This window comes from Pseudorasbora parva, chromosome 4 (assembly GCF_024679245.1).
Source record: "Pseudorasbora parva isolate DD20220531a chromosome 4, ASM2467924v1, whole genome shotgun sequence".
NCBI classification, from domain to species: domain Eukaryota; kingdom Metazoa; phylum Chordata; class Actinopteri; order Cypriniformes; family Gobionidae; genus Pseudorasbora; species Pseudorasbora parva.
The window spans coordinates 2,818,472-2,962,650 of record NC_090175.1 but is presented as its reverse complement, the minus strand read 5'-3'; the positions used below and the strand labels follow the sequence as shown (position 1 = coordinate 2,962,650).

General features: G+C 42.4%; 7 protein-coding genes across 10 annotated transcripts; 5 read left to right on the top strand and 2 right to left on the bottom strand.

Annotated features, from left to right (window-relative positions):
- Positions 1-19,503: 19,503 nt before the first annotated feature.
- Positions 19,504-24,170, bottom strand: LOC137072696 (uncharacterized). The gene is made up of 2 exons (XM_067440620.1): positions 22,955-24,170; positions 19,504-19,643 (listed from the first exon to the last, which is right to left on the bottom strand). Exons 1-2 carry the CDS (start codon positions 24,074-24,076, stop codon positions 19,641-19,643), a joined length of 1,125 nt encoding a protein of 374 aa, XP_067296721.1. The 5' UTR covers positions 24,077-24,170; the 3' UTR covers positions 19,504-19,640.
- Positions 24,171-26,845: 2,675 nt separating this feature from the next.
- On the top strand, positions 26,846-90,062 carry LOC137072667 (polymeric immunoglobulin receptor-like). Of its 2 annotated transcripts, XM_067440572.1 has the most exons (16): positions 26,846-27,174; positions 30,799-31,155; positions 31,243-31,548; positions 31,788-32,111; positions 32,191-32,493; positions 62,474-62,779; positions 69,781-69,834; positions 70,982-71,035; positions 71,154-71,207; positions 71,386-71,439; positions 72,082-72,135; positions 78,820-78,873; positions 87,954-88,007; positions 88,148-88,243; positions 88,402-88,448; positions 88,554-90,062. In XM_067440572.1, the coding sequence occupies exons 1-16, from the start codon at positions 26,850-26,852 to the stop codon at positions 88,839-88,841; spliced, it is 2,730 nt and encodes a 909-aa protein (XP_067296673.1). In that variant the 5' UTR covers positions 26,846-26,849; the 3' UTR covers positions 88,842-90,062. The 2 variants fall into 2 exon arrangements, with proteins under 2 accessions (XP_067296673.1, XP_067296674.1); XM_067440573.1 differs by lacking the exons at positions 69,781-69,834; positions 70,982-71,035; positions 71,154-71,207; ... (1 more) ...; positions 72,082-72,135; positions 78,820-78,873.
- On the top strand, positions 82,099-87,155 carry LOC137072702 (uncharacterized). 2 transcript variants are annotated; one of them, XM_067440629.1, is made up of 2 exons: positions 82,099-83,411; positions 86,941-87,155. In XM_067440629.1, exons 1-2 carry the CDS (start codon positions 82,514-82,516, stop codon positions 86,961-86,963), a joined length of 921 nt encoding a protein of 306 aa, XP_067296730.1. In that variant the 5' UTR covers positions 82,099-82,513; the 3' UTR covers positions 86,964-87,155. The 2 variants fall into 2 exon arrangements, 1 of the variants encoding a protein (XP_067296730.1); XR_010904657.1 differs by lacking the exon at positions 82,099-83,411 and adding an exon at positions 83,431-83,629.
- A 6,728-nt stretch (positions 90,063-96,790) lies between the features above and the next one.
- On the bottom strand, positions 96,791-104,834 carry LOC137072680 (polymeric immunoglobulin receptor-like). The gene is made up of 8 exons (XM_067440594.1): positions 104,483-104,834; positions 104,090-104,395; positions 103,608-103,931; positions 103,226-103,519; positions 102,847-103,152; positions 99,049-99,096; positions 98,841-98,936; positions 96,791-98,731 (listed from the first exon to the last, which is right to left on the bottom strand). The coding sequence occupies exons 1-8, from the start codon at positions 104,703-104,705 to the stop codon at positions 98,631-98,633; spliced, it is 1,698 nt and encodes a 565-aa protein (XP_067296695.1). The 5' UTR covers positions 104,706-104,834; the 3' UTR covers positions 96,791-98,630.
- Positions 104,835-119,816: 14,982 nt separating this feature from the next.
- LOC137072687 (zinc finger protein 25-like) lies at positions 119,817-133,806 on the top strand. The gene is made up of 6 exons (XM_067440607.1): positions 119,817-119,890; positions 120,387-120,554; positions 121,189-121,510; positions 127,091-129,917; positions 130,115-130,462; positions 133,760-133,806. Exons 2-4 carry the CDS (start codon positions 120,387-120,389, stop codon positions 128,092-128,094), a joined length of 1,494 nt encoding a protein of 497 aa, XP_067296708.1. The 5' UTR covers positions 119,817-119,890; the 3' UTR covers positions 128,095-129,917; positions 130,115-130,462; positions 133,760-133,806.
- LOC137073706 (zinc finger protein 724-like) lies at positions 129,813-135,888 on the top strand. The gene is made up of 3 exons (XM_067442408.1): positions 129,813-129,917; positions 130,115-130,361; positions 134,347-135,888. The coding sequence occupies exons 1-3, from the start codon at positions 129,813-129,815 to the stop codon at positions 135,315-135,317; spliced, it is 1,323 nt and encodes a 440-aa protein (XP_067298509.1). The 3' UTR covers positions 135,318-135,888.
- A 2,559-nt stretch (positions 135,889-138,447) lies between these two features.
- Positions 138,448-144,142, top strand: LOC137072686 (zinc finger protein 25-like). 2 transcript variants are annotated; one of them, XM_067440605.1, is made up of 4 exons: positions 138,448-138,520; positions 138,960-139,127; positions 139,325-139,670; positions 141,696-144,142. In XM_067440605.1, exons 2-4 carry the CDS (start codon positions 138,960-138,962, stop codon positions 142,679-142,681), a joined length of 1,500 nt encoding a protein of 499 aa, XP_067296706.1. In that variant the 5' UTR covers positions 138,448-138,520; the 3' UTR covers positions 142,682-144,142. The 2 variants fall into 2 exon arrangements, with proteins under 2 accessions (XP_067296706.1, XP_067296705.1); XM_067440604.1 differs by having other exon boundaries at positions 138,501-138,525.
- The last annotated feature ends 37 nt before the right edge of the window (positions 144,143-144,179 follow it).

Here is a 144,179-nt window from a genome sequence, read left to right as displayed (position 1 = left end):
CATCAACTTACAAATCTGATAAAATGGAACCAAAAGCTTGAAATGAACGAGGAACAAGATGTCAAAAGATATTAAAGATGAAAATACTAACTATGGTTAGTAACTGTTATATCACTGCTGTCATGTCTTTTCTTTTGCCCCAGAAGAAGATATGTTGAGGAAGGCTGGTGTTGAAACAGCACAACTATCACACACAAATGGACAGAGAAACAGACCAAAAAAAAAAAAAACTAAACGTATTACATTCATCTATTATACATACTTGTGCATTTGACCCTCAGGTTTTAAGTCACTTTTTCAGTGCACAAATCATGTAAAAAAATTAAAAAATAAACAAACACAACACCATAAAACTGCCATAAAGCCCATATGACCGATCACGTGTTTTGAAGCTGTACGGTTGCTCTCATTATTCGCCAAACACACAGTACAGTCTGAATTAAAATATTGTTTGCTGTTGCTGGTTTGAGTTACACACACACACACATTCATTCGTTTTTAGAGGCGAACAGCCCTATACGCTCACTACACAAGCTGCGTAGGGCCCCGCAATTTACTCAAGGCCCCGCCTCCCCCTCATGTCAAAGCGCTTCAATCAATGTTAAACACTGATGATAAAATTAAGCGGAATTATCCTTCTGGCCATTAAAAGAGGGAAAAACACCACGAGAGTGAATTGCAGGAACAGCAATCAGGTAAACTTGTGTTCTCTCTTCTCCAAGTTTGATGTCAGCAAATAACAGTAAAGTAATGTTGATGTGCATCTATTCTGTTATCTTGCTAAGCTGGACAGGCAAGCTGCATCTCTTGGTCTGTCTAGCTAGCTAATGCCAGCCGCTTTCAGGGCTGTGTTCTGTATCTTTGAGCCTGAAAATTTTAATTATTTAAGTTTATTTATTTATTTATTTATTTATTTTTGATAAACCGTGTTTGTTTACTGCAGCTCGGAAAAGATCAGCGCCGCGCATGAACATGCGTTCAAATGCGCGTGCACGAAATGAAATGTGTATTTTCCAGCAGAAATATCAGTGTGGATACCAGACCGACGGAACAATATATGGGCATGATGGTCCACCTCCTCATCATAAGTGCACATAGGCTACATAACAAGACAATGATTATCTAGTCTTAGTCAATGTTTAGTTACAACTCTAAACTACTGCACAAATTATGCAAGATGGAAAGCAATGTATTGACAATTTGACATTTATTGACTATTGATTTATAGGCTATATTGAATGTAAAATGTTGATATTAATTAGCTGGACATACTGGTCAATATGGATGCACATCCAGTAAATAATAACCATAAATCAAATATTGCTTTAACATGCATAATATACAACACAGTTGCATCCTATGGCAAGCCATTTAGCTTTTATTTATTCACAATTTATGCATTTTTAATGTCAATAAATGTTCACTGTTTACATTGTGAATTCTTGATAATAGGTATGGCATTTTTACTAGTAACAATGTCTTTTTGATATCAGGGGTTACGTGTTCACTTGTACAAAAGTGAATTCTTGATATCAACCATGATGTCATCACTCACAGAGATTCTTGATATCTGAATCACTAGTTTGTTAAACATTACAAGAGCCAAGCCATAGTATAAATAGCATTTTATATATGAATATGCATAAAAGGAAATCTGGGGGAGCCAGTTTTTAATGGGTCTGATGCTGCTTATAAATTGTTTTATCTATAATTTGCAGGCGCTATGCTTAAGTTTGTAGGAGATGCTGGATCATCTGCCAGTACTAGCACAGACCCAGATGATCCACATCCCGCCTCAGCCAGTACTAGCACAGACCCAGATGATCAACATCCAGCCTCAGCCAGTACTAGCACAGACCCAGATGGTCCACATCCAGCCTCAGCCAGTACAAGCACAGACCCAGATGATCAACATCCAGCCTCAGCCAGTACTAGCACAGACCCAGATGATCCACATCCAGCCTCAGCCAGTACTAGCACAGACCCAGATGATCCACATCCAGCCTCAGCCAGTACAAGCACAGACCCAGATGATCCACATCCAGCCTCAGCCAGTACTAGCACAGACCCAGATGATCCACATCCAGCCTCAGCCAGTACTAGCACAGACCCAGATGATCCACATCCAGTACTAGCACAGACCCAGATGATCCACATCAGGCCTCAGCCAGTACAAGCACAGACCCAGATGATCAACATCCAGCCTCAGCCAGTTCTAGCACAGACCCAGATGATCCACATCCAGCCTCAGCCAGTACTAGCACAGACCCAGAGGATCCACATCCAGCCTCAGCCAGTACTAGCACAGACCCAGATGATCCACATCCAGCCTCAGCCAGTACAAGCACAGACCCAGATGATCCACATCCAGCCTCAGCCAGTACTAGCACAGACCCAGATGATCCACATCCAGCCTCAACCAGAACTAGCACAGACCCAGATGATCCACATCCAGCCTCAGCCAGTACTAGCACAGACCCAGATGATCCACATCAGGCCTCAGCCAGTACTAGCACAGACCCAGATGATCCACATCCAGCCTCAGCCAGTACAAGCACAGACCCAGATGATCAACATCCAGCCTCAGCCAGTACTAGCACAGACCCAGATGATCCACATCCAGCCTCAGCCAGTACTAGCACAGACCCAGATGATCCACATCCAGCCTCAGCCAGTACAAGCACAGACCCAGATGATCCACATCCAGCCTCAGCCAGATCCACATCCAGCCGCAGCCAGTACTAGCACAGACCCAGATGATCCACATCCAGCCTCAGAAAGTACTAGCACAGATCCAGATGATCCACATCCAGCCTCAGCCAGTACTAGCACAGACCCAGATGATCCACATCCAGCCTCAGCCAGTACTAGCACAGACCCAGATGATCCACATCCACCCTCAGGCAGTACTAGCACAGACCCAGATGATCCACATCCAGCCTCAGCCAGTACAAGCACAGACCCAGATGATCCACATCCACCCTCAGCCAGTACTAGCACAGACCCAGATGATCCACATCCAGCCTCAGCCAGTACAAGCACAGACCCAGATGATCCACATCCAGCCTCAGCCAGATCCACATCCAGCCTCAGCCAGTACTAGCACCGACCCAGATGATCCACATCCCGCCTCAGCCAGTACTAGCACAGACCCAGATGATCCACATCCAGCCTCAGCCAGTACTAGCACAGACCCAGATGATCCACATCCAGCCTCAGCCAGTACTAGCACAGACCCAGATGATCCACATCAGGCCTCAGCCAGTACTAGCACAGACCCAGTTGATCCACATCCAGCCTCAGCCAGTACTAGCACAGACCCAGATGATCCACATCCAACCTCAGCCAGTACTAGCACAGACCCAGATGATCCACATCCAGCCTCAGCCAGTACAAGCACAGACCCAGATGATCAACATCCAGCCTCAGCCAGTACTAGCACAGACCCAGATGATCCACATCCAGCCTCAGCCAGTACTAGCACAGACCCAGATGATCCACATCCAGCCTCAGCCAGTACAAGCACAGACCCAGATGATCCACATCCAGCCTCAGCCAGTACTAGCACAGACCCAAATGATCCACATCCAGCCTCAGCCAGTACTAGCACAGACCCAGATGATCCACATCCAGTACTAGCACAGACCCAGATGATCCACATCAGGCCTCAGCCAGTACTAGCACAGACCCAGATGATCCACATCCAGCCTCAGCCAGTACAAGCACAGACCCAGATGATCCACATCCAGCCTCAGCCAGTTCTAGCACAGACCCAGATGATCCACATCCAGCCTCAGCCAGTACTAGCACAGACCCAGAGGATCCACATCCAGCCTCAGCCAGTACTAGCACAGACCCAGATGATCCACATCCAGCCTCAGCCAGTACTAGCACAGACCCAGATGATCCACATCCAGCCTCAGCCAGTACTAGCACAGACCCAGATGATCCACATCCAGCCTCAGCCAGTACTAGCACAGACCCAGATGATCCACATCCAGCCTCAACCAGAACTAGCACAGACCCAGATGATCCACATCCAGCCTCAGCCAGTACTAGCACAGACCCAGATGATCCACATCAGGCCTCAGCCAGTACTAGCACAGACCCAGATGATCCACATCCAGCCTCAGCCAGTACAAGCACAGACCCAGATGATCAACATCCAGCCTCAGCCAGTACTAGCACAGACCCAGATGATCCACATCCAGCCTCAGCCAGTACTAGCACAGACCCAGATGATCCACATCCAGCCTCAGACAGTACAAGCACAGACCCAGATGATCCACATCCAGCCTCAGCCAGTACTAGCACAGACCCAGATGATCCACATCCAGCCTCAGAAAGTACTAGCACAGACCCAGATGATCCACATCCAGCCTCAGCCATTAGTAGCACAGACCCAGATGATCCACATCCAGCCTCAGCCAGTACTAGCACAGACCCAGATGATCCACATCCACCCTCAGCCAGTACTAGCACAGACCCAGATGATCCACATCCAGCCTCAGCCAGTACAAGCACAGACCCAGATGATCCACATCCAGCCTCAGCCAGATCCACATCCAGCCTCAGCCAGTACTAGCACAGACCCAGATGATCCACATCCAGCCTCAGCCAGTACTAGCACAGACCCAGATGATCCACATCCAGCCTCAGCCAGTACTAGCACAGACCCAGATGATCCACATCCAGCCTCAGCCAGTACTAGCACAGACCCAGATGATCCACATCCAGTCCCAGGCAGTACTAGCACAGACCCAGATGATCCACATCCAGCCTCAGCCAGTACAAGCACAGGCCCAGATGATCCACATCCAGCTTCAGCCAGATCCACATCCAGCTTCAGCCAGTACTAGCAGAGACCCAGATGATCCACATCCAGCCTCAGCCAGTACTAGCACAGACCCAGATGATCCACATCCAGCCTCAGCCAGTACTAGCACAGACCCAGATGATCCACATCCAGCCTCAGCCAGTACTAGCACAGACCCAGATGATCCACATCCAGCCTCAGCCAGTACTAGCACAGACCCAGATGATCCACATCCAGCCTCAGCCAGTACAAGCACAGACCCAGATGATCCACATCCAGCCTCAGCCAGTACTAGCACAGACCCAGATGATCCACATCCAGCCTCAGCCAGTACAAGCACAGACCCAGATGATCCACATCCAGCCTCAGCCAGTACTAGGACAGACCCAGATGATCCACATCCAGCCTCAGCCAGTACTAGCACGGACCCAGATGATCCACATCCACCCTCAGCCAGTAAAGCACAGACCCAGATGATCCACATCCAGCCTCAGCCAGTACTAGCACAGACCCAGATGATCCACATCCAGCCTCAGCCAGTACTAGCACAGACACAGATGATCCACATCCAGCGTCAGCCAGTACTGGCACAGACCCAGATGATCCACATCCACCCTCAGCCAGTAGAAGCACAGACCCAGATGATCCACATCCAGCCTCAGCCAGTACTAGCACAGACCCAGATTATCCACATCCAGCCTCAGCCAGTAAAAGCACAGACCCAGATGATCCACATCCAGCCTCAGCCAGTACTAGCACAGACCCAGATGATCCACATCCAGCCTCAGCCAGTACTAGCACAGACCCAGATTATCCACATCCACCCTCAGCCAGTAAAGCACAGACCCAGATGATAAACATCCAGCCTCAGCCAGTACAAGCACAGACCCAGATGATCCACATCCAGCCTCAGCCAGAACTAGCACAGACCCAGAGGATCCACATCCAGCCTCAGCCAGTACAAGCACAGACCCAGATGATCCACATCCAGCCTCAGACAGTACTAGCACAGACCCAGATGATCCACATCCAGCCTCAGCCAGTTCTAGCACAGACCCAGATGATCCACATCCAGCCTCAGCCAGTTCTAGCACAGACCCAGATGATCCACATCCAGCCTCAGCCAGTTCTAGCACAGACCCAGATGATCCACATCCAGCCTCAGCCAGTACTAGCACAGACCCAGATGATCCACATCCAGCCTCAGCCAGTACTAGCACAGACCCAGATGATCCACATCCAGCCTCAGCCAGTACAAGCACAGACCCTGATGATCCACATCCAGCCTCAGCCAGTACTAGCACAGACCCAGATGATCCACATCCAGCCTCAGCCAGATCCACATCCAGCCTCAGCCAGTACTAGCACAGACTCAGTACAGCCAGATTCACCAAAAGCCGTCTTTTTCAGCAAGTACTTTCTTCAGATTGTATAGAAAATACTCTTTAATAAATATTGTTTGTTTGAACCTCATTCTTTGACTGTTTTATTCAAAGTAGGGAGGATTGTATTGGGAGCACTAGTGTCAGGTGTAACTGCATGGCAATGGCAAATGGTTTAAATAGCTCACGGGTCAGGTAAGAGGGCCCCTTAGCAGAATTTTGCTTAGGGCCCCAGGGAGTTCAGGATCGGCTCTGGATGTTTTAAAAACACTCTTGATAAACTGATTGGTTGGAAAGTCATGAAGGAGAGATGGAAATCAGCAGGATTTATCTCGTCACTGATCTGGTTTCCTCACAGCTTCACCTCTGTACCTGATCTGACCTAAAAGATGCACATTAGTGCCCTGATGGACCGTCAGTGTTTGCATTTCCACATCTATTTCCATTCAGTGGCCAGCTGAGCAGATAAACCTTTATTAGGTTTATCTTTATATACCTATATCGCTTATATATTTATGTATCGTCTTATATATATGCTTCGTTGGTAAAGCTGCTTTCCCATTATTTAATATCATGGAAAAAGATGTGAGCTGACTACTTGAGTCAAAAATAGTAACAACAGCTTGCTTGTTTAACTCTATATTTATTTAAAGACACAAAAGCTTTAATTTAATTATTTCTTTTGCTAAGTCCATTGCATCAGTGACAAGTAAAACAGTGAAAGTTCAAACAAAGATCATCTGTTCATCATCTGAAGCTGCTCCACCTGTTCTTCACACAGATCCTGTTCCACTAAAAACACTTCATTAAAGTCAACCACAGAACATTGAAATCAAATCAAAAGTCAAATGTGATCATTGAAAGGAAACACTCCACACCTTACAGTTTGAACCTGTTCAGGTGCGTATTTCAGATGGGTGTTTGTGTGTCTTTTGTTTTTCAGGACATTACCTGTCACATCAACCTGATTGTTTGGTCAGAGACATTCACACCAGTGGCCTGCTGGAGGTCATTTTGTAGGGCTCTGGCAGTGCTCATCCTGTTCCTCCTTGGACAAAGGAGCAGATACCATTCCTGCTGATGGGCTAAGGACCTTCTGCGGCCCTGTCCAGCTCTCCTAGAGTAACTGTCTGTCTCCTGGAATCTCCTCCATGCTCTTGAGACTGTGCTTGCAGACACAGCAAACCTTCTGGAAATGGCACGTATTGATGTGCCATCCTTGAGGAGTTGGACTGCGTGTGCAACCTCTGTAGGGTCCAGGTATCGCTTCATGCTACCAGTAGTGACACTGACCCCAAATGCAAAACTAGTGAAAAACAGTCAGAAAAGATGAGTAGGGAAAGAACATGTCAGTGGCCTCCACCTGTAAAACCATTTTTGTTTTGGGGGTCGTCTCAATGGGTGCGTTTACATGCACGTTCTTAAGCCGATTATGCCTAATAAACCGGAAATGAACATGGTCATGTAAACGCAGTAACCCGTTTTCTTTTATCGGAGTAAGGTCCTAAACGGCGTAAGCATAAACCGGTCGGGACAGGTCGTTTTTTTGCGTCTTACCCTGATTTTGTGCGGCATGTAAACGCATTAACCTGCTTTCTGTCAGCTTATTGAAGTGCGCATGTGTGATAGCTGACAAAAACGCAAACACAGAGCAGATTTAAACGCATCCAGACAGAGCGAGCGAGCGTTTTGCATGAAATAAGGACATATATCACAAACGCAGACCCAGAAAATTGTAAAAATGTGTTCTCTTCTCATGCTTCAGAAGTAGAAGAGGTTCAGTCTAAACGCTGAATCTGAAACTGATGAGGGATAATATGAGCCGTAAATCTCCCGCTGACACAGTGCTGACACAGTATTTAACATCACAACTGATGTAACATTTGGAAAACTCAGAGTCAGTTCCGGACGTTATAATGTTTGACGTCAATAACCTGAGTTACTAATAAAGTCATGTAAACGCGGTTTACTTGCATTGTCAGTTTACTGGTTTGCATGTAAACGGGTTATTTCAATAAACTGATATTTGTGAGTTATGAGCTTGCTGATGTGCATGTAACCCCTTCTGTTTGGACTGGGACTCGAACCCGGGTCTGCCGGCATGAGCGTCAGACGCTCTAACAAGGAGACTAAAGGCTGCAACCTCTAGCGTCAGTCGCTAGAGCGTCTCTTGAGGTCAGAGGAGTGAGGTTTACTCGCACAGCATCTACTACTAGCTGGCCTCTGTTACATGCATGTAAACGCACCCATTGCTGCCCATCTAGTGAACCTGCTGTTAGTTTCATTAACACCAAAGCAGCTGAAACTGATGAACAACGCCCTCTGCTACTTATCTGACCAGATCAATATCCCGGGAGTTTAACTGACTTGATGCTATTATCTGATTAAAAAGTGTTCCTTTAATTTTTTTGAGCAGTGTATTAACAACAAATAAATGGATTTATTCAGTGATGAAATAAGCAAAGATCAGCTGTTTATCATCTGAAGCTGCTCCACCTGTTCTTCACACAGATCCTGTTCCACTAAAAACACTTTATTAAAGTCAACCACAGAAATATTTAATGTATGTGATCATTGAAAGGAAACACTCCACACCTTACAGTTTGAACCTGTTCAGGTGCGTATTTCAGATGGGTGTTTGTGTGTCTTTTGTTTTTCAGGACATTACCTGTCACATCAACTTACAAATCTGATAAAATGGAACCAAAAGCTTGAAATGAACGAGGAACAAGATGTCAAAAGATATTAAAGATGAAAATACTAACTATGGTTAGTAACTGTTATATCACTGCTGTCATGTCTTTTCTTTTGCCCCAGAAGAAGATATGTTGAGGAAGGCTGGTGTTGAAACAGCACAACTATCACACACCAATGGACAGAGAAACAGACAAAAAATACAAACAAAACGTATTACATTCATCTATTATGCATACTCGTGCATTTGACCCTCAGGTTTTAAGTCACTTTTTCAGTGCACAAATCATGTAAAAAAATAAAACAAATAAACAAACACAACACCATAAAACTGCCATAAAGCCCATATGAGCGATCACGTGTTTTGAAGCTGTATGGTTGCTCTCATTATTCACCAAACACACAGTACAGTCTGATTTAAAATATTGTTTGCTGTTGCTGGTTTGAGTTGCACACATACATTCATTTAGTGATGTTTTACAAACACTCTTGATAAACTGATTGGTTGGAAAGTCACGAAGGAGAGATGGAAATCAGCAGGATTTATCTCGTCACTGATCTGGTTTCCTCACAGCTTCACCTCTGTACCTGATCTGACCTAAAAGATGCACATTAGTGCCCTGATGGACCGTCAGTGTTTGCATTTCCACATCTATTTCCATTCAGTGGCCAGCTGAGCAGATAAACCTTTATTAGGTTTATCTTTATATACCTATATTGCTTATCTATTTATATATCGTTATATACCTCATTTATTAATCAAATGTGGATGTTGTCAAAAGGCCTCAGTGTTAAATGAACACACCTCAGTGTACACGTGTCCACACTACAGGTTTTAAAGTAACAGTGAATCAGTGTTAAAGTTAATTAAGTGATGATTGAGTTTTAGTGATGAACGCCTGACGATAATAAGCACAATCACTGAAAGACAGTACAATACAAAAGGCCTTGCAATACAAAAAACACATTACTGGTGTGCATCTTGAGACAAAGCAATGACACTGACATGTTTTAAGATATATCAATCAACTTTATTTATATAGCGCTTTTACAATCACGATTGTGTCAAAGCAGCTTCACAGTGTCAAACAGGATAATATTGCGACAAAATTAGATTTGGCTGTACAGTCGTACTGGAGAAAACAGTGATGTTATCAGCTTATTTTAATTTATCATATAGCGACAATGTTGGCAGATCAGTATTATAGTTTATAGAATTAAATAAGACCTAATTCATATATTTTATTTGTATAATAAGTTGAATAACTTTAATCATATTTTTAGTGTCCCCAACTGAGCAAGCCAAGCCAAAGGCGACAGTGGCAAGGAACCAAAACTCCATCGGGGCGTGACGGAGAAAAATAAACCTTGGGAGAAACCAGACTCAGTCGGGGTGCCAGTTCTCCTCTGGCCCATGAACACACCGTGTAAGATTATTATTCTGGCAACCTTACAGGTCGGAAATCATATTAGATCGGATTATTCAAAATTTTCAGGGTATCACGGAAGAGACAGATTTATTTAGGATGGGGCGTCAATTACACAAGAGTATGAATACATGAAAGATCGGAATTATTGCGCCGAAGACGGGTTTTGAGCATGTCGTGCCAGTGAGGCAAATTCGGAGGAGACACCATTTGACACGGCTCAGCAGACACTCCAGGATGCGTTGGTCATGTCCAGGCAGGTCCACCATCCGATCCGGACAGGGCCCAGATCCGGGATAAACCTCGGGATAAACAGAGAGACTAACATTAGCGTAGATGCCACTCTTTTTATGATGTAACGAGTACATCAGGTGTTATGGGAAGTGTTCCCGGTTCCGGCTGACCTAGTTAATGCAGCCTAACAATCAGTCAATTGAATTGAATAATGAAAGTTAAAAATGTTCTATGTGTATGCCATAGTAAAGAGATGTGTTTTTAGTCTAGATTTAAACTGACAGAGTGTGTCTGCTTCCCGAACAATGCTAGGAAGACTATTCCACAATTTAGGAGCTAAAGAGGAAAAGGATCGACCGCCTGCAGTTGATTTAGATATTCTAGGTATTATCAACTGGCCAGAGTTTTGAGACCGCAATCGACGTGATGGGGTATAATGCGTTAAGAGCTCGCTTAAGTACCGGGGAGCTAAACTATTTAGTGCTTTGTAAGTAATAAGCAAGATTTTAAAATGTATGCAATGTTTAATAGGGAGCCAGTGCAGTGTTGACAGAACTGGACTAATATGATCATACTTCCTGGTTCTAGTAAGAACTCTAGCTGCTGCATTTTGGACTAGCTGGAGTTTGTTTATTAAGCGAGCAGGGCAACCACCCAGTAGAGCATTACAATAATCTAACCTTGAGCTCATGAACAATATTCTAGCCTTGAGCTCTATATCAGAGCACGCTGCTTTCAGTTAAAACAACTCAAACATTCATTTTAGTCTGAGACTAGGAGTAAATCTTGTCTGTGAAACTGGGGATTGAGGTTTAGTTGGACTCTTGACTTTTTTATTTTCTGGCTGCTGCAACTTTGTGTTTATAAAGTTCTTTTGTTCTGGTCAAGGGCTCAAATATGATGGTAGTTCATCAAAGTTATGTTTACAGGATTATTTTCAAATTAGCTTTAATCCTAAACTCATGGAGCATGTGCAAATGAAAATGTGACATCAGTAGAAAACAGCCAATCACATGCCTTGAAACATAGAGAAACTGATTAGGCTTGTTCGAGATCCATTGACGCTGCACAGACTGATCAGCATATGACATCAAAGTACCGCGAGAACGATTGTAGAGCAAACTACTCCTTATACTTTTGAATCTCTCTCGTGGTACTTTGATGTCATACACCGATTGGTCTGCGCAGCGCCGAGGGATCTTGTTTATAATTTTTTTGTTATAACTTCAGTCAGTTTGAAATTAAAATTTTAACGTAAATGCTTGAAACTTTAAAAGAACCACCCAAAGAACTGTGAATATTATGTAATTTTTAGTGCAGTGACTAATCAATGAAATATTATGAATAAATGTGTATAATTTTGTGTAGAAACAACCATTAAAAATAAATATAAGTAATGAATGAATGGTTAATTTGTCTTTGCCATTATCTTTGTTATTTATAATGGATAAGCAAAACAATGATGAAATGTTGTTTCTGCGCTCAAAAGTGTTAAACACGGAGGAATATAAATCTTACTTTTGCTTTTATTCACCAGGCAAGAAAAATAGAATATTTCTTCAACAAAAAAATTACCAAGATAAAAACCAATGTATTAAATAATAGAGAGTGAATCACAGTTCATCTATAGATGGATTTTTGATGTGTGGTGAAACACTGAAACCGTACCTTAAAAGGTACATTTCGTACTTTTTGGTTTTGTTTTTGAGAGTGAAGGACACACGCAAGTCGGCCATTTATTATTTTATTGAAAATATATTCCTCATATAGAATATTACAAAGCTGCAAATCACTTTAAATACAGAATACAATTCATACAACCAAAAATATAGATAGCCACATAGACACACAAAATCATTAAAAAATATAGAAAAAACCTCTTTGAACTGTCACCTTATCGTGGTGGAAGGGTTTGAGTACCTGAATGATCCTAGGAGCTATGTTGTCCGGGGCTTTATGCCCCTGGTAGGACCTCCCAAGGCAAACAGGTCCTTGGTGACGGGTCAGACTAAGAGCAGTTCACAAGCCCATTATGATTAGATTAAAAACAAGGGCCGAGACGTCGCCCGGCATGGCGCAGCCGGGGCCCCACCCTGGAGCCAGGCCTGGGGTTGGGGCTCGTATGCGAGCGCTTGGTGGCCGGGCCTTCCCCCATGGGGCCCGGCCGGGCTCAGCCCGAAAGAGCGACGTGGGGGCCGCCCTCCTGTGGGCTCACCACCAGCAGGAGGGATCATAAGGGGCCGGTGCATAGTGGATCGGGCGACAGTCGAAGGCGAGGCCCCCGACGACCCGATCTCTGGACACGTAAACTGGCTCTAGGGACGTGGAATGTCACCTCGTTGGCGGGGAAGGAGCCTGAGCTTGTGCGGGAGGTCGAGAGATACCGACTAGAAATACCGACTAGAATAGGCTCACCTCCACGCACAGCTTGGGCTCTGGAACCACACATCTCGAGAGAGGCTGGACTCTACCACTCTGGAGTTGCCCATGGTGAGAGGCGGCGGGCTGGAGTGGGTTTGCTTATAGCCCCCCAGCTCAGTTGCCATGTGTTGGAGTTCACCCCGGTGAGCGAGAGGGTCGCTTCCCTGCGCCTTCGAGTCGGGGATAGGTCTCTCACTGTCATTTGTGCCTACGGGCCGAATGGCAGTGCAGAGTACCCGGCCCTCTTGGGGTCTCTGGCAGGGGTGCTAGAAAGTGCTCCGACTGGAGACTCCATCGTTCTACTGGGGGACTTCAACGCCCATGTGGGCAGTGACAGAGACACCTGGAGGGGCGTGATTGGGAGGAACAGCCCCCCTGATCTGAACCCCAGCGGTGTTCTGTTATTGGACTTCTGTGCTAACCATGGCTTGTCCATAACGAACACCATGTTCAAGCATAAGGGTGTCCATCAGTGCACATGGCACCAGGACACCCTAGGCCGAAGGTCGATGATCGACTTCGTGGTCGTTTCATCTGACCTCCGGCCGTATGTCTTGGACACTCGGGTGAAGAGAGGGGCGGAGCTGTCAACCGATCACTACCTGGTGGTGAGTTGGATCCGATGGCGGGGGAAGAAGCTGGACAGACTCGGCAGACCCAAACGTACTGTGAGGGTCTGTTGGGAACGTTTGGCTGAACCCCCTGTCAGAGAGATCTTCAACTCTCACCTCCGGCAGAGCTTCGACCAGATCCCGAGGAAGTCTGGAGATATTGAGTCCGAATGGACCATGTTCTCCACCTCCATTGTCGACACAGCAACTCGGAGCTGTGGCCGTACGGTCTCCGGTGCCTGTCGAGGCGGTAATCCCCGAACCCGGTGGTGGACACCGGAAGTAAGGAATGCCGTCAAGCTGAAGAAGGAGTCCTATCAGGCCTGGCTGGCTTGTGGGGCTCCTGAGGCAGCGGACAGGTAACGGCAGACCAAGCGGACAGCAGCCCGGGTTGTGGTGGAGGCAAAAACTCGGGCCTGTGTGGAGTTCGATGAGGCCATGGAGAAAGACTATCGGTTGGCCTCGAAGAGATTCTGGCAAACCGTTCGACGCCTCAGGAGGGGGAAGCGGTGCCCTACCAACACTGTCTAAAGTGGAGATGGGCAGCTGCTGACCTCAACTGGGGATATTGTTGGACGGTGGAAGGAATACTTCGAGGATCTCCTCAATCCCACCGACATGTCTTCCTTTGAGGAAGCAGAGGCTGAGGGCTCGGAGGGGGACTCGTCCATCACCCGGGCTGAAGTCATTGAGGTAGTTAATAAGCTCCTCGGTGGCAAGGCGCCGGGGGTGGATGAGATTCGCCCTGAGTACCTTAAGTCTCTGGACGTTGTGGGGCTGTCTTGGCTGACGTGCCTCTGCAGCATCGCGTGGCAGTTGGGGACAGTGCTCTGGGAGTATGGGGTCTGGGGCCCCTTGTTTAGGGCAGTACGGTCCCTTTACGACCAAAGCAGGAGCTTGGTTCGCATTGCCGGCAGTAGGTCAAATTTGTTCCCGGTGCATGTTGGTCTCCGGCAGGGCTGCCCTTTGTCACCGGTTCTGTTCATAATTTTTATGGACAGAATTTCTAGACGCAGCCAAGGGCCGGAGAGTGTCCGGTTTGGGGACCACACGATTTCATCACTGCTCTTTGCAGATGATGTTGTCGTGTTGGCAACCTCAGACCGGGACCTTCAACATGCACTGGGATGGTTTGCAGCCGAGTGTGAAGCGGCTGGGATGACAATCAGCACCTCCAAGTCCGAGGCCATGGTTCTCAGTCGGAAAAGGGTAGCTTGCTCACTTCAGGTTGGTGGAGAGTTCTTGCTTCAAGTGGAGGAGTTTAAGTATCTTGGGGTCTTGTTCACGAGTGAGGGAAGGATGGAACGGGAGATTGACAGACGGATCGGTGCAGCATCTGCAGTAATGCGGGCTTTGAACCGGTCTGTCGTGGTGAAGAAGGAGCTGAGCCGTAAGGCGAAGCTCTCGATTTACCGGTCAATCTACGTTCCTACTCTCACCTATGGTCATGAGCTGTGGGTCATGACCGAAAGGACAAGATCCCGGATACAGGCGGCTGAAATGAGCTTTCTCCGCAGGGTTGCTGGGCGCTCCCTTAGAGATAGGGTGAGAAGCTCGGTCACTCGGGAGGAGCTCAGAGTAGAGCCGTTGCTCCTTCACATTGAGAGGAGCCAGCTGAGGTGGCTCGGGCATCTATTTCGGATGCCTCCTGGACGCCTTCCCAGGGAGGTGTTCTGGGCACGTCCCACCGGGAGGAGGCCCCGGGGAAGACCCAGGACACGCTGGAGGGATTATGTCTCCAGGCTGGCCTGGGAACGCCTCGGGGTACCCCCGGAGGAGCTGGAGGAAGTGGCCAGAGAGAAGGAAGTCTGGGCGTCTCTGCTTAGACTGTTGCCCCCGCGACCCAGCCCCGGATAAGCGGAAGATGATGGATGGATGGATGGATGGATGGATGGATGGATGGATGGATGGATGGATGGATGGATGGATGGATGGATGGATGGAAATATAAAAACCATCAGCAACAAGAAGTGGAGCAATAATGTTGTGAATCTTCTGTGTTCAAAAATGGACTAAGACTCCAACAAGAGACATTAAACAAGTCATTGTTTATCTGGATTATTGATTCAGCACTTAAATAATATGAATTAAAACGAGACAATAAAGACTTTGGACATATAAAAATCTCAGGCCAATCAAATAAGTTTTTTTTATGAGTCAACTGGACAATAAGTTGATCATTTAAGCTATTCCTCCTCGATTAGTTTGTCATTATCAGATCATTTACTGATACTACATTTACATTTACATTTCGATTTATGCATTTAGCAGACGCTTTTATTCAAAGCGACTTACAACTCAGGAGAACAGGAAGTGATCTGTCAAGAAGAGGCAAAGAAACACAAAAAGTGCCCTAAATACCAAGATTTGTATACTGCTCAGAGTAGCAAAAACCAGAAAAGGGAAGAAGAAAGGAGAAATAGCGGAGGAAAGAGGTGTTTTTTTGTGCGTTTTTTTTATGTAAGATTAAGTGCTCATGGAAGAGATGAGTTTTACCTGTCTTTTGAATGAAGCGAGTGATTCTGTCATGCGTATGGAGGACGGAAGATCGTTCCACCAACCAGGAACAATGAAAGAAAAAGTTCTGGAGAGGGATTTCATGCCTCTCTGTGATGGTACCACAAGCAGGGGTGTAGACTCGTTAGCTGAGCGAAGGTTTCTGGTGGGGGTGTAGACTCGTAGGAGTGAGTCGAAGTATGCGAGTGCTGAGCTTGTGGAAGTTCCATAAGCAAGAGTCAGAGCTTTGAATTTGATCCGGGCAGTGAGTGGTAGCCAATGCAGAGAGATGAATAGAGGTGTGATATGAGCCATTTTGGGCTCATTGAAGACAAGACGTGCCGCAGTGTTCTGAATCATTTGCAGCGGTTTGATTGCACAAGATGGAAGTCCAGCCAGAAGCGCATTGCAGTAGTCAAGTCTAGAAATGACCAGGGCTTGGACAAGAAGCTGTGTTGCATGCTCCGTAAGGAACGGTTTGATTTTCCTGATGTTGTGCAATGCAAACCTGCATGACCGAGCTGTCTTTGAGATGTGGTCTTTGAAGGACAGCTGGTCATCAAAGATTTCTCCAAGATTTCTGACCAACCCTGAAGGAGTAATCAAAGATGAACCTAGCTGGATGGTAAAATCGTGTTGTATGGTGGGGTTAGCAGGGAAAACAAGCAGCTCAGTCTTTGCTAGATTGAGCTGCAGGTGATGTTTTTTCATCCATGCCGAGATGTCCGCCAGACAGCTTGAGATTCGTGCAGCTACTGTGGGATCATCTGGTTGAAAGGAGAGGTAGAGCTGTGTGTCATCAGCATAGCAATGATATGAGATACTGCGACACTAACAGTCCTGTTTGAGGAATTCTTGATTTAAAAGAATTTCCTAACTTAAATGCATTTCAAATGAATGCAATTCAGTTAAACTTAAAAATCAAGGGCACAGTTTTTGTCAACATTAGTGTGTTTAGTGTAGTTCTTTGTATTTTCTGTATACCTGTTGTCTGTTATTAATGCGTTCTCTCCTGTTCATTGTTCAGTCTGTGTATCTATAGCCCTCAGTTTGAGCCATAAATCTGTTCTTAATTTTGCTATATGTTATTGTTGCTGTTTCTCATCACACTCCTTCCCGAAGTTTCAAAACCTTTTCACAATTATTGTTCTTGGCAGTCGACAGGTCACAGTTACAGAAAATACTGCTTAAAATCATGCTAAGGACAGAACGTACGACAGACACAATGACTCAAACAATAAAGCAATAATTCAGTAAGCTGCAGTTGGAGCACAGACTCTCTGTATTAATATGTTTAGTTAAGCATATTTAAGAAATATAAGAGAGTCAGGGTTTCCCCCTCTTCTTTTGTAGCTATGTGCTGTTGATTTATAACTTCAATCATTGAGTGCCAACATAAAGGAGAAAACTATAGGCCTACTCAAGTTCTTTAAACATAAATGAATGTAGAAGTTACCTTATACAATGTTGCACTTGCTTTAAGGTTTATAAGTAAACTTCTTAGTATAGTCAGGACATCGTTTCTTTTGGCCATCAATAAAAGAAAAACATAGTTTTTTTAATGTGGTAATATAAGTGAAACCAGTGAAGCAGGACAAATAAGTATTGCTTGTACAGACAGTTGAATGGATTATTAATGGCTTATAAAATAAAGTGAAATGACCTGTTGTAATGAGCGCTGAATTACAGCAGAGGGCAGCACAGCTTTATTATACTGTTCCTGTTACATGTCTGGTCTGTTTCTGTTGTGATTTTGCCCCTGCACTTCCTGGTTTGAGTTATCCATAATAAAGGCTAGATGTCTCGTGCGCGCTGTTGGCCAATGGAGGTCGCCGTCTGCAACTGGCGGCCATCTTGTCACAGGCAGCTCGCTCACTCGTAACAGTGTGTTTTAATGGTGCATGTACTTTTAAATAACCATAACTTGCTCAATTTTCAACTGATTTTCAAACTGTTTAATTTGTTATAAACGTCAGAGATGTAGTTATGACACTACATATTTATGAATAATTATAACCATAGAATTCAATATAAAAGTAACATTGAATAGAACAGACAGGTGCAACAAAAAAGGTATTTATGTTAAATCAATATATATGCTACTAAAACTGTGTACCGAATGGCAACATGAGAAATTATATATATTTATACACATATACAGCTCTGAAATTTTTTCCAGAGCTAGGTATAGCTAATATATATATATATATATATATATATATATATATATATATATATATATATATATATATATATATATATATATATAATTTTATAATAAGAATATCACTATTATAATATATATATATATATATAATATATATATATATCGTTTGTCACTGTTCATACAAATAAATCCACCCTCTGGGGGCTTTGCACCCATTTCATTGTTGCGTGATCCTTCACCCTGCCACAATATATATATATATATACCGTATGTCCTCAAATAAAAGCCTCTAGTCAATTAAACGCCGGGTCTCTGATAGTGGTCAGCACGAACAAATAAAGGCCGGGGGAAAATGAGTGGATAATCTCCTAAATGTCGTTAATTTAATGCGAAACCATCCTGATGCCATCAGGGATCAGCCCATTGACTTACCGGCATGTCCTGATCAGTGCCCTGACTACTGAACTAGGGAGTTGATTAAGACGCACCTAATATTAGACTCTCGTCTCTTCTATGTCTTCTTAAGGGGGTCGCACCCAAGTCTCAAAGCTCAGCTCCGCGCAGCGCCACGTCTCAAGCCTTGTTTATGCTTTAGCCTGTCTCCGCTGACTGCGCGCTCCTCCCCAAACGGACGAGGCGTTTATACTTGACGCGCTCGCCGCTGTGCTATTCTTTGAAACGACGGAGGGCGACTCGGAGTATTTGTTCTATAAACCATCAGGAAAAAGCGTTGAGAAGAAGTGGGCTAACGTGCACAGGTGATGATATTTATTTTAGTACATTTCACCAAAAAACACACTACAAAAGAATCGTGTAAAACTCAGTAAACCTTGGCTTGATATTATTACGTGTGACATGAGAACAAAATACAAAATATGAACTAAATTAAGGATCTCATAAATATTTCCTAATTTCACTAAACTTTAATGTCGTGATTTATTTATTTATTTGCTTAAACCTGGATCTTTATTTAAAGGTCCCGTTCTTCGTGTGTTTTCGAAGCTTTGATTATGTTTACAGTGTGCAATATAACATGAGTTCATGTTTCTGTACAGCGCTGTTTCCTCTGTCCTAAAAACGGCCTGATGATTTCCTTGTTCTATGAAGTCCCTCCTTCAGAAACACTGTAGCAAAGTTCGATATAATAAGGAAGGAAGAGGACAAGGGGTCGGCTGGACGGTTGATGCTTTTCTCTTTATTATAACTTAAAACGTTAGCAACACACACTGCGGTGTGGAATCTCATAAACAACGATCTCTCGATCACTTCCGGGTCGGCACTTCCGGCTTCCGGTTACTCAGTCTCTGTGAGGGGGGTTTGGCATCAACCGTCCGGGCTCTCTCTCTCCTCGATCTCCGGTTCCACTGATGTTTTATCCCCTCTCCGCGCTCATTACTAGAACAAGAGACAGGTGTTATTAATCTGCTTCCAACCCACTCACGTACCGCTTGTCCCGCGGCTCTCTCTCCCGCTGCAGACCTCGCTGAACCACGCCCCCCTTGCCACATACCCCCACCGCCCGACTCAGGCCGGGGAGCCGTCCGGCCTGCAGCCCCCCCCCCCCCATTTCTGGAGAGGAAGTCGGCCACAGCCATCTGAGCACCCGGCCTGTGGACCACCTGGAACTTAAAAGGCTGAAGAGCTAGATACCAACGAGTGATCCGCGCGTTGGTATCCTTCATGCGGTGGAGCCATTGGAGAGGAGCGTGGTCCGAACAGAGGGTGAACTCCCGCCCCAGAAGGTAATAGCGGAGGGTGAGAACGGCCCACCTGATGGCAAGGCACTCTTTTTCGATGGTGCTGTACTTAGCCTCTCTCTTCGAGAGCTTACGGCTAATGTACAGCACCGGCCGCTCTCCCCCCTCCACCTCCTGGGCCAGGACTGCGCCCAGCCCCCTGTCCGACGCGTCAGTCTGCAACAGAAAAGGGAGAGAAAAGTCAGGGGAGTGTAAAAGCGGCCCGCCACATAGAGCAGCCTTAACTCGGGTGAAGGCCTGCTGGCACGGCTCCGTCCATTGGACCGTATCTGGTAGCCCCTTTTTAGTAAGGTCAGTCAGAGGGCTGGTGAGGTCCGAATAATTTGGTATAAACCGTCTATAATATCCCGCCAGCCCCAAGAACTGTCTTACCTCCTTTTTGGTCTTGGGCCTCGGACAGGTTGCAATTGCGGCGGTCTTATCAATTTGGGGACGCACCTGCCCATGACCCAAGTGGAAGCCCAGATACCTTACCTCCACCCGCCCAATTGCACACTTCTTCGGGTTGGCCGTGAGCCCCGCTCCCCTCAACGACCTCAAGACCGCCCGGACATGCCGCATATGCCGCTGCCAATCGTGACTGTAAATCACGATATCGTCCAGGTAGGCAGCAGCATATGCGGCATGGGGACGCAAAATCCTGTCCATGAGTCGCTGAAAGGTAGCGGGTGCCCCGAACAAGCCGAAGGGAAGCGTGACGAATTGGTGCAATCCGAACGGCGTGGTGAAGGCCGTCTTTTCTTTGGACAATGGAGACAAGGGGATCTGCCAATAGCCCTTCGTTAAGTCCAATGTCGAATAAAATCGAGCCGTGCCCAGCCGATCAAGCAACTCGTCAACCCGCGGCATTGGATACGCGTCGAATTTCGACACTGCGTTCACCTTGCGGTAGTCCACACAGAACCTGACCGAGCCGTCGGTTTTAGGAACCAAAACGATCGGGCTCGCCCAGTCACTGTTGGACTCCTCTATTACTCCCATATCGAGCATTGCCCCTAATTCTTCCTGAACTACTTTTTTTTTGTGTTCAGGTAAGCGATACGGCCGGCTGCGAACTACCACGCCCGGCTCGGTCTCGATATGGTGCTGAATTAAGTCGGTACGTCCCGGTAGGGGCGAGAACACGTCGGCGAATTCCGCCTGTAGCTTTGAGAGATCAGTGAGTTGGGACGGTGAGAGGTGATCTCCCCCAGGGGCCAATGCGACCGATTGTGCTTTGATGCTCGCCTCTGGCCCGAGATCATCCTCTCCCCCGATCACCGTCGCCAACAACACTGATTCCACCTCATTCCATTTCTTCAGGAGATTGAGGTGATATATTTGCCGTGCCCCGTTCCTATCGGACCGTATCACTTCATAATCGAGGTCTCCAACCTGTCGTGCGACCTCAAACGGCCCCTGCCACTTCGACATTAATTTAGAGCTCGATGTAGGGAGTAATACGAGCACTTTCTCTCCCGGTGTAAATTTGCGTAGTCTCGTACCCCTGTTATACGACCGGCTTTGGCGGTCCTGGGCTTGCAACAAATTCTCCCTAGATAGCCGCCCCAAGGTGTGGAGTTTTGTTCGCAAGTCCAGCACATATTGAATTTCGTTTTTGGCCAAAGAAGGTCCCTCCTCCCAAGTTTCTCGTAGGACGTCCAGCACCCCCCGGGGCTGCCGTCCGTAGAGAAGCTCGAAGGGGGAAAACCCCGTGGAGGCTTGCGGGACCTCCCGCACAGCGAATAAGAGGGGTTCTAACCACCGATCCCAATTTATGGCGTCTTCCTGTACGAATTTACGGATCATGGATTTAAGAGTGCGATTAAATCGTTCGACCAAGCCGTCTGTTTGTGGGTGATAGACGCTTGTCCGAATCGATTTGATGCCCAATAACCCGTATAATTCGCTTAGCGTGCGTGACATAAACGCCGTGCCTTGATCAGTGAGGATTTCCTTCGGAATCCCCACTCGGGAGATTAAACGAAACAGTGCGTCCGCAACACTCTTCGCCGAGATGTTGCGGAGAGCCACTGCTTCCGGATATCGTGTTGCGTAGTCCACGATAACTAGCGCAAAACGATGTCCGCGTGCGGATCGCTCTAATGGCCCGATGAGGTCCATCGCAATTCTCTCGAAGGGGACCTGCATTAATGGAAGGGGGCGCAATGGCGCTTTTGGGGAGGCCAGTGGATTCACCAACTGACATTCAGGACAAGACGCGCACCACCTGCGCACATTGTCGTGAATGCCTGGCCAAAAAAATCGGGTCATTAAACGATTCAGCGTGGCTGCCTGTCCCAGGTGGCCCGCCATTGGGTTAGAGTGAGCCGCCTGGAAAAGCATTTCCCGGCGGCTCTTTGGTACTAACAACTGGGTTGTATCCACTTTTGTCTGAGCGTCTTGGGTCACTCGATACAACCTATCCTTAATTATGGCAAAATAAGGATACGTGACGGGCAAGGCGGGTTGAAGGGACTGACCGTCGATAGTGCGGACCTGTTGGAAAGCATGTTTTAGGGTATCGTCCTGAGACTGCTCCAGAGGAAAGTCATCGCGGTCCGAGAGAATCAGTCTCTCGACCCCGCTCGGTTCCTCTGAAGCCGTCTCCGAGGGCCCCGTATCAGTCTCGCCAACCTGCACCCGCACCGCCCCGTTCCTAGCCTGGTTCCCCCAAGCGGCATCCGCGCATATCGACCCCAATAACGCCGGAAAGGCGGGCCAATTCGTCCCCAGAATTAGCGGATGCCGGAGGTGGGGACTAACCGCCACCTCAACACTATGATTTTCTCCCCTAAACTGTATCGTGACTGGGACCAGCGGATATTCCACCACATCCCCGTGCACACACCGCACCTTAACCATGCGGCTTGTATCCAATGCCCCAGGCTGCATCAGGCTTTGATGGATCGAGGTTTGGTTACATCCTGAATCCACCAAGGCCTGATATGTACCCCCCTTGATACTCACAGGAACTTGGTACTCTCCTGCTTGATCAGGGGTGGTCCGCTGGACGTCCGGGACCCGGATCATTGTCCCGATGTCCATCATTGGACATCGGTCCACAAAATGGTCCGGGTCACCGCACCGCCAGCAGGCCAGCCCAGGCCTGCCCGCCGCCCCTGCGGCGGGGAGTGGGTTGGAATATGAGCGCGGAGGGGGGGTGGAACCGGAACCGTTATCCCCGCCCGACCCCAGCAGCCCCGCCCCCCTGGGCGGGGCCCTCGAACTCCCGTATTGCCCTGGGCCCATTCCACCCCGACCTCTGGGGGGAATACGAGGGGGCCCTGGAGGGCGGGACCTAGGGAGAGGGACAGGAGGAGAAGGAGAGACAGAGGGGGGAGAGAGAGAGGGAGAGGTTAGTCGGGGTTCGCCGACCCCTGGGCACGCCACCAGATGGTCCTCCGCCAGGTTGATGGCCGTCGTCAGCGACGTGGGCCGGTGGCACTGGACCCACTCGGCGGTCTTCTTGGGTAGCCGAGCGATGAACTGCTCCAGTACCACCAGATCGACGATGTGGTCCACGTCGCTTCCACCGGCCAATAGCCATTTGCGGCAGGCGTCCCGGAGCTGGTGGGCCATCGCGAAGGGCCGGCCGGTCTCCCCCCACTCGAGCGAGCGGAAACGCTGACGGTGCTGTTCGGGGGTCCGACCGACCCGCTGGATGATGGCCCTCTTCAGATCGTCGTAATCCAGGAGGTTCGCCACCGGCAGTTGTTGGGCGGCCGCCTGGGCTTCTCCGCTGAGCAATGGAATAAGGCGCACCGGCCACTGTGCCCGGGGCCACCCGCAGGCCTCCGCCGCTTTTTGAAAAAGGTCTATGAAGGCCTCGGGATCGTCCTGTGGCCCCATTTTGTGGAGGGGCACGTGGACCGGTGCGCTGGCGAGCCCGGCGGCTTCGGTGCGAACCTCCCGGTCTATCCAGCTCCGGAACCTCTCGCGGTCCTCTTGCTGGCCGCGGACGATGGCCTCGAATCGACGCTCCTGGTCCGCCCGCAGCTCCAGCATGGACTGATGTTGTTCCTGGTGGAGGGCCGCGAGAGAGGTGATAATGTCCGCAAACGGCGTGGCGGAGGGCGTTGGAGTAGTCATGGCGGCGGCGCGGTCCTACTTCCTTCCCGGGTTTCGGCACCACTGTAGCAAAGTTCGATATAATAAGGAAGGAAGAGGACAAGGGGTCGGCTGGACAGTTGATGCTTTTCTCTTTATTATAACTTAAAACGTTAGCAACACACACTGCGGTGTGGAATCTCATAAACAACGATCTCTCGATCACTTCCGGGTCGGCACTTCCGGCTTCCGGTTACTCAGTCTCTGTGAGGGGGGTTTGGCATCAACCGTCCGGGCTCTCTCTCTCCTCGATCTCCGGTTCCACTGATGTTTTATCCCCTCTCCGCGCTCATTACTAGAACAAGAGACAGGTGTTATTAATCTGCTTCCAACCCACTCACGTACCGCTTGTCCCGCGGCTCTCTCTCCCGCTGCAGACCTCGCTGAACCACGCCCCCCTTGCCACAAACACGTAACGAGTTCTGATTGGGCCAGCGCTTCCCGTGTTGTGATTGGACAGCAGCTTAGCACACTTTGTCCGGAAAGGTCCCGCCTCTCACCATAACGGGGCGATGCAAGCGCTGAATGCGCGCTCTTCTCCACGTGGGAGAGCAACGAGACCACGCCCCCTATTTTGCGTGTTCTTGTGGGCGGAGCTTTAGTCAACAAACGGTTCTAGTGACGTCATCACAGCAGGAAGTGCAGCGGTGTAGTCCAAACCGGCCGCTCGCTGTAGGCTTTGAAAGGGAACTTCTGTTAAATAAAATATCTCGCTTGGCATTGAACTTTGAGCTTTATAATTTTACAGGTATTATTTATGCTCTAACAGCAACATTAAACACTAACTAAAGTTTGAAAGATGGAATCGCGAAGAACGGGACCTTTAAAATGGCTTATTTATTCGTTCTTTGTTCTTTTCTCAGAGAAAAGCTTAACGCCAAGTCTTCCAGAGTCGCAGTCAAAGCTGATTCGAAAGACCGCCGTTTGCCAGTTTCTGTGTTTACTAGAAGCACGCAAACGCAACTCGGCCGTCGTCATTATGGCCCCGCCCACCGACTCTATACACGATGTGATTGGCCCATCCAGATTGTGAGGAATACAGCTCAGAAGGGTATTGAGAGTTCCTAGACGACACTTGCGGGCAGATTAAATTTGCTGCCGCTAGGGTGCGTCTAGATTTCTAGGCTAACATTACACACTAACTAAAGTTTGAAAGATGGAATCGCGAAGAACTGGACCTTTAAAATGGCTTCTTTCTGCTTTTGTAGGCTCATTCAGTTAATATAAGCACCTCATTCGTATGTGCAAACTGGTGCCGGTGTGATGAGACGTCATGCTCGGCTAGATTCGCTGAGAACTCGTTCATCTTCAGATGCGGAGCTGCGCGCGGAATTACAAAAAATGTGTATTATGTTGTTGTATGGTGATATTTTTGCAAATGTTTCTTATGTTTTGCAAATGTTTCTTATATTAAAAATCTATGATATTTGTCCACTGGAACGATCACTTTAAATTGAAAACGGTTTACATAAAGCAATTATATTTCAAACAGATGGAATTAGAAATACAGGCCAGCCCCGAATAAAAGCCTGCTTCAAATAAAAGCCGGTTCCCATCGGCAGTTCAGGTAAATAAAGGCCCCGGTCTTTATTTGATGAATTACGTTATATATATATATATATATATATATATATATATATATATATATATATATATATATATATATATATATATATATATATATGTATATATATATATATATATATATATATATATATATATATATATATATATATATATATATATATATATATATATCGCATTGGAAATCGCATCGCATCGGAAAATAACTCATTGTTTTATGGTGACCATACAACTCAGATTATCATAAAGAAACAGGGGAGATCAGTTTATCTATCTTTTTTTTATATATATGAATACATGAGAAAACAAAATGAGAAATCCTTCTTAAACCCTCAGTGTGTGTCAAGAGAAAATGGTTGTGAAAATGTGGATGATTTTGTTTTCCTCTGTAAGCAGAAGTGAAAGGATGTGGGATCCTCAATGAGGTCTTAAATTAGATGTAAATGACAAACACTGAGAGCTTTATTCTCTTAAATCACAACCTGAATCCATACAGTCTCGATCCATTTCTAGGTCTTTTTAGGTAATTAATCCTCCAGTGTTGAGATCTTCAGAGATTGAATGTCTTCTTTTATCTTCAGTTGATGTCATCTAAGGCTGTGTCCGAAGTCTTTCTTCTGTCTTTTGGTGATGAAGAACAATGTCATGTCCCTTAGAATATTTTACCCAAAAGGTGAGCCAGTGGATATGTAATTTGCAAACTGTGCACATGAGAAATGCCAGAGAAGGAGTCTCAAATTATAATCAAAGTGAAATCAAAAGCTGACCGAGCATTTGTCACCACACGCAGCATTAATCATTGCATATGGTGATGTTGTTATGAAATTTCTGACTCTCAACACTTGCTGCCCTGTCAGCGGTGCAGATAGAGGAACTCTTATAGAGAATGAGGAAGAGAAACGTGAGAAAGACTGACGGAGGCTGTGAGCACTTATGATGATAGTAACTTACATCGCATTCAACGAACACATCTGATCAGTTCTAGCTTTCACTGGATTGTGATCGGATCTGGTTTTTCTCTGGATATCTGTGAGACTGAAGTCCATCTGGAATGAGGACTGCCATCATCATCTTCATCTTTCTCTGCCTGATCTCAGGTCAGTTCTGAGCTGCTCAGTCTGGGTCAAATAATATATGATCTAGACTGATAATATATAATAACCCAGAGCAAATGAACTTGTGTTTGGCAGGTCAGGTACTTTGTTTCCCTGTGTTTGGATGCTCTGGGGGGAGTTTAATGTTCAAGTGCAAATACAAGAAACAGAATGATCAGTCTAAAGGGAAGTATTTCTGCAGAGACAAGAGCTGTACGACGGGCATCAGTACTGAGACTCAGAACCGCTGGGTTTATAATGGGAGATTGGCTCTGTATGATGATGAAAACAGCAGATCCTTCACAGTGTTTATCAGGAACCTCAGCAGAGAGGATGATGGGGAATATACATGTGGAAACCATCAGATATGGAGTCATGATGTTGAGTTAACGGTGGACAACGGTACGTGTGATACTTTATAACTCACTGCAGTAATTATTATAGTGATTATATATTAAAGCTGTACTATGGAAGATTTTGGTTTAAAAAATCACGAAAATTAATGACTGCACATAATTCAACGTTTCCATGCCTCACAATGATTCTCAACGGTCAGCATTTTCAGGAGATATTTCTTGTACAGTGTATGTTTTTCTGTCAGTTTGTCTTGATGTAGGATTCCACATCTGCTCTGATCACAGGCAACTATAAATATACCTAAAAACAACCAGAACACAAGTTAAAAAAAAACTGCAAGGAACATGAAAGTAGCAAGCGACAGCGAGACAAAAGTTCATTACTTTAATAATAGTGATATTTATTTTAAGTTGCATTCCATAAGTTTTGCTTCTTTGTCGCCATCTCTGTTTGAAACATGCTATTGCAGTTATTTGTGGAAGTATCATCTTTACGTGGGTTGTGCATTGGCAGCTCCTCAGTGCGGATAAATCTAACATTTTGAGGAGTGTGTGCGGATTTCATTTGTGGATCCTGTTCTTCAGAATTACAGATCCTACATCTTGGAAGTACAACTAAAATAATCAGCAGAAAAAGTTTCACCAGAAAATGTCATCTGAACAAGTAATGTCTGCTGCTTTTGTTCTAATCGACTTAAAAATCGACTACAATATGTGATTAAATCTAACGATCCCTAAGTTAGCTTATTAACGTCGAACCGTGCAATTTATTATTATTGTTATTCTTTGTTCTCACACCGTTAATGTTAACGACACCAATATTGCATGACTATGTGTATTCAGTGTGTATTAGCCCTGCCAATATTTGTATTCTTGTTTGCACACGGGCCTGGTAGCATAGTCCCTTTTTTGCTGTTAGCCACGAGAGTAATTGTACTCTCAAAAAAAAAAAAAAGTGGCCATCACTACACTCTCAGAGAAAAGGGTACAGTGGGGGTGCAATTTTGTTCATTTGGGAACAAAACATAACTGTACTTTTAAAGGTGCCCTAGAATGAAAAATTGAATTAACCTTGTCATAGTGAAATAATAAGAGTTCAGTACAGGACATCACATTCTGTGAGTCTCAAACACCATTGCCTCCTCCTTCATATGTTAATCTCGTGCATGAAAAACACCACAGAAAAATAAGTGATTCTCAACATGACGCCAACCGTGACGCAATCGCTGGGGATCATTTATATCGCACGACCCCAACATTTGCATCTGTCCAAACATGTCCATTGTCAGGCGGAACTGACGGAGCCGAATCATCGGGACTGCAGCTAAACAAGACACTCGAAGATAGCAAAAACGGCAGAGTGGACACAAATGTCATGTTCAGGCTGTGCAGGGGACGTGAGGACTTTTCATATGTCAACAGTCATGGTTGATGTTTATTATAATCAGATACCAAAACAATTTAAATCAAAATTGTTCGTTTGTTTGCCCCATTTCAAGCAAGCTTCGCTCAGCGTCTTAAACTGAAGAAAGGGGCAACTATATTCCCAGCCGGATCTCACGAAAATGCGTAAAAAATAGTACGAGTGTGCAATGTTGTGGAATGTATACGCGAAAACTCATATTGGCGTGTCTATGCCACGCGGTGTTTCGCGTGCATATGATACACACTTTATGGCGTATATATGACATGCCAAAATGAGTTTTGGCGTATACATTCCATGACATTGCACACTCGTACTATTACGCATTTACATGTGATCGGGTTGATATTCCTGCAAGCAGTGAGTAGCGATTTTATCCACTTATTGACTGTTTAAACAATTTGATTAAGTTGAAAGTTTCTTAGAGAGACCGCATTGTCTAGATAACAGAAGATGCTAGTACAGTAACAATAGGAAACACCAAGTACCATACCAAAATAAATAGTGTGTCTAATGACAAAGGGTAATATTATTTTGTATTACAAAATACAACCGTAGATACTTTGCTTACAGATCGTTCACTCGATCCTTCTAGCAAATGTCACCTTTTCCACCATATAAGTTGAAACGACAGTCATTTGACAAGGCTATTTATTTTGTAAAAATATAAGTTATATATTTATATTTTTGAGAACTGAAGTAGGCCTATGATGTTTTTGCATGCTTGTATTTCAGAGTACATCACAGTCACTGCGTAACCTTAGCCTACATTGTGACTAACTTTATATAAACATGCAATATCGGTGACGAAAAAAAGACAAGTATAAAATGGAGATTGAATGACATTTTATGCAGAACTTCTCAAATGGAGATTGCTGAAATTCAGCTTACTTGTTTATTGGTGTTTTCAGGACGGTCAGGACTCTCGAGCCGCTTCACTGAACTGCTGAACTGCTGTGCTGCTGAAATAAGCCAATCAGAGCAGAGCTCAACATTAATATTCATGACTCTTCCAAATAAGGCAAAAACAGAGCATTACATCCTAGGGACAATTTATAGGGTTATAAATGGACCTGTAAAACTGTATCTGGACATTTTTTTCCCTTAAATAAGCCACTTACCCTCTATGTAGATATCAGAGAACAATTTAACATATTGTTTCAAATCATAGGGCACCTTTAAAGGTACACAATAGGTCCTTAGGGTACAATTTTCCTCTACTTACAGCAGGGGTAGGAAGTTCAGTCCTAGAAAGCCGCTGTCCTGCAGAGTTTGGCTTAACCCTGAAAGATATCTGTAGAAGCTGTTATTGAGAATTAACACGTTTAGATGTTAATGTTTTATTTAAAATGTTTGGTCACCATTATGGTGATCAGCGTTTCCTTTAGTTGGGCAGTTTGACTTGGATTTTTAAGTGAGTTTGTTACAGTGTTCACAAAACACATAATCTGTTCAAATCAAAAGAAGCCATGGACAAAAAAATGTTATGAAGAAAAAAATTTGACCAAACTTATCACTAACAAAAAAATATTTCTAAAGAATATTCACCAACAATATTTTCTTGCCACAGATCAGACATTCTAAATTTCAATTATTAAATACTTTCTAGGAGGGAAAGTTTTATACTAGGGTGGCTTAGAAGGGTTGGATATAAACTCTGGAGGACATCAGCGCTCTTAGGACTGGACTTCTCCTACTCCTGAATTAGAGGAACAAAAAAATTACCCTTAAGGGTACCACCCCAGTGATGGCCACTCGTACCTTTAAAGGTACAATTTTCTACTCTTTTTTGATAGTGTGGGGTAGGACCATTAAGGGTATATTTTTGTTCCTCTAATTCAGGGGTAGGCAAGTTTGGTTCTAAATAAATGCTTTCCTGCAGAGTTAAGTTCCAACTCTACTCAAACACACCAGAACAAGCTCATCAAGGTCTTCAGGGTTACGGATATAGACAGGTGAGGGTCTCTTTCAGTATTGGAGGACAGCGGCTCTCTAGGACAGAACTTGCCTACCCCTGCTCTAAGTAAAGGAAAGCAATAGAATATAATTGAACCCTAAGGACCAAGTATGTACCTTTAAAGGAAAAGTTATGTTTTGTTCCCCAAGGAAGAAAATTTTACCTCTACTGTACCTTTTCTTCTGAGAGTGTGATTTGGAGCTTCTTTTTTTTTTTTTTTTTTTTTTAAGTTTTTACGGACTACAGCTTTAAGCTTCCATGTCACAAGGTTTTGTTGAAATCATTTTCAGAGCCTCATTGTGGGACGTCTGTTATCCGGGATGAGTCTATTGGACAAACGATCACTGTCCGCTGTGAATATGATCATAAGTTTAAAACACACACTAAAGTCTTCTACAGACTGAACGGAGATCCTGTCCATGTGATGAACAGCTCAAGATCATCAGGATCATCACAATCATCTGAGGAGAAGTTCATTCTGTCTGACAGTCCTGAAGATCATTTTACTGTGACCATTAGAGACATTTCTGCAGAGGACGGTGGAGTTTATTTATGTGGAGTGGAGAGAGACGAATCAGATGATCGACCTTCAGGAAGATCAATGACTCACATGACCTTCATTAAAGAGATTCATCTGAATGTTTATAGTGAGTTTAGTTTCTTTTTAATTAAAGGATTCTTACAGATCTAAATAAGAAATGACTTTTATTAATGAAATAAATCTCGTTTTGCAGATCAGATGACTTCTGTCCATGTTCAGGCCTACTCCAGTAAATCAGTCTTCATCACCTGTACATTTCCACAAGAATTCAAAGGAAACGAGAAATTCATCCAGAAAGATTCAGGACAGAAGATCCTGGTTAATGGACAGAATCAATGGAAGGATCATAATAATGTGCACATGTTTGATGATTCCAGTGAAGGACTTTTGAAGGTTTTTATCAGTGATTTAACCACGGCTGATGAAGGAACGTACAGGTGTGGAGTGAATATCAATGACAAAGATCTGTTCACCGAGGTCAAACTGACAGTAAATCCAGGTAAAGTGAGACACTGGACACTTTTTCTATGTACACAAAAAGCCTATTTCTCTCAAATATTGTTCACAAATCTGTCTAAATGAGCACATCTCCTTTGGTGAGATAATCCATCCACCTCACAGGATATATATATATATATATATATATATATATATATATATATATATATATATATATATATATATATATATATATATATATATATAATATTACATGTTTTTTATTGTTTTTGTGAATAGGTGATCATTTTCATGCATTAAGCAGCACATCTGCTATTATTGGTGAAAGTGTGAATCTCGCTTGCAATTTCCCAGAGAAACACACTGAGACCTCCAGACACTTCTGCAAAGAGAACGAGAAGGAGAAGAAGATGATGTGTGAAAGCATCAGTTCATCAGAGAAGAGCCGCTTTGAGTTTTCTGTCAGTTCAGCAGGAGTTTTTACAGTGAGCATCAGTGACGTGAGCCTGAGAGATGCTGGAGTTTACTGGTGTGGAGCAGAAACCAGACACACACATCTGACGTCTGTCTCTCTCACCAATCCACACAAACTCACTCCAACTAGTACGTACAGCGACCAAACATCAAATAACAGACACATGTATTACAGCAAATAAACACTTTCCCTTTCTTTGACTCTTAGTTCCTCCAGTGGTGGGACGTGAAGGAGGTTCATCCGAGATCAGATGCCCTTATGATAAGAAACATTCAACACAAGTAAAGCATCTTTGCAAAGGAAAGTGTTTCAATCCAGATGCCAAAAAGATCATTCAATCAGATGAAGCCCATGTTAAAAAAACTAGGATTTCAGTAAAGGATGAGACTGAACTCAATCTCTTCACTGTGACCTTGAGTGACCTGAGAGCAGAGGATGCTGGGATATACTGGTGTGCAGTGAGAGATGAGTTTAACCTTCCCATTGAGCTCATGATCGTCAGGAAAGATGGTGAGGGAGTTTTCTGGGAACATCTCAGTGTTTCTGATCCTTCTGTTCTCATATTTAATGTTCTTCTCTCCAGCGATCAGTCATGAAGCGGCTGTCGGAGGATCGGCGTCCATCAGCTGTAAGTCCGTCAGGAATCTCTCGAGTCTCCAGAGGTCGTTCTGCAGAGGAGATCAGCCGAATATCTGCGTCCGAGACGGAGTTCGTGTTTCATCGAGTAGCAGAACAAATGGCCGATTCTCTCTGACTGACGAAGCCTCAGCTGGAGTTTTCACTGTGAACATCAACAGTCTGACAGAAGAGGATTCTGGGAAATACTGGTGCGCTGAGGAGACTTCTGGGTCGTTCGTCTTCACTGAAGTTCATCTAAAAGTGATCAGAGGTAAAAGACTTCAGATTAACACAAATGTTTAATTCATGCAATGAAAGTCATTGGGGTCCAATGCTGTTCAGTGACCAATGTTAAAAAATATAAAAAATATAGTCATACATGTTTGAACAACATGAGAGCGAGAGAAAATGCACTTTAACCCTCTGAGCCCTGAGCTGTTTTTAGGCCCTGAAGCACTTTAAGAAACATCTGTAAAAATACTGTAGGAATTGTAGGTTATTGTCTGTAAACTTAACAATTCTGGTATAAAATTACAGCACCTGTTTCAGTGTTCTTCAGCTTTTTTTCCTACAGTGTGATCATTTTTGGGTGTACGGTCTCTTTAAAGCTACATATTATGGTAAAGTCATTTTCACACCAGCTGAAAACCACAGACAACAGGAAGCAACAGAAACCTCTGTGTTTAACTATAACTTTCGGCTGCTTTTGTTTTTAGTTTTTAGTTTAGTAAGGTGCAGAAAAGGTTTCTATTTTCACGAGGACCTGCTTTTGAACATTCATCACACATCCCACCCTAGAACAACTCATTTCCAGGACAGTGATTGGCTCTAAGAAGAAGGCTGGCCTTATTCTGCCATATTGCGCATTGCACTTTCTCCCATTCATAGTCATATGAGTGCACTGTCTTGGCATATCTAAAGTCTTTGGCTTTTTTCCATACAATGGAAATACATTTAATCTAATCTCAAATCGTTATGCATGGAAAAGCTCTTCAGTTCACTGTGAAATAATTGATTGGTTTAAATGCCAGTAGTTTGTGGTGAGGCAATTCTCAATAGACCTTTCACTCCCCAGTCAATGTGAGCTCATGAATTGATCACAGTAACATCACACCATCCTCACAGTGAGTGATATGAGGCGGCTCAAATATCAGCCATCGGGGGACTTTCTACTTCCTTTCTCAACACTATCACAGTGTTCACATGGTGAGCTCAGGCTGACTCTATTTCTGTCAGTCGTCTAAAGAAGCTCTTATTGAGAATTAACAGATGGTGAGGTTACACTTTTAGCTCTCTGTGATCTCACATTGTGACCAAGCGACAACCTCCCGCGATCTCTCTTGAAGCCAATACAGAAGTAATGTAAACTGCAGTTCCTCGTCTGGCCACTAGAGCGGCTCCAGAAGGAGCAGAACCTCATTGAGCCTCATGTTAAAATTCTTAACTTTACAGCAGAAAAAAACATGTTTACAGTCTGGTACAAATTGTGATTTTGGCCTATACGGCTCATTTTGACATTCATGAGAACTGTGAGGGGGGTGAATTTTTTTATAACTCATTCATTTACGTTATATAAACCCTTAAAGATCTGCATAATTAAGGGCGTCGTTACTTTGAGTGACAGGTGGATAGCCATTTATCCGCCATCTATAGTCATAGCGTCACCTAAGCTCCGCCCACATCCCGCCTTTTTGCCCATTTTCTGTTATCCGGGAGGGACTCGCGATGACTCGCTCGCAAGATGGCAACGCCCAGCTCGTCCCTACTTTACTACGTCCATATTTTTTTACAGTCTATGATTGTGACCACATCACAAGTTTCCTGTGAGCTCATGCTAATATCACTGAGAGATCAAATTGTTGACTGGGTCATGTCCTCCACTTCCCAAGTTATCTTTCTCTAGTTGAATTCACTCATTTGCCATCTTGAATGTTGAATTGTCAATACAACTGAACATTTTAAGAGAACATCACATAAGCTGATGTTAATGTTCCTCAGATGCTTTGTTTGAAGTCACCATTATGGAGATCAGTGTTCCCTTTGGTTGGGCTCTTGATCTTCTTTTATATTATTGTGATTTTTTCTCTTGATGCAGCGTTGCAACAATAAATCACAGTAATTTGGTTTCAAAGGAAGGGAATTGATTAATAGGTTGCTTTTAAAAGGTTACCTAACTTTTAACTAAACCATAACTAGTCTCAGGTTCAATAATGTTGTTTTAGAATGTTATTGTTAAAACGTATGTCATATACACCTTGTGCAACCTGTATTTGTGCTAAAATAATCCCTCTATATTTGTGACAGTATCTTAAAGTTGATCACACTTGAGTCTCACACACACACACACACACACACACACACACACACACACACACACACACACACACACACACACACACACACACACGTTGGTCTATGTGGTTTACAGGGACTCTCCATAGGCGTAATGGTTTTTATACTGTACAAACTGTATTTTCTGTCCCCTTACACTGCCCCTACCCCTAAACCTACCCATCACACACACACACACACACACACACACACACACACACACACACACACACACACACACACACACACACACACACACACTTCAACACAACAATTGTAGCTATAGTAAGTCACGAGTCATTTTTACTCTTTCCCTCCCTGCTCAAGCTTATGCTACTCTAATTAATGTCCAAAACATAGTAATTTGGGCACCTGTGATTATTCGCCTCTTCATGACGGATCGCTTGCTGTATTCCTCAGTTGTAAGTCACTTTGGATAAAAGAGTCTGCTAAATGCACAAATATAAATGTAACTAATTTGATTTTAAAGTGTTTCTCAGAGATAATCCCTTTGAATGACTTCTTGACAGAATTTGTTTCTCTTTTTGATTTTACCAATACACTCTATGATTGTGTATATTCACAAACAGCATCACCTGACACTGAAAGAGAAACATCCCAGGATGAAGAAAACTATGGTAAGATTTGTTCCTCATTTTGATAACTTATGAGTTAGGGTTAGGGTGAATAAAGCGGTTGATGTCGTGCTCACCTTGACAATCCCTTTTTGGTTTCAGGCGCTGTTGTGATAGTTGCGGTTTCTGTGGGTTTGATTCTGCTGGCTGTGTGTTTAGTGCTCATGTTGCTCAAAATAAAATACAACTGTAAACATGGTGAGACACACACACACACACACACACACACACACACACACACACACACACCACTGAATGTTTAGTAAATCTGAGTTGATCAGCCTCTGCTGTCAGAAATACACGTACAGATAAAATAATCTCTCATCTTCTCAGTCAGATGTTGCTCTTGTTCCCACAGGCATCAGTTCATCATCAGAGAGAAGAGAGACAGGAGATTATGAAGTGGTGAGATTCAGAGCTGGTCTGTTCTTCAATATGGTTTAGTATGATCTACGTTCGAACCGTTGCAATTCAGAGCCCCTCCTCCGTAAAAAAGACAAGGCAATTATTAAAATACATTTGGATATGAACGTTTGGTCTTTACTAAAGACTTAAGATTCCAGCATCAATATCTGACAAATGTTTTACAATAAAAGAAGTTGCAGTGACAGTAATGTATTAATATGTGCCAGGATTGCACATCAGATCACACACCTGTCCGGCTGGACCTGATTCCATTTATTTGAGATCACAGGAATGCTAAAAACAACTCCAGTACGGATGTTAAGTCCAAAGGCTCACACATTTAGAAAAATATTGATAAAATATCATATGTCAGAATCCCCATCGGATTGCAGGGAAGTCATTTCAAACAGTCGCTGGTGTCTGAAAGTGAGTTTGAGCTGATAATTGTTTAAAATGTCTTAAATATTGAGCGGGTAGCCTGATATAATATGATGGGAAAAGAGCAGCGGTGTTAACCATCTCTTGACTCTGTTCATGAACACTTCTCAAGCCCCGTTGGCCCGCTTTAGCACTTCATTGGTGCTTTTGCCGCTCTATTAAAGTGTTAACGAATGTCAAGCTGTCGCTTTATCCATTTGAATTTGATGCGAGCGCAACTTCATGAGTACCGTAAAGGCTCTGTGGCCTTGACCATGTGTTGAGGTGAACTAAAGGCTTCCTACACCACTAATCATGGCTATAGTCAGAAATGAGGTCCGTGGTCCAGACCTCGGTATTTCTCAGAGGAGTATATAATACGTGTTGTCAAATAATTTCATTAGATTAGGCATAAAATAATGAATGTGTGTAGATATTGTGAATTTATTTATTAAACCTATTTACTTAACGCCCGTAGCCTTCAGTGAATTAACTTTAGTCAGAGCTCAACTTTAGGAGGGCAAGAGAAGGAGACTGAGAGAAAAAGATAGTGATGAAATGAGGATAGAGCAGGTGACAAATGATCTACTGCCCACTATACACTGATTTTAGCCTTCAACCATCTTAAAATGCACATATGTAGATCAGAGAAATCTACATTTTCTTCAGGGATCATGCCCGCCGAACCCCTCTAAATAGCTCAAATTTGGGTCCTCACGGGTTTGAAAACTCCTTTAGGCAGTTGTGTGACAAAACTTGTTTCTGTTTCTGGAAACCTGTTTGCTTTGACCTCATATCTGGAATTAATGTAGCCTGGATGCCAGCCGAACTTAGCCGCGCACACAACATTTTTTGGGTCGGGCGGTTCGGTCTGGCCTCGCTCCATAGAGGAGTGATTATCCCCAAACAGAAACTGACCAATGAGATCATCAGGGCGGGCTTTAGACGATGACGGACAGATGATCAACAGTAACGTAATCATCACGTCATCAAAGGGGCTTGGGTTATATTTGTTCAAATCCTAACCGGAGAGCTTGTTTGTATCTGCATCACCTTCACTATTTCTCTCAGAAATGATGATCATGTTGGGTAAGTACTCTGTGTATCAATAAATTCCGTATTTTTTTACAACACCAGCTAAGATCGTTTATTCCAGTGCATGTGCAGACAGGGTTGCCAAGTTTTTACAACAAAACCCACCAACTACTAGCCCTAAACAATAGCTTCCCGGGGGGTTCTCCGGGGAAAAAATGGTGTTTGGGGGGTAAAATGTGTGTTATTTTGGAAAGGTTGCCTGCTAAAATTCACACTCATGGGTCTATATATCACATAATAGTCGCTTCAACCCCTGGAAAAAAAACGCAGACTTGGCAACACAGTGCAGTTGAGCTCTGTTGACATTTGACAATGCGTCGCTTCGTTGCTCTCATTGGCTGTAGGTCTGTCCAATCGAGGTCTTTCCTGGTTGGGTTCGAATTAATGTGTTGCAGCCTGGAATATTTCTGCAGAGGCATTCTTAATATTAAAATTGAATATTCAGACAGTATATACTCATTGTATCACTGTGCTTTGACGATTTTGTTTTTTAAAAATACATTAGAAAACATTGTGGCACCAAGTTCAGCTCCTGTGGCCCTTGGGTTGGTTATAGTGTTCCTAATCGAGGCCTGGATGCAGTGGAGTTAAAAGGACAAATCAAGTCACAGAATGTGGGAGCTAAATGTGAGAATAGCCACACTATTTAGACCATCATTGTTGTTTTGTTGTTGTTGTTTTGGGTTTATTTGATTATGTATTTCGACTTTGCCTCTGCAATAGGTCTATCTAGGTTGTGATTTACTTCTGTTGTAGTGTCTTCAGTCATTTTGTTGTTACATTTTGTTCAGTTTTGTACTTCCCATTTTTACATTTGAATTGACACTGTGAAGAAGAAGGTTGTGTTCCATATTGAGTTCAGCGTTAACACTTTATAATAATGGTCCAGATCACTAGTAGCTCCTGCATAATGACTAGGTAACACTAAAGTAATTCGTGATGCATGATTGATTAATTACATCTCAGACACAGTAATGTTGTGATAATTGGTCAGTTAGTTAATAGTTATTAATGAGACTAATCTCAGTCAGTAATTATTGTTAACTATTTCCTAAATTCGATGTTACTTACTGATTAGTTGAGCTTGTTTCTGTATTAGTTAACAGTAGTAGCTGAAGTATTAATGTAGTGCTTCTCATTAGTCCTGCATTACTTCCTGCAGAGTTATCTATTAATAACGGGCCATTATTATAAAGAGCTACCAGTTCAGCTATTTTAAGAGAGTGTTGTCATCATATCAGTAGCTATGATTCCATCCAAAGTTGCAAATGTAACTTATGCACAAAATTGCAATACCGCATAAAACATTTGTGAATAAAGCACCGTTTCCATCCAGTGAGTCGAAGAGAACATAATCGTCACTTCCTGATAAACTACCATTAAAAAAATCACTAAGAAACATAGAAGAAGCCACCATATATTATCATTTACGGTAAATGCATTTTCATCATAGTTTATGCACATGTTTTCATATCGGATAGATAATGTATCCTACTCAAACGAGTGTATACGTATTTGATGCACATTTTCAGAATGTATGCGCATCTCGGCATTTCCATTCAGCGTTTTTTAATGCAATATCCTAGCCTGGGAAAATCCAGACAACTTTCGGCAAATTTAGATTTGCTCTGCAAGTATTCTGGCAAAGAGCTCATTCAGCCCATTTCTAATCCGTCAAAATCGCGGCACCAATCAGAAACGTCGGGGTGGGCTTTACACGATGACGACAGCGCAGCGACGGTGAAGCAGATTTTGTACATTACAAAGATGGATGCCGCTGTGGAATATCACTCAATCGATTTAGCTATCGCGTCTGTTTTAAGTGATTTAAACTTTTCCTTTTCATTAAAATCCAAGCAAAGAACAACACTCGAAGCCTTCATATCTATAAAAGACGTAATCGCTGTCTTACAGACTGGATTCAGCAAAAGTCTGATTGCCCCTTTGGTGGCTAAACGAATGGATATCTCGATATCTCACACTGGATGCGCACATTGTATTCGTGCAAGCAAAATTTTGAATCAATGATTTGAGGGAAATATGATATAAATTTAATATAAAACCTTGAAATTGTGCTCTGTGGCGCGGCAGGATTTTGAGTCGCTGCTGACAGGCACCGCGTGCTCCCGCCGGTGTGCTTTCTGTCATCGAAAACAATGTGTTCGCATTTTATAAGACATGCCGCGGCGCTGAGCTTTGCATCCAGTGTGCGACCCACTTTAGCGAAAGCCCTCTGCATACGTCTCCTTCATCGCTCTGATTGGTTTTAGGTCTATTCAATTGCGCCCGGATGTATTTAAGCGACGTCCGTTGGTGACGCCCCTTTGGAAATGATTTGTCTATGAAGCTTTGCCAGACCGTAGCTCAGTTACTACTGAGAATTTAACCAGGCTAACAATATCCCAAAATATGCATAAAATAGATGGATGGGAACATAGCTACTGTAAATGTAGGTGGACCAAAATAAAACCATTTAAATATTAAGGAAATAAGTGATACTTGGTGCCACAATGACGGTCTTGTCCCAAACAGTGTTGCTATACCACGATATGTTGCTCAATATGAATCTTTTTTCTCTGTTGCGCCTACACACAATTTGAAGGTTCCCCCGCCTGCCAAATCCCACTTTAACCACTGCATGTATATTCATTTTCTTCTTACAGGCTCAAAAAGAGATTGAAGACTCAGATCCTGCATCAACTCCTCTCCATTCGATAGTCCAGGTTCCCCCAAACCCCTCTGACGGGCTCCTGTACTCGTCTGTCAGTTTCCAGAAGCATGAAGAGTCTCTCAGTGACGCTACAGCCGTCTTCAGTAAAGACGAGATTCACTCTGATTACGCCTCTGTCAAACACAGCAGCACGCCAAACTAATATTACCATTGGAGTTGTTTATTCACAACTAGAATCATATGTCACTGAATAATGACTGAGCCAGTTTTACTGAAGAGGTTAATGAGCAGTTGGCGACACCTACAGGTCACTGTTGGGAAAGAAGCTTTCTATCTTTAATCTTTGTAAGCATCAGTTCACAGTGTAGTGAAGTGCAGCATTATATTGAGAGCAATAAGCCAATCTGTGATGAGCGACGCACCTCAGAGGAAGAGCAATACAATATTCATAATGACAGGAAGTTTATCATTATTACTGTACTTGTTATACATGTCAGTGTGTTTTATTGGGATGTGATATGTATCATGCAAAGCAAAATAAACCTCATTTACAAGATTCATTCTCCAATAGGATTCAGGACTTAAAAGGAAAATTGAGTTGCTGTTGCTCACTTCAAATGTTTTACTGAACAGTCTGCATTTAGCTAATATAGGCAAACAAAAAAGTCTTCCTGTGCCATAAAAGCTAAATGCAGACTGTTCAGTAAAACATTTGAAGTGAGTTAAACAAAACTTTTTTCTTGTTTTGTTTAATCTGATCAAATATTTTGAATTAACCCTCATGTGGTGTTCAAAACACTTGTGGTGTTCCCGGTCAAAAATGACCGGCCCATGAAAAAATAGCTTATAAATCACTCATTATACCATATTTTCACCCAATCTTGGATTCAATCTTTTTGTCAACATGTTCTCTTTCAATTAGGACTGGTTTTATATTTTGATTTGCATCTGAATTATCATAGGCCTTATTTATTTGAGAGTAGGCATTTCATTTTTTGAGTAATAAAAAAAAATAATAATAATAATTTTGGAAATGTACTGTTGATCACACTAGTCAACTTAAAATTTTCACCAGGAATTTTGTTTTTAAAAACTTTTATTTTGTATAAAAAGGTACATTGTCACACTTGTGGTGTTCACGGTCAAAAATGACCGGCCTATAAAAAACAGCTTATAAATCACTTGGTAACGCTTTAGATTACGGCCCGGATAGTACTGCATAATTAAAGTGAATTTACAGCATAACTTTCTGTAATTATAGTGTAACTATAAAGTAAGTATATGGGAACAATATGTAATATTGGGGGAATAAAGGGGTAACTATCAGGAAAATTTACAAATTATTTATACTGTAAGTATTTTTAATTAAGGGGTAATTATACTGTAAGTATTCTTTAATTAAGGGGTAATTATACTGTAAGTATTTTTAATTAAGGGGTAATAATACTGTAAGTATTCTTTAATTAAGGGGTAATTATACTGTAAGTATTCTTTAATTAAGGGGTAATTATACTGTTAGTATTCTTTAATTAAGGGGTTATTATACTGTAAGTATTTTTTAATTAAGGGGTAATTATACTGTAAGTATTCTTTAATTAAGGGGTAATTATACTGTAAGTATTCTTTAATTAAGGGGTAATTATACTGTAAGTATTCTTTAATTAAGGGGTAATTATACTGTAAGTATTCTTTAATTAAGGGGTAATTATACTGTTAGTATTCTTTAATTAAGGGGTAATTATACTGTAAGTATTTTTTAATTAAGGGGTAATTATACTGTAAGTATTCTTTAATTAAGGGGTAATAATACTGTAAGTATTCTTTAATTAAGGGGTAATTATACTGTAAGTATTTTTTAATTAAGGGGTAATTATACTGTAAGTATTCTTTAATTAAGGGGTAATTATACTGTAAGTATTCTTTAATTAAGGGGTAATTATACTGTAAGTATTTTTTAATTAAGGGGTAATTATACTGTAAGTATTTTTTAATTAAGGGGTAATTATACTGTAAGTATTTTTTAATTAAGGGGTAATTATACTGTAAGTATTTTTTAATTAAGGGGTAATTATACTGTTAGTATTCTTTAATTAAGGGGTAATTATACTGTAAGTATTTTTTAATTAAGGGGTAATTATACTGTTAGTATTCTTTAATTAAGGGGTTATTATACTGTAAGTATTTTTTAATTAAGGGGTAATTATACTGTAAGTATTCTTTAATTAAGGGGGAATTATACTGTAAGTATTCTTTAATTAAGGGGTAATAATACTGTAAGTATTCTTTAATTAAGGGGTAATTATACTGTAAGTATTCTTTAATTAAGGGGTAATTATACTGTTAGTATTCTTTAATTAAGGGGTAATTATACTGTAAGTATTTTTTAATTAAGGGGCAATTATACTGTAAGTATTCTTTAATTAAGGGGTAATTATACTGTAAGGATTCTTTAATTAAGGGGTAATTATACTGTTAGTATTTTTTAATTAAGGGGTAATTATACTGTAAGTATTTTTTAATTAAGGGGTAATTATACTGTATGTATTCTTTAATTAAGGGGTAATTATACTGTAAGTATTCTTTAATTAAGGGGTAATTATACTGTAAGTATTTTTTAATTAAGGGGTAATTATACTGTAAGGATTCTTTAATTAAGGGGTAATTATACTGTAAGTATTCTTTAATTAAGGGGTAATTATACTGTTAGTATTTTTTAATTAAGGGGTAATTATACTGTAAGTATTTTTTAATTAAGGGGTAATTATACTGTAAGGATTCTTTAATTAAGGGGTAATTATACTGTAAGGATTCTTTAATTAAGGGGTAATTATACTGTTAGTATTCTTTAATTAAGGGGTAATTATACTGTTAGTATTCTTTAATTAAGGGGTAATTATACTGTAAGTATTCTTTAATTAAGGGGTAATTATACTGTAAGTATTTTTTAATTAAGGGGTAATTATACTGTTAGTATTTTTTAATTAAGGGGTAATTATACTGTTAGTATTTTTTAATTAAGGGGTAATTATACTGTAATTATAAAAACTTTTTTATAAAAACTAAATAAAATAAAACTAAATAAATAAAAACTTTTTTTAAACAGATTTAGAGCACATTCATTTCTCTTGCTTGGCTTCATCCTCCTCTTGTTCCTCTTCTTTTTCTTCCTTGCCACAGATGAATCTTAAGAAGGATCCCACATGTCTAGCTAGTATTCTGTAACTGTTACACTGAAAATACAGTGCGTGCAGAAATATCCTCACCGTTTACTCGTCTTTTACCCTCATGCAAGCGTGAAATCAAAGGAAATCAACCCTCGAGTGCACACACAGATAACTGCTGGTCGGATGCGATATATTGTTATTTTTCTTACAAACACTTATCGTTTAACTTCAGAAGACATTGATTCATCCATTGGGATCACATGGGTTACTGTAGTTATTGCTGTATGTGCTGTTTGATGCCTTAACTCTCCCTAACTCAACTTGTTGTGTTTGGAGGAGAAAGAATGCGGAGTTGCACCATATCTACTGTGAAGCATGGGGCTGGAAACATCATGTTTGGGGCTGTTTTTCGGCAAAGGGACCAGGACGACTGATCTGTGTAAAGGAAATAATGAATGGGGCCATGTATTGTGAGATTTTGAGTAAAAACCTCCTTCCATCTGCAAGGGCATTGAAGATGAAAAGTGGCTAGGTCTTTCAGTAGGACAATCAACCCAAACACACCGCCCGGGCAATGAAGGAGTGGCTTCGTAAGAAGCATTTACAGGTCCTGGAGTCTCCTGACCTCAACCCCATAGAAAATCTTTGGAGGGAGTTGAAAATCCGTGTTGCCCAGCGACAGCCCCAAACATCACTGCTCTAGAGGAGATCTGAATGGAGGAATGGGCCTGTGGCAAGCAACAGGGCGAGGGACCGCGAGAACGGGCCGGTGACGAGTGCTAATGAGTGCCAGCTGCGCGACACAGCGGTCTCGTCTCGCGGCCGGGTGACGGGAGCATAAAAGGAGGAGCGAAGGCAGTGAAAGACGAGAGAGGACCAGGCCTGGAATTTATGTTATGTTTTGTTTACGTTTTGTTGTGTGTGTGTGCTAGGGCAGTCGTCCGTGAGGGGCTGTCCGCGGGTTACTTTCGTTTTGTTTATTTATTTTGAAATTATAAGTTTGTTAAATGTTCACCGGTTCCCGCCTCCTTCCTTCCCATCTACGAACTGTATTACAATTATATTAAAAGCTGAGCTGTTATCCACACAGAGCATCCAGACGTCGTTCTGCTGTATCTCTCTGAGCTACGGCAATGGCATCCTCTGTGGATCTCTTCAACGGTATGCGAACTGACAGGGGTCGAAATCCGTGGGGAGTTAGTCTGATAAAGTGCCACTACTCACCAAAGGGGACGGGGCTTTGTCGGGCGGTGGAGATATATGGGGGATTGTTAGGTCAATAATTTAAGAAGGTCCATATTTTAAATCTGTTTCTAACTCGTACTGAACCTTAAGACTAACATATAGTTCTTGTAATTGTTTAACTATAGCATTTGTTAGAATAAGGGTTTATTTAAAAAAGCAAGAACATCGACGGCTCCTCATTACCACGCAGGCCAATGTTAACCTATTTCTTTCTCTTTTTTAATCTATAGCATTTGTTATGAAAAATAACAACACAGTTAGAAACTATAGCTACAACATGCCACAGGTGTAATATACATCTTTAATGGAAAAAAATCTATTCCCTTAACTGATTATCTTTTATAAATTCTACAACTAGTCAAAATCTACCACAATAAATCCAATAGAGCTTGCAGGATGATGTTTTCCCCTCTTTCATCAGTCATTTTAGTGGCTGTTTTAGATCATGTTTGACTTTCTCCATCGTGTTTTACTACATTCTCAGTATAATTCTAATTCAAATGAGTTGCACATTTCATCATGAGCGTCGCAGGAATGCCACTTGTGGCCTTAAACAACTGGGCTTCAGTCACAGTCATATTACACAGACAATTGATCCATTATAAAAGAGAGAGGTAGCGGTCCACAAGAAAAGTGCAGGTAAAATGTAGGAGTGCCGATACAGTGCACCGGTGAGTACCGCCCCACCTCCAGCACTGATGATATTTAAGATGGTGTGTGTGTGTTCTGCTTTGAATTCATTATATATTTTTGCATGTAAGGGAGAGTCAGTGTTGCCAGTTATCATTTTATCATTTAGGGAAGTTGCTGAATAGAGTCAAGAGTGGGTTTTACAGAAAATGGTGTAATTAACCAGAGGCATGTAAATGTTGTATTTAGGGTGTTTGGAAGTGAGGCAGGGAACAGAGATTAATGCAAATGTTTTTAATGCTGTTGAACATGAGAAACTTCAAAACCAGGACACTTGGCCCAGCAATGAGATACTCAAATGATACTCTAGGTTAACTTATAGATGCCTTATATCAATATGTAATGGGGTAGTTGTAGGACTACAAATTAGATGGACTACGAACCCCATGAGGCAACATACTATAAAAGGAAATCAGACATGTTGGTGCTTCCTCTTTGTGGTACCATGTGCTACGTTTGAAAAAAACATCACCGCTTCTCAGGCTTGTGTCATGGCAGATAAAAAGACCAGTGATTGAGCAGCATAGAACTGAAATGTGACGGTAAGGGTTGTGATTTATGATGAATAGAGAGAGTATCTAGTTTTAACATTTGTATTTGCTTTGTTTTAGTGTCCTCGAGGGAATGGTGTTGACTGGTGCCTCAAACAGTTCAAAAATCAAACAGTTAACTGGAGCCATTGATTTCCATAGTAGGAAAAAACATACTATGGAAGTCAATGGCTCCAGTTAACTGTTTGATTGCTGACATTCTTCAAAATATCTTCCCTTGTGTTCAGCTGAAGAAAGAAATTCATACAGATTTGAAACAACTTGAGGGTGAGTAAAGGACGACAGCAATTTCATTTTAAAGTGAACTATCCCTTTAAGTACTATGTACTTACTGTGTTCAAATTGTATTGCAAAACACCTTTGCTGATATTGAGGTGGGATACAGGTAGAATTAGGGGCAGGTGTGGTGGTGTGGGTCAGTTTAAGGGTAAAGTTAGGGACAGGTGGGGTGGTGTGAGTCAGTTTAAGGGTAGAGTTAGGGTCAGGTGTGGTGGTGTGGGTCAGTTTAAGGGTAAAGTTAGGGACAGGTGGGGTGGTGTGGGTCAGTTTAAGGGTAGAGTTAGGGACAGGTGTGGTGATGTGGGTCAGTTTAAGGGTAGGGTTAGGGACAGGTGTGGTGGTGTGGGTCAGTTTAAGGGTAGAGTTAGGGACAGGTGTGGTGATGTGGGTCAGTTTAAGGGTAGGGTTAGGGACAGGTGTGGTGATGTGGGTCAGTTTAAGGGTAGAGTTAGGGTCAGGTGTGGTGGTGTGGGTCAGTTTAAGGGTAGAGTTAGGGACAGGTGTGGTGATGTGGGTCAGTTTAAGGGTAGGGTTAGGGACAGGTGTGGTGGTGTGGGTCAGTTTAAGGGTAGAGTTCGGGTCAGGTGTGGTGGTGTGGTGTGGGTCAGTTTAAGGGTAGAGTTAGGGACAGGTGTGGTGGTGTGGGTCAGTTTAAGAGTAGAGTTAGGGTCAGGTGTGGTGGTGTGGGTCAGTTTAAGGGTAAAGTTAGGGACAGGTGGGGTGGTGTGGGTCAGTTTAAGGGTAGAGTTAGGGTCAGGTGTGGTGGTGTGGGTCAGGTTAAGGGTAAAGTTAGGGACAGGTGGGGTGGTGTGGGTCAGTTTAAGGGTAGAGTTAGGGACAGGTGTGGTGGTGTGTGTCAGTTTAAGGGTAGAGTTAGGGACAGGTGTGGTGATGTGGGTCAGTTTAAGGGTAGGGTTAGGGACAGGTGTGGTGGTGTGGGTCAGTTTAAGGGTAGAGTTAGGGACAGGTGTGGTGATGTGGGTCAGTTTAAGGGTAGGGTTAGGGACAGGTGTGGTGATGTGGGTCAGTTTAAGGGTAGAGTTAGGGTCAGGTGTGGTGGTGTGGGTCAGTTTAAGGGTAGAGTTAGGGACAGGTGTGGTGATGTGGGTCAGTTTAAGGGTAGGGTTAGGGACAGGTGTGGTGGTGTGGGTCAGTTTAAGGGTAGAGTTCGGGTCAGGTGTGGTGGTGTGGTGTGGGTCAGTTTAAGGGTAGAGTTAGGGACAGGTGTGGTGGTGTGGGTCAGTTTAAGAGTAGAGTTAGGGTCAGGTGTGGTGGTGTGGGTCAGTTTAAGGGTAGAGTTAGGGTCAGGTGTGGTGGTGTGGGTCAGTTTAAGGGTAGAGTTAGGGACAGGTGTGGTGGTGTGGGTCAGTTTAAGGGTAGAGTTAGGGACAGGTGTGGTGGTTTGGGTCAGTTTAAGGGTAGAGTTAGGGTCAGGTGTGGTGGTGTGGGTCAGTTTAAGGGTAGAGTTAGAGACAGGTGTGGTGGTGTGGGTCAGTTTAAGCGTAGAGTTAGGGACAGGTGTGGTGGTGTGGGTCAGTTTTAGGGTAGAGTTAGGGTCAGGTGTGGTGGTGTGGGTCAGTTTGAGGGTAGAGTTAGGGACAGGTGTGGTGGTGTGGGTCAGTTTAAGGGTAGAGTTAGGGACAGGTGTGGTGGTGTGGGTCAGTTTAAGGGTAGAGTTAGGGTCAGGTGTGGTGGTCTGGGTCAATTTAAGGGTAGAGTTAAGGACAGGTGTGGTGGTGTGGGTCAGTTTAAGGGTAGAGTTAGGGTCAGTTTAAGGGTAGAGTTAGGGTCAGGTGTGGTGGTGTGGGTCAGTTTAAGGGTAGAGTTAGGGTCAGGTGTGGTGGTGTGGGTCAGTTTAAGGGTAGAGTTAGGGTCAGGTGTGGTGGTGTGGGTCAGTTTAAGGGTAGAGTTAGGGTCAGGTGTGGTGGTGTGGGTCAGTTTAAGGGTAGAGTTAGGGTCAGGTGTGGTGGTGTGGGTCAGTTTAAGGGTAGAGTTAGGGTCAGGTGTGGTGGTGTGGGTCAGTTTAAGGGTAGAGTTAGGGTCAGGTGTGGTGGTGTGGGTCAGTTTAAGGGTAAAGTTAGGGACAGGTGGGTGGTGTGGGTCAGTTTAAGGGTAGAGTTAGGGTCAGGTGTGGTGGTGTGGGTCAGTTTAAGGGTAGGGTTAGGGTCAGGTGTGGTGGTGAGGGTCAGTTTAAGGGTACAGTTAGGGTCAGGTGTGGTGGTGAGGGTCAGTTTAAGGGTAGAGTTAGGGTCAGGTGTGGTGGTGTGGGTCAGTTTAAGGGTAGAGTTAGGGTCAGGTGTGGTGGTGTGGGTCAGTTTAAGGGTAGAGTTAGGGTCAGGTGTGGTGGTGTGGGTCAGTTTAAGGGTAAAGTTAGGGACAGGTGGGGTGGTGTGGGTCAGTTTAAGGGTAGAGTTAGGGTCAGGTGTGGTGGTGTGGGTCAGTTTAAGGGTAGAGTTAGGGTCAGGTGTGGTGGTGTGGGTTACTTTAAGGGTAGAGTTAGGGTCAGGTGTGGTGGTGTGGGTCAGTTTAAGGGTAAAGTTAGGGACAGGTGGGGTGGTGTGGGTCAGTTTAAGGGTAGAGTTAGGGTCAGGTGTGGTGGTGTGGGTCAGTTTAAGGGTAGAGTTAGGGTCAGGTGTGGGTCAGTTTAAGGGTAGAGTTAGGGACAGGTGTGGTGGTGTGGGTCAGTTTTAGGGTAGGGTTAGGGTCAGGTGTGGGTCAGTTTAAGGGTAGAGTTAGGGTCAGGTGTGGTGGTGTGGGTCAGTTTAAGGGTAGAGTTAGGGTCAGGTGTGGTGGTGTGGGTCAGTTTAAGGGTAGAGTTAGGGTCAGGTGTGGGTCAGTTTAAGGGTAGAGTTAGGGATAGGTGTGGTGGTGTGGGTCAGTTTAAGGGTAGAGTTAGGGTCAGGTGTGGTGGTGTGGGTCAGTTTAAGGGTAGAGTTAGGGTCAGGTGTGGGTCAGTTTAAGGGTAGAGTTAGGGACAGGTGTGGTGGTTTGGGTCAGTTTAAGGGTAGAGTTAAGGTCAGGTGTGGTGGTGTGGGTCAGTTTAAGGGTAGAGTTAGAGACAGGTGTGGTGGTGTGGGTCAGTTTAAGGGTAGAGTTAGGGACAGGTGTGGTGGTGTGGGTCAGTTTTAGGGTAGAGTTAGGGTCAGGTGTGGTGGTGTGGGTCAGTTTAAGGGTAGAGTTAGGGACAGGTGTGGTGGTGTGGGTCAGTTTAAGGGTAGAGTTAGGGACAGGTGTGGTGGTGTGGGTCAGTTTAAGGGTAGAGTTAGGGTCAGGTGTGGTGGTCTGGGTCAGTTTAAGGGTAGAGTTAGGGACAGGTGTGGTGGTGTGGGTCAGTTTAAGGGTAGAGTTAGGGTCAGTTTAAGGGTAGAGTTAGGGTCAGGTGTGGTGGTGTGGGTCAGTTTAAGGGTAGAGTTAGGGTCAGGTGTGGTGGTGTGGGTCAGTTTAAGGGTAGAGTTAGGGTCAGGTGTGGTGTGTGGGTCAGTTTAAGGGTAGAGTTAGGGTCAGGTGTGGTGGTGAGGGTCAGTTTAAGGGTACAGTTAGGGTCAGGTGTGGTGGTGAGGGTCAGTTTAAGGGTAGAGTTAGGGTCTGTGCCCGGTTGCATAAAACACCTTAAGTGAAAATTTCCCTTAAGATCGCACTTAGGTTTCCCTTAAACTTAAGGGTGTTGCAAAAAATAACCCTTAAGTATCACTTAAGGGTTTATTAAACTGAAATGTCATAAACCCTTAGAATTATCCTCAAATGTCTATTTTTCACTTAAGTAATCCCTTAAAAACCGTTAAGTGTTGCATAAAGCCCCTTAACTGTCATTTTCCTAAGTATAGTTTAAGGTTAGGAAAAGTTTACCTTAAGAGTTGACGAACATTAATGAGAAAAAAATAGCTGAGTTTATTGATCCTGTTGAAGATGTAAATGTGCCAAAGCGAATTTTTCGCGATAGAGAGAATCCTCTGGACCATCTTAGCGATGAAAAACTGCTTCGCGAATATAGATTTGATCGCCGCGGGATATATGAGATCGCTAACAAACTGGAAGGCGATCTTGATCATGTTACCCAGCGCAACCACTCACTACCCTCTGTGTTACAGTTGCTTATAGCACTTCGGTTCTTTGCAACTGGGAGTTTCCAGTCTGTGGGAGATGTTTTCCATGTTCATAAATCGTCAGTTAGTAGTTATTCACCGGGTTGCAGGGGTTCTCTGCCATCATTTAAGCCAAACTGTGACATTTCCGCGTGTTGAACTGGATGCCATTCAAACCTCTTTTTTTCGGAAAGCGGGGTTTCCTCGAATAAGTGTAATAGATGGCACACATGTCAGAATTCAGGCTCCCCGCACGCATGAAGATCAGCAGTATGTTAACAGAAAAAATTACCATTCTGTTAATGTGCAGCTAGTGTGACCATCTGTGCAGAATTAGAAATGTTGTTGCATCATGGCCAGGGAGTAGCATGACTCTAGGATTTAGACAGAGCTATAGCCTATTAACAAAAGTTGAAAATTAAGTAAAAACATATAGGCTATTGTCAACTTATTGATCATATTTTTTCAATGTATTAAAATGTATTTTGACTTGTAGATAATTATGGTCATCGTTTGATCCTAGGAAAGATCAAACTGATCAGATCAACGATCGGACAGCTCAAACGCAGATTTCACTGTCTCCACAGCGAGCTGCGCGTCTGCAGAATTATTGTCGCCAGCGTTGTTCTTTTTAACATGTCAAAGATGTATTGTGAAGAGGGAGATGATGTCGAAGAAGAGGCTCAAGAAGCAGAAGCAGAAGAGGCTCATGAAGATAATCAACAAGATTTTCAACGGGCTGGATTTGTTGTCAGAGATGCCATCGTAAATGCATTCTTTAATTAGTTTAGCTAGTAGCCTATGGACAATAGTCATAAATATAAATAAATAAAATATAAATAAATAAATCATAAATAAATACAAAACCTGTCAGATCTGTCATAAAAAAAAAATATTCGTCAATTGATGTGCATTTTATTTTTCCTTCACTTAAGCTGCATTAGTTTGTTATTAAGAATGAAGTTGTAAAGGTCTTGATTTTCCTTCTCCTTTTTAAGTTTTTCGATCTCTAATTGCAGTTTTGTCTTTTGTAGGATGTCTCTGCAGTTTTTCTCTTGTCGCGGCTGGAGAGGATATTTGCGTCTTTCTGCAATTCACAAGTGTTTTGAAGGAATAATGAAAAAAATCTAAAAATTGCATCGAGGCTGTTCTAAGTAAAATTAACAATAGACTAAAATAATTGTTTACAAAGAAGCAATAAAACCTCACTTTGCTGCATGGTTTGGCGTGCTGCTGGCGCTCTGCCGGTGTTGAAGCTGATTTTTGCTGAGAAGGTCTAACGTGTGAAACAAATAACGTTACCAAGCATATTATTTTATTTTGTCGTGATCTTCAAATCGTTTATCCTCAGCAGTGATCATTTTTATTTGATTTAAGACAATAATGTTCTCTCACTCCGTGTAATATTCCTCTTGTTGAATCTCAGCTTCACTCTCTAACCCGCCAGCGTGTCTATGGCAACAATAGAATTTTATAACGGTAAAACCTGGGTCGCAGTCGTGAAACACTTAGCGGCGTCCCTTACCTAAGAGAACCGTTTAAGGGATTATATGCAACACCCTTAAATCATTCCCTTAGATAAGGGGAAATCACGCCTTAAGTATCATACTTAAGGGAAAAACTTAAGGTGTTTTATGCAACCGGGCACAGGTGTGGTGGTGTGGGTCAGTTATAGGGTAGAGTTAGGGTCAGGTGTGGTGGTGTGGGTCAGTTTAAGGGTAGAGTTAGGGTCAGGTGTGGTGGTGTGGGTCAGTTTAAGGGTAAAGTTAGGGACAGGTGGGGTGGTGTGGGTCAGTTTAAGGGTAGAGTTAGGGTCAGGTGTGGGTCAGTTTAAGGGTAGAGTTAGGGACAGGTGTGGTGGTGTTGGTCAGTTTAAGGGTAGGGTTAGGGTCAGGTGTGAGTCAGTTTAAGGGTAGAGTTAGGGACAGGTGTGGTGGTGTGGGTCAGTTTAAGGGTAGAGTTAGGGTCAGGTGTGGTGGTGTGGGTCAGTTTAAGGGTAGAGTTAGGGTCAGGTGTGGTGGTGTGGGTCAGTTTAAGGGTAGAGTTAGGGTCAGGTGTGGTGGTGTGGGTCAGTTTAAGGGTAGAGTTAGGGTCAGGTGTGGTGGTGTGGGTCAGTTTAAGGGAAGAGTTAGGGTCAGGTGTGGGTCAGTTTAAGGGTAGAGTTAGGGACAGGTATGGTGGTGTGGGTCAGTTTAAGGGTAGAGTTAGGGTCAGGTGTGGTGGTGTGGGTCAGTTTAAGGGAAGAGTTAGGGTCAGGTGTGGGTCAGTTTAAGGGTAGAGTTAGGGACAGGTGTGGTGGTGTGGGTCAGTTTAAGGGTAGAGTTAGGGACAGGTGTGGTGGTGTGGGTCAGTTTAAGGGTAGAGTTAGGGTCAGGTGTGGGTCAGTTTAAGGGTAGAGTTAGGGTCAGGTGTGGTGGTGTGGGTCAGTTTAAGGGTAGAGTTAGGGACAGATGTGGTGGTGTGGGTCAGTTTAAGGGTAGAGTTAGGGACAGATGTGGTGGTGTGGGTCAGTTTAAGGGTAGAGTTAGGGACAGGTGTGGTGGTTTGGGTCAGTTTAAGGGTAGAGTTAGGGACAGATGTGGTGGTGTGGGTCAGTTTAAGGGTAGAGTTAGGGTCAGGTGTGGTGGTGTGGGTCAGTTTAAGGGTAGAGTTAGGGACAGGTGTGGTGGTGTGGGTCAGTTTAAGGGTAGAGTTAGGGTCAGGTGTGGTGGTGTGGGTCAGTTTAAGGGTAGAGTTAGGGACAGATGTGGTGGTGTGGGTCAGTTTAAGGGTAGAGTTAGGGACAGATGTGGTGGTGTGGGTCAGTTTAAGGGTAGAGTTAGGGTCAGGTGTGGTGGTTTGGGTCAGTTTAAGGGTAGAGTTAGGGACAGATGTGGTGGTGTGGGTCAGTTTAAGGGTAGAGTTAGGGACAGGTGTGGTGGTGTGGGTCAGTTTAAGGGTAAAGTTAGGGACAGGTGTGGTGGTGTGGGTCAGTTTAAGGGTAGAGTTAGGGACAGGTGTGGGTCAGTTTAAGGGTAGAGTTAGGGTCAGGTGTGGTGGAGTGGGTCAGTTTAAGGGTAGAGTTAGGGACAGGTGTGGTGGTGTGGGTCAGTTTAAGGGTAGAGTTAGGGACAGGTGTGGTGGTGTGGGTCAGTTTAAGGGTAGAGTTAGGGACAGGTGTGGTGGTGTGGGTCAGTTTAAGGGTAGAGTTAGGGTCAGGTGGGGTGGTGTGGGTTAGTTTAAGGGTAGAGTTAGGGACAGGTGTGGTGGTGTGGGTCAGTTTAAGGGTAGAGTTAGGGTCAGGTGTGGTGGTGTGGGTCAGTTTAAGGGTAGAGTTAGGGTCAGGTGTGGTGGTGTGGGTCAGTTTAAGGGTAGAGTTAGGGACAGGTGTGGTGGTGTGGGTCAGTTTAAGGGTAGAGTTAGGGACAGGTGTGGTGGTGTGGGTCAGTTTAAGGGTAGAGTTAGGGTCAGGTGGGGTGGTGTGGGTTAGTTTAAGGGTAGAGTTAGGGACAGGTGTGGTGGTGTGGTTCAGTTTAAGGGTAGAGTTAGGGTCAGGTGTGGTGGTGTGGGTCAGTTTAAGGGTAGAGTTAGGGACAGGTGTGGTGATATGGGTCAGTTTAAGGGTAGAGTTAGGGTCAGGTGTGGTGGTGTGGGTCAGTTTAAGGGTAGGGTTAGGTGTAAGGGAAGTGCCAACTGTGTAATTACAAATGTAACTACAGAAATTAATTAGAGACGTAATTACATGCAGGTGAATTTAAGTACAATGTAAAAACATGTATGTACACAATAAGTGCATTGTATCAAATTATTAATTAAAATGTTAGTACATAGTAGTTAAGGCCACCTAATATAAAGTGGGTCCTAAAATTGTTATATTAAAAAATACTATCTATAACCAAAATGTCTATGTCCTGAGAACACAGGACGTTTGGTCACCCTATCTAAATGATGTTGGGTGTGGTTGGGTACTCTTGGTTAACACCAAATACGCATTTAAATTGACCCTCCATAAATGATATGTAAGTGCGCACTCGTGAAGCCCTGTCTGTGAAGCCAGGCCTAAAACTATCCTGATAATCTCTTAGATCAGAGTGTCAATCCATTTCTAGTGCTTTCACAACACCCACTGGACAGAAAATTCTCACAGTGTGTTCATACGCTCTCTTACTGGAAATGATGGCATGTTTTAAGATGATTGATGTCTAATAAAACAGTAAGTTTTTCTGTGATTTTCATGACTATGATTCAGTCACCCTTTATGTATATGCTTATATTTATATACCTATGTGCCGCCTGCATTGTGTGTGTTTGAATGCTTGTGTTTCTCTGCATGTCTTTCACACATTCTGCTTGTCAACACTTACCGCCCTGTCAGTGTTGCAGATGGGAGGAACCGTTATAGAGAATAAGGAAGAGAAGTGTGAGAGAGACTGACGGAGGCTGTGAGCACTTCTAATGATAGAAACTTACATCGCATTCAACGAACACATCTGATCAGTTCTAGCTTTCACTGGATTGAGATCGGATCTGGTTTTTCTCTGGATATCTGTGAGACTGAAGTCCATCTGGAATGAGGAGTGCCATCATCATCTTCATCTTCATCACTATCTGCCTGATCTCAGGTCAGTTCTGAGCTGCTCAGTCTGGGTCAAATAATATATGATCTAGACTGATAATATATAATAACCCAGAGCAAATGAACTTGTGTTTGGCAGGTCAGGTACTTTGTTTCCCTGTGTTTGGATGCTCTGGAGGGAGTTTAATGTTCAAGTGCCCATACAAGAACCAGAATGATCAGTCTAAAGGGAAGTATTTCTGCAGAGACGAGAGCTGTAAGACGGGCATCAGTACTGAGACTCAGAACCGCTGGGTTTATAACGGGAGATTGGCTCTGTATGATGATGAAAACAGCAGATCCTTCACAGTGTTTATCAGGATACTCAGCAGAGAGGATGATGGGGAATATACATGTGGAAACAGACAGACATGGAGTCGACATGCTGTTGAGTTAAAGGTGAACAACGGTACGTGTGATACTTTATAACTCACTGCAGTAATTATTATAGTACTATTAAAGAGGCACTACAGAAGATTTTAAGTACAAATTTACACACATTAATTACTGAACAAGTACATAAAGCAATTTTTTAAACAGATCCCATGCCTCGCAAAAATTCCTAACAGTCATCTTATAATACTAATAATTAATCATTTGAGCTGTCAGGTCAGATGCAGGGGAAATGTCTGTTATGTTTTCATGTCATTCATCTTTGCATGCACATGTCAGATCTGTAAAAAGAACAAAACCAATTTAAATGACCTGTTCAGCTGACCCTTTCAGGTGTATGTTTTAACATCAGTGTGTCTTGATGTATGATGACTGATCTGCTATGATCACAGGCAACTAGGGGTGGCTCGATACCACAATTTTGGCTTCGATACGGTACCACAATCTAATACAGAAGTACCGCACGGTCTGATATTGGTGTGGGTATTGCACAAGAATGAGTAAAATTATGCGATGTGGGAAATTACCACAAATGTTTATTAGTAAAAGATTATCACATCAAATCAGTCACTTGAAAACTTTCTTGTGAGGAATAATTTCAGCAAAAATATCTCAAAATGGCTAAATATAGAGTAGTATTGCATCCTTCATATCTCCGAAAAGTCTTTAGTTTTATTATATTTATAAAAGAAATATAGGCTGTACAGAGTCTTTCCAGAAAAAAACGAGCGCCTGGAGGCGTATCGTGTGGGCGGAGCTAAAGAATGGCGAGCGCCCAGCTACTGCACGAGAGCGTCTGAAAGCTGACATCCTCAAGCGTGGAAAAGAAAACGTTACCCTAATAAACCATGGCTATCAATCAGATTCAACTAATACAGATATGATCCAGAATCAGATCCGGAGGCTGAAATAACTTCAACAGGAGAAACAGCAGCAGCAGGACGTCCGTCTCTGTGGTATGGACTGTATTTAGTGGCCTGTCAACATTTGTGTGTGTTTACTCACAGTTTATGAGGACATGATTCGGTTTATGGACTATTGTATGCGACTAAACCTTAGCAGTAGCAAGCAAAACGGTTTTGCACGTCAGCCTAGTGTAACATCAAGCCGACCCATACTCGAAAAAAACTCGCCGAAACTTGTGAGAAACCGGAAGGAGTATTTTTAACACAGAAATACTCCATCAAACGTCCAACATTAGTTTTTGAAACTTTGTCTATGTTTAGGATGGGAATCCAAGTCTTTAACAGTGTAAAAATCTCAGTATGCATAAAACAGCATTTCACCCCCCCCCCCCCCCCCTTAAACAGTCAAATACACAAAATTATGTAAAAATGTCCATCTTTAGTGAGTATTCACATAAACACTGTCAGTTGTGTCTTACCCGAATGTAAATAGTGCAATAGTACGTGTGCAAATATTATGAGAGCTAAATGTCATTGGTTGAAATAAACGCTGGAGATTCTGTGATATTCGATCTTATGTTATGTGCGTTGGTCGGTGTTAAAGGAAAATAAAAGTCTAAATTAGATGGTTTGAATGATGCACTCACGTGTCAATCTCTTAAAGGGATATTCCACCACTTTTTGTTATTCCCTTAACTAAGACGAGTTGATACACCTCTTTCGTCTCAGTGTGTGCTCTTAGGCCCCGTCCACACGAAGCCAGCGCTTTCCTAATTCGATCATTTTTTTTCCTCGTTTCAAGAAATATCTGCGTCCACACGGGATTAAGAAAACGGACTAAAAACTATGTAGTTTGCATGCCAGTGAGTGGCGCTGTAATTCTGCCACAGAAATACACTAAAAACGGAGAAGAAGAGTTGTGGCTAGAAGGGGTATACACTCTAAAAACTAATACTATGATTTACTCAATTTTTTTGGTGAAACATTTTTACACTAAAAAAAATGAGTAAATTTTAAAGCAGTGGAATCAATTATAGACACCATAAGAACTGAGTAAATGTAAGTAAAAAAATTAAGTAGATCTGAGTAACTGCATTTGTTACATTAACAAATTCAATTGAGTAGAAAAAATTGGGTAAAAAGCATTTTAAAAACCAATATTTATGACTAATATGAACTGTTTTTATTTATGAGTATTACTAACTTGTATAGTATAACTTTAATTTCCTCTAAACCTTTGTAAAATACTCCACAGTCCACACAAACACACTTATACATGACATGGCCTTTATTGTCGACGAGTACAGCAATAACGTTACAGCATATAACAGTTATTAGGCTACTGTTTTGACATGTAAAGAATAACAGTTATTTTACAACATTTAAACTCATGTAACAAACATTTTAGAAGTAAAAAATAAACATTTAAAAGTAATACAAGTGTAATCAACCGGTCTGTTATCCCATTTCCACCGTATCAGCGCTGTTTCTCGAGCCTGAGATGGACTAACGTTAGCGGTCTGCGGGTGGACTTTGAACTTGAGGCCGCTGTCCTGCGTTTCATTCGTAGCTGAAAGATGCTGCGAGGCGCCAGACTCCATAACCTGACAATAAACAAAAAGTGCCCAGTTTTAATAAGATTTTATCGTCCAAATTCATTATATTCATTATCTTTACGAATAAAGTTGTGTGTTTTGAGCCACACAGCAGGCGTTTCAAAGACCAACGCCACACGTTAACTTAAGGTGACTCACACTGTCCCTGTATGTTGTTTTGAATTAAATAAAATGCCTTTTAGCACAGTAATGATTATGTAGATTTAAAAAAAAAAACATACAAACCTGAATTTCAGTGGAAATGCCCCAATTCTGCAACGCTGAGAAGAAGAAGAAACTGCTCTGGTGACTGAGGAGAATTCAAATATCCGCACGCACTCAACCGTCGAGCTGTCGTCAGAGGGTGGGGGAGGGGCGCATTGTTTTAATCGAGTAAATTTACTCAATTTCTTCAGTGTGTGTTAAATATTAATAATCTTGATTTTAATTAAGTAATATTTGTGGTTCTTGAAACAGATCGGTTTAATTCTCCATTCTCAAATATTTTGAAATAAATTTCACAAATGTATTAAGTATATTTAAAATAAAGAATTGGTTGTTTGAATACTAAATTATTTTAGTGAAAAAAACTTAAAAATAACTATACATTTTAGACAAAATTAACTGTTGGATTTTTAGTCAATTATTTTGGTATGTTTAACTAAAACCATCAAGTAAATGATATTGAGAGATTTTATTAAGTTAATAAAGTTAATTATTACTGTGATATTTACTAAGCCACTGAATTATTTTTTAGAGTGTAGTAGTGGTCGGAGGTGAGCCAAAATCTCACAATTAAATAACAACAAATACATTTGCTACTTAACAGATGTGTTTTATTAATGCCTACACCTACCCCAACCCAAAACATACCCTTACAGTAATGCAGATACGGTCATTGAATGATGCAATATTGATGTGCGCATGCCCAGTGGCCGTAGTTGTATTCTTTACCTCTTTCACCGTGCTGGACGTAGTGTGATGACATCACCGTTTCAGAAAATATACGGATTCGCTGTACACACGAAGAAGGAAGATGATCGTTTTCAGATTTACCCACTTTGGGACCCGGTTTTGAAAAATATCGGATTCATGCTTCTAAAACGCCGGATCCGTGTGGACGAAACGCTGATACGGTACAAAATGTATACGTTCACAGCGAAACGCGTCTCCGTGTGGACGGGGCCTTAATCTCTCTGACGCGCGGTGATGATCTGATAGCATTTAGCTTAGCCCACTTAGCCCAGTTCATTCACTATGGTACCAAACAGAGATCAAGTTAGAAGCGACCAAACACCTCCACGGTTTCCCTATTTAAATACAGTTACACCAATAGCTAATAGCAATAGCAATAGCAAAACGTGGCGCTTTTCTAAGTGGATTAAAAAGGGGAACTATAATGTGTGGCGGAATAGCACTTCTGAGAGTACCCTACCCCTATTGACAGAAATAAGAGAGTGAGGGGGAAATGTGAGGAAGGATTTTATGTCATCATACTTGGTCGTTCAGCTATTGGTGTAACTGTATTTAAATAGGGGAAATGTGGAGGTGTTTGGTCGCTTTTAACTTGATCTCTGTTTGGTACCATAGTGAATAAACTGGGCTTAGTGGGCTAAGCTAAATGCTATCAGATCGTCACCGCGCGTCAGAGAGATTACGAGCGAGAGACGAAAGAGGTGTGTATCAACTCGTTTTAGTTAAGGGAATAACAGTTTAATATGAAAGTGGTGGAGTATCCCTTTACAAAGTCTTAAAGTCAGGATAGTGACAGATGCTTGGCTAGGTTTGATGGTTCTTCATCAGTTTTATAAGCAAAGTAATTACAAATTTCACTTGTCTCTAAATTCGTTTTGGGCATATTGAGTAAGATTCAACAGCTTTATCCATTTTGTTCGTCTATGTTGTCGGCACATTTGCCGGGTTCATGTCAGTTTGTGTAGCGCGCACTGCCATCTAGCAGTGAACTTCTGAACAGCAGCATATACCGAAATGTGCAAAATCATGATATCGTACCATTTGAAATAAAATATATACTGGTATTTTCCCAGTACCGGTATACCACACATCTAACCCATGTCAAAACACTGAAAGAAGCATGACATTATATGTTTCAAACAGAGATGGCGACAGAGAGGCTAAAGTTCCTCGCTTTAATAATAGTAATATTATTTTAAGCCTCCATGTCACAAGGTTTTGTTGAAATCATTTTCAGAGCCTCATTGTTGGACGTCTGTTATCCGGAACGAGTCTATTGGACAAACGATCACTGTCCGCTGTGAATATGATCATAAGTTTAAAACACACACTAAAGTCTTCTACAGACTGAACGGAGATCCTGTCCATGTGACGAACAGCTCAGGATCATCAGGATCATCACAATCATCTGAGGAGAAGTTCATTCTGTCTGACAGTCCTGAAGATCATTTTACTGTGACCATTAGAGACATTTCTGCAGAGGACGGTGGAGTTTATTTATGTGGAGTGGAGAGAGACAAATCAGATGATCGACCTTCAGGAAGATCAATTACTCACATTACCTTCATTAAAGAGATTCATCTGAATGTTTATAGTGAGTTTAGTTTCTTTTTTTAATTAAAGGATTCTTACAGATCTAAATAAGAAATGACTTTTAATAATGAAATAAATCTCGTTTTGCAGGTCAGATGACTTCTGTTCAGGCCTACTCCAGTAAATCAGTCTTCATCACCTGTACATTTCCACAAGAATTCAAAGGAAATGAGAAATTCATCCAGAAAGATTCAGGACAGAAGATCCTGGCTAATGGACAGAATCAATGGAAGGATCATAATAATGTGCAGATGTTTGATGATTCCAGTGAAGGACTTTTGAAGGTTTTTATCAGGGATTTAACCGCGGCTGATGAAGGAACGTACAGGTGTGGAGTGAATATCAATGACAAAGATCTGTTCACCGAGGTCAAACTGACAGTAAATCCAGGTAAAGTGAGGACGGAGGAGACTCCTGGACACCTAAAGGTGTGCGTGTGTGTGTATATAAATATATATTTGATATAACATGTTTTTTATTGTTTTTGTGAATAGGTGATCCTTTTCATCCATTAAGCAGCACATCTGCTATTATTGGTGAAAGTGTGAAACTCACCTGCAATTTCCAGGAGAAACACACTGAGACCTCCAGACACTTCTGCAAAGAGAACAAGAAGGAGAAGAAGATATGTGAAAGCATCAGTTCATCAGAGAAGAGCCGCTTTGAGTTTTCTGTCGGTTCAGCAGGAGTTTTTACAGTGAGCATCAGTGACGTGAGGCTGAGAGATGCTGGAGTTTACTGGTGTGGAGAAGAAACCAGACACACACATCTGACGTCTGTCTCTCTCACCAATCGACACAAACTCACTCCAACTAGTACGTACAGCGACCAAACATCAAATAACAGACACATGTATTACAGCTAGGGTGCTCAACCAGTTGATCGCGAGAGTAAATTGCACTCTGGTTGCCCTATCTTTCTAGCGTTCCCACGTCTCAGACATCAAATATATCAAATATAACCTTTATATACATAGTATTTCTTCAGTAAAGAAAACAGTCGTTATTTAAAAAAAAAAAAAAAAAAAAAAAACACCTAGGTAATTTACCCTTACAAGATCACTGATTACATTCAGCTCTGTGCTGCGTGTGTGCCGCCTGCCAGAGGAGGAGGCGGAGGTATGAGCTGTGAGGATTTGCTTGACAGTCCAATCGAGTAACACGATTTGAAGGGTTAGTTCACCCAAAAATGTAAATTGTGTAATTAATTCCTTCTGTGGTTGGACAGCCGTCAGACCTCCAGTTTCTCAGCATCCCACCACCACCCCTTCTCCTCACTTACTTAAATCAACTCCTATAAACATCAAAACAATTATAAAACTTGCAGTCTAGTTCTAGACTATCTCCATCCGGGGGGATACTCTGGGTTCGGGCAAAATTTCCAAGCCCGGAGTCCTCCCCAGACAGCACGCCAAATACGCATATTGTTTACTCTATTTAATTGATGTAAGTGTGAACTCGTGAAATAACGACTTATATAGTGATGGGCCGATTTCAAAATAAAGCTTTGAACAGTTATGAATCAGTGAATCATTTAAAAAATGTTACCACTTATTAATCATTTTTGAATGTATAGTCATGATTTGTAAATGATTAGTTATGATTTGTAACTAATTACTTATAAGTGACTTATAGCCTTACTGAATGTTATCGACAGCGACGAAATTAGGTGCTGAATTTGAAATTGCATATTAACACACTACTTACACTCTTTAATGGCAGGAAGAGCACGAGTAGTATGATAATAGGCTAATCTGAAATCAGCAGGGTAGATCTCAGCACAGTGACCTATTTAAAAGTAGATTTTTTTTTTTTATTACAGCTTTTATTACCCTGTATTACAGCATATAAACACTTTCCCTTTCTTTGACTCTTATTTCCTCCAGTGGTGGGACGTGAAGGAGGTTCATCCGAGATCAGATGCCCTTATGATGAGAAACATTCAACACAAGTAAAGCATCTTTGCAAAGGAAAGTGTTTCACTCCAGATGCCAAAAAGATCATTCAATCAGATGAAGCCCACCTTAATAAACCAAATATTTCAGTAAAGGATGAGCCTGAACTCAATCTCTTCACTGTGACCTTGAGTAACCTCAGAGCAGAGGATGCTGGGATATACTGGTGTGCAGTGACAGATGAGTTTAACCTTCCCATTGAGCTCATGATCATCAGGGAAGATGGTGAGGGAGTTTTCTGGGAACATCTCAGTGTTTCTGATCATTCTGTTCTCATATTTAATGTTCTTCTCTCCAGCGATCAGTCATGAAGCGTCTGTCGGAGGATCGGCGTCCATCAGCTGTAAGTCCGTCAGGAATCTCTCGAGTCTCCAGAGGTCGTTCTGCAGAGGAGATCAGCCGAATATCTGTGTCCGAGACGGAGTTTGTGTTTCATCGAGTAACAGAACAAATGGCCGATTCTCTCTGACTGACGAAACCTCAGCTGGAGTTTTCACTGTGAACATCAACAGTCTGACAGAAGAGGATTCTGGGAAATACTGGTGCGCTGAGGAGACTTCTGGGTCGTTCGTCTTCACTGAAGTTCATCTAAAAGTGATCAGAGGTAAAAGACTTCAGATTAACACAAATGTTTAATTCATGCAATGAAAGTCATTGGGGTCCAATGCTGTTCAGTGACCAATGTTAATAAAAAATATAGTCATACATGTTTGAACAACATGAGAGTGAAAGAAAATGCCCTTTAACCCTCTGAGCCCTGAGCTGTTTTTAGGCCCTGAAGCACTTTAAGAAACATCTGTAAAAATACTGCAGGAATTTTAGGTTTATGTCTGTAAACTTAACAGTTCTGGTATAAAATTACAGCACCTGTTTCAGTGTTCTTCAGCTTTTTTTCCTACAATGTGATCATTTTTGGGTGTCCTGTCTCTTTAAAGCTACACTGAAAAAGAAAAAAAACCTTGGATCAACTTAAAACAAATTGGAGTAATCAATCACACAAAATATTTGAAAATACAAAATTAACCTAAACTTACCTTTGTGCTGGCACATATTCAAACATGGCACACTTGAATATCATAGTTTACAAATATGCACAAGTGATTTTCTTTAATGATAAATTTGTCTGTATGTTTATCACAGAGTATCATAAAGCTTAAACTCTTTTAGAAATGACATCATAACTACTGAACTTTGCAACATTGAAAATGTTATTCAATGAATGGATTTAATTAATGGATATCCACGAAATGTTTCTTCAGTAGAAGAGTAAAGAGTAAGGGTGGAACGCCTACTGTGGGTCTGACTGGTTATGGAGAGAGAGAGAGCAAAGAGCCAAAAAGACAGTCCCTGAAAGAGAAAGCCAGAGAATAAGAGCCAGAGCAACAGTTGCATTCTTCTTTTATCTATCCCTTGACCACGTGGCTGAAACCCTGAGACATTCAAACTGCACTGTTAAACCTTACCAGGATTTTTATGAGTAAAATACTGCCAACACTGTTGCCAGCTAGTTACTGTAAAGAATCCGGTACAGTGATTAACCGGCAACAGTGCTGCCAGTATAGTACTGTGTCTATACCAATACAGTCACTAACTGGCAACAGTGTTGCCAGTTTTATACACTAAAACCACCATTACAGTTGATTACTGGCGGCAGTGGTTTCTGTTGATTACTGTACAGTAATAGCATACTGCATATACATTTAAATAATTTATAATGCAGTACTCATTGTGGTACTCTTAAACTTATGAAGCATTCTTTCATTACTTTCATTACTTTATTTTATTTTTTTAAATAGAAAGAACTTTTGAATCTTTACACAAATTGACTTTATTACCATGGCAGAATTACATATTAACACACTAAATATTAATAATTTGCTCCTTCATAACAATAATATCAACAAAACATGTAAACTTGGATACAACACCCAAATCTACATCTCAGCCACTAATGACCCTTTAGGTTATTTATGTTAACATGAATTAAATGATCTTCTTATATCCGTACAAGTAAAACATTAACAAAAATACTTTCAGTTAGTTGCATGTTTTTCACTCAAATTCAGTGAGCCACTACAAAAATGTATGTACATGTGGATTTATGTTTTGAATCTTTCTTCACAGATGACAGTTTTACGCCTCTTCCAGCTTTGGAAGCACACTTTGTCCACTCAGGATTAATCCTCACTAAAAACCTGTTGAGTGAATCAGACAACAACTATTTTAGAAATGGAGTAATTCAGAAATTAAACAACATACAAAATAATATATAAATTAAAATCAAATGCACAACTGTGGCAAACTCGTTATATTATTGCACATGCACCTTTCAATGAATTCTAATGTGGCACTGGCTGACTCTTGGTATTCAATGTTAAAAACATAGAAGACGCTGAAAAACACAGAGTGCCACAGAGAAATCTAACTGCTCATCAATGCAATGTGTGTCACTTTCCAATCAATGCTGATCATCCACTTAGATGAATTTAGAAGGCTCCTGAAATATGAAATCACCATAAAATTGCCAAAACACATTCATTATTTACCATATATTTCATACTTACCATGCATGATGAGCCTTGGTGTGACTAGTAGTGTCGTGTGCGCTAGGAGAAAGAACAGAGGATCCAATTGCGAATAAGATAAAATTTTATTCTCTCAAGACATCAGGAAATATATCAGGAAGTCACAAAGGCTGATAACAGCACAGTCCAAGGGAGGTTCGCTGGGCACTGAGATGTCCATGAAGCAGGGAGGCAATCGGGCAGGCACGGTCGGCTGGAACCGGAACCAGAGCAAAGCAATCCCAAACGAAGAACACGACACACAGGAACACCAGGACACACTGTAACGATCTGACACAAGACTAAGTGAGACACAGGAATATATGGACCCGGTAATGAGGTGCAGCAGATGAGTGATCGGTGATGAGTAATCAGTGACCACGCCTCCAACAACACCACACAACACAGACATAATGAGACGATGAATTCATGAACCGTGACAGTACCCCTCCCCCTAAGAGCGCCACCTTGTGCCCCCAGGAGGACTTACCTGATTGAAATCATCGATAAGGGAATGATCCAATATGTCCCTGGCAGGAACTCAACTTCTCTCCTCCGGACCGTAACCTTCCCAGTCCACAAAGTACTGAAATCCACATCCCCTCCAATCTAGAGTCTAGAATGCAGTTAACCGAATACGTAGGTTCCCCATCTACAAAGTGTGGTGGGGGGAACCGGGACCGGCGGATTTATGCGGGACTGAAAAACAGGTTTAGTTTTGGAGACATGAAAGGCGGGATGAATCCTCCTGTACGCTGGAGGTAGTTTCACCGGGACTGTCACCGGGCTAATGATTTTAGTGACAGGAAACGGGCCAATGAATTTCGGAGCGAGCTTGTTACTTACGGAACGCAAAGGAATGTTCTTAGTAGAAAGCCACACTTTTTGACCCACGACGTAAACGGGAGGCTTAGACCGGTGTCGATCGGCTTGGGCCTTGGTGCAACTACCTACATGGAGCAGAGTCTCACGGGCTCTATTCAATGTGTAACGACACGTCTGGACGAAGGCGTGGGCAGACAGGACCGCGACTTCAGATTCCTGACTGGGAAAGATAGGTGGCTGGTACCCTAAACTACAATTGAATGGAGAGAGGCCCGTGGCCGACACTGGTAACGAGTTGAGCACACTCAACCCAAGAAATCAGTTGGCTCCAAGAGGAAGGGTTCTTGGCAGCAATACATCATAACACTCTCTCAAGATCCTGATTGACTCGTTCAGTTTGACCATTGCTCTGTGGATGGAAACCCGAAGACAGACTAACTGTCGCCCCCAGTAATTTACAAAATTCACGCCAAAATTTGGATACAAATTGGGGCCCCCTGTCGGAAACCACATCACGGAAGGCCATGTAAGCAAAAGACGTGGTCTATGACAGCCACCGCTGTCTCCTTGGTGGAGGGTAATTTAGGCAAGGGAATAAAGTGAACCATTTTCGAGAACCAGTCCACAATGGTCAAAACGACCGTCTTGCCCAGGGAGGGTGGGAGGGCGATCACGAAATCTAGTGTGAAATGGGACGAGGGTCTCGAAGGAACAGACAGCGGTTGGAGTAACCCATCTGGGGAACGATTGGAAGTCTTACCCATGGTGCAAACTGAACAAACCAATACAAATTCCCGGATGTCACGAGCCATACTAGGCCACCCGAACCATTGCTCTACCAGAAATGTTGTTCTATTTACTCCTGGATGGCAAGCTACATTGGAGCTATGATCCTATCGAATTACGGCGTACAGAACTCCCTCAGGCACAAATAAACGATTCGGTGGGCCACCGGGTGGAGGCGTTACCCCTTCTAAGGCCAATTTGACCTTCGTTTCGACCTCCCATGTGAGTGCCGAGACGATGAGTCTCTCCGGAAAAATGCACTCGGGAGTAGACGGGCGTTCGGAGCTGTCAAAAACGCGAGATAACGCATCGAGTTTGATGTTTTTAGAACCCGGCTGGTACGATAGAGTAAATTCAAAACGTCCTAAAAAAAAGAGCCCACCGAGCCTGCCTAGAGGTGTGTCATTTGGCAGATCTGATGTTGATCATTCTTATGGTCAGTCCAAATGATAAAAGGAACCCCCGCTCCCTCTAATCAATGATGCCATTCCTCCAATGCAAGCGTAACTGCCAACAGTTCCCTGTTACCAATGCTGGCGATAAACGGTGAGACAAAAATGCGCAAGGTGAGACAAAAATGCGCATCTTGTCATCCGAGGGAGAGCGCTGGGAAAAAACCGCTCCTACACCCACCTCTGAAGTGTCCACCTCCACCACAAACTGACGTGATGGATTAGGGGCGATGAGAATGGGAGCCGAAACAAAGCGGTTCTTGAGGTTGGAAAATGCAGTTTCGAGTGCACCAGACCACCTGAACGTCACTTTGGGGGAGGTCAACGCTGTCAGAGGCATGGCTAGTTGGTTGAAGTTACGAATAAAACATCAATAAAAATTGGCGAACCCCAGAAACCTCTGCAGGGCCTTGTGGGAATCTGGGGTTGGCCAATCTATCACAGCCTTAACCTTGTCGGGATCCATGCGCATCCCTCGGACGAGACGATGTGTCCTAGGAACGGAACAGACTGTGCATGGAAAGCGCATTTCTCCGCCTTGACAAAAAGCCCATTCACTACCAACCCCTGGAGCACTAGTTGAACGTGCTGGACATGTTCCTGGAGAGACAACGAAAATATCAAAATGTCATCCAGGTAGACATAAATGAACTGATCTACCATGTCTCCCACCACGTCATTGACTAGTGCTTGGAAAACTGCTGGGGAGTTGGACAGCCCGAAAGGCATGACCAAGTATTCAAAGTGCCCCCAGTGAACGGTCCATAAAATTACCCTCCGCTTCTGAGTCAATGAAGACTTGGCACTTATGTGACCGGTCTGCCCATTGCACTCCTCCCGGCAAGAGAGTTGCGGACGAGGATCTCCTCAATGATGCTCCGCCCAACAGTAGCCTCCTCCATACTACCGGGTTAGATCTCTTTAACTGGCAGTCACTGAGGAAATGCCCCGCCGCACCACAGTACATACACCGTTCTTTGGCTCTACAGCGTTCTCTCTCCTGCCGGGAAAGCCGAGCTCGACTCACCTGCTTGGGCTCGGGATCGCTGGATGGACTGTCCTTCTCCAGGTACTCGAAGGGCTCGAGAGATTCTCTGACAAGGGTACGCCGGTCAAAACAGAGCCTGCGTGTCAGGAAATTGCTTATCCTGTTGCGCCCTCTATAGGCCAGCGACTAGTCGACGTCAAGCTTAAAGCGTCATGGCAGAGCATTAAGGTCGACTAGTTGATGCAACCCCTAGTAAGCAACGCATCTACGGTTGTATTTTGTAATACAAAATAATATTACCCTTTGTCACTATTTCGGTTTTTATGGTACTTGGAGTTTCCTATTGTTACTGTACTAGCATCTTGCGTTATCTAGACAATACGGTCTCTCTAAGAAACTTTAAGTTTAATCAGAAATTGATTAACAGTCAATAAGTGGATAAATTACTTACTGCTTGCAGGAATATAGTTGTCACTTTCTTCATTTTAAGACGCTGAGCGAAGCTTGCTTGAAATGGACCGAACAAATGAATGATCTTGAATTAAAATGTTGTGGTAAGCTATCCGATTATAAACATCAACCATGACTGTTGACATTGTTTATCTGTGGGAAGGGTAATAAAGTCCTCACGTCTCCTGCACAGCCTGGAATATGACGTGTGTCCATGAGAGCAGCCGTTTTTGCTATCCTCACGTGAAGCTTGTTTAGCTGCAGTCCCGATGATTCGGCTCCGTCAGTTCCGCCTGACAATGAACATGTTTGGACAGATGCAAATGTTGGGGGATGTACATATAAGTGATCCCCAGAGATTGTGTCACGGTTGGGTTTATGTTGAAAATCAATTATTTTCTGTGGTGTTTTTCATCCACACGATTTACATAAGAAATCGGAGGAAATGGTGTTTGAGACTTGCTGTATGTGATGACCTGTACTGAACTCTTGTTATTTCACTATGGCAAGGTTAATTCCATTTTTCATTCTAGGGCACCTTTAAGTACCACCTCAAGATGCAATCTAATCCTGTTTACATTAAATAAGCCTGCTCCCGAGCAGGTTTAAGATAATGGACCTGTTGCTATGAAGGCAAGTCCAGAATGAGTTTCGAAGAAACAAACAATCCGAGATCATGCAAAATCGTCAAAAATCAAAAGCAGCTAACTGAGTTGGCGACATACGAAGAACAGGCCCCAGTAAATTACCAGTTAATATTACAGTTATTTCCCTACATGGGCGCTGAAAGTAATGTACTGTAGTTTATTATTAGTGCAGCATAACCTCACCTCATATTACAGTAAAATGCCTTTCAATGATGTTAAAGCTAAATACTTGCGATTTTACAGTTATTTACCCAGAAATCTACAGCAAGGTTTAACAGTGTGACCAATCAGACCGAACTTCCGCCACTGTACTACAGGTTCGGCACACAATTGGCCCACAGGCCTTCAACATCTCATTGTCTTTAGGAATCCCGAATGGCCCCACTGATAAGAGAGAGGGGGTGGAAACGGTAAAACAAATGTTTTTATTCAATTTCAAATATCAAATATCTTTGATTATTTTTAATTCTTTCAAAAGAAACAAAGAAGCAGATAAAAACTAGCCTAGAGACTATCTATCCGAGAGAGAATAGCGCAGCAAATCTCAGAATCAATCCATGAATCATGCATCAGTTTATTGTCTCAGCCCTAGTAAATATACCCTCTGTAAATAATCAGTGCTCTATGATTTTTTTATTTTCAGAAACAGCATTACCCAACATTAAAAGTGAAACAACATTGGATAAAGAAAAGTCTGTAAGCTCCAACAGATCTGGAAAGATCCAAAAGATCCGTTGCATAGTTTAAGTTGAGAGATCTTATGACATTAAGACGACTGTCAGATGTACAGCATTTGTAGCGCTTGGACATGATCCTTTAGTCTCACCTCTTTCTCTGTGACAGAATTTGTTCCTCTAATTGGTTTAACCAATACAACAATTTTATGTTTTCAGAAATGGCATCACCCGACACTGAAAGAGAAACATCCCAGGATGAAGAAAATTCTGGTAAGATCCAAAAGATCCGTTGCTCAGTTTAAGTTGAGAGAGATTGTATGACGATTGTAGATGATATCTTAAGGCTGTTAAATACTCCACGAGAACAGAGAAAAATGTTCTCGGGCCCAGGGCTGCGAGAACAAAAACTGCTGAGAGAAAATTCTCGTGGTGCCCCCCTCAGCACTTGGTGCCCTATGCGCAGTGCGTGGTGGGAGCGGCGGCACTGTGAGCGCTTGTACATGATCTCTTAGTCTCTTAGACCTCTTTCTCAGTGACAGAATTTATTCCTCTAATTTGTTTAACCAATACAACAATTTTGTGTTTTCAGAAATGGCATCACCCGACACTGAAAGAGAAACATCCCAGGATGAAGAAAATTCTGGTAAGATCCAAAAGATCCGTTGCTCAGTTTAAGTTGAGAGATCTTATAACATTAAGACGACTGTCAGATGTACAGCATGTGTAGCGCTTGTACATGATCTCTTAGTCTCACCTCTTTCTCTGTGACAGAATTTGTTCCTCTAATTGGTTTAACCAATACAACAATTTTGTGTTTTCAGAAATGGCATCACCCGACACTGAAAGAGAAACATCCCAGGATGAAGAAAAGTCTGGTACGATCCAACAAATCTGTTGCTCAGTTTGAGTTGAGAGAGATCGTATGACATTAAGATGAGTGTCAGATGTACAGCATGTGTATGAGTGCTTGTAGATGATGTCTTAAGGCTGTTACATACTCCACAAGAAGTGAGATAAAAGTTCTCACTCCCAGAGCTGTGAGAACAAAAATTACGTCATTTTGTTCACGCAGCTCTTGTTTGGGAGTTCTCGCAACTAATTCTCAGGAAACTTTTTTCTGGCAGGTGTCCGAGAACTGTTGTGTGATTGGTTGGAAATTTAAAGTGGGCGGAGTTAATGCGGTGAAACTGAGTTGTTTGGCACCTGCCTTTCTCGTGAAGTATGGAATGTACTGACCAGAACAAACTTTGTTCTTGTTCTTGCCACCTCAAGAAAACGAACAGATTTATTTGTTCTTGCAGAATATGACCCAAGCTTTAGTATCACCTCTTTCTCTGTGACAATCCCTTTGTATGGTTTCTTGACAGATTTTGTTTATTTAATTAGTTTAACCAATAAAACTATTTTGTATTTTCAGAAACAACGTCACCCGACACTGAAAAAGAAACATCCCAGGATAAAGTAAATTCTGGTAAGATCCAAAAGATCCGTGTAGCGCTTGTACATGATCTCTTAGTCTCACCTCTTTCTCTGTGACAGAATGTATTCCTCTAATTGGTTTAACCAATACAACAATTTTGTGTTTTCAGAAATGGCATCACCCGAAACTGAAAGAGAAACATCCCAGGATGAAGAAAATTCTGGTAAGATCCAAAAGATCCGTTGCTCAGTTTAAGTTGAGAGATCTTATGACATTAAGACGACTGTCAGATGTACAGCATGTGTAGCGCTTGGACATGATCTCTTAGTCTCACCTCTTTCTCTGTTACAGAATGTATTCCTCTAATTGGTTTAACCAATACAACAATTTTGTGTTTTCAGAAATGGCATCACCCGAAACTGAAAGAGAAACATCCCAGGATGAAGAAAATTCTGGTAAGATCCAAAAGATCCGTTGCTCAGTTTAAGTTGAGAGATCTTATGACATTAAGACGACTGTCAGATGTACAGCATGTGTAGCGCTTGGACATGATCTCTTAGTCTCACCTCTTTCTCTGTGACAGAATGTATTCCTCTAATTGGTTTAACCAATACAACAATTTTGTGTTTTCAGAAATGGCATCACCCGAAACTGAAAGAGAAACATCCCAGGATGAAGAAAATTCTGGTAAGATCTGAAAGATCCGTTGCTCAGTTTAAGTTGAGAGATCTTATGACATTAAGACAACTGTCAGATGTACAGCATGTGTAGCGCTTGGACATGATCTCTTAGTCTCACCTCTTTCTCTGTGACAGAATGTATTCCTCTAATTGGTTTAACCAATACAACAATTTTGTGTTTTCAGAAATGGCATCACCCGAAACTGAAAGAGAAACATCCCAGGATGAAGAAAAGTCTGGTAAGATCCAAAAGATCCGTTGCTCAGTTTAAGTTGAGAGATCTTATGACATTAAGACGACTGTCAGATGTACAGCATGTGTAGTGCTTGGACATGATCTCTTAGTCTCACCTCTTTCTCAGTGACAGAATTTATTACTCTAATTGGTTTAACCAATACAACAATTTTTTATTTTCAGAAACAACGTCACCCGACACTGAAAAAGAAACATCCCAGGATGAAGAAAAGTCTGGTAAGATACAACAAATCTGTTGCTCAGTTTGAGTTGAGAGAGATCGTATGACATTAAGATGAGTGTCAGATGTACAGCATGTGTATGAGTGCTTGTAGATGATGTCTTAAGGCTGTTACATACTCCACAAGAAGTGAGAAAAAAGTTTTTGCTCCCAAGACTGTAAGAACAAAAAATATGTAATTTTGTTCTCGTAGCCCTGGTTTGGGAGTTCTCGCAACTTATTCTCGGGCACATCGTCTGAGTAGAACTTTTTTCTGGTGGGTGTCCGAGAACTATGGTGTGATTGGTCGGAAATTTAAAGTGGGCGGGGTTAATGCTTTGATAGGCAGTTGTTCGGCACCTGCTTGTACATTATATCTTAATCTCACCTTATACTCTGTAACTGTCACGGTTCATGGATTCCCTGTCTCACTCTTGGGTGCGTGTTGAATGTAGGTGAGGGCGGAGCCTGGGATTGGCTCATCACGCACCTGTGGCTGATCACCTGCACCAGCTGCAACTCATCACCTTCACCCTATTTAGTCTCTCTGTTTCTCTCTTGTCTTTGTCAGAGCGTTGTTGGATGTTTCCCCTTGTGTCTCCGTGTTGGTTGTCGTTTCCCCCTTCCGTGAAACGCTGGATCCCTTCCCGGATTACCTGTACCGACCTCCCGAGTCACAGCTGCTCACAGCCTGCCCGTGTCGCCAACAGAGCCTCTCTCACTGCTCTGTCTTATCCGGACTTCTTCAGTGTTCTGAGTTTTGACTTCTGTGACACTATCCGTCAAATAAACTATTACTTGCTTTTAAATCCTGCCTCTGTGAATCCGTTACAGAACGCTCTGACCAACCATGGATTCAGCGAGTATCAACGCCCTACTGACCAGCAGCAACGAGAGACTGGACCAGCAGGAGGCGAACTTAACTGCCACAGGACAGGCAGTACACACCTTGGTGGCACGGGTGGCCGAGCTGACCCAACAGATGCAACAACTCGTCGGTCCCACTGTGCCCGACCCACCGCCGATTCCCCACACACCATCTGCATCACGGCAACCGGAACCACGTCTGCCTACCCCCGAGAGTTATGCCGGTGAGAGCAATTATTGCAGAGCCTTCCTTACCAAGTGTTCCTTGTTTTTCGCTCTTCAACCGCAGACTTTCAACACGGGAAGATCCAAGGTGGCATTCGTCCTCACCCTGCTCTCCGGACGAGCCGCACTTTGGGGAACGGCGGTGTGGGAGAACCAACATCCTTGCTGCTCCTCGTTCCAGACGCTGGCGGCAGAGATGAGAAGGGTGTTTGACCGAGCGGTGACCGGAAGAGAAGCGGCACGTCAACTCGCAGAGCTCCGCCAAGGTAACCGCTCGGTCTCGGATTATTCCATCGAGTTCCGCACCCTGGCCGCCGAGTGCAAGTGGAACGAGGAGGCACAGTGGGACATGTTCCTGCATGGGCTGGCTGACCGCATCCAGAAGGAGATATTCGCCATCGACCTTCCGGAGAAGATTGACGGTCTCATTGACCTTGCTTTGAGGGTGGACGCTCGTCTGAGTCGGCTGAGGTCCAGGATGGAGCCTCAGCATGGGAGTGTCGAATGCCCTCAGGCCAGCGCAACGGATGCGGTCAGCTACACCTTCGACCCGGAGCCCATGCAGGTGGGTCGAGCTCGGCTCTCCCGGGAGGAGAAGGCAAGACGGAGATCCCGTGGTCTTTGCCTGTACTGCGGCGGGAACGGACACCTGCTAGACTCCTGCCCGGTAAAAGACCACGCCCGGCGGTAAAAGGAAGGCTACTGTCGGGCGGGATCTCCGTGGAAAAGACCTCATCCTCCACTCTCCTCCCGGTGAGATTGCTGTGGGCAGCTCAGGATTTTTCCAGCCTCGCCCTCCTCGACTCGGGAGCGGAAGGTAACTTCATTGACTCTGCCCTTGCTCACAAACTTAACATACCCACCATTGCACTCAAGAACACCATTTCTGTCAACGCACTCAACGGACAAGTTCTCCCTGACATTTCATTCACCACTGAACCACTTACACTGATCACTTCCGGCAACCACACAGAACGCATTTCATTTTTCATCCTGGACTCCCCTTTGGCTCCCGTTGTCCTCGGTCACCCTTGGCTGGAGTTACACAATCCAAGGGTTGACTGGGGACAAAACTCTGTGTCTGCGTGGAGTGATAGATGTTATGAGTCTTGTTTGGTGTCTGCTTGTTCGTCTGTTTCTCGTTCTGTTTTTCAGAGTGAGACGGTGAATCTGTCTAACGTGCCTCCGGAGTACCTCGACCTGAAGGAAGTGTTCAGTAAGTCCCGAGCTGCTTCTCTCCCTCCGCATCGTCCCTATGACTGTGCTATAGATTTACTCCCAGGTAAGTCTCCGCCTAAGGGCAAACTATACTCTCTTTCTATTCCAGAGAGGGAGGCCATGGAGAAATATATTTCTGATTCTCTAGCCTCCAAATTCATCCGCCCTTCCTCTTCTCCAGCGGGGGCGGGGTTCTTCTTCGTGGGGAAGAAGGATGGTTCTCTGCGACCTTGCATTGATTACCGAGGGCTGAATAACATCACGGTAAAGAATACCTATCCTTTGCCGTTGATGTCTTCAGCTTTCGAGAGGTTACAGGGAGCATCCGTCTTCACGAAGTTGGACTTACGTAACGCTTATCATTTGGTTCGCATCAGGGAGGGGGATGAATGGAAAACCGCATTTAATACCCCCAGGAGGCATTTTGAATACTTGGTCATGCCTTTCGGCCTTTCCAACTCCCCAGCGGTTTTCCAGGCACTCGTCAATGATGTGTTGAGAGACATGGTCGACCAATTCATATATGTCTACCTGGATGACATTTTGATTTTTTCTTCGTCTCTCCAGGAACATGTTCGACACGTCAGACGAGTGCTTCAGAGGTTGCTAGAGAATGGGCTTTTTGTCAAGGCGGAGAAATGCGCTTTTCATGCACAGTCTGTTCCTTTTTTAGGGTACATCGTGTCATCGGAGGGAATGCGCATGGATCCCGACAAGGTTAAGGCTGTGATGGATTGGCCAAGTCCAGATTCCCGTAAGGCCCTACAGAGGTTTCTGGGGTTCGCCAATTTCTATCGGCGTTTTATTCGCAATTTCAGCCAACTAGCCGCACCTCTGACTGCCTTGACCTCTCCCCGAATGACGTTCAGGTGGTCCGATACAGCCGAGGCTGTATTCGCCAAACTGAAAAGCCGCTTTGTTTCGGCTCCCATCTTAGTCGCCCCTGATCCCACACGTCAGTTCGTGGTAGACAGGGCCGGCGTTTGCTATAGGCGAGCTAGGCGGTTGCCTAGGGCGACAATTGTGTTAGGGGCGCGAGCGCGCTCTAGTGCCGCCCATTACTTCCCATTAAGCATAGAATCGGAACAAGCGAAATACAACATAATGTTCATTAAACATGATCATCATAGGGCGCCCCCTCAGCCACACGTTTTATTACTTATTAACCTGATTATTAGATTGAATTGATGGTGATTATTGATTATTAGTTCAGGCGTTAGGTCAGGCAAGTGCTCATCTTGCGCGTTCATCAAAAATGAGGCGTCTAAACCCCGCGGATGCACAGGGACGGAAAAAGAGAAAAAAAGAAAGGAAGAAAATTGAAAGAAAGCCCAGTATAGAGGTTAGTCTTCTTATCTCAGCCAATAAAATGTCAAACAAAATAAAATTACTTAGTATCAATCTTATCAACTAATATTTATTTTATAAATATTATTAATATTGTCATTAAGCTATCACTTGCTAGTTTTCTACATAATTACTATACGTATTGCAAACATAACTTCACTGACAATAATCTACAATAACCTACATGGATGTTATTTAAATATCAAAAGTCCAGTTCGTTATGAATATGGATAACGTATGCATGTTATTTATGAAAAGTACATACGTGGGCGACGGAAGGAAATAAATACGGCCTCTCGTTTTTTTTTTTTTTTTTACTGGAGCAGCCTAATGAAAGATGCCATATTATTTACATTAAAGACAAATATGCTGTGTTCACCTAATTCTTTACAGTGGCTGTAGTGTAATGGTAAGACGCACAGCATCAAGATTTGATGCAGATCGATCAGTGGTTCGATCCTGCCTTTTGCCACACTCGCTCTATTCCCTTTTCCCATCACATATCAAATTGGAAAGGCATATATTTTTAATAAAAAGTGAGAAAATGTTTGAAAAGTGGAAATAAAGCGTTCGTGTTTAATAATAAGTGCTTCTCAGTTAGGGGTAGGCCTAGGAAAACAGACGTGCTGAATTAGAGACGATAAAAGTGAGTGGAGTGGGGTGGGGGGCGCAAAACTCCATCTCGCCTAGGGCAACCAAAGAGCTAGAGCCGGCCCTGGTGGTAGAGGTCGACGCGTCAGAGGTGGGGGTAGGAGCGGTTCTTTCACAGCGCTCTCCCTCAGATGACAAGATGCACCCGTGCGCGTTTTTCTCCCATCATCTTTCTCCTGCCGAACGCAATTATGACATTGGTAACAGAGAGTTGTTGGCCGTCAAGTTAGCGTTGGAGGAGTGGCGTCATTGGCTTGAAGGGTCGGGGGTACCTTTTATTGTATGGACGGATCATAAGAACCTTGAATATATTAGATCTGCTAAAAGACTCAACTCCAGGCAGGCTCGGTGGGCACTTTTTTTCGGACGTTTTGACTTTGTTCTCTCGTACCGCCCCGGGTCTAAAAACATCAAACCCGACTCTTTATCTCGTATTTTTGATGCTTCCGAACGCCCGGTTACTCCCGAGTGTATTTTGCCAGAGAAGATAGTTATCTCTACACTCACATGGGAGATCGAATCGAAGGTCAAAGTGGCCTTAGAAGGGGTAACGCCCCCGCCCGGCGGCCCACCGAGTTGTTTGTTCGTTCCGGAGGGGTTAAGATCCGAGGTCCTCAAATGGGGTCACTGCTCCAACATTGCCTGTCATCCAGGGGTAAACCGCACTTGCAGTTTAATAAAGCAACGATTTTGGTGGCCACTTATGGCTCGCGACGTTCGCAGTTTTGTTTTGGCTTGCTCGGTCTGTGCGGTTGGTAAGACATCTAACCAACCTCCCCAGGGGTTACTTCAGCCGCTGTCTGTTCCTTCGAGACCCTGGTCCCACATCGCTCTAGATTTTGTTACCGCCCTCCCGCCCTCCCAGGGCAAGACGGTCGTTTTGACCGTCGTGGACCGATTCTCGAAGGCAGCACATTTCATTCCCTTGCCCAAATTACCCTCAGCCAAGGAGACAGCGGTATCTGTAGTAGATCACGTCTTTCGGTTACATGGCCTCCCGATGGACGTGGTCTCCGACAGAGGTTCCCAATTTGTGTCCAAATTTTGGCAGGAGTTTTGTAAATTACTAGGAGCCACGGTTAGTCTGTCTTCGGGTTATCACCCCCAAAGCAACGGTCAGACCGAGAGAGCCAATCAGGATCTGGAGAGAGTGTTGCGATGTTTGGTATCCAAGAATCCTTCATCCTGGAGCCAGCAACTCTCTATGGTTGAGTACGCTCATAACTCGTTACCAGTGTCATCTACGGGCCTTTCGCCATTTGAGTGTAGTGTAGGTTACCAGCCACCTATTTTTCCTAGTCTGGATTCCGAGGTCGCGGTCCCCTCTGTTCACGCCTTTATCCAGAGGTGTCATCGCACATGGACCAGAGCCCGTGAGACTCTGCTCCAGGTGGGAGCGCGCACCAAGGCTAAAGCCGATCGCCACCGGTCTAAGCCTCCCGTTTACGTCGTCGGTCAAAAAGTGTGGCTTTCTACCAAGAACATTCCTCTCCGCTCCGTATCTAATAAACTTGCTCCCAAATTTATCGGCCCGTTCACTGTCACCAAGATCATTAGTCCGGTGACAGTCCGCCTCAAACTCCCTCCGGCGTACAGGAGGATTCATCCCGCCTTCCATGTATCCAAAATCAAACCTGTTTTTCACTCCCACCTTAATCCGCCAGTCCCGGTTCCCCCACCGCCGCGACTCGTAGATGGGGAACCAACTTATTTGGTTAATCGCATTCTGGATTCTAGACGGAGGGGACGCGGTTTCCAGTACTTGGTGGACTGGGAAGGTTACGGTCCGGAGGAGAGAAGTTGGGTTCCTGCTAGGGACATTCTGGATCACTCCCTTATTGATGATTACAATCAACAGGTAAGGTCGGCTGGGAGCGTCAGGGGACGCTCCTAGGGGGAGGGGTACTGTCACGGTTCATGGATTCCCTGTCTCACTCTTGGGTGCGTGTTGAATGTAGGTGAGGGCGGAGCCTGGGATTGGCTCATCACGCACCTGTGGCTGATCACCTGCACCAGCTGCAACTCATCACCTTCACCCTATTTAGTCTCTCTGTTTCTCTCTTGTCTTTGTCAGAGCGTTGTTGGATGTTTCCCCTTGTGTCTCCGTGTTGGTTGTCGTTTCCCCCTTCCGTGAAACGCTGGATCCCTTCCCGGATTACCTGTACCGACCTCCCGAGTCACAGCTGCTCACAGCCTGCCCGTGTCGCCAACAGAGCCTCTCTCACTGCTCTGTCTTATCCGGACTTCTTCAGTGTTCTGAGTTTTGACTTCTGTGACACTATCCGTCAAATAAACTATTACTTGCTTTTGAATCCTGCCTCTGTGAATCCGTTACAGTAACAGAATGTGTTTATATAATTGGTTTAACCAATACAACAATTTTGTGTTTTCAGAGACAACGTCATCCGACACTGAAAGGGAAACAACACAGGATGACAAAAAGTCTGGTAAGATCCAACAGATCCATTGTTCAGTATGAGTTGAGAGAGATTGTATGACATTAAGATGGACGTCAGATGTACAGCATGGGTATGAGCGCTTGTACATGATCTCTTAGTCTCACCTCTCTGTGACAATCCCTTTGTGTGATTTCTTGACAGAATTTGTTCCTCTAATTGGTTTAACCAATTGCACTCTATAATTTAGCATTTCAAAAAACGACATCACCTGACATTGAAAGAGAAACATCCCAGGATAAAGAGTCTGGTAAGCCAATGGGAGCAGACAATGGACAGGACATTGACTTTTTCTATGGCAACCGGAGCTTCTAACAAATGACTTTACCAATCAGTGACTGGCTATTTTATTAAGAAGGCATGACTTATTCTGCCATTTTTCAAATTGCACTTTCTCCAGTTCATAATTAATGAAAGTACACTGTCTAAAGTCTTTGTTTAAAGTCTTTGGCCCTTTCCATACAATGACAAAAGAAAAGCTATTTACTGAAAAGCTATTCTGTGCTAAACTAAATTGAATCAATATTGAATTAAGCTACTAATAATAACACTATATTGACAGGATATACAGACAGGACAAGGTTAATGAATATCCAAACACATGCTTTATTTAGGAACACAGGGCAGATAATGGGGTGAACCAAAGCACTTGTAACCCAGTGAGAGATCGTGGATGAATAACAGTCTTGATAGATGTCTTACAGAGGAGTGATGGAGATGGTGAACCAGATACCTCAGCAGCCAGGATGGAAGGTGAGTAATGAAAGCCGGGAACATATGCTGGAAAAATCAAGGGGATCAGGTAAATGAGTCGTTCCTAGTTCAGGGCCAGTCAAGGACTGAATGTGAGCTGTGTGAACATATAGGGCCCTATCTTGCACCCAGCGCAATTGACTTTGTACACCGACGCATGTGTCATTCCTATTTTGCACCCACCCAAAGCGCGCTTTTCCCTCCACAGAAGCACGTCACTAAACTAGTGAATGAACTTGCGCTCCCTGGGCAGTTCAGCACAAAAAAGGAGGCGTGTTCCGGTGCAAACAATCCGGTGCTATTTTGCTGTTCCATTAAACAATTGCGCCAGTGACCAGAAAAAAGCTAGTCTAAAGTCAGTGGCGTGTTGTTCATTATGCTATTTTAAGGGCGCATGCTTGACCATAATGTATAGCGTACACAACGCGCATACACTTTGCTCATGTAATCTACACAGATGCAACAGTTATTTTTGCAAATCATAAATTGCTACACTAAAAAAATATTAACACATGAGATGACGGAAATCATTGTGGTGTGCCACGAAGATGTGAAAAAATAGGCATAAAACTAGCTTACAAATTATTCAGGCTAATTGTAGTAATTAAGGATCAGACCTGTTTGCCCAATTGTGGCAAGACATATATAAGGACATCTGACAAATTGGCTTGTCCGTCAAGAACCGGGGGGAAAAATCGACTGAAAAACTGAAAAAACTGTTTAAACGACGTTATTTTGGGGGGGTTTCTCCCATCCCCATACAACACAACTTCTCTGTCTTTCACTGCTCTTCCAAGAACATCAGTCTCCTCGGCTGTGAACCGCTCCTGGCGTGCGCCTGGTAAATACGCCATAATAATAGCAATCCATAATGGAACTTCCGCACCTGCTTTTAAAGGGAATGTTGGGTGACACTCTGATTGGTTTATTCACATTACGCCCAAACCACACCTCTGAATAATGAAGCTAAAATAGGGCCCATAGTGTACTGCTGATGAGGTGATTGATGACAGGTGCAGGTGGATCAGATTACTCGCTGTGTGGAGGAAGTGAGAGGGCCTGGCTGATCTGTGACATTACTTTCAATTTGAGGTGCAGGGGGCATGTCATCAGGGCAAGACTGGAGGTGTGGAGGGTCCACAAACAGGTGGGTAGAGGGGTTTTAACAATGACACATGAAATGCAGGGTGAATTCTGTAATGATGAGGTAGCTGGAGTGGGCCCAACTTCCGAGAGGGCAGATGCAGATAGATGTCTTCTGTAAGGACCCAGACGAGTTGTCCTGGATGGTAAGTAGGCATTTCTCCACGTCGTACATCTGCAAAGTGCCTTGTCCTAGATGTTAAGAAGGCATCTCTCCTAGATGTACATCTGCAAAGTGCCTCATCCTGGATGGTAAGTAGGCATGTCTCCTCGTTGTACATCTGCAAAATGCCTCGTCCCATACCCTATCGCTCTTCTGGAACCAGTGGTGGATGTTACGTACCAGTGTTCAACTGACCAGGGAAACAGAAGGGGTTGGAAACCAAGGATGCATTGAAAATAAGTGAGACTGATAGTAGACTGTCATAGGTAATTTTGAGCATATTCGGCCCAGGCCATTAAGTGGTACAATGTACTTGTCCTGGTGGCGCTGACAGAATGTTGGGAAGACGCGGTCAATCTCCCGCACCCTCCTCTCCGTTTCCCCATTTGCTTGGGGATGGTACATGGGCATCAAACTGATGGTCACACATGAGCTACAAGAAAGCCTTCCAGACATGTGAGATAAAAAAGATTGCAAGTTCTTATGGTTGGTAAGGACCACAAAAGGGTGACAAGCTCCCTCTAGCCAGTGCCTCTATTCCTCGAGGGCAAGTTTGATGGCAAGTAACTCTCTAATCCCGATGTTGTAGTTTTGTTCCGCAGAGGACAATTTCTTCGAAAAGAAGGCACATGGAAGAGGTTTGATTTCTCCTACTGCTGAGATAATACTGCCCCTATTTCTGTCATGGACACGTCAACTTCCACCAGAAAGGCCTTGTCAGGATCAGGAGGGCACAGGAGGGGAGCAATAGTGAAAGCATATTTCAGGTATTGCATTGCTTTGTAGGCCTTGGGGTTCCAGGACAGAGACTTGGGCTTGCCTTTCAGCAGTGATGTGAGGGGAGACATCAGGATGCTATAATTCAGGATAAACCAATGATAGAAATTTGCGAAACCCAGGAATCTTTGCAGCTCTTTGACTGCAGTGGGAGTGGACCATAAAGTGACTGAATTCACCTTCCCCTTGTCCATTGTGACTGCTTTTGTTTGAGGACCTCGGAGACATGGTGGCGATGTTCGGACGGATTCTGAGAGAAGATGAGGATATCGTCTTTATAGACTATTACAAACCTACAAACCTATTCAGGTCTCGGATAACCTCATTCATAAAATCTGGTAAAATGAAGGGGCACTGACCAGGCCTTACGGCATTACAAGATTGTGGCAAGGGGGGCGTGGTTCAGCGAGGTCTGCAGCGGGAGAGAGGGCCTCGGGACGAGCGGTAAGTGAGTGGGTTGGACGCAGATTAATAACACCTGTCTCTTGTTCTAGTAATGAGCGCGGAGACGGGATAAAACACCAGCGGAACCGGAGACCGAGGAGAGAGAGAGTCGGACTGTTGATGCCGAGACCCTGAGATATCCGGAAGCCGGAAGTGCGTGACCCGGAAGCGAAACTGAGCATACACAGAGACAAACACACGCTGAAGCGTGCACGTTTATTGATTTGAGTTATTAAGAATAAAAGAGCATCAACAGTCCTGCCGACCCCCGTGTCCTCTTCCTTCCTCACTATATCGAACTTGTTACACTGGTGCCGAAACCCGGGAAGGAAGCAGGACAGAGCCGCCGCCATGACAACGCCCTCCGCCTCGCCATTTGCGGAGATCATAACATCGCTCGCGGCCCTCCACCAGGAACATCACACGGCGTTGCTGGACCTTCGGACTGAACAGGAGCGCCGCTTCGCGGCCATAGTCCAAGGCCAGCAAGAGGACCGCGAGCAGTTCCGGAGCTGGATGGACCGGGAGGTTCGCGCCGAGGCCGCTGGGCGGGCCAGCGCACCGGTGCACGTGCCCCTGCAGAAGATGGGGCCGGAAGATGATCCCGAGGCCTTCGTGGATCTCTTCCAAAAAGCCGCGGAGGCCTGCGGGTGGCCCCGGGCACAGTGGCCGGTGCGCCTCATTCCACTGCTATCCGGCGAAGCCCAGGCGGCCGCGCAACATCTACCGGTTGCGAACCTCCTGGACTACGATGACCTGAAGCGGGCCATTCTTCAGCGGGTCGGCCGGACCCCAGAACAGCACCGCCAGCGTTTCCGCTCCCTGGAGTGGGGCGAGTCCGGTCGACCCTTCGCCTTGGCCCAACAGCTCCGGGACGAGTGCCGCAGATGGCTGCTGGCCGGCGGCAGCGACGTGGACCATGTCGTCGATCTGGTGGTGCTGGAGCAGTTCATCACTCGGCTCCCCAGGAAGACCGCCGAGTGGGTCCAGTGCCACCGGCCCACGTCGCTGGAGACGGCCATCAATTTGGCGGAGGACCACCTGGTGGCGTGCCCGGGGGTCGGCGCACCCCCACTAACTTCTCCCTCTCTCTCTCCCCCTTCTCTCTCTCTCTCTCGACCTGTCCCTCTCCCCAGGTCCCGCCCTCCAGGCCCTCCTCGCGTTCCCCCCAGAGGCCGGGGTGGGATGGGCCCTGGACCGTCTGGGAGTTCGCGGGTCCCGCCCAGGGGGGCGGGGCCGCTGGGGACGGGTAGTGACTATGGATCCGGTTCCGCCCCTTATCCGCGCTCAGCCTCCAACCCACTCCCCGCCGCCGGGGCGGCGGGTAGGCCTGGGCTGGCCTGCTGGCGGTGCGGTGATCCGGATCATTTTGTGGACCGATGTCCGATGATGGACATCGGAACAATGATCCGGATCCCGGACGTCCAGCGGACCACCCCCGATCAAGCAGGAGAGTACCAAATTCCTGTAAGTATCAAGGGGGGTACATATCAGGCCTTGGTGGATTCAGGATGTAACCAAACCTCGATCCATCAAAGCCTGATTCAGCCTGGGGCGTTGGATACAAGCCGCGTGGTTAAGGTGCGGTGTGTGCACGGGGATGTGGTGGAATATCCGGTTGTCCCAGTCACGATACAGTTTAGGGGGAAAAAGCATAGTGTTGAGGTGGCGGTTAGTCCCCACCTCCGGCATCCGCTAATTCTGGGGACGAATTGGCCCGCCTTTTCGGCGTTATTGGGGTCGTTGTGCGCGGATGCCGCTTGGGGAAACAAGGCTAGGAACGGGGCGGTGCGAGTGCAGGTTGGCGAGGCTGATACGGGGCCCTTGGGAACAGCTTCAGAGGAATCGAGCGGGGTCGAGAGACTGATTCTCTCGGACCGCGATGACTTCCCTCTGGAGCAGTCTCAAGACGAGACGCTAAAACATGCGTTTCAACAGGTCCGCACCATCGACGGTCAGCCCCTTCAACCCGCATTGCCCGTCACGTATCCTTATTTTGCCATAATTAAGGATAGGTTGTATCGAGTGACCCAAGACGCTCAGTCAAAAATGGATACAACCCAATTGTTAGTACCAAAGAGCCGCCGGGAAATGCTTTTTCAGGCGGCTCATTCTAACCCGATGGCGGGCCACCTGGGACAGGCGGCCACGCTGAATCGTTTAATGACCCGATTCTTTTGGCCAGGCATTTATGACAATGTGCGCAGGTGGTGCGCGTCTTGTCCTGAATGTCAGTTGGTGAACCCACTGGCCGCCCCAAAAGCGCCATTGCGCCCCCTTCCATTAATGCAGGTCCCCTTCGAGAGAATTGCGATGGACCTCATCGGGCCATTAGAACGATCCGCACGCGGGCATCGTTTTGCGCTAGTTATCGTGGACTACGCAACACGATACCCGGAAGCAGTGGCTCTCCGCAACATCTCGGCGAAGAGTGTTGCGGACGCACTGTTTCGTTTAATCTCCCGGGTGGGGATTCCGAAAGAAATCCTCACTGATCAAGGCACGGCGTTTATGTCACGCACGTTAAGCGAATTGTATGGATTATTGGGCATTAAATCCATTCGAACCAGCGTCTATCACCCACAAACAGACGGGTTGGTCGAACGATTTAATCGCACTCTTAAATCCATGATCCGTAAATTCGTACAAGAAGACGCCAAGAATTGGGATCGGTGGTTAGAACCCCTCTTATTTGCTGTGCGCGAGGTCCCGCAAGCCTCCACGGGGTTTTCCCCCTTCGAGCTTCTCTACGGGCGTCAGCCACGGGGGGTGCTGGACGTCCTACGAGAAACTTGGGAGGAGGGGCCGTCGTTGGCCAAAAACGAAATTCAGTACGTCATGGACTTGCGAACAAAACTCCACACATTGGGGCGGCTATCTAGGGAGAATTTGTTACAAGCCCAGGACCGCCAGAGCCGGTCATATAACAGGGGTACTAAACTGCGCAAATTCACACCGGGAGAGAAAGTGCTCGTTCTACTCCCAACCTCGAGCTCAAAATTAATGTCGAAGTGGCAGGGGCCGTTTGAGGTCGCACGACAGATAGGAGAGCTCGATTATGAAGTGATACGATCCGATAGGAACGGGGCACGTCAAATATACCACCTCAATCTGCTGAAAAAATGGAATGAGGTGGAATCGGTGTTGTTGGCAACGGTGATCGGGGGAGAGGATGATCTCGGGCCAGAGGCGAGCATTAAAGCGCAATCAGTCGCGCTGGCCCCTGGGGGAGATCACCTCTCACCGTTACAACTCGCTGATTTATCGAAATTGCAGGCGGAGTTCGCCGACGTGTTCTCGCCCCTACCGGGACGTACCGACTTGATTCAGCACCATATCGAGACCGAGCCGGGCGTGGTAGTTCGCAGCCGGCCGTACCGCTTGCCTGAACACAAGAAAAAAGTAGTTCAGGACGAATTAGGCGCAATGCTCGACATGGGAGTAATCGAGGAGTCCAACAGTGACTGGGCGAGCCCGATAGTTTTGGTCCCCAAAACGGACGGCTCGGTCAGGTTCTGTGTGGACTACCGCAAGGTGAACGCTGTGTCGAAGTTCGACGCGTATCCAATGCCACGGGTTGACGAGTTGCTTGATCGGTTAGGCTCGGCTCGATTTTATTCGACACTGGACTTAACAAAGGGCTATTGGCAGATCCCCTTGTCTCCATTGTCCAAAGAAAAAACAGCTTTCACCACGCCGTTCGGATTACACCAATTCGTCACGCTTCCTTTCGGCTTGTTCGGGGCACCCGCGACCTTCCAGCGACTCATGGATAGGATTTTGCGTCCCCATGCTGCATATGCTGCGGCGTACCTAGATGACATAGTGATCTATAGTCACGACTGGCAGCGGCATATGCAGCATGTGAGGGCGGTCCTGAGGTCGCTGAGGAGAGCGGGGCTCACGGCCAATCCGAAGAAGTGTGCGATTGGGCGGGTGGAAGTAAGGTATCTGGGCTTCCACTTGGGTCATGGACAGGTGCGTCCTCAAATTGATAAGACTGCCGCAATTGCAACCTGTCCGAGGCCCAAGACCAAAAAGGAGGTAAGACAGTTCTTGGGGCTGGCGGGATATTATAGACGGTTTATACCAAATTATTCGGACCTCACCAGCCCTTTGACTGATCTTACTAAAAAGGGGCTACCAGATACGGTCCAGTGGACGGAGCCGTGTCAACAGGCTTTTACCCAAGTAAAGGCTGCCCTATGTGGCGGGCCGCTGTTACACTCCCCTGACTTTTCTCTCCCTTTCTTGTTGCAGACTGACGCGTCGGACAGGGGGCTGGGCGCAGTCCTCGCCCAGGAGGTGGAGGGGGGAGAGCGGCCGGTGCTGTACATTAGCCGTAAGCTCTCTAAGAGAGAAGCTAGGTACAGCACCATAGAAAAGGAGTGTTTGGCCATCAGATGGGCCGTTCTCACCCTCCGCTACTACCTCCTGGGGCGGGAGTTCACTCTCTGTTCGGACCACGCTCCTCTCCAATGGCTCCACCGCATGAAGGATACCAACGCGCGGATCACCCGTTGGTATCTGGCTCTTCAGCCGTTTAAGTTCAAGGTGGTCCACAGGCCGGGTGCTCAGATGGCTGTGGCCGATTTCCTCTCCAGAAATGGGGGGGGGGGGGCTGCAGGCCGGACGGCTCCCCGGCCTGAGTCGGGCGGTGGGGGTATGTGGCAAGGGGGGCGTGGTTCAGCGAGGTCTGCAGCGGGAGAGAGGGCCTCGGGACGAGCGGTAAGTGAGTGGGTTGGACGCAGATTAATAACACCTGTCTCTTGTTCTAGTAATGAGCGCGGAGACGGGATAAAACACCAGCGGAACCGGAGACCGAGGAGAGAGAGAGTCGGACTGTTGATGCCGAGACCCTGAGATATCCGGAAGCCGGAAGTGCGTGACCCGGAAGCGAAACTGAGCATACACAGAGACAAACACACGCTGAAGCGTGCACGTTTATTGATTTGAGTTATTAAGAATAAAAGAGCATCAACAGTCCTGCCGACCCCCGTGTCCTCTTCCTTCCTCACTATATCGAACTTGTTACAAAGATACTGGTTGGAGAGACCACACCAATGAATGGAAGGAATGCGGTCTTCCATTCATCTCCAGCATGGATTCGGACCAGTTTGTACTTGCTTTGGAGGTCTACATTGGAGAAGATTTGAGACTTGCTCCACGCAGTTGTTCCAGAGCCGGAGAATTTTTCGAGAATTTTTCGGTGATCTTGTTTAGAGCCTGGTAATGAGTGCAAGGCCACAAGCCTCTGTCCTTTTTTGCCACAAAGAAGAAACTGGAAGCAGCAGGAGAAGTCGATGTACTAATGTAGCCTTGCTTGAGAGCCTTCTCTATATACTCTTCCATGGCCGTCTGTTCGGGCATGGAAAGTAGATACACATCCTCTGAGACATGGTACTGACTCACCCTGTTGTCTTCTGTAGCTACTTGACAGCTGAAACTATTACTGTGAAGCTGCTTTTAAACAATCTGTATTGAATAAATCGCTATAGAATTAAAGGGGAAATGATATGAAACAAGTCACATGGGCACATTTAAGACAATGTTTTTCCATAAGAGCCTGACACCTTCTAGTTACTTGCTGCTTTCAATGTACAGAAAAAAAAATCAAACTAATCATCACTTCATTTTGATGTGTGTCCATTTAACAAATACTGTTGACTATAAGTAATATTCCACCTACGTGTCTACTAACTCTTATTAGAGTGTTAATGGAGTGTTAGTTCTTGACATAATTTGTTTCTATATTTGGTTTAACCTACACTCTATGATTGTTTATTTTCAGAAACAATGTCACCTGACACTGAAAGAGAAACATCCAAGGATAAAGAAAACTCTGGTAAGACCTGTTTCCCATTTTGAGTACAAAGTGATCTTATAAAATAAAGTGTTTGATGTACAGAATGTGTATGAATGCTTGTAGATAAATGTCATATTCTTATTTGACAATCTCTTTGTGTTATATTTGTGACACAACAGGCACTGTTGTGATAGTTGCGGTTTCTGTGGGTTTGATTCTGCTGGCTGTGTGTTTAGTGCTCATGTTGCTCAAAATAAAATTTAACCACAAACATGGTGAGACACACATATACACACACACACACACACACTCACTCACACACAAATTACTGCATGTTTGAGTTTTGAGTTGGTCAGCCTCTGCTGTCAGAAATTCACATACAATTAAAATAATCTCTCATCTTCTCAGTCAGATGTTGCTCTTGTTCCCACAGGCATCAGTTCATCATCAGACAGAAGAGAGACAGGAGATCATGAAGTGGTGAGATTCAGAACTGATCTGTTCTTCAATATGTGTAATAAAGTGGCCAAGTGTGCTGCACGTTTGAACAGAGACTTTATGTTTGTGGCATTTTGCTTCCTACAGGCTCAAGAAGAGATTCAAGACTCAGATCATGCATCAACTCCTCTCTATTCAACAGTACAATTACCCACAAACCCCTCTGATTCACAGAATCCACTTTACTCGACAGTCCAATTACCCACAAACCCCTCTGATTCACAGAATCCACTCTACTCGACAGTCCAATTACCCACAAACCCCTCTGATTCACAGAATCCACTTTACTCGGCGGTCCAATTACCCACAAATCCCTCTGATTCACAGAATCCACTTTACTCGGCGGTCCAATTTCCCACAATCCCCTCCCTCTGAGCTCCTTTACGTTGGTTAACAGAAGCATGATGAGTTCAGTAAGGATGAGATTCACTCTGATTATGCATCTATCACAGAATTGTACCAAACTAATATTATATTACCATTGCAATTGGTTTGTTTTTTTATGTGTTTTTTTTACAAAACTAGAATCATATAAGTCACTGAGAATATAATGACTGAGCCACTGGCAAAAATCATTCATTTTCATTGAGTAACCCAGGTAGGGTTATGAACCGAAATGCGTGTGCTTTTTAACATGACTTTAAACCATTCAGCAACTCACTTTTTTCTGTGTTGTAGACACATCCAAAACTTATTTTTGCACTTGAGCAAACAAATACACACAAAATATGTCAAAATATCCTAGTTTTGGATATGATATGTCAAAATATCCTATAAAACAGTCGGATATGTCTTAAGTGAACATAAACCGTTGAGAAAGATAACAGGTGTAACAGTATATTGGATCCGTGCAGCTCTTAAAGGGACAGCAGTTAAATTCCTGTTGTCATCTCTATAATAATGTTAATCAAACAACAAAGAGAAAATTCACCCGCTGTTCTTGAATGAAAAACTTTTGTAACTATATTTGTAATGTTTATTTTAGTCATAAAGTGCAGTGTTATTTTACATTTGATTATAGTTTCTTAATACATATTATTTCAATAGTATCTCAGTTTTATTTATTTGTGTGATTGCTTGTTTGTTCTTTTTTTAATTACTGAGTGTTTACTTTTCTTTAATAATGCTTGAAAATTATATTAGTTAGGCTTATTGTTTTCGCTGATATTTTAAACAACTTTTGTAAATTCTTGATTTTTGTTTGTGGTTTTCAGCTACAATTAAATGTTTTGCAAGAAGACTAATAAATGTGAATGATATCTAAGTTTTTTTTTTACCTTATTGGAATCAAAATTATGAATTGATAAGCAGCAGCTCAGAGAAAGAGCAAGAAAATATTTGTAATGACAGGCAGTTTATCATTACAAATGTATTTGATGTAATACAAATCAGTGTTTTGTTGGTAAGCTAAAGAAATTACACTGTAACTTGCCAATACTGAGCAGCAGAATACATTTCAATCTTCAAATGAATAAATGAAAACACTGTGCTACTGTAATTATAACAATGATCAGGATTATGTTCTGCTTTGAATTAATAATACATGTTTGTATTATTCCCATGTATCATTTTCAATAAAAGTTTCTACTGAATACATTTATGCAATCCGTTTTCATCAATATTTCTGGCATCCAGATTTAAATGTGCATTGGTGTGACTTTTCTCTGTGTTGGTTTGCTGATTACCTGTTTTCAAATCTGCTGCCCTTAAAGACTGGAACCAACTGTAGACAACAGTGCATTGGTGTAAGGGTGTTGGTGGTTAAGTTGAAGAGGTGTGTTGATCATCAATCACTAACCCCAAGATTCCTTGCTGTCCTAATTTGTGTTATTGTTGTGGACAGGGCCGTGCACAGACATTTTGAGTGGCAGTGGCCCAAACCAAAAAAGGGGCACTATAAGGGGATTGAGTATCATCTTAATACAGAGAATGAATAATAAACCTTTTACAATCATACTGTAAATACAATTGTTAGGCGCTAGTGCTAATTAAATTTATGTTCTTCTAATTATTCTTACAAAAAGTTGATTCTGGGCTACTTTGATCACTTTTCTATTTAATTTCTTTATTGGAGATTTAAGTAGCAAATGAGAATCACAAAAATTATTGAATATATTTTGAGACAAAGGTCTTGTTTATGATTTATGTAAATCATACGCAACATTTTTTTAATAACAGAATATGTAAACTATGGTATTTGGGGTAAAAGGCATATTTAACATGATAATAAACAGCTGATTCCATTTGTTGACATGACATGGGTAAGATTCAGCTGGTAAATTTCTTAAGTTGGGTGTCCAATCTTAGAGGTAACATCATATTTATAATAAATATATGATAATAATCATATAAAACAAATATATTTGGTTTGTTACAACGATAAAACTGTATTAAATTACAATGGGATTTCATTCATTCAGTGTTTTCAGATTATAATTACTTATGTAAGCCTATATTTGTCATTCTGAGTATATACATATGATATGACAAACATGGACATGTAGTATACTTCCTTTTATATTAATTTAGAAAAGATAAGAAACGTATGGTTGTTTGTCAAATGGTAGACATTTGAACTTGGAAATAAATGTAAAAGACTTTACAACAGTGTTAAATTAGATTTTCCGTGTATCTTTCCACCATGTATATTTCCTTGTCCGCTGTAGAGTAATGCAGGGAGTCTTGTGAGAGGTTGTTAAGCCAGCCTATCAGAATTTAGCAGTCTCATCCCTGATTTGGCTGGAAATGAATTATGTCATATTATAACGTTGAGTTATGTTGCTAAGTGAGCCGTGGAGCAGTCAATGCGGGTATCCGAGCGCAAGCAAACGAGACGTTGCACATGTGAAATATAACGTCGGCGCACATCCAAATAAGCTTATTTTAAATGCAAAATTGATTTTCGTTAACTCGAAGTACACTCATTTGCGAGACGAACATTTCTCCACAAAACTCAGTTCACGCGCACGCGAAATGCCCTTTTGCGCGCTCAAAATATGATCTTGCGCACGCAGAATTGTGTCAGAATAGTAACCCCATACAAGAGGGGCACTTTAGCCGATGAGGGCAAAGGGGCAGTGGCTCTAGCCACCGGGCCACCCCCCTGTGCACGGCCCTGGTTGTGGACGACTGACTGATCTGCAGGGAGAACAAGCAATTATTTGAGGATAAAATCTGTAGATGACACCCACTTCGACTTTAAAATTAGTTACAGACCATGTGACGAGAACACTGTGCCTTCACTCTCCAGGTGTAACTCATGTAATCCCTCCTGTTTGAACTGCCCACTCCAAGCGGGACTCAAACCTGGGTCAGCCGGCATGAGAGTCGGATGGCTAAAGGAGGAGTCTAACAACCTCTAGTGTCAGTCACTAGAGTGTCTCTTGAGATCAGAGGAGTGAGGTTTACTCACACAGCAACTACTAGCTAGCTCCTGTTACGCTCAAAAACCTCCTAAAACAATTTCCCTTCGGCCATCTTCGCATGTCCAATCGAGTGGACTCTGAATGACCAGATAACATCTGCCACAAGAGACAAACATGCTCTGCCGGGAGGTCCTGAGGGTCGCACCTACGTACCATCCAGCCTGCACATAACCTTCATGAACTCACTTTTCTCCAGGATCTGGGAATCCAAGTAAACCAAAAAACCCTCTCACTCCTCCGTCAATGCTACTGGTGGCCTAGTATGCCCCAGAATGTCCAATGCTTCGTTCAAGGATGCCCCATTTGAGCAATCTCCAAAACACCAAGACAACTACTGGAAGCCAAGCTCCAGCCACTACCCATTTCTCAATGACCATGGTCTCACCCAGGAATAGACTTTGTCAAGAGCTGCATCCATCCAGCTGTTAACCATTTGTTTCAGGAGAGCAAGAGGTTTTGAGACTCAGCCCATGTCCATCTACAGGGGTCCAGAGACACAACAGCCAAGCCAATGCTAGAAGAGCTACCACTGAGACATACCATCCAGAACAAAAGGTCTCCATTAGAGACATCCATGTCTTGCTGCCCTGTTGTAAATGGTATATGGACTGCATTTATATAGCACTTTCAACAGACCCAAGGCCATCCGATTTTACATATTGCCTCACATTCACCCATTCATACACCAATGGCGATGTCAGTCATGCAAGCCTCCATCCAGCTCATCGGGATCAGCTAGGCTTAGATGTCTTGCTCATGGACACCTCGACACTTGGTCAGGTGGAACCGGGGATTGAAAAAACAACCTTCCAGTTTGTAGCCAACCTACATGAACCTCTGAGCCACTGCCACCCCCCAGGAGGAAAAGTTGACTCCCCAATTCACCGGCCCATTTACAATCCAAAAACAAATCAATGATGTGACTTACCACCTCAGAATTTCACCCAGTTTTCACATATCCCTGCTCAAACCTTTCCACGTCTTTCTTCTCCCTTCTTCCACATCTGGTGCTACTGACATACCTCCTGTTTTTGTTAAAGCAGATGAAAACCAGGTCTACACTGTTCATTCAATCCTTGAATCCCCATGATGAGGCAACCATCTAGAATACCTTGTGGACTGGGAAGGATAAGGTCCAGAGGACAGATCCACGTATACATGGTATCCACAATGGGTTCCATGCAATGACATTCTAGATCCTACTCTACATCGCACTCTACTCACCGACTTGCATAAAATCCATCCGGGACATCCAGCACCCTAAGACAGAGGTCATCCTTGACGCCGCTGCCTGTGGAGGGGGAATACCAGAACACCTGAATACTAACCTGCCACAACCCTCATCAAACACCCTTCATAAGCACAAATCAATCAATCCTTTGGTCGGCCATTCATCTGTTTGCAGCTGCACGTGACGTAACTGTGACGTCTAAATGGATCTATAGCAACAATATTTGGTTTATAGACAAAAGAGAACTGGAGCGCTGTTGGAATCCCTTGCAGCCTCTGGTGCTCTTGGAAGGGTTAAATGTTGAAAAAGAATAAGGAAAAAAAATCCAAGTCCAGACACTCAATGGGAGGCAAAAGTAAAAAAGCCTTTATTGGTAGGGCTAAAACATATGTAAATAGCTTAAATGAGAACCTAAAATTTAGTCTGGGTCTACAGATCTCAAAAGATAATGAGGGATTCTTACATACTTCTATCTTCAGAAAGGCAACAGAACGTAATAACTTATTGCATGCTAATAGTTTTCATCCCTCATGGCTCATTGATAACATACCTTTTGGACAGATCCAGAGACTAAGGCGTATATGTGATTCAGATCAGGATTTCCAGTATCAATCTATGGATATGCAGCAGCGTTTTCGACAAAGAGGTTATCAAACACAAACTCTCGTTCAAGCTCATAATCGAGCCCAATCACTTGAAAGGAAGAGCCTGCTTCAGTCTAGACCCAAAAGAGTATCAACACAGAAACCCTATTTTGTCACTCATTACAGCAAGGAGGCTGTCCAGATTAAACACATTATAAAGAAAAACTGGAACATTATTGAATGTGACCCGACTCTATGGGAAATATTCACGGAATCCCCTGGGATAAGCTTTAGGAAGGCCCCCACACTTAAAGACAAGTTAGTAAGAAGTTACCTCCCTGCTCCTAAACGTGAAACTTGGCTTTGTCAACCCAAGGGTAACTTTCCTTGTTGTAATTGTAATTATTGTGAGAATATTGCTAAAACTGACACATTTGTGGATGTTTTTAGCAATAAGACTTACACTATTAATAGTTTTATAAATTGCAATACTACCCATGTTGTTTATCGTTTAGAGTGTACTTGTGGCTGTAAAGGAGACTAAGAGACAGGGTAGCTGAACATACAGTCTTGTTCAAAATAATAGCAGTACAATGTGACTAACCAGAATAATCAAGGTTTTTAGTATATTTTTTATTGCTACGTGGCAAACAAGTTACCAGTAGGTTCAGTAGATTGTCAGAAAACAAACAAGACCCAGCATTCATGATATGCACGCTCTTAAGGCTGTGCAATTGGGCAATTAGTTGAAAGGGGTGTGTTCAAAAAAATAGCAGTGTCTACCTTTGACTGTACAAACTCAAAACTATTTTGTACAAACAATTTTTTTTTTTCTGGGATTTAGCAATCCTGTGAATCACTAAACTAATATTTAGTTGTATGACCACAGTTTTTTAAAACTGCTTGACATCTGTGTGGCATGGAGTCAACAACTTGTGGCACCTCTCAGCTGTTATTCCACTCCATGATTCTTTAACAACATTCCACAATTCATTCACATTTCTTGGTTTTGCTTCAGAAACAGCATTTTTGATATCACCCCACAAGTTCTCAATTGGATTAAGGTCTGGAGATTGGGCTGGCCACTCCATAACATTAATTTTGTTGGTTTGGAACCAAGACTTTGCCCGTTTACTAGTGTGTTTTGGGTCATTGTCTTGTTGAAACAACCGTTTCAAGGGCATGTCCTCTTCAGCATAGGGCAACATGACCTCTTCAAGTATTTTAACATATGCAAACTGATCCATGATCCCTGGTATGCGATAAATAGGCCCAACACCATAGTAGGAGAAACATGCCCATATCATGATGCTTGCACCTCCATGCTTCACTGTCTTCACTGTGTACTGTGGCTTGAATTCAGAGTTTGGGGGTAGTCTCACAAACTGCCTGTGGCCCTTGGACCCAAAAAGAACAATTTTACTCTCATCAGTCCACAAAATGTTCCTCCATTTCTCTTTAGGCCAGTTGATGTGTTCTTTGGCAAATTGTAACCTCTTCTGCACATGCCTTTTTTTTAACAGAGGGACTTTGCGGGGGATTCTTGAAAATAGATTAGCTTCACACAGACGTCTTCTAACTGTCACAGTACTTACAGGTAACTCCAGACTGTCTTTGATCATCCTGGAGGTGATCATTGGCTGAGCCTTTGCCATTCTGGTTATTCTTCTATCCATTTTGATGGTTGTCTTCCGTTTTCTTCCACGTCTTTCTGGTTTTGCTCTCCATTTTAAGGCATTGGAGATCATTTTAGCTGAACAGCCTATCATTTTTTGCACCTCTTTATAGGTTTTCCCCTCTCTAATCAACTTTTTAATCAAAGTACGCTGTTCTTCTGAACAATGTCTTGAACGACCCATTTTCCTCAGCTTTCAAATGCATGTTCAACAAGTGTTGGCTTCATCCTTAAATAGGGGCCACCTGATTCACACCTGTTTCTTCACAAAATTGATGACCTCAGTGATTGAATGCCACACTGCTATTTTTTTGAACACACCCCTTTCAACTAATTCAACTAATTGCCCAATTGCACAGCCTTAAGAGCGTGCATATCATGAATGCTGGGTCTCATTTGTTTTCTGAGAATCTACTGAACCTACTGGTAACTTGTTTGCCACGTAGCAATAAAAAATATACTAAAAACCTTGATTATTCTGGTTAGTCACATTGTACTGCTATTATTTTGAACAAGACTGTAGATATGCCATTCGGACTGGAAATATGAACTATCCAATGGCCAAACATTATATAGACGCAAAACATGGGAGTGTTTCTACCCTAAGAGTAGTGGGCATTGAGGCTATTCGCCTTGATGCCAGGGGTGGGGATATCATCAAACGCCTTAAACAAAGGGAGACATATTGGATCTATTCCTCCCACCAGTCATCCAGGTCTCAATGAAGATTTTGACCTCTCACCTTTTTTGTAATGGTTGTGTCTTAATAGGTACAGTGTATTGTTGTCTGTGAATGTTTACTATTCTTTGAATGTACTGTAATGCCCATAACATTTTTCTTTCTTTTGTTTTAGAACTATCTTGACAACAAATTCAGAAGTAAGATGGGTAACTAGCCTATTCCCATTTTTTGACTTTAGGGACATAATTGTATGGAGTACACAAGATGTTTGTATTGGTGTCACTCCTATTTTTTCCACTCGGAGATCTCTCTCTTTACCTTGTATTTGTATGGTTTAACTTTTGGCATTACCCATTATCTGAACTATTGCCTCTAGTGGCCAAAAGTTGTGGTGTAAGTGCCAGAGTGGCACACCTGAAACCAATGCAACTATAAGTAGTGCTTGATCCTGTCTGTTTGTTACCAACACCCTGATGAAGGCCATTGGGCCGATACGCGTTGGTGTTTTAATGTTTTAGCCCTACCAATTAAGGCTTTTTTACTTTTGCATCCCACTGAGTGCCTGGACTTGGATTTTTTTTCCTAATTCTTTTTCAATATTTGGTTTATTTTTTTATTTTATTTTTCAAAGCCATCTCATATTTTCATAACAATAAAGTATGAATAATGCAGTGCTAAATTATGAGCCTTTATTGCAGTAAAATGTTCTGCCTTATTGTGATAGAAAGACCCATCTTTAGAAAACACACGCTATTCCATTGTTTTTACACTGTATACAATTCATAATGAACTAATGCAAAAGTCTTTGTAGTACATAAAGCAAACATAAAAATGCCATTAAATAATACAAGGGAAATACAGGGGAAATACATATATTACACAAATGATTGGTTATTCAGCCGTTAATTTAAAGCAAGTGATAAGAAGTAAACAATGATAACAATAAAACCCGTCAATTATACAAAGATCAGAAGAATTTCTGCCCCCCTCACTTATAAAATTCTGCATCCCTGACTAATTATAAATAATTAAGATGTAAGTAAGAATCAACATGATATAGCAGAATTAATACAATCAACTAAATAAAAAAATAAAAAAATCAGCAACACTTGACTAACATCTTGCCTTGATCTCATCTTTCAACTCAAGCAGCCAAAGCTTTCTTTGTTGAAAGTTACAGCCAAAACAGGCAGTCAGTGATAAGCCCCTTTCACACTGCGATTCTGGCAAATACACGGATAATGCGACCCGGCATTTGTTCCCGGGCTGCTAGATTTGATCCATTCACAATGTCAGCGAAATACCGTAATATGTGCGCTTTCACACACAACCCATAACGGGCCCGGATCGAGTTGACACGTGACATCCTGATGTGACGTATAACGGCGAGTGATCTCAGCTTCAGCGCGGATAGTAAGGAGCTCCGTGGTCTCGACTTGTGTCCAGTTTGTCGAATCGTCCCGGGTCGAACCCCGCAATGTTACTAGGTCCCCGACCCGGGTTCAATTCGGTAATCAATTCCGGGACGTGGTTGCTTTCACACAGAAGGCGACCCGGCAATGATCCGGGAATATTGCGGGTCCGACGTGCAGTGTGAAAAGGGCTATAGAAACACAGCAGCGTTTACCTAACAGTGACCTGTAGATGTGGCCAGCTGCATTTAATAATAAAATAATAATAATAATAATTTGTTCGATTTATATAGTGCTTTTAAAGGCACTCAAAGCGCTTTAAAAATATAAAGTTGCAAGAGGGAATTTTAAAAGCAAATATTAAAGCTCAACAGTGTGATATTTTCCCTCATCTAGCGGTGTAAAGGTTTATGACCATCCAGTGAATATTAGTTTCTGTTCCTCCCAATTCTGATTTTGTTTTAACTCCTACGGTGGCCGATATAGTCCAAGATTAGCACAGCAGTCCCCCTCTTCACATTCAACACGGTGCCATCGAGTGTTAAAACGCGAAAGGCGAAGCTTGAATTTACGGGTATGTCCCTCTTTGTCTACTGTACTTTCAAGATGGAGGACCAACATGTCGACCAGCATTCGAACCCCTCACCCGTATGTATTTTCAATGGCATATTATAAACTTAAGAGAATACTTTGCAACTTGAAAGAAGTAAATATACATTAATGAGCACATATATTTTTGAAAGAACTAAGTGTTTTTAGCTAAGAATAAACTAAAAAAAAGTTATACAGTGTAGCTTTAAGGGAAGAGCATGTAATAGCACCGTTGTGGTGGTGTAAAATAACCCCCGAGGTTCTTCAGGCTGTAATAATATTAATCTGGCATGATGCGGTAAACGACGGTGGTGTAAAACAACCCCAGAGGCTCTTCAGGCTGTAATAATATTAATCTGGCATGATGCGGTAAACGACGGTGGTGTAAAACAACCCCAGAGGCTCTTCAGGCTGTAATAATATTAATCTGGCATGATGCGGTAAACGACGGTGGTGTAAAATAACCCCAGAGGCTCTTCAGGCTGTAATAATATTAATCTGGCATGATGCGGTAAACGACGGTGGTGTAAAACAACCCCAGAGGCTCTTCAGGCTGTAATAATATTAATCTGGCATGATGCGGTAAACGACGGTGGTGTAATCTGAGTGATTCTCCTTGTTACGGACAGTGATTGCTGGAGTCGATCCACATGATGAAGCGAGTCCTGTGTGAACAGAAGCAGAGAAAATGTGAGGTTAAACCGTGTGTTTTTCTGAACAGCAGAGGGCAGCGAACTCAGATTTACTAAACATACAGCACCATGTGTCTCTTACCATGTGTACACATGTATTTGAGTTTGAGCGACACAAAGGTTAAAAACGCAGCCAGCAGGACCAAACCCTCAGAAACAGCAACTATCACAGAAAAGCCTGAAATCACACAAAGGGATTGTCAAGAGGAACACATAACATACTGGTACAAGAATCAAACACTTGTATATCATAAGATCACTTTGTACTCAAAATTAGAAATAGGTCTTACCAGAGTTTTCTTCATCTTGGGATGTTTCTCTTTCAGTGTCAGGTGATGCTGTTTGTGGAAATACACAATCATAGAGTGTTACTGGTTAAACCGATTCTTAGAGGAACATATTCTGTCAAGAAATCACACAAAAGGATCGTTCCAGAGAATGAGGTGAGACTAAGAGATCTTGTACTCATACACATGTTGTACATCTGACACTCATCTTAATGTCTTAATCTCTCAACTCACACTCAGCAACCGATCTGTTGGATCTTACCAGACTTTGCTTTATCCTGGGATATTTCTATTTCAGTGTCAAATGATGTTTCTGAAAATACACAATCCTGTATAGTGTCTGGAATGACATCGTCATGTATATACTTTCAATTTTAAATGTCTGTGGGGGAGCTCTGACCTCATATGTGGTACCGTAGAGTTAGGGGTGTTTGATTCCAGGTTTTTTGAAGTCGACTCCGATTCCCGACTCCCACTGTGGGAGTCTATGGAATCGACTCCTCAACTCCATTTACTTTACATCAATACAGGGTTATTAGAAATCAGACAAAATTGATGTTGTGACGTACTTAAATCATCTTATTAAAACCACACACCTTTAGCGTGGCCATCCAAATTAGTCCAATTTAGTGATGACTTTCGTGGCTATCAACATTTCTGTATCTATTACAAAACCTAGGAAAAGTCACGAAAATAGATGTTGTCGAGTGGTGGCGCTAAACGTACATGATCATTGTCTTAAAAGGTGAGTTAAAAATACTATACATAAAATAATGCACACTATTGATGCATTTCTTCTTGATATTTTATTATTTAGTTAGGTTAGTTTAATAAACACATGGTATCCATGGGGAACCAAATCTATATTTATTCCAATAATATATTAGCTTAGAAATCTAGACGCACCCTAGCGGCAGCAAATTTAATCTGCCCGCAAGTGTCGTCTAGCAACTCTCAATACCCTTCTGAGCTGTATTCCTCACAAACTGGACGGGCCAATCACATTGTGTATAGAGTTGGTGGGCGGGGCCATAATGACGACGGCCGAGTTGCGTTTGCGTGCTTCTAGTAAACACAGAAACTGGCGAACGGCGGTCTGTCGAATCAGCTTTGACCGCGACTCTGGAAGACATGGAGTTAAGCTTTTCTCTGAGAAAAGAAGAAAGAACGGCACTGAAGTCATTCTTAAAAAGGGAAGATGTGTTCGGGGTTTAGCCGACCGGATACGGCGAATGTTTAATCTGTCAACAAGCTCTGCTTCACCTCCGTTGCTCTGGTTGGTGTAGCGCTATCCTATCGCGTGCAGAGGGAGTTTGAAAGACAACCGTTTATCCGCCCCTCGGATTGAGCCGTCAATGGAGAGTTTCCAGACCAAACATCTTGATGTGGGTCTGGCTTGTCAGGCTAATAATATATAGTCTACCATCAATTAAACTAAAGCTAGCATGTAGAAAGGCAGGAAGCCTATAATTACAAACTAAAGTCACTGTGATTGTTTTTTATTTCTAAAGTAGGCACGCAAATAAATGTGTGTGACAAAGTTTCTGCGACAGCTGTCTGATGCGGTGTACACAACGTCAGTGTTACCTCGCAGCTCACTTCATTTCACTCACTCCTTGCTTATAGTGCACTCAATATTCATGCACTTTAGATGAGCAGTTCAGTAAAATAGAGCGATTTTGGACACCGCAACAGAGTCGACACCGAGAGTCGATTCCTGTACTGGAGTCGACCCCAACTCTGGGTTATTCAGAGTCGAGGAATCGACTCTTTTGGAGTCGACTCCCTATCACTACTTAGAGTCTCTGCTTTCTGGAGATATGCATCACTTTGGCATTTGTTTTACACAAAGAAATGTATTTAAACTAAATTACTCTGGTGCCATTTCCGCCTGGATTTGGCCTACCCAAATTGAAAAGCCTCCCATACACACATACAGTGGTCTAGGTTCAAAATGTTGGTGTCATTTTACACACTGTAAAAAAAAAAATTGATGGCTCCAATTGAAAATTTTCTACTGACTGATCACATCTAAATTTTTCAGTATGCTGAATTGAAATTCTGTGAATTGATGCAAGATGAGATCATCTACAAGCACTCATACACATGCTGTACATCTGACGCTCATCTTAATGTCATACGATCTCTCAACCTAAACTGAGCAACAGATCTGTTGGATCTTACCAGACTTTTCATCATCCAGACTGACTTTACTAACCAGACTGACTTTATTTCTGTCAGACGTCTACAGAAGCTCTCATTGAGAATCAACAGAGGTTTAGATCTTTTTGTTTTATTGAAAATGAACAGTGTTTCCTTTAGTTTAACTCTTATCTTTTTGAGTGAGTTTTTATAGCCAGTTTTGTAGCCAAGGGTTTTTGTTGCTTCTGTTGTCTGTGGTTTTCAGTTGGTGTGAAAATGACCGTTCATCATCCTTTAAAGGTGCACTATGGAGCTTTCCGTCCACTAGAGGGCGCCTATTCAAAACAAATCGTAGTTTGATGACGCAACGTGTGAGCGCAGCATCTTGGGAGATGTGGTCTTCTCATCACAGCCGGTGGAAAATAGGACTCAGGCAGAAATCACGTTCATGCATGCGGTTATTAACGTTACTGTAGTCTAAAGCAGAGCAGGACCGAGTGTTATGGACCTGAGCACAGCTGCTGGAGCGATTGTTAAACAAATACCCGCCTCGCAAATACCGGGACTTTTATTATGACGGGACGGGACACATTCGCCTGGCGCCTGCACAGATCCGCTCTTCCGGTTATGATTTTGAGGTAATGGAGCTCTGTTTATCATATTAGATACATTTAAGTGTGTTTAAAACGATGTTATGACGTTACTCTGTGCGTTCAGTTGTTCACACTGCTAAGAGTAAAGCGCTCCTGTCAAATAAAAGCCGAAACCGAGGGTAGCGCAGATATGACGCGATTGACAGGCGACTCCCTCAAATGCAATGTTGAAACGTCCCTGTCCTTAGTTAAAATAGCAATTTTCTCACAATTTACAAATAGTTGGAAACATCTGGGATATTGTAGGTACTCAACTGAACAAAATATATAACACCGGCCTAGTGGTTTTTGGATATTTTACTGCAAAAATACTACATAGTTCACCTTTAACAAAGCATGTTGTTTTAAAGAGACATTACGTCCAAAAATGATCACACTGTGAGACAAAGGCTGTAGGATTGAAGTAGGATTGATTTCCGATTCATCGTATTTTATCGACATTTCGATTTCTGCTTCCTATTCATTATTTATCCTGAAAAGGTTTTTTTTTTTTTTTGGACATTCAGTTATCTTGCATTGGTAACAAGCCTTCTCTCATGTTTGCATTGCCAGATGTCAAGAGGTTAAATCCCCCAAAACATTTTCTCTTAAAGTAAAACTATTTATCTTTGCCATCTGTCATTTATGTGCATGCCCTCTCTACACTGTGAAAGCACTGATAAACCAGTAAGATGGATCATCGACCTCCATTGAGATATTCTGCTCTAATGAAAGCGTCATTGAGTCAGCGTGTGTTCATTCACGAGCCGCTTGAGCTGTTTTACTGCGACTAAATCTTCCATCAGTGATGGACTGTAATAAATCCAAACATGATCTTGACTATATTGTTTGTGATTTTGTCTCCTGAATATATGCAGTTACACAAAATATGTGTGTGTCTAACAGATGATCTGTGCTTACTTGAGAGTGTTAATAAAGGTAAACAGAAATTTCTCAAATTACATTAATTGTGATAATTATCATTTAAGCAACACAACTGTGATTATTAGTTTAGTCAGTCTTTTACCTCTGATCACTTTTAGATGAACTTCAGTGAAGACGAACGACCCAGAAGTCTCCTCAGCGCACCAGTATTTCCCAGAATCCTCTTCTGTCAGACTGTTGATGTTCACAGTGAAAACTCCAGCTGAGGTTTCATCAGTCAGAGAGAATCGGCCATTTGTTCTGTTACTCGATGAAACACGAACTCCGTCTCGGACGCAGATATTCGGCTGATCTCCTCTGCAGAACGACCTCTGGAGACTCGAGAGATTCCTGACGGACTTACAGCTGATGGACGCCGATCCTCCGACAGACGCTTCATGACTGATCGCTGGAGAGAAGAACATTAAATATGAGAACAGAATGATCAGAAACACTGAGATGTTCCCAGAAAACTCCCTCACCATCTTCCCTGATGATCATGAGCTCAATGGGAAGGTTAAACGCATCTGTCACTGCACACCAGTATATCCCAGCATCCTCTGCTCTGAGGTTACTCAAGGTCACAGTGAAGAGATTGAGTTCAGTCTCAACCTTTACTGAAATATTTGGTTTATTAAGGTGGGCTTCATCTGAATGAATGATCTTTTTGGCATCTGGAGTGAAACACTTTCCTTTGCAAAGATGCTTTACTTGTGTTGAATGTTTCTTATCATAAGGGCATCTGATCTCGGATGAACCTCCTTCACGTCCCACCACTGGAGGAAATAATAGTCAAAGAAAGGGAAAGTGTTTATATGCTGTAATACATGTGTCTGTTATTTGATGTATGGTCGCTGTACGTACTAGTTGGAGTGAGTTTGTGTCGATTGGTGAGAGAGACAGACGTCAGATGTGTGTGTCTGGTTTCTTCTCCACACCAGTAAACTCCAGCATCTCTCAGGCTCACGTCACTGATGCTCACTGTAAAAACTCCTGCTGAACTGACAGAAAACTCAAAGCGGCTCTTCTCTGATGAACTGATGCTTTCACACATCATCTTATTCTCCTTCTCGTTCTCTTTGCAGAAGTGTCTGGAGGTCTCAGTGTGTTTCTCCGGGAAATTGCAGGTGAGTTTCACACTTTCACCAATAATGGCAGATGTGCTGCTTAATGCATGAAAATGATCACCTATTCTCAAAAACAGTGAAAAACATGTAACATCAAATATATATATATATATATATATATATATATATATATATATATATATATATATATATATATATATATATACACACACAACCACACCTTTAGGTGTCCAGGAGTCTCCTCAGTCCTCACTTTACCTGGATTTACTGTCAGTTTGACCTCGGTGAACAGATCTTTGTCATTGATATTCACTCCACACCTGTACGTTCCTTCATCAGCCGCGGTTAAATCACTGATAAAAACCTTCAAAAGTCCTTCACTGGAATCATCAAACATCTGCACATTATTATGATCCTTCCATTGATTCTGTCCATTAACCGGGATCTTCTGTCCTGAATCTTTCTGGATGAATTTCTCATTTCCTTTGAATTCTTGTGGAAATGTACAGGTGATGAAGACTGATTTACTGGAGTAGGCCTGAACATGGACAGAAGTCATCTGACCTGCAAAACGAGATTTATTACATTATTAAAAGTCATTTCTTATTTAGATCTGTAAGAATCCTTTAATTAAAAAGAAACTAAACTCACTATAAACATTCAGATGAATCTCTTTAATGAAGGTCATGTGAGTCATTGATGTTCCTGAAGGTCGATCATCTGATTTGTCTCTCTCCACTCCACATAAATAAACTCCACCGTCCTCTGCAGAAATGTCTCTAATGGTCACAGTAAAATGATCTTCAGGACTGTCAGACAGAATGAACTTCTCCTCAGATGATTGTGATGATCCTGATGATCTTGAGCTGTTCATCACATGGACAGGATCTCCGTTCAGTCTGTAGAAGACTTTAGTGTGTGTTTTAAACTTATGATCATATTCACAGCGGACAGTGATCGTTTGTCCAATAGACGCGTCCCGGATAACAGACGTCCCACAATGAGGCTCTGAAAATGATTTCAACAAAACCTTGTGACATGGAGGCTTAAAATAATATTACTATTATTAAAGTGAGGAACTTTAGCCTCTCTGTCGCCATCTCTGTTTGAAACATATAATGTCATGCTTCTTTCAGTGTTTTGACATGGGCTCTGATTATTTTTAGGTATATTTAAAGTTGCCTGTGATAAGAGTAGATCAGTCTTCATACATCAAGATAAACTGACAAAAAAACACAAACTGGACATTAAATATCTCCTAAAAATATCATCTGAGCAGGTAAGTTACATATAGAAGCTGGGTCTACTTGTTTTTTCTTTGTACAGATCTGACAGGTACATGCAAAGATGGATGACATGACACTGACATATTCCCTGCCTCTGACCCGACAGCTCAAATTACAAATCATATTTAATAAGATTATCTTTGTGAGACACACTCACCATTGTAAACTTTATTATTGTAAACATTGCTTTATGTAGTATATGCTCTGTAATTACTTTTTGTTCATTTTACTCAAAATCTTCTGTACAACAGCATGTCGACTCCATTTCTGCCTGTTTCCACATGTATATTCCCCATCATCCTCTCCGCTGAGGTTCCTGATAAACACTGTGAAGGATCTGCTGTTTTCATCATCATACAGAGCCAATCTCCCGTTATAAACCCAGCGGTTCTGAGTCTCTGTACTGATGCCGGTCTTACAGCTCTTGTCTCTGCAGAAATACTTCCCTTTAGACTGATCATTCTGGTTCTTGTATGGGCACTTGAACATTAAACTCCCTCCAGAGCATCCAAACACACGGATACAAAGTACCTGACCTGCCAAACACAAGTTCATTTGCTCTGGGTTATTATATATTATCAGTCTAGATCATATATTATTTGACCCAGACTGAGCAGCTCAGAACTGACCTGAGATCAGGCAGAGAGAGATGAAGATGAAGATGATGATGGCAGTCCTCATTCCAGATGGACTTCAGTCTCACAGATATCCAGAGAAAAACCAGATCCGATCTCAATCCAGTGAAAGCTAGAACTGATCAGATGTGTTCGTTGAATGCGATGTAAGTTTCTATCATTAGAAGTGCTCACAGCCTCCGTCAGTCTCTCTCACGCTTATCTTCCTCATTCTCTATAACGGTTCCTCCCATCTGTAACACTGACAGGGCGGTAAGTGTTGAGAAGCAGAATGTGTGAAAGACATGCAGTGAAAAAAACCACATACACACAGAACTCAGACGTCAGTATATTAATATAAGCATGCACAGAGTCACTAATGGCCATTTATCACTTGAACATGCATTCCCACTGAAGCTAAGCAGGGTCGAGCCTGGTCAGGTCCTGGATGGGAGACCTCTTGAAAGACTGTGAAAGAGGAAGAGGTTTTAGTGAGGTCAGTAGGGGGCGCTGCTCATCCTGCGGTCTGAGCGTGTCCTAATGGGTACAGTCACCATAAACTGTACAGTATAAAGAGTTAATAAACCCCAGAGTCCTTCTCAGGAAGACAGTGGTGTATCCCCTACACACTCATGTTCTGAATATATAGTCATGTCTTATCTATTGCTTTTTTCAGTCATTTAAATGAAAGCACATTGGTAACAATAGCTTATGCTAAACCTCTGTTTAATGACGTTTTGAAGGAATGCCACTTGCCTTAGCCATTGATCGAGCGTCTGGAGGCAGTCTTAGATTGACATCTTGATGGTTTGTTGGGTTTCTGTTCTGTTGCAGTTTTGAAGGTTAACACTGTGGTGAACAGCAGAGCATATGGTTATCGAGGTGTGTAAAATATGAAGACTGAATGTATGATATGTTGTGTAGATGCAAGTGAATAATGATTTTTTATTTTTTTATTATTAACTGATCAGTATTGGTTACGGTCTTAAAGGTTTAGTTTACTTCAAACTGAATTAGAGGCTCGGCGTGACCCTAGCCGAGGATTAGGGTCTTATCTAGACAAACCTAGCTAATTTGCTCATCTTGCGCTGCTCTTTGAGAGCCATTGATTATGAAATCACATCAGAAAGGGCACGCTAGATGTAGGCAGTACCACAAAGAGCACATGCGAAGACTAATAGAAAAGAGCCTTTTAGCAAAAAAATGGTAAAACAATGATATCAGACAATTTTAAAGTTGGAGATAGAGGTATTTTTTGTAAGGGTGTTTGTATTAGTCTTTGCACATTCACTTAATGCTAATATTAATGTTGGAGATAGAGGTATTCACCTAATGTTAATATTTATCTCTCTCTTACATGGCAAACACTTCTCGCTGCTCCAGAGCCGTCCAGATATAAAAGTGCATTGGTGTGTCAGACTTTTCTCTGTCTTGGTTTATTATTACCTGTTTTCAAATCTGCTGTCCTGTCAAATCCGTCATTTATACCCCATAACACTGCTTTGGGTTTTAATTAAAATATTTTCTTATAATCAGGTACATTGATTCTGTAGGTAGAGATAGTTGACATTAACACTCGGTGGGGATATTTGACAGCTTTAAGGTTGCAATATGATGCACTATGGCGGCCAAGCATTACAGCAAATACAAAAATATAACAAATATATGACAAATATGTAACTATATTCTGTAAAAGGGATCCAAACACACACGCACACACGCATGATGACTGTACATGCTTGTAAGTAAAATAACAACATCAACAATCGAAACATATTTGTAGCTTTAGTCATGTGATCGCATATATTTAAATAAGGAAAGTTAACCTGAGCACTCTCAGTCTGTCAGCTCTTTTCATCCAGATCAGCAAAAAGAAAGAAAGTGATCGTTGAGCTTCTGAATCAGAAAGAGAGGATATCTAAATAAATGGCATCAACAGTTAAATCTATTCCCATAGCTTTTCAGGGCTCCACACACAACACATACAGTAGATATAAAAGGTCTACACACTCCTGCTAAAACAGCTGGGTTTTCTTTTTTAACAAAGCAGAGAGTGCAACCATTCACTACCATATTAGGGGAAAATACTATAGTAGTGAATGGCTGTTGGTTACAAACATTCTTCAAAATATCTTATTTTGTGTTTAGCCGAAGAAAGAAACTTATACAGGTTTGGAACGACATGAGGGAGAGTAAATGATGACAGAAATTTCATTTTTAGGTGAACTATCCTGTAGCGACTCAGGCGAATCAAACACACAATCGCCAGTTACATTTAACAAATATGTTTTGAATGCTTTGTGCTTAGTAACAGACCTTCCCCCAACACAACAGAGAAAGATTCTCTGTTACCCTGGAAACCATCTGATAAGACTGTTTTACGGCCCAAAAGAATTTGGCCACATGAAAAGTCTCATACACAGAGAGTTAAAGCTTGTAAAACACACGCTTTTGCCTCAAATTATAGCCAAACCATCTATAAATGAACATGCACCCCAGGACATTATATGTCAACACATGTATTTTACATGTCTTGTAAAATGTTTATTCTGTATGGTATTTTGCATCTTTTTGTCTTTGTCTTAACAACTTACTAGTTCAGATAACCTCATATATGTCATGTCTCCTATCAAATTAATGCTCACTTCACGACTTACACTTCCATGTATATCACTTATTCAGAAAATGCAGTGTGTGTTTGTTGCATTAATTAGAGTATGAATGGTCAGAGACCCACTGATTCGAGCTTGGAACAAAGAGCCATAAAATCTTCTGAGGAATTTCCCGCTTGGAAATCCCAACAGTTTCATTGGTTAAGTCTAACCCCGGAGGGTGGGACTACTCCCAGACCTTAAAAAGAAGGTGCTCGGATGCCCTCCCTCTCTCTCTCTCTTCTCTCTCTGGCTGAACCAACACGTCACCGTGGCTGGCCCTTGAGCCAGGCCACCAATGCAGGCCCTCCAAGCAGGCCCCAACTCTTCCCCTCTTCCTCCTCTTCCCTCCTCGCTTCGCTTTTGCATCGCATCAAATTCCTAGCCCCGAGGGCATTTCTTCAGGGAGAACACAGAGCATCTCTAGAGCAACCAGCCGCTCCCCCCGACCTCGGAAAGAACCGTCGGACATGCAGGACATTTGAACTCGGAACACACGCACACACGCAAGAAGCCAAAACTAAAGCAAGTATTCTTATTTCCAAATTCAAACTGCTGTTAAGAGGGTGTGTTATTTTCCCGTTGGGACAAGTTAACTCCGTGAAGGTTGTATTTGATGAACTGAAGGAAAGCTGTTCCCCCCCCCACTCTCTTTGTCTCTCTCTCTCTCTCTCTCTCTCTCTCTCTCTCTCTTTTTATCTCTCTAAGTTCAGTCTATTCATTATCTTCGTTTATGTACCATATTCTTTCGTTTACTATCTATATTTCTACTCTCTTGATGCATATTTAGTGTGTACTTTCTGTGTGAATTGTAGTGTTATTCTTAGTCTGTGTTTATTAAACCTCCAAAAGACATTTAATGAGTTGAATCTGTTATTCTGCCACATACACGGAGTCAATGAAACTTACGATCTAACGTTACCTAACTGCTTATGCTACTATGTTAGTAAAGTAAACTGTACGAACATTTGAAATATTGAACTTGTCCTGATCAGTAAAGTTAATGTTTCTTATGCGCTCGTAAAGCAGTAATCCCTTATTGAGAGTTGATTTGAAAAGTCTATAACTAATTTGCAGGACAAACTTAGTAGGATAATTTCAAGCAGTTCCGTAAAGGGTTACTTGTATTTAATTAAACAATTTTCCCTATCGGAAAATTTTAATACGTAATGAACGACTAGCAAATTATATTCATAAATTCATGAATATTGAATATTAAATCCCTTTTGAGTTAATTATTCCCCGAGACATTAAACTCATAGTCATTGTCGTTACAATCCCTTTAACTCAACTGGCTTAGAATCACATCATTACTATAGGGCACAGCTGATTGGTTCCTGCTGTATCAGTAGCCAATGAGCTGCCGGCTCAACCATTTAAAAACTTGGTTAGCATTTGCTTTCTAAAATTCCCTGAAGTTCAACAGCCAAGCTAAGTGAATGGTTTTCCTATGCTATATCACTTTGCATTTCTGTGTAATTTACGTCATCAACCTCTGATGAAGTAATTGTACACTGGGTTTAAATCATGTGTCATGTTAAATAGTCCTGTTTTAGTGAATTATTGCCAGCTAGCGATATGCAATTTCCTGTTGATACAGCAGCAGAAAGCTGACGACGTAGTTGCCATGAGGTTACAGAGAAGTTTTGCTCAACTCTTCAATGTGGAATAGGCTTTCACTTTTGTATTCGCGTATGCTATCTAACAGAGCTACAGTAATACATTATATTTTGTACAGTAGCAGCTGCAGGACCATGTGTATCAAATCCAATAGCCATGCAGTGAATTTCAATAGCAGCAGAGCGCTAGCAGATCTAGAAGCTGTGTGTCTTTGCTAACCGTGCGAGAGGAGTCATGTGTTTGCTGATGAGGTGACCATTATCATGATTTAAAATGCATTCAGTGTGTTTTACCTTATATACATAAAGTACATGAGTAGATGAATTCTTTGCAGAATTATATATTTGGACATGTGTTATTTAATAACTACACTGTAAAAGATCCCGGGTTAAAAACAAATATTTTTGGGTTATTTGGGTAAATATTGGACAGAACACATGTTGGGTTATTTTTACCCAGCTTGTTGGGTTTTATACATTGTTTTTTGAAAGTGATATAATACAAATGCACTCTATAAAAAAGTGATTAAGCTAGTGTCATATCGTCAGCTTATTATTACGCTTAAGGTAAATAGTCAAGGCAACTTCATTTTTATTGTGTTAAACAGGACAATACTGCAACAGAATATGAGTCTACTGTACAGTCATTCTGGAGAAACTGGTGATGTTATCAGCTTATTTTAATTTATCATATCGCAACAATGTGGGCAGATCAGTAATAAAGTTGATGCAGTTAATTTAGAAATCAATTTTATTTGGATATTTAGTTGAAAACGTGCCGTGTAAACTATTAAACACTGATCTCCATAATGGTGACTCTTTCCTTCAGTGATTCTGCTTGTTATCATCCGGTGTTCATCACTAATGGTCAATCATCACTTAATTAATCTCTTAATTATCTCATTACCTTTAACACTTCTTCAGAGTTTCTTTTAACACTCTTGAGTGTGGAGCCAAATAAACTCTGAGGAGAGTTCATTTAACACTGGAGTTTTTGCTGCGGCGTAGACATACACGCGGAGATGATGGTTCGTTTAGGCTTAGACATACGCGCGGAGATGATGGTTCGTTTAGGCGTAGACATACACGCGGAGATGATGGTTCGTTTAGGCTTAGACATACACGCGGAGATGATGGTTCGTTTAGGCTTAGACATACACGCGGAGATGATGGTTCGTTTAGGCGTAGACATACACGCGGAGATGATGGTTCGTTTAGACTTAGACATACGCGCGGAGATGATGCTTCGTTTAGGCGTAGACATACGCGTGGAGATGATGGTTCGTTTAGGCGTAGACATACGCGCGGAGATGATGTTAGTTTAGGCGTAGACATACATGCGGAGATGATGGTTCGTTTAGGCGTAGACATACACGCAGAGATGGTGGTTCGTTTAGGCTTAGACATACGCGCGGAGATGATGGTTCGCTTAGGCGTAGACATACGCGCGGAGATGATGGTTCGTTTAGGCGTAGACATACACGCGGAGATGATGGCTCGTTTAGGCGTAGACATACATGCGGAGATGATGGTTCGTTTAGGCGTAGACATACGCGCGGAGATGATGGTTCGTTTAGGCGTAGACATACACGTGGAGATGATGGTTTGTTTAGGCGTAGACATACACGTGGAGGTGATGGTTCGTTTAGGTGTAGACATACACGCGGAGATGATGGTTCGTTTAGGCGTAGACATACACGCGGAGATGATGTTTCGTTTAGACGGAGACATACATGCGGAGATGATGGCTCGTTTAGGCGTAGACATACACACGGAGATGATGTTTCGTTTAGACGGAGACATACATGCGGAGATGATGGCTCGTTTAGGCGTAGACATACGCGCGGAGATGATGGTTCGTTTAGGCGTAGACATACACGCGGAGATGATGGTTCGTTTAGGCGTAGACATACGCGTGGAGATGATGGTTCGTTTAGGCGTAGACATACGCGCGGAGATGATGGCTCGTTTAGGCGTAGACATACACGCGGAGATGATGGTTCGTTTAGGCGTAGACATACACGCGGAGATGATGGTTCGTTTAGGCGTAGACATACGCGTGGAGATGATGGTTCGTTTAGGCGTAGACATACACGCGGAGATGATGGTTAGTTTAGGCGTAGATATACACGCGGAGATGATGCTTCGTTTAGGTGTAGACATACACGCGGAGATGATGGTTCGTTTCGGCGTAGACATACACGCGGAGATGATGGTTCGTTTAGGCTTAGACATACGCGCGGAGATGATGCTTCGTTTAGGCATAGACATACACGCGGAGATGATGCTTCGTTTAGGCGTAGACATACACGCGGAGATGGTTTACATTTACATTTATGCATTTGGCAGACGCTTTTATCCAAAGCAACTTACATTGCATTTTTAAGGTAAACATTTTACATTTTGGCGATTCTTGCTTTCCCTGGGAATCGAACCCATGACCTTGGCGTTGCTAACGCCACACTCTACTGGTTGAGCTACAGGAAAGCTAGATGATGGTTCGTTTAGGCGTAGACATACGCGCGGAGATGATGGTTCGTTTAGGCGTAGACATACGTGTGGAGATGATGGTTCGTTAAGGCGTAGACATACACGCAGAGATGATGGTTCGTTTAGGTGTAGACATACGCGCGGAGATGATGGTTCGTTTAGGCGTAGACATACGCGCGGAGATGATGGTTCGTTTAGGCGTAGACATACATGTGGAGATGATGGTTCGTTTAGGCGTAGACATGCGCGCGGAGATGATGGTTCGTTTAGGCGTAGACATGCGCGCGGAGATGATGGTTCGTTTAGGCGTAGACATGCGCGCGGAGATGATGGTTCGTTTAGGCGTAGACATGCGCGCGGAGATGATGGTTCGTTTAGGCGTAGACATGCGCGCGGAGATGATGGTTCGTTTAGGCGTAGACATACGCGCGGAGATGATGGTTCGTTTAGGCGTAGACATGCGCGCGGAGATGATGGTTCGTTTAGGCGTTGACATACACGCGGAGATGATGGTTCGTTTAGGTGTAGACATACACGCGGAGATGATGGTTCGTTTAGGCGTAGACATACGCGCGGAGATGATGGTTTGTTTAGGCGTAGACATACACGCGGAGATGATGGTTCGTTTAGGCGTAGACATACACGCGGAGATGATGGTTCGTTTAGGCATAGACATACACGCGGAGATGATGGTTCGTTTAGGCGTAGACATACACGCGGAGATGATGGTTCGTTTAGGCGTAGACATACACGCGGAGATGATGGTTCGTTTAGGCGTAGACATACACGTGGAGATGATGGTTCGTTTAGGCGTAGACATACATGCGGAGATGATGGTTCGTTTAGGCGTAGACATACACGCAGATAGCTCAATGCGTATAGATAATCGTATACGCAATATATACGCAATATATGTACTATACGCAATGCGTATAGTACATCACGACTTTGCGTAAACATACACGCCACTTTCTAAAGCCAAGTGCCGTGTATGTTTACGCAAAGTCGTGATGTCATGTTGTTCAATTAATCATAAAAGGGCCCTGATACGTCACTAGACATTAAGAAATCATGTCAATTTCAAATACTTATATCACTGACAACAGTAGTCCGGCCAGAATATTGTCATTATAAAGTTGTTGTTGCAGCCCTCAGCTGATGTTGATGTTGACATGTTGTGTTTTGGCCTGAAGCTCCGCCCTCCACCTATCTACCAATCACGATGTCAGTAGTGTTTAGGCACCCAGGTTGCCAGATCTCTAGTTAGCACAGCTGCAGATCTACAAACGTTCTTGCTGATCCTGCAGCCAATCTGGCAACCTCGAGTCAGGGGGAGGGGGAGACACCGCTCTACAGTCAGTTTTGGCCACAATCTTACACACATTTCCGTTAACACTCTGAAAATAATATGCAATAAAGTAATGAGGTTAATTACAAGCATAAATAATTAAACTTAAAAATTATACTCAAATTAAACTTAATATACTACAACTTCAGGATATTAAATAATGTATTTTTTAAATGTTTTGTCAGTGCATTGTTACAATGACAATTTTGAGCATATAGTTTAAAATACACTACAAATATTCTTTAAAGTAATGTTCAAATAAGTAAACTTTAAAAAAAGAACAGCATTTTAAAAGTATTTAAGGTGTGTTAAAAGTTGTATTGTGACACAAGTTGTTCCATTTCTGCATTTATGTACATATTAAACACACTGTAACAGACTTTGCCATACTAGTGATACTTTACTTCTTTTGACTGGTAAATGCAAGCGCAGTTTTGACCAATCTCTCGCCACAAGTCTTTTGCAGTGTTAAATTCTCATCAAGTGCACTGTATGCTGACCCTCGTATACGCATAAAAGAGAAGTATACTTTGGGCTTAAAGCTGTGGCTGAACTCGGTTGTAGTTCTTCAGTGCCCCTCTACCAGCTCAATCAGGTCATGAGCCCTCTGCTCATTATCATCAGGTGTCTTCAATAATGTTGTGTGCTAGTTTGAGATGACATACGTCATGACCAAAGGTTAGCGATTGGCTATGGTAGATCCAATAGTTTAAAAGTACCCGCCTTCAAGAAAGTCAACGCTTGTCAATGGCGAGTGGCTAGACTCTCTAAATGAAATGTGCAAGAGTCTGGTAAGACCAGGCTAGCTAAACTCTGCAGGACAGCGGCTCTCAAGGACCGAACTTGTCTACTCCTGGTGTTGGCCTATAGAGAATATAGGAAGAACAGTAACAGTGGAGGGACTGAAAAGTGATGTTGGCCTTTCTGTGATGGTGAAATAAGGCTCACTTACCAACCCCAAGCTTCTGGAACTCACTGTAAGTCACTTTGGATAAAAGCATGGGTCAAAAGCAAAAATGACTAGTGTCCTATCGGGGGTCAGAGGTCACTGTTGCATCACAGATTGCAGGGCCTGAGTTACACACTTTGAAAAATGTTATTACAGGGTTTCCTGTAAAATAATGACACCAAAATTTTAAACCTAGACCACTGTATGTGTGTATGGGAGGCTTTTGGGTAGGCCAAATCCAGGCAGAAATCCCCAAAAATGGTCTTGGAGTTTAAGTAGTTAAGGGTATTAACTAAAGTTAAGTTAAACTAAATACAGCTTAACCGCAGATCAGCCCTGATAAGAGCTGTGGTTACTGCAGGCTCTCAAACTGGACTGACTGTTCACTTTTTAATGCATTTCCTCTAATATTTGTTAATGTTCACTTTTAAATGTAATTTAACTTCATCACTGCTTTGTGCACTGCTGCTGATTCGGAAGTATTTTTATAACGACAACCATTGAGTCAAAATGTATGATCCAGGTTTGAAATCCTTCACTTTAAATGCAGATCTTTTTATGACTACATTAAGAAACAGTACTGAACTTAACACAAAATGTGTTTTAACGCCCAGCGTTACCCAGGTTTACAGCCTCCAAATGCTCTCATTTGAAATATCTTTCTTTCACTTTCGTTTTTGACTCTGATTATCTGAAAGAGAGTCGCGCTCCCTCTAGTGGCGCAGACAGTCATCACAATCTCAGAGGAGCTGCTGCAGGTGAATGAACACACACAGTATTAATGAAAATTAAACTTAACAACAGCATACTATATATCAGAACCCTTTTCCATGGTTTAATATGGTAAATGACAGCTTAATGCTAATATTTATCTCTCTCTTACATGGCAAACACTTCTCGCTGCTCTAGAGCCGTCCAGATATAAAAGTGCATTGGTGTGTCAGACTTTTCTCTGTCTTGGTTTATTACCTGTTTTCAAATCTGCTGTCTTTTTTTAAGTAAATGTCACTCCAAATTTTTTTCAATGTAGGGGTTCAAACCCAAAGGGCTAACACCCTATTGTTATTGTTAATTTTCCCATGATGCATCATTCTCCTTCTAAAACTGATCGGTTTTGAGTAAAACTGCTTCAAATGTCTGTGCTGTTGGCTATCGTCGCGCGAGTAAACATCAGTAAACGACACGATTGCGTGCTTCGTCATTCAAATGCGCTAACGGACTCCATTGTTGTTCTCTGTATAATGTTACACTAGTCTGACATGCAAAACCGTTTTGCTTGCACTTAGACTAAGATGTAAAAGTTCAACTGAGAGAAACTTTACATTAGTATGCAGAGATGCTCATTATGATTTCAAACTTGGTGCAAATTCAGTTTGTTTAGGAGCTAAGTCAATTATTGATTTTGCATTTCAGACTAATATGAGTCTAGTATATGAGTTATACTTCTCATATGATAATTAAGCTTTTTACTCTGACAGCGGAAGAGGTGAGAAAACCAAATGGCCCGATTGTAAAATATTTAACTTGCAAGATAAGTTTGATTTTCATGAAACATAGTATAATTCAGCCTTGCCTTGCAACAAAGTTTGCATACTGTATGTGGTTGTGGTTTTCTGCTTTACTTGTTCAGAGGTGTTAATGGGCGTGGCATGTTTCTGTTTGGCCATGGTGTCAAACTCTTCCTGAAAAGGGTGGAAGGTCAAAAAAGACAGTCAGCTGTATGAAGGGAGGTGTAGTTTTAAGACTTCAAGTGTCTGCTGCAAAGAAATATGAGAGAAATGTATGTGCTTTTTACAAACGCATGGTAACCTTTGAAAATAGTATGATTGCTGCAATCCTTCTTACAGCTGTGCCTCATAACATGTACAAGTTTAAAATGCATTGTTCACTGTTCATCAGGGCCGCGCCCGGGTTAAGACGTGCATGTTTTCTGTTATTTTTTGCCTATTTGAATTATTGTCTTTGTATAATTCTGAATCTTTGAGTAAATCAAAACCATTATTATTTATTTATTATTTATTTATTATTTGGTGATTTTGATAAAACAAGTCTCAGAGAGGTTTTTTTCCCTAAAAATATTAAAATATCTTACATTTGTTGTAGTTTAGATATTAATAGCCTACTAGCTACCAGTAGCCTGGATGCCAGCCAAACTTAGCCCCGCCCACAACATTTTTAGGTCGGGCGGTTCGGTCTGGCCTCGCTCCATAGAGGAGTAAATATCCCTGAACAGAAACTGACCAATGAGATCATCAGGGCGGGCTTTAGACGATGACGGACAGATGATCAACAGAAACTGACCAATGAAATCATCAGGGCGGGCTTTAGCCGATGACGAACAGATGATCAACAGTACCGTAATCATCACATCATCAAAGGAGCTTGGATTATATTTACTCGAATCCTAAACGGAGAGCTTGTTTGTATCTGCATCACCTTCACTATTTCTCTCAGAAATGATGATCATGTTGGGTAAGTACTCTGTGTATCATTAAATTCTTTAATTTTTTTACAACACCGGCAAAGATCGTTTATTCCAGTGTGTGTGCAGACAGGGTTGCCAAGTTTTTACAACAAAACCCGCCAACTACTAGCCCTAAACAAGCGCTTCTCGGGGGGTTCTCCGGGGGAAAAATGGCGTTTGGGGGTAAAATGTGTGTTATTTTGGCAAGGTTGCTGCTAAAATTCGCACTCATGGGTCTATATATCACATAATAGTCGCTTCAACCCGCGGACATAGAAAACAACCCGCGGGGAAAAAAACGCAGACTTGGCAACACAGTGCAGTTGAGCTCTGTTGACATTTGACAATGCGTCGCTTCGCTGCTCTGATTCGTTGTCGGTCTATCCAATCGAGGTCTTTCCTGGTTTGGTTGAAACACGCCCCATAATCACAGCCCAATGGAGACTCAGACTCATATTCTGACTAGAGCTGAGGATGACCACGGCAGGCTAGAGGGGAGTGGTTATGGATATTCGAAACTAACCGTCAAACTAACGTGCCAGAGTGGAAGCCAATTTGCAGATTTGAATTAAAGATTACCACAACCAACTTTTTTGTTGTTGTTACTTGCACACTTAATTGTTCACCACAAAACTAGTAATGTGCTCTAATAAAGTAAATCGTGTCGATTTTGATTTCATGACGACTTTAAAGTTTAAAAAAGCTTGCTGAGATAGTCGATGTTAACGGTGTTACCGGTTAACTTGCCCAGCATGGCATTCAGATGTTTTTTTGTTTTTTTTTATAGGTTCTGTTAGAGAACAAACGCTACAAATAAAAACTGAACATACAGAATGAGCCGAACGTGGTTTGCAGCACGGACTAGCAGCAGGAGATTTAATCAGATTTAATTCATCATCATCATCATCATCATCATCATCATCATCATCAGCGTGAGGAGCTGACTGACAACCCAGCAAACACACAACGTTGGCACAACGTACTAAACCTTCTTACAACGTTGACACAACATGGCCAAAAGGTTGCTATAATAAATAAATATTAGTTTATTCTATTTTATTTATTTTTTACAAAATGTATCTGTATGTATGATCGCTCAGCACATGCTGTTATAATAAAGTTGAATTAGTTGAAAAAACTTGTATGTCATTTTTAGGCTAGGCTACTCTTCAAAAGTGTGTTGCAGGTGTTGATTATAATTAATTTACTGTTAGGCCCATAAATAGTAGGATAAACAATAGGCATATAAAAAGTATAATGTCTGAAATTAAAAATGAACCTCTATGGGGAATGGGGAATATAGCATTAAAAAAATAAGTTGTCAGAATGTTGTCTTGAAGTTGCTGAATGTTGCGCAACAACGTTGCTACAGCCCTGTTGCGTCTTACAATTCTACGTTGTTACAATGTTGCGAGCACGTCGACATGCGACGTTGCCATAGTAGAAATGCAACGTGCCACAGACGTTGCCACAACGTAGACGTGTTTGCTGGGAAGACAATGGCGGAAGATTTGGGTTCAAAACGACATGTAAAAGTGTCTATTTAAAGGAGTTTGTCATTGTATTGTTTTGTAGTTGTGTTTTTCACTAGGAAAAATAATGAGCCCACAATTCAAGCAATTGCTGCCCCCGAATTGGCGCTAATTCTAAAGTGAAAGTAAAATGTGCATGGCATTCATAATGGTGCATGTCCATTGGCACAGAGCAAGTGTTTCAGTTCCTTCTTTCGAAAGCTAAACTTCCGAAGGAAAGAACTGAAACACTTGGTCACACTCATCTGCTCCACACCGTTATGAATGTCCATACAGCCGTGTGCATTTTACTTTTACTTTAACAATTTAAAAGTGATGTGCAAAACAGATGAACAAAAATCACTGACACATCCCTACATGGGACAGTCTTTTGCACTTACTTCCTGTTGTGTGCACGTGCTTTCAAGTATTTGCAGGGCAAAAAATAAAATGGACAAAATAGAACAATGATTATATTATCATTACTTGATAGAGCTTAAAAATAGTAGCCTATCTATGAGTGCCTGGATTTCATAATGCTGTTAAACATGTTTGTTTAAACAAGTGGCTCAAGGATGATTGTAAGAAAGATGCACCCTTTTTTCCATTGTTCGATGGTTTTCATTTGGATGAGTTTTATTTAATCAAGAAATAGGCCTACATGGTTTTCTTTTCACAATCTCATTTCCCCAGAGCATTTGTGCCACTATGTAGGGTAAGATATATTTACTGGATAGAAATAAATCCTCTGGGTGGAAACAATGTGTTTTTTTGGCAGAACGTCTCTTTGATGTGTGTCTAATATAGTTGTAAAGTATATGTATTGCATTAAAAACAAGTCAGTACCACATCAGGGCAAGAACCCGTTATTTACCTCAGGATTACGGAGCTAAACTGATTCAGACGCGAAATAGATCATGACAGTACGTGAACAGTCGGAGGAAATCAAGAAATCAAGAGGGTACTTTTGATTGAGAAAAATCCGGAGAGAGTTTGCTATGTGTGTAAAATCTCTCAAAATATCTAGCATTTGTTACGGGAACCTGTAGGAGGCGCTGTGACGCTGTTCAGTCCGCCGGTGAAACCACTGAAGAAAGAGCGAATCTGGCGCTCTGAGACTGAGCTCGGTATGTGTTTAAGTTTAACCTGTGAATTTTAATGTAGTCGCTGTTCATCATTAAAAAACGAATTAAACACGATTTTACCAAAATAACTAGCTTGGGTATGATAGTATTTGTTGTAATAGTTACACACATCTTATCATTGTTTACATGTGTGTTTTCTGTGATATTTGTAATAAAACCATAACACATAATTGTCTAACACACGTAGAAACGAGTACAAGTATCACATATTATGTTTAATTTATGAACTCTGCGTTTATTAAATCCAGCTGTTAATTTAGGTGTTAAATGTATTATAATGGCACTCTTACAATATTGAAACTAAACATTAAAAACATGTTCATTTTTATATGAAATTGATATTTCTGAATATTCTCAGAAATTATAATCATTTTCTTATTCTTTGTAGTTCTGCTTTCGTTGATAATTGTAAAGTAATTTTGAGTTTGATCAGTCTATTATAAATGCATCTTTATAGTAATGATGTGTTTGTGTTCAGATGTTGACCATGAAAGCGCAGATGGACGTGATCTGCTGTAAATCAGTAGGAACTGATCTGTCCATGCTGGATATTGAGGATTTCATCAGTGAAATCTGTCAGCTGAAGAAAGAGGTGGCGTCACTGGAGGCAAAGCTGAGAGAAAGAGGAGACAAACCCAACAGAGAGGTTTGAGCCGCTCATCATTTCATCCTTCCATCCTTTAGCTCAATCAAACCAAAGTTTTGTTAGCTTCTCACTTCTTATGCACATCTCAAATTAAGCCAGCAGCAAAATATGCCATCAAATCACCAATATAACGATTATATATAAAGAGTTTTTTTAGTTTTCAGTAATGTCACAGAAACAACGTAAACTTAATTTTTTCCCCTCATGTCTCTTCATAAGACTTGGATTTGGATTAGACACTCGATTCATTATTTTTTACGATGCCTATATGAATTTTCTTTTGTTGATCTTTTAAGTTTGAGAGGAATAATGGACTTTAAATAGAGGGACAGAAATCTCACAGGTTTCATAAAGAATATCTTCATTTGTGTTTAGAAGTTAAACGAAACCAGATGAGGGTGAGTTCATGATGACAGAATTAAATATTTTGGGTGAATTATATTTATACCTTATAAACACAGCAAGTTGAACCTTGGATAAAACAACTCTATTGTGAATCATATCGTTTACATCAACGACACACATCGACGCATTTTAATATTGTGATGTATCGTGACACTCCTACAGCTGAGTAATGAGGCTAATATCAACAGGTTGATCTTTATTTGTGTTTATCTGTGATGTGTTTTTACAGGATCTGGAGAAGGTTTCTGTGTGTGTGACTGATGGGACAAAGGCTCAGGACTCAGAGCTCAGCCTCACTTTAATGTGTTATACTGACGCTCAGGATCATGGATCTGCTGATCAAACCTCTGACTGTAACGCTGGAGAACAGCAGATGCCACTGAAGATGTGCTTCGTCAAACTGGTGGACTGCAGGAACCTGATAGAGAGCAGAGGAGACGCAACCAAAGCAGATGAACAACAACAGAGCCAGGAGGATGATGAGGAGGAGGTGGAGGATGAGGAGGAGGTGGAGGATGGGAATGATGACGATTATGATTTTATTCCTGTAGGTATGTTTCTTCTATCTGTGATCTTTTGTTATGGCAACTCATGGTAGGAATTTGGGTAAAAATGTATACAGCAAAATCTTCTCAGAGTTGTCTACAGAGTGTTAAAGTAACACTGAAGCAGTGTTAGAGTTAATGTGATAATTAAGAGAATAATTAAGTGATGATTGAGCATTAGTGATAAACACCTGCTGTTAACAAGCAGAATCACTGACGGACAGAGAAACACAGGAACTACAACTGACTTCAGCCACAGCTTTAGGCCCTGTCCACACGAACACGGGCATTTTTAAAACCGCAGCTTTTTCTAAATGGTTTGGCTGTTCGTCCACACGCAAATGCAATATTCGGCAGTGTTGCCACAGTTACTTTGAAAAAGTAATCTGATTACTGATTACTCCTTTTAAAAGTAACTTAGTTACTTTACAGATTACTTTATTTTAAAAGTAACTAAGTTAGATTACAAGTTACTTTATTAGTTACATTCAGCAGTTGCCGACAACACACCTGCCGCCTCAACATAGAAATGACAACTGTTTTTGGCAACACACTTTATTGGAAGTGCATTTTTAACAGTAACGTCAATAATATATCCTGACTAGAGCTCTGCATTTATGCCCTAGCCTGACGGCCCCAACTTTTTTACGCCCCTTTTTTTAGGCTTCTCCTTCGTTTTATATTTATTTTGATTATTAAAATGAACAATGAGATGTGCTGTGCTGTTGGAAACAACATGAGACCATGATAGCTTGCGCCACTGTCAAGATATGGCTCGCGCAGGGTTAAAGAGTCCGTTTCTTCAGTGCAGCTGCTAGAGTTATGGCCTTTTTACAACTGGTTCCTTCATTCGTTTTCTCTGACCAGGTATCTATCTGATTGCGAAGTGACCAGGAGTAGGCCTAAATGCCTTCCGAGAGTCTTTCGAGACGTATTTAATTCCGATCACTCAAACAAACCAATTCAGAAGGTGCATGAAAGCATTTCAAACTAAACCGGACAAATGTAAATGTATCTGGTTGTTTAAACCACATGTGTAAATTTTACTCCTGGCAAATAATTAAAAAATAAATGTGTGAGAGCGTGTTGTGTTGTAGTCAGATAGATATGATAGTGCTACTGCAACATCGCTGCAAATGAGTAAAGCAAGCCAATGCAAATGGCCGTAAATGAAACTTTAAAATAAGTCACACAAAACACAATCATCTTCAATATAAATGAATGAGACTAATGATCTTACCAGTGCTTAGGTCCCTCTCTCTCATATTGCGATCTTTGAATTTGAAATGGGCTGCTGAATAAGGGTGTGTTCACACTTGTAGTTCGGTTAGTTTGGTCCGGACCAAAAAACAAAAACAAACATATAGTCCTGGTCCGCTTAGCGTTCACACGGGCATTTTTAACAGCGAACCTAAAGTTACCGAACCAAAGGCACAGGGAGACGCTCACAACCGGATTGGTCGGCTTATATGACTTAGGAGCTGCTTACCGAACATGCAAAACAACGCTGTGTGCGGATTACACGCGCGGGCATTTTATGCGTGTACATATGGCATTATTTTTTACCAGAGAACTCATGAAGAGCTCATGAAATGTTCACAACATTCAAAAAAACGCTGTGTGCTGGATTAAACGCGATCATTTTATGCGTGTAACACATATGGCATTATTTTTTACCAGAGAACTCATGAAGAGCTCATGAAATGTTCAGAACAACGCTGTGTGCCGGATTAAACGCGATCATTTTATGCGTGTACATGTGGCATTATTTTTACCCGCTGAGAACTCATGAAGAGCTCATAAAATGTTCAAAACATTCAAAACAGCAGCAGGATTTCCTCCGTTGTGCAAAAGAGACGGCCGTTCTGTCGTCTGTACCTGCTAATAATGGGCAGCAGGTCCTCTGATGAGAAGAGCCAGGTCTGCTTTTTGTGTTTGTTCTAGCATTTTCGAAACATGCTCGTCGGACCAAATATTGATGAGGCTCTTCCTCGTTGCTCTACGTTTGCCCTCTAACGTTAACGTTACTCATTTTGGATACACCGATCTTTCCGCGTCGTCAAATCAGCTGCATTATGCGTCGCATCTTGTGACATTACGTCCTGTCTTTGGTCCGTGTTGCGTTCATATATCAATCGAACCGCACCAGAGTTCGTTTGGAAGCGGATCGAGACCCATCTTTTTAGCGCTCTCGGTCCGCTTGTTTGGTGCGCACCAGGGTTCGGATGGCAGCGTTCACATATGTTCAAATGAGCCGCACTAACCGATCAACCGCACCAGGGTTCGTTTCAATCGAACCAAACATGACGAGTGTGAACGCACCCTGAAATGCTGGAATCTTTTGCTTTGATGTGAACTCCGTTAAATGAGCATATACCGCGGGAATTGAAGATCGGATTTATATTAATTTTGCTGAAGTGTAAGGTAGGCTATAAGACACCTGCATGTACTTTTATTTTATTTTATTTTTTTACATTGTGTAGCCCGTTTCGTTTTTTTTGAGCGCCGTTGCGAGCAGTAGGATAGCCTATCAGCCTGCCTCAGCTCGTCAAAAATGCCTTTGTGGTGGTATAACAACTAGCCTACTTTGTTTTTAAAGGGGGGGTGAAACACTCAGTTTCAGTCAGTGTCATGTCAATCTTGAGTACCTATAGAGTAGCATTGCATCCTGCATATCTCCGAAAAGTCTTTATTTTTTTAATAATTATATAAGAAAGATGCGCTGTTCCGAGTCTTTCCGAAAAAAGCCGAGCGGGTGGGGGCGTGTCGTGTGAGCGGAGCTAAATGATGACGTGTGCTCACTGCTGCTATTGTGTTGAGTCGAGTGCGTCGTAAAGCTGTGTCATCCCTAACAGCGGGAAAAAAACTTTATTCAAAATAAAAATATGGCTTTTAATCAGATACAGCCATACATCTATGATCCGGAATCAGACCCAGAGGCTGCAGTTGAACAGGAGCAGCAGCAAAAACGACTAGAGCAGGACGTCTCTATGTGGTACAAGTTATACACTAACTATATAATATGCTTAGCGGCTTGTGTTATTTACATATTTATACTTGAATTATATCGTCGTATTTTTGTCTTTGAAGGTGTACATGTGGGAAGTGCAGTTGTGCACGTGTGTGTGTGTGTTTACGCGTGGTTTGTGTAGACGTTAGTAAGCGGACTGGTTTTGCACGGCAGGCTAGTTAGTGTTTACATAGAAAGACACGGAATAGTAGCGCATTTGAATGAAGAAGCGCGCTTATTTAGTTCAACATATTTCCCCCCTCTTTGTGTATTGTTGTTTGGAGTGCTTTTACAATACACAAACATAAAGTTACACATATAGTGGCCAGCTAAACAAATGTACACGCACTACACATCGCATGCTCCATTGATCAATTAACTATACGTGATCATGTTTGGGCTACTTGATGAGCATAGGCAAAAACACAGACATTTGAAGCAGTCTCACTCACCGCCTGCGGTTCTAACGTTGGGACCTTTATCGTTGGGACTGCTCCATCCTTCAGCATTAGGCGATCGGGAAAATCCGGCGTCGAGCTGGGCCTTGTTTATGAAACAGTCGGCACCGAAATGCAGCGAACAGATATAAACATTCGCGCAACTCAGTTGCTGATCCGGAAAAGCAAATTACATCCACTGTTGCCTTAACGCGGGGTTTTTGGGGAATCTGTGCAGGACTGTCTTGGTCTGGCAACCAAAAACCCACTTTTTTGGTGACATTGTTATGTGCACATCACCTGTGCCGCATCCTACAAGCCAGCGCTTTGATGGGCGTAGCCTGTTGCTTTCGCTCTCTCCCTCTCTCTCTCTCTCACACGCTTCCGGTAGAAGAGCCCGTACGGCCCATACAAGGAAATTCCGCCCCCATTAACGTCAAAGGGGACGCATGATCTCAAAAAACTTGCCGAAACTTATGACTAACCGGAAGTAGTATTTTTGACAAAGAAATACTCCCATCAAACGTCCACCTTAACTTTTGAAACTTTGTCTATGTTTAGTATGGGATTCCAAGTCTTTAACAGTGTAAAAAGATCAGTATGCATGAAACAGCATTTCACCCCCCCCTTTAATGTCAGAGTAGTTATATTTCGTTTCGTTTCTTTATTAACCTTATTTAGAAAAATGTTCAGAGCAATTTTTTGTTTGTTAAATTAAAGATTTAATTTTTTTATGTGACGACCCAGTGAGTTAACCGCATGTTTAATAGTCTCTCAATCCAACTCTTGAATTGACTGACGTTTTTGAAAACTCCAGCCAGGGTGAAGATTTTTAGAAACTCCGGTTGCAGTGTTGTAGTGTAGATGGTGAAACTGGAGATTTCGGCTTGTGAAGTCGAAGTGTGCGCTAGAGCCCTGCGTGGGACTGTTTTCTTCATCCCGCGCCCGCTCGCGCCTGCGCCTGCCGAATTTCTGACCATTACCGCCCGCTCCCGCAACGTATGTGTTACACTCCTGCCCGCACCCGCAAAACTCTGATGTATGTAAAATAAAATAAAAAAAAGACAAAACACACAATAGGCTACATTCAAATATAATTTTGTTATATATAATTTTTCAAATATAATGTTAACGCCGCTTATATCACGTTTAGCCTACAGGTACATGTGCCGTTATCTCATTGTATTGCAGAACAAAGGCGGAATAATGCAGTAATACAAAATTGTAAGGCAAGTGTGTGAAGCTATAAGAGTCCACTTGGGCCCTGTACCATACAGTTACCCGTCACTGAGTCCAAAGTAAAGGAACTTGTAGAAGGGTTTAACCGAGCCCATGGCATCCCTCTGTGCATCGGTGGATGGGGCCCATGCGGAAATCAGGCAGCCAATCATAGCGTGGTTTTACGTTTTCATTTGGACAGATTATTTTTTTTAAACCGTGCTTGTGTGGATGCAATTGTCTTTTAAAATGGAGGAGGAAAATCTCTGGTTAATAAAATTACCTGTGTACTTGTGGACTAGGCCTGAGATGAAATCAACTGAAGATAGAAGAAGACATTAAATCTCTGAAGATCTCATCAGAGGATTAAACAACTCCACAAACAGCATTACCAGCTTCACACATTACTAACCAGACTGACTTTATTTCTGTCAGACATCTACAGAAGCTCTTATTGAGAATTATCAGAGGTTTAGATGTTGATGTTGTATTGAAAATGTTTGGTCACCATTATGTGACTCGTTTTCTACTTTTTTGGTTTGAGTTCGGTTTGAGGTCTTTGGAGCAGTGTTTATTGAAACATGTCATTTGTTACAAAGGAAGCCAAAAACAGTTTATCAGGTGGTACATATTTTATCCTCATAAGGTAGAATAATTCACTAATCTCATCATTGACCATAAGTGGTAATTTATTATTAAAGTAATTTATTAATGTTACTTTAACACTTTGTAGTGTGGGACCATATGTGCTCTGAGCAGAGTTGATTTAACACTGGGTTCACATTTTCACATTTATTTTGATACATTTTTAAGCTCTAGAAGTTATAGACGATATTATAGAATTATCTATGATGTTACGTGTAAATCATTAAATCTATTTGTGTTCATTTTAAGTTAAACATTTGAATACCTTTTTTTCAGATCCGAATAATGGTTCATCTACTTTTGAAGAAACAACCTCAAAATCAAAAGATCAGCCGGCGGCCAAGAGATACTCCTGCACCACCTGTGGGAAAACATTGAGCTCACAGGGACATTTAACAAGACATGAGAGAACACACACAGAACAGAAAGACTTCACCTGTGACCGCAGCTTTCCTACCTTAACAATGAGTCATAGGTCAAAAGAGCACAATGTGAAGAAGCAGTTTCGTTGCGAACGGTGTGGTAAGGATTTTTTCACCACTCCTTCAAATATGAGAGTTCACATGAAGACACACACGGGTGAAAAACCTTTCCACTGCGGTGAGTGTGACAAGTATTTCAGCACCAAAGGGAATCTTGATGCTCATAAGCGAACCCACACGGGCGAAAAGCTGTACAAGTGTTCTCAGTGCGAGAAGAGTTACAATCACAAACCCCATCTGACGATCCATCTGCGTGTTCACACCAAGGAGAAGCCATACCAGTGCAGCGAATGTGGGAAAACCTTTACAAACTCAAGTTCTCTAAAGTTACATCAAAGAATACACTCTGGGGAGAAACCGTATCAGTGCAAACACTGTGATAGACAATTCCGGCAAAAATCTAATTTGGTTTGTCATGAGAGGGTTCACACCGGAGAGAAACCGTACCTTTGCTCCGTCTGCGGGAAGAGCTTTTATAATCCAACTCAATTTTTATTTCATCAGAGAGTTCACACTGGAGAACGACCGTATCACTGTAGTGTTTGTGGGAAGAGTTTCAAGCAACACACTAACCTGGCCATGCACCAGAGGATTCATACAGGAGAAAGGCCATACAAGTGTTCCCAGTGTGACAAGACATTTGCCCGATCAGACGTCCTGAAGACTCATGAGCGAGTTCATACGGGAGAGAAACCTTACCATTGCTCCATCTGCGGCGAGAGATTCGCTTATTTAGGCAGTTTTCAGACCCACCAGAAGAAACATGCTGAAGAAAAACTGCTCCAGGATAATTTGTAGGGAGCTTTCGCACCAGTGGATTGTTTTCTTATTTCTTTAACTGTTGGTGGAAGTATCCGCTTTTTGGCGTGTTCGCCCCACAGTAACTGGGAATGATATTGGTTCTTGAAACGCGTTTTTAGGGAACTAAATTGTCCAATTCTTCTCCTGGATGCCCACTGTCCCGAAACGTTTAGCTCCATTCCAAGTTAAACACACCTGAACCATCTGATTTAGTCTTAGTAGCAATACTAGAAAATGACTGGCAGGTGTGTTGAATTTAAGTCTGAGATAAACTCTGCAGAACAGAATTTGGACACCTCTGCCATATTATCATTTCATCAGTAAATCATCTCATCCTGAAACTTTACATTGAGCTCTTTCTGCCAGTAGGGGGCAGTGTTACATTAAGGTTTCATGTTGTTTGGCAGTATGAATTGAAACAGACTCTGTGGATGTAGGCGTCTTCAACAGAGCAGAACAATGATTTTATCTTAAACATGACAGAACTTGAACTAATAAAAAGCCTATTTTTCTCCATCATGCCCTGATGGAGTTTTGGTTGCTTGCCACTGTCGCCTTTGGCTTGGTTTGCTCAGTTGGGGACAATAATATTTCGATTAAGTTTTCAACTAAATATCCAAATAAAGTTAATTACTAAATGAACTGTATCAGCTATATTACTGATCTGCCCACATTGCCGCTATATGATAAAATAAAATAAGCTGATAACATCACAGTTTTCTCCACAGCGACTGTACAGCCGAATCAAATTTTGTTGCAATATTTTCTTGTTTAACACTGTGAAGCTGCTTCACTGAGGCAGTTGCAACCTTCTTTTATTGTTGGCTGGTTTACTTTAGGATGAGTTTCATTTAATAAAGTAAGCTTGGTTTTACTTTTACACTGTGATTTTAATTTTCTATGTCATCTGTGTTCATCGAGAGAGCATTAGTGCTACCATGATAGGTAAGAAGTGAGGTGAGAGAAGTGTTAGCAACTTTACCTTCACTGCACATTTGTAGATGGAGGAAGTCTGTATACAGACACATTGGTCTCATGTAAAACTTGGCCACAGCTTCTTTTAGAAGTAATACTTACTGAAAAACATGGCACGTTAGGGCAAGAAATGAGCATTATGTACTGTTACATCTCCCTATTAAAAAATATGTCTAGGAGTAATAAGGTCGGTAACATGTATTAAAGTAAAATAAATTGAAATGAAAAAAGAACGGGTTCAGTTACTGATAAATGTATGACGAGATGAATCAGGCAGAGGCAGATTTAAAGTTTTACTCTTTTAGTAATTCCAAAAATCATAAATAAACCAACAAACACCCGGCTGATTTACAAAGTAATATAGTGATCATAGGAAAGAATATTTACAGAATATATATATAAAATAGTAAAACAAAAAGCGTGGGACTATGAGCGGTGCTAAAGCAAAGTAATCAACAAAACAAAAACCAACTCAATTATCAATGGAAGCACTTAACTATCTTAAAAATAAAGACAGAAATAAACACCTAAACCAACTAAGCTACACTAACTAACAAACATAAACACATAAGGTGGCAACCGCTCCTTACCTGGTGTGTATAAACAATTTCAAAGTCGTAACCAAAACAAAGTTTCAATACCAAAATATCAATCGGGCAAAGTAGTAACAAATGATCAAAACGAACGAAAGAAAACACGCCTCTCTCTTTCTCCAGTTGCTTCCAGGAACTGATCTGTCCATGCTGGATATTGAGGATTTCATCAGTGAAATCTGTCAGCTGAAGAAAGAGGTGGCGTCACTGGAGGCAAAGCTGAGAGAAAGAGGAGACAAACCCAACAGAGAGGTTTGAGCCGCTCATCATTTCATCCTTCAGCTCAATCAAACCAAAGATTTGTTAGCTTCTCACTTCTTATGCACATCTCAAATTAAGCCAGCAGCAAAACATGCCACCAGTATAACCTCTAGAGATAACAGCTGAGTAATGAGGCTAATATCAACAGGTTGATCTTTATTTGTGTTTATCTGTGATGTGTTTTTCAGGATCTGGAGAAGGTTTCAGTGTGTGTGACTGATGGGACAGAAGCTCAGGATTCAGAGCTCAGCCTCACTTTAATGTGTTATACTGATGCAGAGGATCATGGATCCGCTGATCAAACCTCTGACTGTAACGCTGGAGAACAGCAGATGCTGCAGACACCACTGAAGATGTGCTTCGTCAAACTGGAGGACTGCAGGAACCTGATGAAGAGCAGAGGAGACGAAACCACACCTGACGAACAACAACAGAGTATAAAGGAGGAGGAATTGAAGATTGGATTGAGGATGAGAATAATGATGATGACAATCAGAATAATGATGTTGACGATGATGACGATTTTGTTCCTTCAGGTATGTTTCTTTGTTTTTTGACCTGAATTAGCAGAATTATTATTATTATCGTAAAGATATCATGTGTTAGCCTGGGTAAACCCAGCCTGATCTGCCGGTGATTTGATTTCAGCCTGGAAACTCATACAATCATTTACTGCTCCTGTTACACTTTTGCGGGAACCAATCACAGACTGGCCTATCCATCTGGCGCTATTAGCGGGTTTAAAGGTCCCGTTCTTCGCGTGTTTTCGAAGCTTTGATTGTGTTTACAGTGTGCAATATAACATGAGTTCATGTTTCGCGTGTAAAAACAGTATTTTTCACACAATTGACTTATCTGTACAGCGCTGTTTCCTCTGTCCTAAACGGCCTGATGATTTCCTTGTTCTATGAAGTCCCTCCTTCAGAAACACGTAACGAGATCTGATTGGGCCAGTGCTTCCCGTGTTGTGATTGGACAGCAGCTTAGCGCACTTTGCCCGGAAAGATCCCGCCTCTTACCATAACGGGGCGATGCGAGCGCTGAATGCGCGCTCTTCTCCACGCGGGAGAGCAACGAGACCACGCCCCCTATTTTGCGTGATCTTGTGGGCGGAGCTTTAGTCAACAAACGGTTCTAGTGACGTCATCACAGCAGGAAGTGCAGCGGTGTAGTCCAAACCGGCCGCTTGCTGTAGGCTTTGAAAGGGAACTTCTGTTCAATAAAATATCTCGCTTGGCATTGAACTTTGAGCTTTATAATTTTACAGGTATTATTTATGCTATAACAGCAACATTTCACACTAACTAAAGTTTGAAAGATGGAATCGCGAAGAACAGGACTTTTAACACAATGACAGATGTGATGGGTCGTTCCCCAGTGATCACGCCTCTTGTGGTCTGATTGGTTGAAACACTATCCAATTGCGTACAGAGTTATTTGAATGATGCCAGTTGATTACGCCCTTTGTGGAGTAGAAAATACAGAGCAGACTCCCCAGACCAATGTTCAATTTTAAATTGATCTTGGTCGGGTGATAGCCAGACAAATCATGTGTAGTGATACCCATCACTAGCCTGACGTGGTCATACTCAATTCTAGTCAGAATATGAGTCTGAAACCGCTCCATTGGGCTGCGATTATGAGGCGTGTTTCAACCGAACCAGGAAAGACATCAATTGATGTGAAGAAAGAAAATTGATTTCTTTCCTGGTTCGGTTGAAACACGCCTCACAATCGCAGCCCAATGTTGCAAACCAATCAGAGCAACGAAGCGACGCATTGTCAAATGTTAACAGACAGAGCTCAGCTAACACTGTGTTGCCAAGTCCGCGTTTTTTTCCGCGGTTGTTTTCTATGTCCAAGGGTTGAAGCGACTATTATGTGATATATAGACCCCTAAGTGCGAATTTTAGCAGGCAACCTTGCCAAAATAACACACATTTTACCCCCTAAACCCCCTTTTTTTTCCGGAGAACCCCCCGAAAAGCTATTGTTTAGGGCTAGTAGTTGGCGGGTTTTGTTGTAAAAACTTGGCAACCCTGTCTGCACACACGCTGGAATAAACGATCTTTGCCGGTGTTGTAAAAAAATAAAATAATTTATTGATACACAGAGTACTTACCCAACATGATCATCATTTCAGAGAGAAATTTTGAAGGTGATGCAGATATAAACAAGCTCTCCGTTTAGGATTCGAGTAAATATAACCCAAGCCCTTTTGATGATGTGATGATTACGCTACTGTTGATCATCTGTCCGTCATCGTCTAAAGCCCGTCCTGATGATTTCATTGGTCAGTTTCTGTTGATCATCTGTCCGTCATCGTCTAAAGCCCGCCCTGATGATCTCATTGGTCAGTTTCTGTTGATCATCTGTCCGTCATCGTCTAAAGCCCGCCCCGATGATTTCATTGGTCCGAACAGTTTCTGTTCAGGGATAATTACTCCTCTATGGAGCAATGCCAGACCAAATTGCCCGACCTAAAAATGTTGTGGGCGGGGCTAAGTTCGGCTGGCATCCAGGCTAACCCATCACGATTTCTTTGATGAATATTGCCATTTTAATCACAATTTTGACACGCATGCACATTTTACATTCATCAATGCATTCAGTGTGAATTTGAAACATATTTGCGAAGTAAACTAATTAGAGCTTTATCAAAAAGATGTAACATGTCTCTAGAACAGATATAAGACTAATCAATAAGTAATGTTATAACAATGTTTACTACATGCTTAATGCTGGCAGCCTATGACTATAAATCATTATAAAAGACTAAGAATTTATTATAAAATATGATATTATTATTAGGGCTGGGACTTTAGCGCGTTAATTAAGATTAATTAATTACGTGACTTTAACGCATTAATTAATTATGCAAAAAAAAAATAATTAACCACACTTATTTTTGCACCGCGGAACGTTTTTCAATGAACGAGTTTCGACGGACTGATTATCCTGGAACACCAACTAGCGCTCACGAGTCACGATAACAACAAACCATGAGTGAACATGAACGAAGAAGCTGATGAGACTGCTTTGCTTGGCCCTGTGGATGGAAAATTTTGTTTTAAAAAACGAAAGAATGGAAGCGTCAACAAGAGCATGGTTGTGTGCAAGCTATACAACAGGGAGTTAGCGTATCACCGCAGCACATCGAGCCTCAAATATCACAAATATGCTTTTGCTAAACTTAATGGCAAACATTGCGCTGGTCTGCTGGACTGAAATAAATCAACAATATTTTGTTGATTAAGCTTATGTATTCAGTCATTATTCAATGGTATACTAAAAATACATGTGAAAAATTACTTCTCATTGTTCTCAGGTCAAATATTTATATGCAATTAAAATGTGATTAATTTTGATTAATTAATTACAAAGCCTCTAATTAATTAGATTAATTTTTTTAATCGAGTCCCGGCCCTAATTATTATAAAAAGTCTTAAGTATCTTCATTTTTAATGTGACAACAAAAAACATTCCATGATTTTTCTCCACATAATGGACTTCAATGGGAACCAGTGGTTGAAGGTCCTAGTCAATGCACTTTCAGACGAAGGGCTTCGGAGGTTTGCAAGATCCCAGACGAGGAGTAGGCTCTGACCTAGAAAAACCATCAGACATTTGCTATAAAAAAATGTATACAATTTTTAACCACAATTGTTTGTCTTGTGCTGCTCTGTGATGCATCAAGCATTATGGAATCACGTTTGAATGGTCACTTTGGACGTAGGTGGAAGTACCGCTTCTGTTTCATTCATACTGGACGCCAGATGGCGCCCTGGCACAGAAACTCCACATTTGCCTCACAAAAGTATTAACATTTTCAGAACATCCCTAATGTGATGCTAACGCTGTAGCTGAATAAGAAGAAAATTAAACATGAAGACAACAAATGCAAGACTGCAGCAATATATGGTGTATTTGACTTCTTCTAGCCTTCTCTGGTATTTTTATAATAATAAAGTATATTATAATGCAATGGAAATCGAGTATTTATCATAAAATAATATAGTTTGCCTCACTCTGTGATAAGAAGCCACATAAGCTCACAGAAGGACATTTCAAACACTCGACTGACTTTGTTCACTAATATGCAAATATGAATTAAAATTAAAATCTCAGCCTTTGCGATGTCTTAATCTCTAAGCCAAATGTTGATTTTCTTTTGTTTGAAATCGATTAATCGCGCAGACCTAAATTGATGTGGAGCAGCATTTGTGAATTCTGGCAATTTGAGACACTGAGAACAGCATATCATGAGCTGCACAAGTGTAAAAAAATCACTGAGATTAAATATCACATCAGACTTTTACAACACTGCTTTTACAGTTTGATAACTGCACTATATCACAATTTTAATTTTTAGAAGTTATAGAAAAAGTTCAAACTTTTAAGCCCATTTTGTTCCTTTCAGATGGCACCGCTGGTTCATCTTCTGATGGAGAAACTGCCTCTACATCCAAAGAGCGACGGACAGTGACTGACTGTGGAAAAACATTCAGCAAACGGGAAAATATAGTGAGACGTCAGAGAAAACTCACAGAACAGAAAGACTTCACCTGCAGGATATGCAACATCAGCTTCCCTACCTCAGAAGAGAGGAGACTTCATTCAAAAGAGCACAGCGTAGAGAAAGAGTTTCACTGTGAACAGTGCGGGAAGGATTTTTTCACCACTCCTCTAAATATGAGAGTTCACATGAAGAGACACAGCGAAAAGACTTTCCACTGCAGTGAGTGTGACAAGTATTTCCGCACCAAAGGAAATCTTTCAAAGCATAAGAGAATCCACTCGGGGGAGAAGCCGTACCAGTGTCTTCACTGCGAGAAGAGCTTCAACCTGAGATCAACTCTGAAAAACCATCTGCGCATACACACCAATGAGAGGCCATACAAGTGCAATCAATGTGAGAAGAGCTTCAACCAGCGAGCCCACCTGAGTAAACATCTGCCCATACATGCCAATGAGAGGCCGTACAAATGCCATCAATGTGAAAAGAGCTTTAACCAGGAATGGGGTCTGAAGAGCCATCTACTCACACACACCAATGAGAGGCTGTACAAGTGTCCTCACTGCGAGAAGAGCTTCAACCTGAGATCAACACTGAAGTGCCATCTACTCACACACAGCACTGAGAGGCCATTTAAATGCACTCACTGCGAGATGAGCTTCAACCAGAGATCGAATCTGAAGAAACATCTACTCACACACACCAATGAGAGCCTGTCCAAGTGTCCTCACTGCGAGAAGAGCTTCAACCTGAGATCGACTCTGAAGAACCATCTACTCATGCACTGCAATGAGAGACCATACAAGTGCAGTGAATGTGAAAAAACATTTACAAACTCAACATCTCTTAAGTTACACAAAAAAAATACACTCTGATGTCAAACCGTATCAATGCAAACACTGTGAGAAACGTTTCCATCATTTGACTCACTGCAAAACCCATCAGAGGATTCACACTGGAGAGAAACCGTACCTGTGCTCCTACTGCGGGAAGAGCTTCGCTAGTCCTTTTGCTTTCAAAATGCATCTCAGAGTTCACACGGGAGAAAAACCTTATAAATGCTCACATTGTGACAAGACTTTTGCTCAGTTAAGTTCCATGAAGATCCATGTGCGACGGCATAAGCGGTCTAAAGTCACATAAAAAAAATACACTCTGAGGAGAAACATTATCCATGTGAACACTGTGATAGACGATTCCGTCTCAAATCTTATTTGGTTTGTTATGAGAGGATTCACACCGGAGAGAAACCGTACCTTTGCTCCACCTGCGGGAAGAGCTTTTATGATCCAATTCACTTTAGACTTCATCAGATGATTCATACAGGAGAAAGACCATACAAGTGTTCTCAGTGTGGCAAGACATTTGTTCAATCAGATGTCCTGAAGGTCCATGAGCGAGTTCATACAGGAGATAAACCTTACCATTGGGGCAAAAAAGTATTTAGTCAGCCACAAATTTTGCAAGTTCTCTTACTTTAAAAGATGAGAGAGGTCTGTAATTTTCATCCTAGGTACACTTCACAACTATGAGAGACAGAATGTGGGATTTTTTTTTTGAGAAAATCACATTGTCTGATTTTTAAATATTTTATTTGCAAATTAGGGTGGAAAATAAGTATTTGGCTAAAAACAGAAGTTCATCTCAATACTTTGTTATATACCCTTTGTTGGCAATGACAGAGATCAAGTGTTATCGGCAAGTTTACACAAGATTTTTACAAATTGTTAATGGTAGTTTGGCCCATTCCTCCATTCAGATCTCCTCTAGAGCAGTGATGTTTGGGGCTGTCGCTGGGCAACACAGATCTTAAACTCCCTCCAAAGATTTTCTATGGGGTTGAGATATGGAGACTCCAGGACCTTGAAATGCTTCTTACGAAGGCACAGGCAGTGTGTTTGTGATCATTGTCATGCTGAAAGACCTAGCCACGTTTCTTCTTCAATGCCCTTGCTGATGGAAGGTTTTTACTCAATCTCATGACACAAGGCCCCATTCATTATTTCCTTTACACAGATCAGTCGTACTGGTCCCTTTGCAGAAAAACAGCCCCAAACATGATGTTTCCACCCCCATGCCTCACAGAAGGTATGGTGCAACTCCGCATTCTTCCTCCTCCAAACACAACAAGTTGAGTTTTTAGCAAAAAGTTCTATTTTGGTTACATCTGAAAATTGCAGGCCTCTCTCGTCTTTTTAAGTGGGAGAACTAGCACAATTGGTGGCAGATTAAATACTTTTTTTGCCCCACTGTAATCATTTCATCAGTAAATCATCTCATCCTGAAACTGTACATTGAGCTCTTTCTGCCAGTAGGGGGCAGTGTTATATTAAGCTTTCATGTTGTTTGGCAGTATGAATTGAAACAAACTCTGTGGATGTAGGCATCTTTAACAGAGCAGAACAATGATTGTATCTTAAACTTTACAGAACTTGAACTATTAAAAAACCTCAAATTAAAATAGTATCTATGAGTGCCATAATGCCATTAAAAAAAATTGTATGTGTTTGAAAGTGGCTCAAGGATGACTGTAAGGCAACCTCCTTTTATTGTCGGCTGGTTTTCTTTGGGATGGTTTTCATTTAATAAAGAAAGCTTGTTTTTGTCATCTGTTTTGTTTCAGAGCATTTGTACCACCATGATGGGTAAGATATTGGTAGAAATTAATACTCTGGCAGGAAAAGTGTAAGCTACTTTACCTTCACTGCACATTTACAGATGAGGGAAGTCTCTGTTTATACTCACATTGGTCTCATGTAAACACAAAACTCGCACACATCTTATTATAACAGTAATACTAACTGAAAAACATGGCACGTCAGGGCAAGAAATGACCATTATTTACCTCAAGTCGACTGTATGGGACAATAAACCTCCCTATGGGTAATTCCTAGCGTTTAAGCTTGCATAGTTTCATCCACAGAGTAATACAAATCAAACAAATTCCAAATTTTCCAATACTGTATATTTGTATCTATAATATTCCTTACCAAAATATGTTTTGTTATTTATAGATGTCCAAAGCTTAAAGTTTTTTAAATTGTTGTGCAGCTGGGTGGACATATTGAAACAGAGTGGATGTAAAAGCTAGATAAATAAGAGTTTTAGTATGAATTGGTACTTATAATTAGCAAGTTATATTATTATAATATTATTATTAATTTTCTTGTCATATACCTTCAAGAAAGAGTATGTTAAATGATATGCATGTATTTGTGAGGAAATGGCGTTTTGTCCACAGTAGAAAAGCAGTGACACTACAGGACACGCTGTGATGCAGACCCTGAAAGAAGGCAGATATTAATAAATAAAGCAATGCAATACAAAAAATGCAAGTTATTGTGTTATCTCTCCATTTATGTGTGTTTGTGGCCGGCCTGCTTCATGTCTGTTGGAGGAGTTGCAGTAAAAACAGCAACACCAATAAATTCTGTGAAATATAATTTATAATGTTAATCTATGTTATATGTTAATCTATATTCAAATGTTTTTTGTTTTGTTTTCCAGTGAGTCAAATCTGCATTTTGATTGGCTGTTACCTCAGTCTTCAGTGTCACATGACCCTTCAGAAACGTAATATGCGATTTGCTGCCCAAAAAGTTTTTGCAAATACTAAATCTTAGCATTTGAAAATGTGCTGCTTAATTAATTACGTGTGAAAAACTGACATGTTTTTTCAGGACTTGCAGATCCACAAGAGTGAAGAACAGCATGTATTTAAAATAGAAAGCGTCTGGAACATGTTTCTTCCTCTAATGTGAACTCCAGCCGCGCTTTCTCCTGGCTGTCTCCCACAGAAAGCCGCGAACTCGCGTAATTCAAAAAATAACGGTCATTTTGATTTACAGCCTGACTGACTAACGGTCGTTTATCAATCGTCTTTATTAAATAATCGCGTTATGTTTGTGTAGTCTCATGTTATTTTTAATAAGATAAATTAGGTTTGGTGATGCTCTCCTGATCAGTCGGACCTTCTTCTTATAACTTTATCCCTCGTACTGTAGGAGGCGCTGTAACGCTTTGTAGTCCATCAGTAAAACCACAGAAGAAATAAAGAAAGACATCGAGCACTCAGACGGTGAGGTAAAATTGAGTTTTACAATGTTTGTTTTCGCTGTTTGTGTTTAATCTGTGTTTCGCTGTCTATTTTTAATAGTGATTTGATTATCTTAAATTAAGTTTTTTCTCGCACCCTCACCAAATTAAAATAAATACAATAGTTTTACTAGAGGAACACTAATGTACAATTGTTTTATCCATGTTGTAGTACACACCGGTTACCGATAATATAACAATTGTCACTTTTCAATGCTGGGCGATTTTAAAATCCTCACCTTTTAGGGAAAATGTGTAGAAATCTGACAGTATCATGTTTAATATTTCAGTATGTTATATCATATAACATTTGATAATATTATTGCTGTGTGCTGTTAAACTAAAGTCCTAACACGTTTACATTTGGAATGTTTCTCTCGAATAAGATTTGATTAAGTTCGACTCATTGTGTTTGTGTTCAGATGTTGACCATGAAAGAGGAGATGGATGTGATCTGCTGTAAATCAGTAGGAACTGATCTGTCCATGCTGGATATTGAGGATTTCATCAGTGAAATCTGTCAGCTGAAGAAAGAGGTGGCGTCACTGGAGGCAAAGCTGAGAGAAAGAGGAGACAAACCCAACAGAGAGGTTTGAGCCGCTCATCATTTCATCCTTCAGCTCAATCAAACCAAAGTTTTGTTAGCTTCTCACTTCTTATGCACATCTCAAATTAAGCCAGCAGCAAAATATGGCACCAGTATAACCTCTAGAGATAACAGCTGAGTAATGAGGCTAATATCAACAGGTTGACCTTTATTTGTGTTTATCTGTGATGTGTTTGTCAGGATCTGGAGATGGTTTCAGTGTGTGTGACTGATGGGACAGAAGCTCAGGACTCAGAGCTCAGCCTCACTTTAATGTGTTATACTGATGCAGAGGATCATGGATCCGCTGATCAAACCTCTGACTTTTACGCTGAAGAACAGCAGATGCTGCAGACACCACTGAAGATGTGCTTCGTCAAACTGGAGGACTGCAGGAACCTGATGAAGAGCAGAGGAGACGAAACCACAACAGACGAACAACAGCAGAGCCATGAGGAAAAGGATGAAGATTGGATTGAGGATGAGAATAATGATGATGACAATCAGAATAATGATGTTGACGATGATGACGAATTTGTTCCTTCAGGTATGTTTCTTTGTTTTTTGACCAGAAATGCTGAATTAACCGAATTATTATTAATATTTTTGTAAAGATATCGTGTATTATTACCTAAAAGGATTTCTTCGATGAATAGTGAAATAGTGAATTTCCTCAGCTGAATGGATTCAAAAACGGTAAAACTCAACTTTTTAACTCTAGGGACTTGGTAAATGAGCCTATTTTCAAAAAAGTTGTGTTTTCCTTTAACTGAATCATCGAAGGTCAGCAGAAAGTACATTGGTCAATAACGTGAGATTACAAGGCCGTGTCCGGATCAGATGGTGGACATGCGCCTGGACATGACCAGCTCATCCTGGAGTGTCTGCTGAGACCATGTCAATTGATTGAATTTGCCCCACCGGCATGTCATCCTCAATAAACCCGTCTCCGGCGCAATAACTCCGATCTTTCAAGTATTCATATTCTTGTGTAATCGACGCGCCATCCTAAATGAACCCGTCTCTTACTTGATACCCTAAATTTCGAATATTCCTATCTAATATGATTTATGACCTGCAAGGTTGCCAGAGTAATAATTAATACACTGTTTAATAATAGGCAGGAGAAGTGGCACCCCGCCTGAGTCTGGTTTCTCCCAAGGTTTATTTTTCTCCATCATGCCCTGATGGAGTTTTGGTTCCTTGCCACTGTCGCCTTTAGCTTGGCTTGCTCGGTTGGGGACACAAAAATTATGATCTGTTATTATTATCTGTTATATAATTATGAAGTTATTCAACTAAATATACAAATAAAATGTATTAATTTGGTCATATTTAAATCTTAAAGTATCCAAATTAAACTAGCCAAATCAAATTTTGTTGCAATGTTGTCCTGTTTAACACTGTGAAGCTACTTTGAAACAATCATCATTGTAAAAGCGCTATATAAATAAAGTTGATTGATTGATTGATTACAAGCATACATTTTTTTATTTATTTAACACATTTAATTGTTGGAGGTTTGCATAGTATGATGATGTTGCATTTAACTTATTTTATTCATTTTGAGGAATACTGAATCTTTTTGTGTGCGTGAGATTAGTAAATGCATTTTCACATTTAGTCTAGATTTAATAACATCATGTTCACACACAGCACACACAACGCCTCTGCACTTACTCTTGATTTTTCTCAACATTGGGACGAGAGCTGTCAGTCAATAATTGGAACAAGTAACTTGCATTACTTATTTGTAAAAGTAACTCCGATATTTTGTTGTGACCTTAAATGTAATGCGTTACTTTACTAGTTACTTGGAAAAGTTATCTGATTATGCAACTCGAGTTACTTGTAATGCTGTTAATGAGTGATAAACACACTTCTATTTCATTCATACTGAATGCCAGAGAGCGCCCTGGAGCAAAAACAACACACTTGCCTCAGAGAAGTATTAACGTTTTCAGAAAATCCCTAATTTAACGATAACACTATAGCTGAATAAGTAGAAAAGAAGACAAAAAACGCATTGATTAAACATGAAGACAGTAAATGCACGACTGCGGCAATATATGGTGTATTTGAGTTCTTCAAGAGTTCTTAAAGTATTTTTGCAATGCAATGCTAGTCGAAATTGCATTTATCATAAAATTGTATAGTTTGGATATAGTTTTATATTGCCTCATTCTGTGAGAAGCCACATCACCTCACAGAAAGACATTTCATACACTCGACGGACTTTCTTCACTAATACGCTGTGCATATATTTATTGAATAAAAAAAAACCTTTAAATCTCAGCCTTTGCGATATCTTAATCTCTAAGCCAAATCGTGATTTTTGCATCAAAAGCGATTAATCGCGCAGACCTAAATTGACTTGGGGCAGCAATTGTGAATTCTGGTAATTTGAGACACTGATAACAGTATCATGAGCTGCACACATGTAAAAAAAATCACATCACACTTTTACAACACAGTCTTTACACTTTTATAACTGCAGTATCACAATTTGAATTTAAGAAGTTAGAAGTTATAGAAAAAGTTCAAACTCTTAAACCAATTTTGGTCCTTTCAGATGGCGACGCTGGTTCATCTTCTGATGGAGAAACTGCCTCTACATCCAAAGAGCGACGGACAGTGACTGACTGTGGAAAAACATTCAGCAAAAAAGAAAATATAGTGAGACGTCAGAGAAAACGCACAGAACAGAAAGACTACAAATGCAAGATATGCAACATCAGCTTTCCTACCTCAGAAGAGAGGAGACTTCATTCAAAAGAGCACAGCGTGAAGAAAGAGTTTCGCTGCGAACAGTGCGGGAAGGATTTTTTCACCACTCCTCTAAATATGAGAGCTCACATGAAGAGACACAGCGAAAAGACTTTCCACTGCAGTGAGTGTGACAAGTATTTCTGCACCAAAGGAACTCTTTCAAAGCATAAGAGAATCCACACGGGGGAGAAGCCGTACCAGTGTCTTCACTGCGAGAAGAGCTTCAACCTGACATCAACTCTGAAGAATCATCTGCACATACACACCAATGAGAGGCTGTACAAGTGCAATCAATGTGAGAAGAGCTTCAATCGGCGAGCCCACCTGACGAGACATCTACTGTTACACTCCAATGAGAGGCCGTACAAGTGTAGTGAATGTGAGAAAACATTTGCCCACTCATTGTCTCTGAATTTACACAAGAAAATACACTCTGATTTCAAACCGTATCAATGCAAACACTGTGAGAAACGTTTCCATCATTTGGGTCACTGCAAAACCCATGAGAGGATTCACACCGGAGAGAAACCGTACCTGTGCTCCTACTGTGGGAAGAGCTTCGCTTGTCCTTCTGCTTTCAAAGTTCACCTGAGAGTTCACACGGGAGAAAAACCTTATAAATGCTCACATTGTGACAAGACTTTTGCTCAGTTATGTTCCATGAAGATCCATGAGCGACGGCATACCGGAGAGAAACCTTACAGCTGCTCCATCTGTGGCAAGAGATTTGCTTTTATATGGGGATTTCAGACTCACCAGAAGAAACACGCTACCCCTGAATCATCATAGCATCATCATGACATTGTTAGGTTGTGTAAAAAATAACACCTTACAGTGTTACAGGAATGTAATTTTATACTTTTAAAAATACTTTAACGTGCGAAAGCAGTCAAGCCCATATTTACTAGTGATGGGTCGATCATGAACATTTTGAAAGATTCATTAATGCGACTTTAAGATGGAACAACGAACTGTCTTAGAGAGAGATTTGCTCATTTTGCGCACGTCCAGCATCCTATAGGTTCTGCACAGGGAACAGAAAGGATCAGGCCTCTCGAGTCGTTCATTCTTTTGTCACACATGTCGCAAGATATGCAACATCAGCTTTCCTACCTCAAAAGGATTTTTCACCACTCCTAATATGAGAGCTCACATGAAGACCCACAACGAAAAGTCTTTCCACTGCAGCGAGTGCGACAAGTACAAGTGTTCAAGTGCCCTCACTGCGAGAGAACATTCAACCACAAACCCCATCTGACAATCCATCTGCGTGTTCAAACCAATGAGAGGTCGTACCAGTGCAGCAAATGTAGAGAAAAACCTTTACATTGCTCCATCTGTGATGAGAGATTTGCTTATTTAGGTAATTTTCAGACCCACCAAAAGAACCACCCTAAAGAAACAAACTGCTCCAGAATCGTTGTAAGGAGCTTTCACACCACAGGAACGTTTTCGTAGTTCCTATAATGTTCCTATACTGTTGGTGGAAGTACCCGCTTTTTTTCCATTCCCAGTTAAACACACCTGAACCAGCTAATCAAGGTCTTACTAACAATACTAGAAACTTCCTATCAGGTGTGTTGAATTTAAGTTGGAGCTTAACTCTGCAGGACAGAATTTGGACACCCTGCCATATACAGGTCCTTCTAAAAAAAATTGCATATTGTGATAAAGTTCATTATTTTCCAGAATGTAATGATACAAATTAAACTTTCATATATTTTAGATTCATTGCACTCCAACTGAAATATTTCAGGTCTTTTTTTGTTTTAATACTGATGATTTTGGCATACAGCTCATTCTCTACATTCTCAAAAAAATAGCATGAAAGGGTTCTCTAAACGAGCTATTAACCTAATCATCTGAATCAACTAATTAACTCTAAACACCTGCAAAAGATTCCTGAGGCTTTTAAAAACTCCCAGCCTGGTTCATTACTCAAAAGCGCAATCATGGGTAAGACTGCCGACCTGACTGCTGTCCAGAAGGCCATCATTGACACCCTCAAGCGAGAGGGGAAGACACAGAAAGACATTTCTGAACGAATAGGCTGTTCCCAGAGTGCTGTATCAAGGCACCCCAGTAGGAAGTCTGCGGGAAGGAAAAAGTGTGGCAAAAAACGCTGCACAACGAGAAGAGATGAGCGGACCCTGAGGAAGATTGTGGAGAAGGACCGATTCCAGACCTTGGGGGACCTGCGGAAGCAGTGGACTGAGTCTGGAGTAGAAACATCCAGAGCCGCCGTGCACAGGCGTGAGCAGGAAATGGGCTACAGGTGCTGCATTCA

Coding starts and splice junctions, on each gene's coding strand:
- LOC137072702 (XM_067440629.1), top strand. CDS start 82,514: ATGACAACGCCCTCCGCCTCGCCATTTGCGGAGATCATAACATCGCTC. Junction 83,412..86,940: donor GGCGGGGCCGCTGGGGACGG/GTAGTGACTATG, acceptor CTCTTGTTCTAG/TAATGAGCGCGGAGACGGGA.
- LOC137073706 (XM_067442408.1), top strand. CDS start 129,813: ATGCTGGATATTGAGGATTTCATCAGTGAAATCTGTCAGCTGAAGAAA. Junction 129,918..130,114: donor GAGACAAACCCAACAGAGAG/GTTTGAGCCGCT, acceptor TGTGTTTTTCAG/GATCTGGAGAAGGTTTCAGT. Junction 130,362..134,346: donor ACCTGACGAACAACAACAGA/GTATAAAGGAGG, acceptor TGTTCCTTTCAG/ATGGCACCGCTGGTTCATCT.
- LOC137072696 (XM_067440620.1), bottom strand. CDS start 24,076: ATGACTACTCCAACGCCCTCCGCCACGCCGTTTGCGGACATTATCACC.
- LOC137072667 (XM_067440572.1), top strand. CDS start 26,850: ATGAACTTGTGTTTGGCAGGTCAGGTACTTTGTTTCCCTGTGTTTGGA. Junction 69,835..70,981: donor CCAGGATGAAGAAAATTCTG/GTAAGATCCAAA, acceptor TTGTATTTTCAG/AAACAACGTCACCCGACACT. Junction 78,874..87,953: donor ACAGGATGACAAAAAGTCTG/GTAAGATCCAAC, acceptor GTTTATTTTCAG/AAACAATGTCACCTGACACT.
- LOC137072687 (XM_067440607.1), top strand. CDS start 120,387: ATGTTGACCATGAAAGCGCAGATGGACGTGATCTGCTGTAAATCAGTA. Junction 120,555..121,188: donor GAGACAAACCCAACAGAGAG/GTTTGAGCCGCT, acceptor GTGTTTTTACAG/GATCTGGAGAAGGTTTCTGT. Junction 121,511..127,090: donor TTATGATTTTATTCCTGTAG/GTATGTTTCTTC, acceptor CCTTTTTTTCAG/ATCCGAATAATGGTTCATCT.
- LOC137072680 (XM_067440594.1), bottom strand. CDS start 104,705: ATGAACAGCTCAAGATCATCAGGATCATCACAATCATCTGAGGAGAAG. Junction 104,396..104,482: donor GATTCATCTGAATGTTTATA/GTGAGTTTAGTT, acceptor CTCGTTTTGCAG/GTCAGATGACTTCTGTCCAT. Junction 103,153..103,225: donor CATGATCATCAGGGAAGATG/GTGAGGGAGTTT, acceptor TCTTCTCTCCAG/CGATCAGTCATGAAGCGTCT.
- LOC137072686 (XM_067440605.1), top strand. CDS start 138,960: ATGTTGACCATGAAAGAGGAGATGGATGTGATCTGCTGTAAATCAGTA. Junction 139,128..139,324: donor GAGACAAACCCAACAGAGAG/GTTTGAGCCGCT, acceptor TGTGTTTGTCAG/GATCTGGAGATGGTTTCAGT. Junction 139,671..141,695: donor TGACGAATTTGTTCCTTCAG/GTATGTTTCTTT, acceptor TGGTCCTTTCAG/ATGGCGACGCTGGTTCATCT.